This window comes from Strix aluco, chromosome 4 (genome assembly GCF_031877795.1).
Source record: "Strix aluco isolate bStrAlu1 chromosome 4, bStrAlu1.hap1, whole genome shotgun sequence".
NCBI classification, from domain to species: domain Eukaryota; kingdom Metazoa; phylum Chordata; class Aves; order Strigiformes; family Strigidae; genus Strix; species Strix aluco.
In genome coordinates, this window is record NC_133934.1 from 8,550,008 (window position 1) to 8,682,784 (window position 132,777).

The 132,777-nt window shown below is 41.0% G+C and overlaps 1 protein-coding gene across 6 annotated transcripts; it reads right to left on the minus strand.

The window, feature by feature from the left end:
* Positions 1-21,896: 21,896 nt before the first annotated feature.
* FAM53A (family with sequence similarity 53 member A) lies at positions 21,897-94,710 on the minus strand. Of its 6 annotated transcripts, none has more exons than XM_074821914.1 (5): positions 94,666-94,710; positions 72,554-72,800; positions 65,065-65,119; positions 61,968-62,767; positions 21,897-23,082 (listed from the first exon to the last, which is right to left on the minus strand). In XM_074821914.1, the coding sequence occupies exons 2-5, from the start codon at positions 72,629-72,631 to the stop codon at positions 22,759-22,761; spliced, it is 1,257 nt and encodes a 418-aa protein (XP_074678015.1). In that variant the 5' UTR covers positions 72,632-72,800; positions 94,666-94,710; the 3' UTR covers positions 21,897-22,758. The 6 variants fall into 6 exon arrangements, with proteins under 6 accessions (XP_074678015.1, XP_074678010.1, XP_074678011.1 ...); XM_074821909.1 differs by having other exon boundaries at positions 61,968-62,770; XM_074821910.1 differs by lacking the exon at positions 94,666-94,710 and adding an exon at positions 94,544-94,628 and having other exon boundaries at positions 61,968-62,770.
* Between the last annotated feature and the right edge of the window lie 38,067 nt (positions 94,711-132,777).

Here is a 132,777-nt window from a genome sequence, read left to right on the forward strand (position 1 = left end):
GAGCCCAGCCTAGTTGCAAAATCGTGGAATAATTTAGGTTGGAAGGGACCTCTGGAGACCCCTACTTCAACCCCTGCTCAAAACAGGGTCACCTTCAGAGCTGTCTGCTCCAGTTTTGAGCATCTTCAAGGATAGAGAGTCCCCAAATGCAAACTGCTGGAAGAAGAGCAATAAATAATGGAACCAAACTCTTCTTGCCAGTGGTAGAGGGTAGAGCAAGGGACAGTAATAAAGGGTAGTGGAAGAAGTTCCTAAGTTGCAGCTCAGGAGGCTCAGACTGGCAGCTTTGGGACCTGTAACTGGAGAGGGATTATAAACTCCATCCTTGGAGGTTTTCAAGAGTTGGCCAGACAAAGGCTGAGCTGGCCTGACTTACTGTTGGCAACAGTCCTGCTTTGAATGGGAGATTGGACTAGAGACCTCCAGAGGTCCCTTTCAACCAGTGTGTCTATGATTCTGTAAATAGATAGATCAATGGATAAATCAATCAATGGAAATTACATAACTTCTGTAAAGGTAAGTCATACCTCAAAAATCCATTAGATATTTTTGAAGGTTTGCCAGACATGGGGACTGGAGCAGTTTGGTTGATTCACTGCACTTGGGTGTCAAAAAGAAATGATTGTCATGGATTATCATAAACTCATATCAGATTAAAACATAGGAAGTCAAAAGTAGGCATAAATAATGATACATATGCATACATGCATATCTGTGTGTACATATGTGTGTGTATTTTTGTATATATGCACATTCTGACATATGTAATAGAAGATGAGTTTCTGGAAAGTCCCCCAACACCTTGTAACTTGTGCTGGAATTTCAGCTGTTTAGTGCAATCATAGTGATCTGGAAGGGGGATGAGCGATGAAATGACCAATGATCAAGTACTAAAAGTTATCCAGGATTTTTAGATCTAAGCCTGAGTGTGAGTAATTATGGGAGGATCTCATGACACTGAGTAACCAGGCAATGAAACCACAGTTAAAAGTCAGTGTCAATAAGCACAGATTAATGTACATGGGAGAAATCATCCTAGGCATATATAGGAAAAGGACTGAAGTAATTGTGAATAATCATCTGAAAATTTCAGCTCAGTAGCTTTGAAAAAGAGAGTGATAGGATTTATCAGAAAAAGGCAGAGAACAAAATAAAAAGTCCATTGCACACCCTCCAATTTTGGAAAATTTAGACAACCCTGGTCAATATTTCCCAATAGCAAAACTACAAAAGATAACATGGAGGGCAACACTGATCAGAGACCTGAAGTGGCATTTGTAGGCCAAGTGACTGCATCAACTCTTCAGCTTGAAAAGAGCTGATGGAGGGATGGGTCCCCAGATGCAATGACAAGAACCAGGCTGCTCCATCTGTAGGTTTAATTTCTCCCAGTCCTGGCTTAGGTTCCTTGCAAAAAGCATAATGCACAATTCATACCAGTGTATCCAGATGCCACCCGTAACATGTGCAGAGGACAGGCCAATTAGCAGCCTGAAGCTATTTAGGTATTTCATTCTGCAATGGCCAAATTACATACATGTGACAAGGTCTACCAGAGACACCCCCTTCCAAGCTGCAGAGGTAGACTGAGAAAAGGAAAGAAAGCAAGAGACAGACCTCTGACTCACAGGTGCTCGTGTGCGATAAGACTAAAGGAGAAATGGTTCAAAACAAGCTGCATCTTTCACACCCGCAGGCCCCATAATGGGACTGTAACAACCATGTAGTCTTTGAGTGGTGTCAGGAATGGCAGGGATTACATCTTAATGCTGTTACTATTTATTTATAAATAGTATCAGTGGGTGGAAATTCCTATTTCTAGTTTGGTAAGGATACAAATCACTCTAGAAGTCTCCGATCTCTCCAGAAATATCAGTGTCAGGGGATGTGACAGGTTCAATAGCCTAGAGGACAATGTCTGGGCACCAAGAGTGGTGGACAGGACACTATATTACATGGGCCAAATTGGGGCTGATGCATAAAATCTGACTTGCTTGTTACTGTTCCCTGCTAATGAGTTCAGTGAAAGAAAGCAGTCTGCCCCTTGGATCAAAAAGAGCTTTCTCCAGGCCTGGACTACATGTTGCCGTAAGAGGCAGGGACCTGAACTGCCAGACATTTTTGTGACAGCTGAACAAATTCATATTTGGTGGACAGTCCTTTCTAGAAAGGCTTTCATACAAAGTGCTTAATACACTGGAAAATTTATGATGTAGAACATTAAGAGCTAGGATGCCAAAATGGTCAAGTTAGCAGCACCCACCCATACTCAAGCCCAGCTTTCCAGACACTACGTACAGACCTTTGAGCTCTCGGTATGATGAGCATCATCCAAATGCATTTGGGCTTCTCCTCCTGGTATAATCAATGTGTAAATCATAGATTGGAGCTTCTTGGCAGTAGTATTTTGACTTCAGCATCTTACAGAATACTAAAGGACCGTTATAGAGTCCTGCAAAATGAAGAAATGCCACTTCTGAGTTTCAGTTGTGCCTGACACCTTTCAGAAACCAAAACTCAACCCCACGAAGCTTTGCAAACAGAGAGTGTGACAGGAAAGTTGGCCAGCACCCAAGCCCATCCTGACAGGGGAAACTGGCACAGCTGTTTCTGAAAACACCTACTCAGTTCACCCATGCACAGTTTTACAAGTTAGTCATTAACCACCTCACCCCCACTGAGGCACACAGTGTATAATAACCTCATGATGTGGCTCTCTTCAGCCAAGTGCCTTGCAGACCTGTAATGGATTCAAACCCTCACACACACCTTTGGGGTCTTGGGGAGGAGTGAAAGGAAGGAGTCTTCAAGGAAACTCCCAAGGTAGTTTCAGTGGTACTCTAGCTGCCAAAGAGGAGTTGGGATCCTCTGTGGGTGCATCCCCCAGTGATGAAGATGAGTTACAGAAAGTCAGATGAGGCATTACAGAACCTGAAAACAGCTGTTATAAACCACACTGTGCGGCACCACTCACTAGCAGGACCTTACCTGGGACATAAAAAATGAGAGTTCCTCCTCCACCTGGAAAAGACTTAAATCCATGTTGCTTGGAAGGTGTCTTAAACACAGGGGTACTGGCACTACTGGATCAAGGCATGTCCTGTTGAAGTTGGCCCAACAGGTAGCCACACAGGAAAGACCCATGGGGCTAAAAAGATGCCAGGTGGAGACAAATGAGACCTGGTAATTCAGACATTCAGCAGAGACTTGGCTCTTACTTCCTGCTCCAGTTTGGTACCCTTATCACTAGCCCATGCCTCCTGTCTCCAGGACAAACTTTGTATCTCACCATTCATTTCCTCATCCGTTCATATTTTCAGTGGCCTGTTAAAATCTTGAAGGGCCAGGAATAGATCACGCAGAAGACGACCAGCCTTTTTTTGTTTGATTTTGAAGAGATCTACTTTAGGAGAGCTGCTTTCTGCCATGGAGCCTCTGGCCCATTGCCCCTTTAGAGCAGGACAAGCCTCATTAGCACAAGGGAGGATTTCCCCACCGCCTTCTGGCAATCGGTGAGGCTGCCAGCAAGCTTGGGGGTGCTGCACTGAAAAGCTGGAGAGAACATTTGATAAACAAAAGGTTTCCCTCCCCTTCACAGCAGTGACATGATGGAAGGAAACAAAACAAAAGTGACACAGGGCTGATATAACACCTTGCATGCTGTCTAAGCCTTCAGTAGGGTTCCCTCTGCTCTTCCAGGATGGAAAGCCTGGGAAAGAGAGCATGCCCCAGCCACAGAGCCCAAGGTTCTTGTCCCTTGCTAGCACCTTTAGGACCCTCCACCCCTAATTATTTTCTGCTAAACTTGCTGTGGTAAGGTCTTGAGCATCGTGGTACCACCCCGTACTCTTCTAGGCGGCAGCTGTGGCTGTTCCTCCTTTCCTCCTTGACATACAGTAATTTTGCAAGCATTGTCAGCTGCAGTCAGGGAGCGGGTCCGGTAGATGGCATTTCCTCAGCTGGAAACAGGGTCTGGCTGTGGCCAGGCAGTGAGCTGCCTGCCGCAGGCCTCGCTGTGTGAGGACCGCCACGCGCTCTTGGAGGAAGGAGTTTTACTTCCATCTGGCAGCTCTCAGTGCCACAAATCAAGCGACGCATTGTTAGTTTTAAGACAAAAGGGGAGGGGAAGAACAAAAGATCAGAGCAGGACTGATTTCTGTCTTGTCGTCCTCCCCAGGGCTCTTTCCTGTTTATGAAAAGTTGGCTGAGGGCTACAGATGAGTCTCAAGTACAACCTCTGCTCCAGACAGCCTAGAGCACTTGGGAGGAGGAAATGACTCCAAACTTGGCAACGCGAGGCCCGTCTTTGCCTGCATGTCCTGCCACTCACTGGAAAGCAGAAAGCAAAATGTCTCACAGGAGGCATGCGGAGTGCTGCTTTTTGTCACAGCCCTCAAAGTGAAGGCAAATGCACACCGAAACCACAGTGCTTAAAAGGATGCAGAAAACCTCCCGGTCCCGCAGAGTCAGGGATGTCATGGAGCCAACAGCACAGGTAGAAATGAGGGTGTTTTTCTGTAGGATCACACAAGGTTTCTCATGACAGTGACTGAAAGGAAATGAAGATGTCACACCTTGAGGCTGCTGAGTTTGCTTGTCATGCTCGCATGTGAACGCTTTTAGCCTACAAACCTCAGGGGTGCTGCCAAATATGGGAAGACTTTCTCCTGTCCAGATTGCATTTGCAAGGAGGTAGCACTTTCTGCAGCACTTGCAAAGCCCTTGTTCCTGTAGTAAAGGCGTGCGTGTAGGGTTCTGGGTTTAAATATTTTTTTTAATAGGAGTCAAACCTTGATTTGCCAACACAAGAGCTGCTCTGCCCTCAAACCATGCAAATCTGCTCATGATGGCTTGGCTTACGAGCACAAGTGCAGACTTTGGACCATGCTCAGGGATCTGGCAGCTCTGCAAGGAGATCCGTGTGCTAACCAAATCACTTGTCAGTGGTCTCTTGTCACTCTCCCTGCCAGGCCTGGCACAATGAAGTCCTTCAGGCAACATGGTCCCCTCTCATTCAGCACAAAGGATGCCAGCCCAACCGACCATCAAGATCCACGTCCTCACCGCACCAGCAGCACTGTCCCATGCAAGACACAGGGCTCAAGTTTTTTTGAGCTCATCAAGTTTTTTTGCACCCATTTCCCACCTTGCGTGGGACTGTGGCCCCCCATGGAGTAAGGGGCCATCACACCACCTTTCAGCAAGGAATCTGTCTTGGGGCAGCTCTGCTGTCTCCTGGCACTGTAAACCCAGACACCGGCCAGAGCCAGTAGGGGAACAGCCATGACTGTCATCAGTGCCCTAAGGAGGACCTATCTGGGCTGCCCACCTGGGAGGTAAAAGCCAAGACCCTTTGGAGAGGAGAGGACCTGGCCACCAAGCCTTACATCTTTCCTCCCTCCCTCTCAGGGTATGGGAGGAAATCAGAGAAAGTGCAAAGCTGCTCCTTCTATACAGGGGTAGGTCAGGATCTGATCCACCAACGATGCTGCAAAGGATGATGCGCGGACAACATGTATCTGCACACCAGTGCTCTTGACAGGGCCCTTGGGGTCATGAACAAAAGGTCAAATAACTTGGGTGGGAAGAAAAAGGTAAAAAAATATTTTGTCCAAAGGGAATGGAAATGGGCCATGGCACAGACCCCAGCTCTCTGCTTACCAGAAAAGCTGCTGTGGCATAAGCCCGGAGAGTTGAGACCCTGAGGACTAGCCCATGCCTCATTTCCACAACTTCATCCACAAGCATTGCTCACTAGAGAAGTAAAGGCTTTTCCCCACGTGAAGCTGAGGGACACTTACCCTGTCCAGGACCCTTCTGTTCAAAATGACCAGCTAAAACATGCCCATTGCCATGCCCGGGAAAAGTCCTTCTGAGGCCCCTAGTGTAAAAAAAGGTGAACGCACAAACCATCCCTGTGGTACAACAAGGAGCGCATGGGTGAGCAAGCACAGTTTATAGGTGCTCTGTTGACCAGCAAGACAATGTTTTCCTCCTGACTGCCAGCCCTCCAAACGCAGGCTGTAGTCTGAACCCCCCTCCCAGGTCCAGCATCAGCACATGGTCTCAGCACAGTGTCCCTTGGGCTGTAGCTGTGGCTCAGGGAGGCTGTAGTCCTCCAGCACCCTGCTACATCTGCTGGCACAAGGACACCCTGGCTGTCGGGAAAGAGAGGAGACAGCTCAGCTTTCCAATTCCCAGATGAGTCTCCAAGGCAGGCAGTAAACAACCCACAGCAAACAGAGAAAATGGAACCAGAGAGACAGTAAAGCAATGGAGCCATTTTCAGATGGCTGGAGTATTTTGCAAGTCAGGGATGATTTATGTGCAGTTGGCCCCAGGTTTGCATGTAGTCAAGGCACAAAGGCAGGAGCCCGTCCTTGCTGGCACCACTGGTACACGAAAGCGATACTCAAAACAGGACAGAGTTATAGTTGCACTGAATGAAAGACATCCTTACCCTCATCTGCTTTCCAGTCTGTTTAATTCCTCATTTCATTTAACGTCTTCCCCAGTCCTGGGAGTCCAGGGGCTGTCGTCTTGCAGGGCTCTTCTCTCCCACAGTCTCCCCATGATCAGGTCCCTCTCTGCCCAGAGGAGCAGCAGCTGTGTGCAGGAGACCTTCTGGTCCCTGCCATGGGCAGCTAGGCTCCCCTGGCACAGCCGGACTCATGCCACCCAACTGCAGGGAGGTGAGGCTCTCAGCCACGGAAGGACAGTTGTTCTCCAAGGCAAAGCCCATAAGTGTCCCCCCAAGGGCAGGTCAGTGCCAAAGGACACTCTTGAGCTGGGGTGACACGTCCCACACGGGCAGTGGCCTCCAACCCTGCCAATGCACTACAGGTGGCCACAGCAACTGCAAGCTGTCCTGAAACTGGAGCCTTTGCAACTAGTTAGATAACAGATATGGTCCATTAGTTTGGCAGGCCGACAGGCCCCCATGCCAAAAAGCCCATCTCTACTCAAAAGGGACACTGTTAACAGTAACTCAAGAGGATGCAACAGAAGAAAATAAACAACAGTTGAGGCAGTTGGTGTAATTGGCCAGCAGATGAAAATAAATTTATGCCAGCTTGTGAATACGGCTGCTGAGCATGATTCAGTGAGTAAATCGTGTGGCACAGAGCACAGGGCAGGCATGAATAAAATTAAGTAAGAGACAAAGGCCAGGCTGCCTCTTGGAGAATATCACCCCCCACAACCACTCAGCTTTTCCCATTTCTGCCCGTTTCACTCACATGTGTCCCCTGACGTCATTAATGTATGGGTTTCCCAGCCAGCCATAATGTTTTTCAGGAGGGACATATGCCTGAGCTACTGCTAAAACAAATACCCAAACCCCCCAAAACCCAAGCAGAATTAAAAAAAGAAAATGTTCAGCAGAAAATCCCAACCATTTCAAGTGCTCTTTGAGCACCATACATGAATAACAAAGAGTGAGCCTGCCATTTATTCCTTTGCGGATCACTTTTAAGATCAGCTTTTGTTCTGTGCTTTTTAGAGCAGCTCGAGTCCAATGGACAAAAATTCCATTCCCAGGAGCACACAAGAAAGAGCCAGGAGCCCTGGGCTGCACATTTCACCTTTACTTTTTTTATTCTATACTATAAACGTTTGGCATGGTCTTAACACGCTGAGCCAGCGTCTGCCTTTATGCAGTGGGGCCAACAGCTTGGAAACTGGGATTCTGCAAGAAGAAAAGGAGGATGGAGGCTATAGATGATGTGAACCACCTAGAGAAAAAGAGACCTCAGCTGGGGTGGGTGGGACCCTACCAAACATGAACGTAACCTCTGCTTTGCAGATGCTGCTTCTGGATCTTACAGGCAGCAGAGAAAATATCTCCTCTTTTCGCATCCTCACCTGGATACATATAATTTAATAAATACATTTAGACACCTGCTCATCTCCTGGTTTAGCTGCAAACTTGGCTCTAATCAGCTCGCTCTGTGAAACACTGGCGTACCTTTTTAGCAGGGAAGCTCCAGTTTTGCTCACACAAAGGTGGTTTCAAAGGCAGCAGAGCCCCAATATTCATGTTCTCTCCCACCTTCACAGAGACATCCCGGCTTGTTGCCAGCTCAAGCCCATCTTTTGCAGAGAGCTGGGGGGTTCCTTCCTATAGGAAGCACTGAACAAGCGCCTAGCCAGAGTTGGTTTTCTTGTCTTTTTCCTCAAATTAATGGGCGTTTGTTCCCCCCCTCAAAACCTGATTTAATCACTCTATCTTTTTCAAAACAGTCAACTAAATCACAGTGCAAAGCAATGAGGTCACTATAAACTCTGCAGAAGATGTTGTCACCGCTGTCCTATGGTTCCCTCAGTCTTTGCTTTGACTGCTCTCTTTTCCTGAGCCATGTGGGAAGGTACTGCCTCAGCAAAACATAGATGTGAGGTCTCGAGGGCTATGCCTGAGATAACAGAGACACTAGCATTTCCTTGACAATTATAACTCTAAGAACTAGAATTTCTCCTTTTTTTAATTATAGAAGAAATATTTGGACCAGATTTTCAAAGATTAGTTCAAATCTCATTTAGACATGGCAAATAAATGGCCTGGTTTTTCCCCAGAACTTAGAGGCTCTTTGAAAAATCAGGTCATAAAAGTGATAGCGGGAGCTGCTGAATGCAGAGACCTTCTACCAAACCTTACCCCAAACAGCTTCCCCTGTCAGCAGAGTCACTCCTCTTCACAGCCTCCCACGGAGCTTGGGAAGTAACATCACACTGGTAGCATCAGACAGCTGGAGGAGGTGGGGTCCACTGAAGTTAGTGTTGTTAGATATAGCCAGCATATTTAAGCAGACACATTTTCATGCTCTGAGAGGATGTACAGATTCACCAAAACTGAGGTCAAGAGGATCCACAGCAGGCATCTAGCCTGGCCTCTTCTGTCCAGTATAGAAAACATTTCCTTCTTTGAATATAACAAATGCATCCATAGTGTGAACGCAAAGTCTCCTAGACATAAGGTATTTTAGCGTAAGGCAAACTAATTCACAGTGAACTGTGTTTCATGCACATTTGAAACCACAAAGTTCCAAGCTGTTGTAGGCACGGGTGGTTGTGTGCAGCCACGTGGAGGCCCTCGCTGATGTATCGTCCGACAGTGAGGAAACTCCAATGCCTTCTTTGCACCTGCAAAGCTACTCATCCAAAGTCCTCCAACTGCCTTGCAAATATTAATTGACGACTCACATCCTGGGGACGTAGGTAAATATCAACTCCCCTGTTTTACAGACAGGTCAACTGTTGCACAATCTCAGTCAATATCATTCAGAAACTAAAACCAAAAAGTCATTTTCTGGTTTAAGGACTATATCCCTTTCCCTGCATTGTGTAACATTATTTCATGCTATGTAACAACTTTTTCCTGGTATTTTACATGTGTGTCTATCCTAAATTCTGCTGCCTTCCATGGTTGTCTGTTCTGTGACCACAGATAAGTGTTCTGCTTACTTATTGGACATCTGCCTTATCTGCAGGCTTTCATCACATGTTGGAGTCCCCAGCATCTCCCATCCCTACAGAGCACTACCAAGTCCCACGTACAGCTACTGGAGGGGGACTGTCTGGACCCAAACCTTGAGCAGATATCACTGGGGCAAGCAGTGAGCCAGACACTCAGATGTCTAGTGACTGTCCAAACACATCTGAAACCCAGAAATCCTGCATCAAGCTCGGGTGGAAGGCATGTCTGCCCAAGTAACAACTGGCAAACCTAAGACATCACTTGAGGTTTATTTTCAGCATATGGCATACAACTTCCCCCTTTCTTTAGCGAAGTGTCATTTACCAGAGGATTTTTAACACCCCAGACCTCCCTGGGGTGGTGGGTGTGTTAAACCACACCTCTTAAAGAGGGAGAGAAAAGGTGTCATGTCAGGACAGGCTGTTACTGGAGAGTGACACAAGCGTAGGGGCTCATATCTCAGCTGTGGGGCAATTTCTGCTCTTATTGTTGGGACCTTCTGCTGCTGCTTGGTTATTAAAGCGTGCAGTGCCAGTCAGCTTTAGAATAACCTTGTTTGCAGCAGGTGTAGTTCCAGATTTCGTATCTCCCAAGTTCATCTTTTGTTTGCTTTTCTCTTGTTGGCCAAACCTCTGGTAGAGCTCTGCCTAGGGTGACAACACCAAGTTACAAAGGCTGGGTAGATAAGGAGCAGGAAATTAGTTTCTCTAATGGGTACAAATTCAGCATCAAGATATCAGGATCAACCAGAAAATGAGATTTCTTTTCCCCCCTCTATTTTTTTTTTTTTTGAAACAGGGTGAAACAAGAGTGCTGTACTTGTCACAACTGCACAACAGCTGGTAACCAGTGATGTTAGAGACTATTACTTGACTCTCCTACCCCCACTGCTCCAGTGTCCCATGGAGGATGTCCTAGGGAAAAGAACTACCTTTGACAAGACTGTGACAAAATATACAGCACAGGGAGATCACCATGGGAGTAGCCAGAAGCCAGTTTTGGTACCAGCCCAAGGAGAGCCATGGTCTGCCATAATCCAATCATGTACTTTCTTCCTTGTCTTGTTCCTCTTGGACCTGGGACAGGGCAGGCCTCACATTGCCTCTGCCCTCACATTGCACGAGGTATCCTTTAAAATAACTAGGCAAGATACCATGTTATCTTTACAAACACATCTTCTCAGTATTGACTGTGGAAGTATCATGTTCATCCCACCATAGTGATGGAGCATGCATTTTGACCCCTATCTACCCATACAATAGCTATGCTGGTGCCTGAGGCTAAAATATCATCTTCTGGGCAAGTTACCTAGAGCTTCAAACTGACTCCTCTTTCATGAGGACAACAAAATCTGTCTGCCCCAGATCTTCCTCCTAACTCAGTGACATTGGAGGACTTGACCTAGAAATCATCACAGTTCAGCACAGGTTAGAAAGATGAAGAGTTAATACCACTTACCAAAGGTGCCCCTCCTGCCCAGCAGCAGTTGAATATATTATACAGCACCTTCCAGGTTCCCCAAAGGACCATTTTACTCTTAGACAGGCTCTTAAACCTTTTTTCTTTCTCTTTTTGCAGCACAGAAGGGGAAACACTAGCCTTGCTGATTGAAAACTTTGTTTCATGGACTAAATGCTGGCAATACTGAGGAGAAACATAAGCTTGAGAAGGAACCATGCTTAAATGAGTGCCCTATTGTGAGATAAGTTTTTCTTTTAGCGATGAATCAACATAATAATCCATCTGTAACACTAGATGCGTCTGCCTGTACTACAGCAAAGGGCCATCTGCCCATCTGCATATATGTTCAAAATGCTGCTGGGACAACCACGATGGTCTCTTAATGAAAGGCACTCAGCAATTAGTACTTAAGTGAAATGGTGCCCGAGCGCTTCTGAACCCTCATTTGTCCTTCCCACTCCAATGCAACAAGTGTCTGTAACTTTTTCTCTTTGTTTTTATTCCAGCAATTTCTTTTTAAAGCCGGTGGGGAGGGGTGAACATGTTCTGATTCCTGCAACAGCAGGAGCCAAGTTGTAATCAACATATGCCTGGTGTAAGCTGTGTGGCCGCGAATTAGAGGGGCAAACTGCTCATCGTTTCCAAAATACCCACCTGCTTGGGGGCCAGGCTTCAGCAAAGCCATCCACTACGTGGCTCCATCTGTCTGATAAACAGGCTGCAGATTTGCTGAAAGCTGAATCATTTCGCCTCTATTTACTTCCTTTCTTTCCCCTCTTCTCCCCCCCCTTCTAATTGGAGCTTGCTTGAAAGGTGCAGACACCCACAAAAACAATGCAGCACAATGAGGCCAGCGCTGATGTTCGTTAAACCGCTTCAACGGAAATCCGTGCTCGGCTGAGGCTGAGCAGGCATAAAGGAGACACAGACCTTGTCAGCCTCCAGCCAGAGCGGGAAAATTAAAAAAATTAACCAGGCTACAAAACAGCGCAGAAAATCTGTTTGGGGTGCATTGTGTTACAGTTATAGAAAGTAACTGCAACCAAGACGCAAAGGGTGTTATAGCACATGGGTCCTGCTGGGAAAACCAGGAGAGAGAACAAACAATCCTGATGTTAAAATCCCCAGGGATCAGCTCTCCAGCAGACGCAGCAGAGGGGCAATGCAGAAGGGAGACGGGAGCATCCTTGCGTCTGCCCCCAGCTCCACAACAGGCTCACTCGCCAGTTTTAAGGTATAATCCCAACGATTAGATCAAGCACAGAACTTGAGCACAGACCCTGGATTGTACAACAAAGTAAGGGAAATTGTGTGTATTGGTATTGTAGTGTCTAAGCAGGTGTAATCAGGAAATCACAGCTTCTTGGAGGAAGTCTTCCCTTGCCCTCCACAGCCCAGAATCATTCTGGAAGTCCTGTTGTCAGTAAAATAAGGATATTTCTATCCCTGCTGCAAAAAAAAGATAGCCAGGAGGCTGAATTGCTCTCAGCCTGAGAAGCACAGACTGCTGCATGGAGTGTCTAGGCCAGGACATATTATGGCCATGAATTTCCTTCATCTAATTGCTTAACCTCATTAGAGAAATACTAGATTTCTCTACTAATCAGACCTTCCATTTCACTTACAAAGGAGAGGAAAGAGAACTAGTTGTGATTCTAAATACATTTTACTAAATGCGTTCAACAACTTCTACCAGACAGTAAAGACATCCTAGTTAGGCACATTATTTTCCCGGTAGCCTGGACTATCTCCGTAGGAATCAGTTACATTTTTAGATGGACTACTTGCAAAAGGCATTAAAATTAGACAGTATAAGCTATTTGCAAACATTAACATCAATAGAAACACTGATTTTCTGGTGAGAGAGTGAGAAATGGAGAATGAGTCAGGTTTCAAACACCTGACAAGTCAAAAAGGGTCTTTCTGGGGAAAACACCTCCTCCCTGCAGATGACTATGAGATTTTTCTTCATGCTTTGCCACCACCTGATTTGGTTTCTCCCCAGCAGGGCATAGAGGGGATCTGAAAGATGTATCAAGTTACTCAGGCATTTAGGATGGGAAGACAATGGGAGAATAATGTTCACCACACACCTAAAAGTGTAGCTACATGCAGCTGATACTGCTGACAAGTGCAGTAAATTCCTCCGTAGGTTGCACTGCTCAAACCTGGTTCAACATCTTAAAAGGTAGCTTTCTTCCATTCATTTTGTCTATGATCTGCTGTTTTCCTTTGGCTTTGGAAACCCATCTACCAACCTGCCCATCCAAGACCACCTTCCTCCCCCAACAAACATCTCACCATGACAAGCAGCTTCCCCCCAGTCCCCCATGAACCCCCATTACCTGTTGGTCCCTCCTGACTTCCCTGCCTCCAAACAATGCAGTTAAATGTTCAGGAGCCCAATAATTTACACGACTAATTGCAGCTCAGAGTTTGCAGGAGTGGATTTCCACACTGCCTGAAGTCCCAGCCCCTGATACAGTGCTCAGCCTTCAGCCAGATGAGTCATATTTTTCCAGCCCCACTCCCACCTCTGCCCAAAAGAAGGATGCAGGAAATCCACGTGACCGATGCCCTGGCTGCACAGAGGACAGAGCATCCTCACCTCCCACCCTTGGGCCTCCCATAGCACCACATATTGGGGTTTTGATGGCCACAGAGATGCATGGCATGCTTTCCAGGAATGGCTTTTACAGGAACCATGTGTTTCACAACCACGCAGGTGCGATGGCGAGGTGAGAGGTGCCGGTTCAGTCCATCCACCCACAGCGTGCAGCTCTGGGGAGCTTTTGCCATTGGCTTTAAAGGGGGGAGTTCCTGGGCACCGATGTGTGTTTGGCAAAGGATGAGAAACTCAACCAACATCTCTGCAATGACTGATGGGGATCCAGCAAGCCCACAACAGATGGGTTTAAAGGGACCCTGTGATCCTCCCTGCCCCCTCATTTCATAGGGGTCACTCCTGATGCCCTCCTGCCTCTCAGCCCTGCGTGACTGAGAAAGCTCTGGGAACAGGTAGGAAGGAGGGAAGGGGCAGATGTCCTTTGTAAAAGGTCTGTGGGACATCCTGGCCCTGTTTCAGCCCAGTCCAGGGACATCAGTCCCTGCCTCAGTGATGCTGTAGGATGCCAGACTGCAGCTCTGCCACAGCTCTCCCCACCATGGGCACCGCAGAGCCAGGACAGACATGCAGGCTGATGTCCCACCCCATCCCCACACAGGTGCCTGATGCCCGGGGCTGCCTTACTCCCTGGAGGCACCCAGCCCTTGCTCCCCAACATGCATCTCCAAACCTGAGACCCCATTTCATAGCCCAGCAGTGGGATTCAGCTGCCCCATGCTGGAAACCCCTATATTCCCCATGGGAGCTGGGCTGAAGCCAGCCAGCATCGGCTGCATCTCGACCCACACAGTTGTCTCCCAAACGAGGTGCAAATCTGGGGCTTTCTACCCCATTGCAGAATAAATCTGACACCAGGGCACTAAGGACAGGTGGGTACACCACCCCATGAACCCCAGAACATTGTCAGAGGGATTAAAATGGGGCAATGACACAGGGCCGGCCAGCCCACTGTGGCAGAGCCTGGATGCTTCTTGAAACCACATTTTTTTTATACCTCCATGCTCATTTTCAGGCAAAACCTTCCTCACTGCACTGAAGAGATAAGGGTGGGAGGGAGAAGGAGAAGAGCCGTGGGCTGGAGGAGTTACCCAGACTGCTTTACAAAGGCCATTTGCACTGACCTTGGGGATCCAGCATCCCCCCCTGCCTTAAACAACTCGAAGCTTTTGTGCATGCCTCACCGGGGGCCGAAAGTAAAGTTTTGGCTGGCAAATGGCAAGTCCCATCCCAAAGCATCGCAGCTACACTCAATGGCCCAGCTAATGAGCAAGCCCACATTACAAAACCCAGCTTACTGCTTCTGCCGGTGGCCCAGCTGCCTTCCTGTGCCCCCCCTCCATTTGCATAACTATCCATGGGGGGAGCGGGGCAGCCCCGCAGCCGAACAGCTGGCCATTGGCAAAATGGATTATATCACCCTTTTGTCCCCACGTCTGGCTGGCTCCACTTGCATATTCAAGCTTTTCCCCCACACGGGCATCTCCTGTGCTCCCAGCTCGAGGTGGTCCTGGCTCAGCCCCTCTCCAGCAATTCAGTTTGTTCAGGTGAAGAAAATGAAATCAGATCAATCGGGGTAGAGCCCTTAGCGTGAGGGAAGTTGAAAGGAGGGTGTGGAAATGAGGTTGGATGTTACCATTTGCAATTGGATTTAGGAACAGGTGAAACTCTGCCTAGCAGGGTGCGTGAAAACACAGCATTAGACAAATTAACTAGCAAAAAAAATCCCAACATTTAGGAGTCACTCTTTTCCTGCCTGAGAGCCTCTAGTGTCACTGCTACCATTCTGAACAGCTCTTACAATGCAAGAAACACACGTCTTCAGGAGTTCAAGGTCTAGATAGCTTTGTTTATGCACAAACAAGACTTACAGCCCCCATCCTTTCCTGCTTACGGGCTAAAATCACATTCTTTTCCTGAAGAGCAATAGTTTTAGGAAACTTTCCTTGGCGAGAACTCAAAAAAGACTGGTGCCTAAGGACTATCCCAGCCGTTCCCACTAGCCCTAACTAAGGTAGACTGATCGAAATGCCTCCCTTTAGAAGGAATATGTGCCTCAGATCAAAAAAAAAAAAATACAGGGTAGGAATACTTGCATTTGCTACAGTTCTGACATTGTGCCACAAGCCTTTTGGTTTAAAAAATTATCTCCCATACTAAGTTTTTTTTCTATTCAAATTTTTCGATTTCTGTTGATTTCCAGGTTTTTTCACTCTTTGTTTCTGTCACCATTTACTCATTTGCCCCAGATAGACTCCAATATAATGACATTGGAAAGCAGAACGTTTACATTAGACAAACAAGTCAGACACTCACTCTGCCCTAAATGATGGAGCAGAGCTCCAAGATCAGGTCACCCAACATTTTCCATTACAAGATCCTGATTTTAGACTTGCTTCCAATGAGTTAAAGGTGTTCACAGACTGAAGTTCTTCCATGTCAGGTATTTGCTTTAGGTTGATTCCTTCCATTTGTTAAAAAAGAAGCTAAATTGGTTCAACATTCTTTGCACAAAGATAAGAAAAAACCCCACTATGCTTAGCTCAATAAAAAAAACCCACCACAAAACAAACCACCAGTCATCTAGCCAAGAAGCCTTAGCATCTATAGGGACTTTGTCAGGGTTACTGTGATCATCACAAAGCTAGCGTTACAAATCAGCATTTGTGATTCCTGTAAAATTTCATCCAATTTTGACCTTGCTTTAACGGCTAGAAAAACACACCAGTTTGTAAACTCTTAAATTTGAGATTTGAGACTTCAGCATCTCAACTCTAAACGTTTCCTATGCACAGAGCCTGTGCCTGCCATCCCAGCTCCCTGCTGCTGCCTGCATAGCCCACACATCACCCAATCCCTTCTGACAAACCACCTCTGGACATGAGTTTCCAAACCGAGAGAGGGTGATGGATGTAACGGAGCAGCACGGGGGACAGAACAGCCTGACGGGGATGGGGAGACATTAGGGATGCTAATGAGTCAGAGGGGAAAAAGAACTAGATCATCTTGCAATAGCCAGACTTAAAAATCCCAGAGTAAAACCTATGCTCCCTAGGCACGGACATTGCTTTCTTGGTAAATAAAAACCTATGAAGACATCTGCAAAACATGCATCTTCTTTCCCCTCTGGTGGATCCATGTTATCAGACACTAAACAAATAGTGAATGACTTTGTTATGGGCCTTAAGATCATGACAATGCTGATGACCAAATCTGGAGAATTAGTATATTTTTATATCTTTTTTCAGTGGAGGAGTTGCATCACAATGTTTTTAAATCCACGTGTTAGAGGGAAATGAAAATTACTAAGTCACTCAGAAATAGCAAATAGCAGATGCAAGGCTGCCTACAGACTCATAACTTGCTCTCATGCACCTTTCTGTATTAGGCAAGATTCTTCATTCATGTAACGACGTGCTCTGTCTTCCACAGGAACACGTCTCATTCAGTGCATGGAAAGAGCCATTGGGAGGATGAAGCAGGGTCACGCAGCAAAATCAGGTCATCGTATGCTGGACTGAAGCCCCATTAGCTGCAAAAAAGCAAAAGCTGCAGACAGTACAGGGCCATCCTCTGACTCTCTTTTCCAAGATCTCCCTCTTCTTCTGCCTGAGAATCATACGAGAATGGATTTTGAGGAATATCTGCTTCCCTGAGATGTGAGCAGCCCTGTATTTTGATGAGCAATCCCATTGCTACTGCATATATCACAAGGGCTACAAGAACTGAGCTTTCCCTTGCTGTAGCTACCTAGCCATGAGCTCTGACACTTCCAGAAACTCGTTCAGACAGTGTCTCAAACTCTCACCTGATGTAGAGTAGCTGTAAAATGAAGCAAGGAAGAGCAAAGAAAAAAAAAAGAGAAGGCAGCTGGGGCAGTTGAACATCACCCCAGTCCATAGTTGAGTACTCTGGGAACACGTTCTCACTCCACACTGTTGCAGGGAGGAGTTCAGCCAAATCTGTTTTGGAAAGTGGGACACAAGTTTTGAGTACGCAACAGAATAGCCCTCACTTTAAATTCACATCATCACTCACATCAGAAGAGCTTACCTGAATCAGGGCACCACAGCTCTTTGTCCAAACTGAGACATCATAAAACATTTAATCTTACGGTTTAAAGAGTTTAAGAAGTGAAATGCTGCTCTAAGAAAGTTTTAAACTTGTCTACATAGAGTTTGTGCACTACTTCCTTGGCTCAAATCACTCACATCATAGATCTCTAAGTCACTTTACAATAGCAAAAAATAGCATAAAAGCAGTACTGCCGGATGAGTCTGAGAAGTTGCAGATAGTGAAAGCACTGTTTTCCCCTAGTAAATACCAGCCTTCAGCATACCAATGACTGTAGTGCTGACCAGATGGTGGTGGGAGCAGTAACTTAGATGATGTTAATTACACAAAAACTCCAAAACAACTGATGTCAAAACTCACTTTGAAAACACACCAAAATGGGCTCCTAAGCATATGGCAGCAATGCTCCTCTAAAACTGTATTTTGTGTGTGTTAAACAACTAACAAGCTCCGCCAAGGGGTCTGAGGATAAGCAGCCATAGCAGCAGGGTCCTAGATACCGACTATTTGATGCTTGTCCCTTTAAAATGCTGAGGAAAAGGTACAGAGATGTGGTAAAAGTGGCAGCCACGAGCTCCTGGACCAGGTCCTTTGCAGGGTCAGCACACACAACATGTGCCACCAACACAGCCAGCTCCCCTCTTTTAAGGACAAGACCTTGAAGGAAACATCCCAGGTGATCTGCTGAGCAGCACTGGATGATTTCTAATGAGAGGATGAGCCCTGCTGTGAAAACCCACCATGCAAGCACACAGACCTGTACTCCAGTACTTTTTAAAATGAACACTGTGCAGTTTGCAAAATAAACAGAGTGAGCAGATTGAGAAAAATTAGTCTGGCATCTGCCAACCACCGACGAGGACTTCCCTAAAAGCCTGTGTGTTTTCAGAGGTTCTGCAAAGGCCAGCTTTACACCAGCAGATATCAGCATCTTTACCTGCAATTTGGAAGTAAACTCACTAGGCACCACCCCACCAGAATGGACTTGGATACAGACAAACACATATTATTTAGAAAGATGATTTAGCCCAAGCTTACAACTTAGGGGCCTATATTCTAGCAAATGTCAACTCTGAATAGAATCTATAGATTACAGTTGAACCATTCACTGGGAACTCCCACCTCTGCTCCTGTGTGCTTTCCTTGATACGTTATTCTCAACTTCTCTTCCTCCAGCAGTTATTTACTGTGTAACTTTTAGCCTTGCTTGGAGATGCAAAATCCCAAGGAAAATGGGATGGGAAAGGACCATGGGAAGTCAGCCAGCCTTTTCCCCTGCCCCAAAGCAAGCTGAAATGTAGCTGTTGCTCCTGACAGCTGCTTGCTCTTAATATATCTCCATTTGTGGAAGAGCTACTACCACCTCCCCACACATCTGTTCAATGATTCCCTATCCTTTGGCCTTAGAAGAAACTACCACTCATCCTAGCTACAATTTAAGCCCAGTCTACAACATGATTTCAAGCCCAGTTCTTTCAGTGCGTCCTCACGAGTGCATTTTCCCACAATTTCAAGATATCAGTCACATCACTCTCCCCTGCACCCTCTAGTCTGAAGTGCAGCATCTCAAGCTGCATACCTACAGGTGCTCCTGTGAAGCACAGGACTACCTTGAGTCTCACCAAATATATCACTGTTTGTGAACCTTAGCCTGAAGTTTGCTTTTCCGCCACCAGCAGGACAAACTGCCAGATCACTTTAATTAGTTGGCCCAATACTGAACTTGTGTGGTTTAACCCTATCTAAATTTATTGTCTTGCTGAAAAGGATCTTGTCTTTCCCCACCATCTATCTCCTCCTTGTTGAAATCAAGTTGCCAAGACTATTTTGAATTCTAATGCTATCTTATCTTTCACATCTGTTCAGCTTCCTGTTGACTGCAAATTTAAAGTGCATACTACTTTGTTATCCAGGTTGCTAATAAAAATGAAAGATAAGTGACCTACAGCAACTCCCACAGCCCCATGCAATACGGTCTTCCGTTCTGGTTCTGACACTGGGTGCAAGACGGAAGGAAACCACTCCCAGAGCAGAGCTGCTTACAGCCTAGCTCAGCCCACTTCCAAATACAATTCAATCTCTGAAACCACGCTTTCCCTTTTTGCAAACCACCTTCTGTACTTGCCCAACAGTCACTATAGATTTTTATCCTATAATCAAGTGCAACAAAGGTGCCAAATTAATCATCTGTGAATTTGTTTTGGAAGAGGACTTCAGAGCTTGTGGGGGATGCAAAGCCAAATAAGTTTTAACCAGTAATTCCTTTTACTCTTGGCTCTCAGGGGGATTACATTAGCATCTGCAGACAAAGTGCACAGATTCCTCTCAGCAGATTTCTTCATTTGCCAGTGTTACTGCACAGCTGTTCAACTACTTATTTTCCTGTCACCCACTAATAAGAGCCTAAACTAGGTAATTACTACTTCCTACTTTCATGAAACTTGTTCAGTATCTAAGCCCACTGCTTTCTGTTTATTTCCACAAAAGGGCTATTTAGAGTTTTAACAGCTGGCTTACCAGGAGACTGAGGCTTTGTAGCCGTAAATAAACTTATCTGTACCTTCACTTGGGAAACCCCTTCCTACCCTAACCGTGTGGGCAGGAATACGGCTTTGTGTTGACTGAAAACAGTGCACCTACAGAAGGGAACTGGAGAACCTTGCCTTTGCAGCCAGAGAAGTCAATTCACCGAGATTACAGTCAGACCATGTTTCAGAGCAAGAATAAATATTATCTGGTCTTCTACTCTTGTCTTTGCTCTGTTACCATCTCTTATTAATAGTTTCAGTTCTTGGTTTGGTTTTTTTTTTTTCTTGGCAAAGCACATCTTACCTTTTATTCACACCCTCTGAGGTATTTTCTTCTTTTGCTTCTTCCAGGAGCTTGTCTTCCTTGGGGGAGGAAGAGCCAAATGGATTGTCACATTAGCTTTCTCATTCCATGCCATCACACTTAACTAGAGTGCTTTCAAATAGGTAAATTAACTTTTAAGTGATCCCAGTTGTACTATTGGCCTTTACTACAATCCTACATTAAAGTTGATTCAATTTTACTTACTTCTACTGCTCAATTAAGAAGAATACACAAAGAGAAGTGTAGTTCTGCAACTAGTAATTGCAGTCCAGCAGGGAGCTGCATTGTTCCGTCACCCACAATGACTGATCACCGCAATATAGCGCATTTCCCATCTCCCCATGAGAGGAACTGGCTGTACCTCACTTGCTGCCACGTGAAGTAGCTATTTGAGGAAGGAACAAGAATAGTGATCCTCAGTTGCATAAGATTATTTCATATAGCTTTGTGCATGTGTATGCCATCATCTGTATGGTCGGTGCTACACCGGAGCAAATATCTGTGGGGCGAGATGTGAAGTTAACAGGAGCTTCTGAAGGAACTGGAGTCTTTGCTCCAACAGCAACTCCTTTATTTACTCATCTAGAAAAAGAATGATTTTTGTCAACAGTGATCAGTGTCACTTTCTCACATACAACATATATTAACATATCAAGAGCCCAACAGTGTTCTTGCACCTTATTACACATATTACCAGTATCAATACCACAAATCATTGCCCCTCATAGTTGTAAAAGAAAAGAATTTAGAGCTTCTTAATGGCTACCCAAACTTTTAAAATTTTGTATAGATATTGAAGTATGTAAGCTAGTTCAGTAATTAAAGGCCAATTCTCTTTATCAATTTCTCTTTATCAGATCAAAGGCTGACCCTAATCACAAGGCTGGAGCCTCTGTCATACCTTGCTCCAGCCTTTGTCATATGCCTCAAGGTATTTTTTTTTTTAAATCGCATTCCATTAGCTGACTTGAAATACGTTGCTGTATTTTGGTTTTATGGCACAAGTTACAGTAGGAGTTGGCTCATTTAAGCTCACTAACATGATGCACTGAAATGCCATAATCTAAGCTTCCTCATTTCTATCCAATTTAAAACCATTTCAAGATTAATTTCCCCCTTGTTCAGGAAAATCCTTATTGTAGCTGAACTAACAAAATAAGTATGTGTTGCAATAGTCTGCAATGAATACAGTATTACATTTGAGATGATTAGACTATGTAATCACTGAGACACACTATTGGTATCTGGCATCTGTTACTCCCCAGCTCCCCAGACTAACTTGATGTCACTTTCTTCTCAGATGACCAGAAATCTGCCCTCCTCCTCCACCCAATTCTACACATAAGTAGCATATTACAGTATCTGCCACAGACTACACATTTTCCACTAGTCAAATTCACAAGCAGACACAAGTGCAAAGCAAAATGTCATTTTATTTAATTCAAGGACTATTTTCCTTCTAGTATTGCTGAAGGGATCACCTCCTGGGGAATTGATCATTACAAAGTCCCTGTCTAAAAGTTCAAGTGCTCTTGTTGTACATTCTTTTGAACCACAGAAAACATAATGACCAAGTAGGTGGGCAGCTACTTGCAGGTTTATCCCACCTAAGTTAGCATTGCTTCAGGCTAGAAAACAATTCAAGTAGTAAAATAATGGAAAATGTTAACCTTTAAGGTCACTACCATATTTTGATCAAAAAGTCCTGAATGTATGAAAAGAACATTTGTACATGTTATGAAGGTTTTTTTTAACCAGACACTGTCAAAGATGGCAGTTAACTATTTTGGACCAGTTGCCAACCAGATATTTAAGAGTTCTATCTGAAGGTTTATTATCAATTTCATTATGCAATTCACTTTTCACATTAAGCTCTTTAACAAAAGCAACAATACCCGCACCAGAATCACTGTAGACAGATTTAGTTTTATAGAATGCCCTTCTGAAAATTCATTTCAAAATAGAGATGCTTTTTCTCCAGAACTGTAAAAGCCATAAAAATGCAAAATATCTGTTAGGAAATTTTTAATCAAAATTATTCCTTAATGTTCAAAATAACATTTAACCTCCTACTTTTTTGTTGTCATCCACATATTGATCAATAGACTAAACAGGTAACAATGGTTCACATTTTTCCCCCACCTGAAACATTTCTTCTAACACAGGCCCAAGATAGGCAATACAGAGAGTCAGGGACATGGATTATGCATGGCAAAGGTAATCCTCTATCATTTTAATTTAGAACAACTCTGATTCTAGCACACAACTTTGAGTCTCAGTTGTTTTCAATCTGCTCTAGGTCCAAGTCCCCACAGTCTAGAGGAAAGATGCCTTCTTCGGTGCTCTCACAATCACTTGTGTCCTCATCACTTTCACATACTGCAGCTGCTTTCTTATAATCCCTGGTTTTGAAGCTACCTTGGCATGACCCATGATGCCTTACTTCATCCAGCTGTTCTTTCATCGGACTGGAACCAGGGGTGATGATGTTCATAAGATCATTTGAGTCACATGGAGATGACACAATTGTCTTCATTTGTGTGTCATCATCATCATCTTCATAGTCAAGGGAGCAAAGACTTTTGGAATTTTTTAAAGTCTGCAATTAAAAAAAAAATCAGGAATATATTAAACATGACTGTACAGGAGGAGAGGAATAAATTTCTTAAGTTCTTGAACGTATGCAACATCAGAGTTCCACATGTTTAAAGTGTTTGAATTTACTTACTAGGCAATCTGGTTTTGCACAGATATTTTGCCCTTGCAGATTCCCATTAATGAGAAAAACTACCAATCTCCTTTTTAATGCAGAAAGATCCAAAATCCTAGCTTTAGACAACTAAATGAGGAACTATAGGCGCCCAGTTTGATGTATTAGCTTTGTGGCAATCCAGAATATAACATTTAGGTCAGCCACACTGTAGCCTAGTCAACAATTAATTTCCCCAAGTTCCCAAGCCTGAAGACAACATGCCCTTAGGCATCACCTCACAAGAGTCTGCAAGGTAACTGGCACATATGGGTAACCTCAAAACAGGAGAAAACCAAGCTTCTACTGGAAGCATCTTGCTCTAGAGTCATCTTAGTTTCTCTTACATTTGGGTACCATTTGAACAAGACCTCAGGAATTTGAATTATTCCGTTTAAATGAAAAGTATATTAAAACCAGAGGGGCACTCACCTTTATTTAGACAAAGGGAAAAAAAAAAAACTTCAGTACATGTGCTACCTCTGTCCCTCAGATAAGGAAATAAAATGCCTAAATTCCTCATGTAAGGAATCCTTGACTAGAATCCAGAAGCAGCATTTCAAGAAAAACAGAACTACACAGACACCAGAACTTAAGATTTTAGTAAGTGAAAAACTTCTAAATTTCACCTCATACAAGCACACAGTGAGAGGAGGGTGAAATAAGTCAGGTCTCCTCTCAGAGGTGTTAAGATCCAGCAGAATAAAGTTGTGCTACCTTTCAATATCTTACTGGTTAAGTGACTCCAGTCTCTCATGCACAGGGCAATTGCTTTATTACAAGTAGATCCATGGGGAACAAGACCAACTTTCACACCCATTTTCAGCTTCCTCCTCCAATTTGTCATTTCTTAGGTATTTTATATTTGTTGATATATTCAGATGAAATAGGAACATTAGGAACATTGCAACATTCCCAGTGTGCTTTATTCCAGATGCTCTTCCAGAGCACTGGATAATCTTTTCACTTCAGCAATGCACGTCAGCAGCCACAGGAGCTGTTTATGAGTATCTTTGGGTGTTTTTTAAACAAAACTTCACAAATTCAGAAGAAATCTGAGTTAGTCAGCCTTGCCTGTATACAGGAGGAGAGAAGAGTAAGGAAACCTCACTGAGATGAAGTGATTTGCCTGATCCCTTAGGGTCAATGTTACATGTGGAACATCTTGCAGACAAGTCCACTGCCACTCTACAAGTTCATACAGTTCCTTGGATATCCCTACATCAAACCTACAGAGAAAGTTCATTTGAGGGAAAGCTTGGGTAAAGGTAAAAAGCAAGACACTTGAGTTCTGGAGCTCAATCATAGCACAGCTAGCCTGAGGAGTGAACAGCAGTACCGGTATGGGATGGTGGTTCACCATTGTTGGTATTTCTCCATAAGACAGACACTGCAGCAGTATTCCCAAGGCTGCACCACGTGAAAACACTTCAGTCCAACACTCTTCACTACTGATCAGGTTTGTTATGCCTGTATTGCACACAGTTGTTTTTGCTCAAACAACTTTCATACCTTATAATATATATTAGATGACTGGTTAACAAGTCATAGGTTTCAGGGCAGAAAGAACTATAAGGGATAAGTTTGCTTGGACAGACACAAACAAGACTTCATTCAGGAGCCAATTTACACAACTCCAAGACCTGCATCCAAAAATCAATTTTCAGAAAAAAAAATGACTTGACCATAGTTCTGTCACTAGGAATTCACCACAGTCTTTGTTAGCTACAGTTAAAACCCACGTCCAATTTTGCATGTGACTAACATTAACAAGATTGATAACCTTGCCTGAGCAAAAAGCTTTCTATTTCCAAATTTCACTCCCTTAGGAAAACAGTTTTGGTATAAAATACATTGTGTTTTCAAAACATTTCTATATAGCTCACTTACAGCTAATTCAAGTACACACATTTAAGCTCCTTTTCATGACTAAGAGGTGTGAATTTCTCTCATATTTACTTAAAAGCAAAACAGTATATTTTTGAAGCAGAAAGTGTGAAAGGATATTTTAATCCTAATTCTATCTCATTGCTTTGAAAAAGAACACATTTCCTGTTGTGTATCTCCATATAGGGGACAATATTTTCAGTTCTTTAAATCTTACAGTAGGCACTGGGAAGGAAAGGGATCAAACAAAGGAAAGCTTTGAAAGTTCTGCTTTCAATGTTTTAGAAAGGAATTCCCGAGTCCCCCTTCAAAATATCTTTTATTCAATTTACTGCTAGAAATTAATCCAACCACACAGCTGTCTTTCTAGAAGGTTTGTGTACATAAATGGAAAATTGCCTGCTAGCTGTACTGTGCTGAAACCACTTGAATGGGAACTTTTAGCCGGTTTCAACACAACAGCAAGTGCATTCAACTGGTTCTTTGTTCACCCACTTGTCACAACCTCACCGAACTAAAAATAGGTGGATTTATTATCTCACAGCACAATCCCACTTTCACAAAGCAAAAGGTAGAAATTGCAATGCATTCCAGCCCTCTGAACTGCAGCTTTACATGTTACACTGGTACAGTACCACACCTTTCAAGCACAATTGTGCTCAGTGGGGAGCCTGCGAGTACTTGCTCAATGGTCCTCATTTTATAAAGGATGCTGGACTAACAAGACAAAAGAGTCCACAGTTGGCAATGGATAGAACTCAATCAGCTAAAAGTATTCTTTTGTGTGATAGAAAAAAAAAAAGAAAAAAGAAACTCAGAGTTTTAAAAGAAGTGAGGCGATAAAATGTCTGAATATTAAGAAAAAAACTTTGTACCGAAAACAATGGCGGGGAAGGAAATAAAAGAAATCTCTCTAGACCCTTGCCATACAAAGCAAACAAGAAGGGCCCAGAGCAGCTTGAAAGGAAGCTAATGTCTGTACTCTTTACTAAACCTCCAGTTCAGAAACCCATAATACATCACTTTCCAAATATAAAAAGCAATAAAAAGGTTGTTTTTGTTTTACTAACAAAACTAGAGCATTTGCTACAGTAGTCAAGGGAAAAATAAGACATTTATGTGCATGAAAACCTAGTGTATAATGGGAGCAGCAGTTCTCATGCTTCTTCCCCATGCCCCCATCATACACCAAGTCCACCCATTTCCCCCTCAGTTTTGAATGGGGGTGGAAGATACAGCTGCTCTGAAGAGGTGCAGCTGCAGCAGCTGGCACAAAGCAAAGAGCAGAGGAAGCCTGAAACTACCAGAAGCCCTAAGCCCATCCGACTGCTTCGCAGCACTAGTCATCGCAAGAGGATGGGCTGCTCCCTAAAGCCATAGGCTTAGGAAGAGAGGAAATTCAGACTAATTAGACTAGTTATCTGGTTTGCTTTCTGTCCCATCCTGAGACTTTTGCCTATGATTGCAAACCAAGAGATACTGCTTTAAAAGATACGGGCACATAGGGTTTCTTGACTGTCAAGGTCTCTACCAGGCATATGAAAGATGTGGGTGATGCAGCAGTCCTCACAATTAGGAGATCCTGGAATATCAGCAACCAATCCAAGCATAAAACACTGAAGAGGCAGCCTGAGCATGGAGCAACACATGGCTTTTTCTGTTACTACCCTGTACCTAGCCAGTGGATGGAGATGGAACAAGTCAATGGAGTAAGTTAGATGGGCTACATTTCTCCCTTTGAGGGCTTCACAAGTCCTTATTTCACTTCCTGGACTTAAGTTTCCTATAGATCAGTCAGAATGGCTCAAGACCAAACGCCTTTACTGTTGGTAACTCACGCCACAGTTACATTTTAGATCAGAAGCACCACGTACAGCATGATGTGTTCCTATCTCAGACACTACCCTATACCCGAAGAGGTTACAGTTTGGCCTCCACAATAATGAAGTCCAACCATGGTACAAGATACTACCCTGAAGAGACTTCATTTAATGAAGCTAAGAGGGTGACTTAAGGACTTTAAATTATAAAAAACTGTCATGAAAGATTGCTCATAAGCAGCTAGCTGAATCATGTTGAAAACTGCCTTCTGAACACACCATCACCTGACATCACATCCTACCACAAATAGATGTCAGTGTCCCTCCCCGTAAACTGAATTTTCACTTCATGCACCTAATTACTTGCATTAATATCATTACCTGTGACAATTCAAGTTGGAGACAGGTACAGTGTTTATTGTAAATCATTAGAAATGTCAGCTGGTTGTACAGATTAAAAAAATATACCACCACAGTCCTAATCCTTGCATCTTCTACTAGGCATAAAGTGAAAAATAATAAGAAAAATGCTATGTTTATGTAACAAACTTAACCTTTCTGTGGAGTAAAGCTCCTGATGTTTGACTGTCTTTTCTGTCTTGAAGAGCTCTGAGCATTTTGTGAACACTTCAGCGTTCACAGATAACCTTAGCTTTAAGAAGCGTGCAGTTGAGAAGCAATACTGCTTCAACAGTACGAAGTAGTGCTGACAGGAGGAAAAGAATATATTATTCTTCATAATGTCTATATGCTTGAGGCTTGCTAATACACTCTAAAAGTTAAAAAGCAAAGTTAACTCGGAAGGAATTTCTCTCTGCTCCCACGAGAAATCAAAGGTACATGATTACTTTAAGTTTTTAAACTGAAATGTCTAAAAAATACTTCAGGTCAAAAACCATTGCATATGTTTAAACTGTGCATTTGAAATAAAACAAAAAAGAAGTCTTTTTTCTTGCATTGAGCTACAAACCAAGTATTTAAAAACATTTCTATTATTTTATTTTGTGGAAACAGAATCAAATCCCTAGAAAATTCCTGACATCCTCATGAGCAAAATCTAGTCTCTGATCAAATTCACTTTGGGAACCAAACATGCTGTTCACTTTTTGTAGCTCTGCAGTTATCCCCCTCATTTTCCTGGAAATTTGACATGTATTTTTATATTCAAAAATGCAATGCTTATTTCATCATCTATAACTAGGACACAAAAAGCCATGGAATACTGGACAGGAAGAGAGAGAGCAACCTCCACCATTGTGTCATGTAATTAGACACTTAACTATAATAACCATTCCTTACATCAGAGATAAAGTTACTCCTGCAAAAGATAGTCAAATAAGGTAAATCCTACTTGAAAAGCCAAAGACCTAGTTAAAAATCAATACAAGCTGACATGCAGCAATATGGCTACAACTAGAAACAAAAGTTGTTCAGTACTTTGTCTCTGCTGTATCTTCAAAGGTTATTTTAATTTTTTAGATGTAGGTGCCCAGGAAGACAAGTAAAGTAACATCAACTCATTTGACATCAGATGCTAAACAGCATCATGAAGTAACAGGCTTTCATCTTCCACTAGCCAGACTGTTCTAGATTTAAGCATGCAGTTTTCTGGTGTAGTCTACCATGAAAGTTGATCTATTTATTGGCCTAGATTTTTATGCTTATATTTTGAATTGTGCCACAGTATCCTTATAAATTTTGTTTATGAGCTGTAAGAACTTGTGATTTGACTTTGTTTTTTATTTAGTGCTAGTAGTTGAAAAAATACTATGGCTTAATGAAATAGAAATATTTAAGTGAAATGCTGAATTTGTCTATACCCACATATGCAGGAATACAAGGCTGTTCATCATGTGAGATAACCGACAGAAACCACTGGAATAGTTAAAGGTCTACAAATGAGAAAAACAAAATGCACAAAGAGTGGAGAGGACTGGGGGTCCAGTTCTCTGCCTGAGCACCACTGCAGTCCACACATATTGGTCACTCATACCAGTGGGGAGATTCCAGGAACAGACTCATGCACTGCAATCTCCAGACCCATACAGCAGCCTACTTGTTTAGCTAGGAAACTTTGTAAGACCCAATTCAAATCATTGCTACCACACCAAATTCCAGATAGCCACATGTGACATCACAGGCATGGCAGATCCCATGGCAGGGATTACAACTACCACAGATTAAGTTCAACCTGAACACCTGCTTCACCCTTGCCCCCAAGTTTGACATATAAGTTATTCATGATAGGCACTCCACATAGAAATCAAATTTTACATTCAAACTAAATATCCTCTCCGCATCTTTTCACTGTAGTGGTTTGCAAAGATCATCTAAACAACTGAGGAGGCCTGTGGATTTTTCAGTTGTTTAGGTGATCTTTGTAAATTAAAGAGTTTGTCAGTCTAAAGGTGTTTCTCTAAACTGAATTTAAGCAGACAACACACTACTGCTGTTTTTTATTTATTCCTTTCTAAACTAAATTTTGGTCCGATAGGGACAGTTTAGTACAGAGCTAACATACGCTTACAGGAAACTCAGGTGCTGGGATTTCACAGTTTCTACCAGTTCAGGACCATTCATCACAGAGGTTAACTTTTTTGTTCGTTTTTATAGACAAATTGGAAGCCAAGTGAGTTAATGCAGTAGTTAATGTAATACAGTCAAGAATAAGATTCCACAGCAATACTACTATGAAGGAAGTGAACAAATACGGCAATTTTCCCCTTATATAAAACCCAGGCCAACATTAAACTGCATTTTAAAAAGTTTACAGTATGGAATTTTAAGATGTTAGTGTCTTACATTTTCTGATTCAGTGAATTTGCAAACTGCAACCTTTTACCTTTCCTGATTGAGTACATATAAATCAGGCAATATTTTATTATAAGAATGTAGAATTACATTCCACAAACATCAGGCCTACATATTTTACCTGCATGTAATTAGGTAGAAAAAGTTTCAACTATTCTTAGTAACAGTCCAGCAAGCATAAATACCTACACATGCTATGAATTATTCCATTAACAGAAGAGGCTCAGAGTATATTTAACTGTTCTGAATTGGCTGATAATCAATATAGTGTCAAACAAAGTGGAACATAATGACATTTGCTTTGTTCAGCTGAATAATACAGTACAAGACTTTGGCCAGGGAAAAAGAAGATTAAACCAAACAAGACGACTACTAGCAGCAGTGTTCATTCAAAATGCACTGATGCATTAGAACAGAGGCTTCCTCAAAGGGAAAGCAGCACCACAAAAAAAATACTCAAAAGAGCACTGAAATAGCAGGAAGAATGGTCTGGAAGATGGGTTCTAGCTCTGTTCTTGCTTAGGTAGCAGTTGCAGTCTGGGGTCTCTTGCAGGACCAAAGCAATTGCTCTGCCTTAAGGGAAACAACTGTGTTTGCATACCTTCATCTAGTTATTTTCCTACTCCCTGCTTGACCCTAAGCACATCTCTAATATGGATAATGGATTGATCCACCTTATGGATAAACTGAAGAGCTGGACAACGTGGAACTGGGCCTCTACTGTGCTTGAGCTGGACAAGCTTGAGAGGCTTCAGTCTGGCAAAATCACATTAGCCAACTGCATTAATGAGTGATGGTGTGATGAACAAACAGCTGCACCATTTGTGGTCATACAGAGATGAACACATCTGTTTTGTAGTAGAAGGGCACAGAAGGAAACAATGTAAGCACGTGCTCTCTCCCAACAGAAATAATTCATGTTTTACCAGAGTAGTTCCATCTTTTCCCATTCAAGAAGTTTAACCTTTCCTTTCAGAAAAGAAACAAGAAACAACATAGTGCATATTACGATCTTCATTATTAGTATGAAGAAATTATTTTTGCAGTTTGTTTAATGTCTAATTCATACAGATTTTAGAAAGATGCATCTAGATTTTTGCGTTTTAGCCTGGGAAATAAGGAAGCACACTCACATCATTAACATGAGCTACACACACATCCTTTCACATAGACATAGACTAACATACTTCACAGTTGCTCAAAATGAGCAGTATAAGAAAACTGCCTAACAAGATCACGACTGCAGTAACATCTCTCAGTATTCAGCACTCAGGACCCAAACCCAAAGACCACCCTGGGTTGCTAAAGCCTTCTAATGTATTATTCCTAACAGGCAAATTAGCAGACTTGCATACTACAATCAGCTCTAAAATGTAAAGAAAGTTACCTCCAAACGCAGGAGTTTTACTAGGTTTCTAGATTTCTAACTAAATGCATTCAAACAAGAAGAGAAGTTGTAGCTGTGCTTCCACAAAACTCCTAATAATCAGTCACATTTTAGTTTTAGTCACATTTTTTAAGTACACTTTACCAAGCCAACTCTATTCTCAAGTAACAGGGTTTAAGTTGACTGATTATGCACCAGAGTAACACAGGACAGGATTTGACCCTTGTGGCTTCAAAACATGACCATACTGGCTTCATTTCCTGCCATTTATGTGTCATCTATTTTTATAGAGAACTTCTATTCCTGAGCAGTTTAGCCAAGGACTTATTCCTTCATGACTTTGCTATGAGCTGCAAACAATTACTTTCACAACTGAATCGCATATGCACTGATTTTTGCAGAGTACACCCATATACCAACTTCTTAAAGTTCCAGCATGTTCTTTTTTTTATCCTCAGGTCAAATATTAAATTGATACGATGGGTCAAATTTCTCAGAAATTAGAGAAGTAAACTCCAAATCCTGATTCTAAGGCTGCCCTCATTAGTTACTGACAGATGTCAGCCTCACCTATATTATTGGGTTATGCTGGCACTCCATCATAACTAGCATTTTAAGGGATTCTATAATTGGGCCATAAAGTTCACTTCTGCCAGGGATGGGGGATGGGAGCGAAAGGGAAACACGACCTCAGCTTGGGAACAGTTCCCCCTTCTTTGGACCAATTTTCCACTACAGAAATACTTGTCCAAAACAAAGCCTTAAGATCTTGTTATACAAGTGCACACAGGCACGCATGGGTATATACACATGCGGACAAAGTACAAGTGCTGTTATGAATCTTTTGCTCAACTCAATGCAAAAACCACAATTTAACAATAAATTCTTGTAGGAGCATTAATTCAAACTGTAGGTGGACTCTCGCCACTAATTATTTCCAGAGACAAGTTGAACACAACACATTTGTTTAGAAAGAACAGAATTAGCACTGTTCACCTTCAATCTCTGACACATATACTGCTTTTCCAGCTTAGTATCTGATTTTGGACCATTTTGAATATTTCTGAAACTATGTTGGTCAGGAAGTGTTCTTGACATCAAGTGGCAACCCTGCTATATATTTTTAATACTAAGTCAAGTTGTGCTAAAATTTGTTTGATAAATACAATTTGGACAAGTTTGTTTATTGGTTCAAATACCAAAGCTGACAACACTTCAGCAGTTGATACTCAATATGTTTTTTTAAAAAGGTTGAGTCAGGAAATCACATATGTGGTCCTTTATCCTTGAGCTACACTGAAAAACAACAATATGTTTTAAAATACATCATACCAAGTCAGAAGAGAAGCAGAGCACAAGCAACTTCTGCGTAAGACAGTCAGCATTCAAAACCCTAAAACATTGTGATAACACTAAAATGGAGCTCGGCTTTTCATTGTATGGCCAACTTCAGTTTTCCTCTGTCTTGTAACAAAAAAATCAGAGTTTGCATGAAAAAAGCTATATATTCAAGTATTACACACGCTTTGTTTTAAAGACTGAATTTTGTTTATATTACCAAATTTGCAAGCTTCCTAGCATACCATAAAAGCCTTTGAAGTTTTAGTCACATGGTTACTACTATAACGTAAACTGAAATCGGGAAACTTGTCAGAAGTCTCATTTATTTAAAATTCAGTTTCTAGTAATACTTAAGTTTTATTACAGAAGCACATGTCATCATTAGCACAGCTATTTGATTATTGCAGCCATCACCTCCCAGATCACTTACGCAGAAGACATCTGCTTATAACTGTACTCCATTAAAAGCTGCATCTAACAGCATCTTAAAAGAACCACCACGAACTTCTCTTCAGTTTGTATACACCTGAAAATGAGCATGTAAACAAGTGTGTACTTCCCATCCTAATGGAAGAACAAATTCACATCACTAATTGATCTACATAAATTCAAATCAGTTCATTTTCACATGCCTGAGATGTTTCGCTTTTCCTCACAGCTACAGTATATACATGCAGCAGCAACTGATCTGTGCAATGCAAGACTAACAAAAGACAAAGGGACAGTTAAACTTAAAGACTTCTCAAAGTGATTTTAATAAATATCTCTGTGGAAAAAAACCTCAGGTGAACCAATTTGATTTAGGTCTCTTTCAGAAGATGACGCATCAAGTCAGAAACTGACTGTCAAAAAACAAGGGAAGTTTCACAGCAGATAATATTCAGAGTATGGAAGACCAAAGCCTAGTTTCAGAATGAAAAGTTTTTCCAATCCAGTACTATAAAGATGCACTAATCTATTGGCTTGATTGCCATGTTATTACAAGAATGCTGAATACTAAGAGAACCCCCCCTCTTAAAATTACCTGAGGGGTATAACTCATTTGCTAATAAATTTTTAAGAATTTAATTAGGATTTCATTTTTCACTAAGAGATCTGAAAAGAAGTTCCCACATCGGTGATTAAACACTATTCAAATCCTCTGCTGCCACCATCTCTTGCCATTTAGAACAAGGAAAAAAAAAAACTATTCCCCTGCCACCTGCCAAAACCCAGATGGTAAAACCTGAGAAAAGTGCTCTCACCTCTCTTTAAACCCTCTGGTGCAGCTTAGGCACATTAACTATAAGTACCCTATATATAACACTGAACCATAGCTCTTAACTCAATATTGTATTGTATTCCAAACAACATCACCAATAATTTCAGCATAATCCAATTTTATGACAGGCTAAGTAATAATTAAAAAAGAAAATATCCACAGCTGGCTGAAACCTGGCTTGAGAGTTAATAGATGGCCCCTTTTCTCATAATGTCAAATGCAGCTGGTCTGGTACTCATTAGCTCTTTCAACAACCAATACTTACTTGTACATACAGGAACTTGCCAGAAAGGAAAAGCAAATCTGCAGCAGATATTAAGCTGCCTCCTCCTCTTATTAGCACATTGCTTACAGAAAAGTACCATAAACATATAAAACTAGTTTCAGGTATGACAAAGCAACACAGTGCTAAACAGCTCTGAGAAGCTCCGGCTATTTGCAAAGACATTTGTAACAGGGTGCCATTTACAGAGGAGGGGGGAAAAAACCTCTATCCTTAATGAGATTTCCTTTCCTTCACTATCCTCAGGACTTATACTCCCTCACTGTCAGAGCACAGGGAACCTCCAGCACAAGGGCTCACTTCATTACATGCCATTTCAGGCCTAGTTTCACATTGTGACCCACTCCGCTGATGCAAAGAAAGCAAAACGCCAGATGCTCTCTGCGCCTACTACCTCAGTAGCATTTCATTCACTAGTCCAAAAAACTTCCAGGCATCCATTCAAAACCAAGTACCCCCAGCCTAGTCTGTCCTGTCACAGGACAAAGTGCTGGCTTGTCTTCAGCTCACTTTTGATGCTTGCCTATCATCTCCCAGCCCAGCCTACTCCTATCTCCTTTCCTTCTTCCCAAGCCTGCTGGAATTTGAACTTTAAATGGACGCCCTCTGTGGCAACAATAGATAAAAAAGGAGCCTTTGATTGTTCATGCATTGCAGAAAAGAAAGGAGGAGATTCATCCTGGCTGCGACCTAGCAGGAACTCATCAAGCACAGCTCCCCTTCCATTGCAATGGGATGCCTTAGCCTATAGCTACTCATTCAATCTCCCTGCATCTATGTTTCCATTCAAAGAGGATGAATTCTTCAGGTTTCCCCTGCTAAGGAATTAAATGTTGATCCTATGAATGAAGGGCAACACCAAGTTTGGAAAGCTGCCAAAAGGTTCTGTAACACTCAGCAGTTTGGATTTAATTCAATACTTATTGATATCTAGCAGGATTTATAGCTGCATTATTTATAAGTGAAAAAAAAAATCAGAGCCATATTTAGACCTTGGTAATAAACTATTTTTAGCACCATCTGTTTTCCTAGTTTGTTCCCTTGCTTAGGCAAGAGCATTCTTTTACCCAGTTCCCTCTCCCTTGCCCATTTAAAAGAATCCAGAGCCTAAACCAAAGCACAAGTAAGGATCACACTGAATACTTACTGTGCAGCAGCCCTCCTAATCATGTTTTAGAAATCAAAATTGCTGACTAAGGACAATCTTGGGCTGATGCAACAGTACATGTTGTCTTCAGTTACAAAAAGTGAGCAGATTTTTTTAATGCAAGGGGCAATGTGCTTCACAAAAAGAAGGATACTATCTAGAAAGAAACAATTGATCATTAACTGCATTAGCCATCTGAAAAGCGTTCACACTTCTGGCAGTGCATTTCTGGGCAACACATGCCAAGTTTCACCCTCATTAAACCCACAGATATTTTGTCTCAAGTACATTCTGCCAGGCCAGGCTGCTGTTAGGGGGGGAAGACACAAATCATAAGCAGCTGCTGCAGGCACCTTGCCTCTCTGCAAGATGAGGTGTTTGAAGCCGCAGCTGCCACCCAGTCAAAAGCTCCCCTAAACTTCAAATTACCCTCTTCAAGTTTACATTTACACTCTGCTTTTAGTATGGGACACGACACTGGTGGCATGAGAAGAGGGATGGAGTGAAGGGGTTGCCGGTTCCCTGCAAGAGAAGCATGGCTTTGGGTACTTGCATGCTGATTAAGTTCTCAGAAACACACTTGATGGCAGCAATATATTAATCTTATCCTCCTGACTCACAAAAGTTTCCTTTTTACTCAAAACAGTAGCAGAAATATTTGAAAGCTTTACTGTTAATTGTGTCACATTAATAAATTTTACTTTAGGCAGAAAACTTATCGAAAATATGAACTCATGGAGTTCTTACTCTGCAAAGGGCAGCAGCAGTAAGGGCTGCAAGCTGGTTTATTAGGGCTTGCAGCACAAGTTAAGCACTCCTGGGAAGTGGAAGACGTGCAGCAAAACACTAGAGTATGTCCCAGCACATATGTCAAAACTGAATTCTACAAATGCACAACAGACACATGCAGCCATTATAATGGATTCCAAAGAGTCTTGAGGACTTTGAAACTTTCAAGCAATCAATATTATTGATTAATATAACATTCATTTGGCACTAGCATTATGCAACAATAAATTTAGTGTGAAGGAAATATACTGTAACAGTGCTGTCCAGCTAGCAGCCCTTGGAATGCTTCCTTCCACTTCACTTTTTTCAGTGAAGAAAACAGGACACAGCACTTAACAGCAAATACAACAAACTGACAGGTAGATGGAAGGGCTACTTGGCAGTGTGATTCAAAGGTGGGCCTCTCCCAGGATCAGAGCCAAGATGCTGAAGTCTGCTCCCAGTGAGAAGCACCTCCACACACCTTAGCAGCAACCGCTGTGCCCCATCTGCCAGACAAAGCTCAATGGCTGCTGCTACCAACTGATGTGCCGAGTGGTCCGTCTCTCTCAAGGGGAAAAAGCTCCAAATCTGTGCTATTCTGGCAGGACACATTTCAAAGGACAGTCTGCCTCAACTGAGAGTTCAGTAAAAATCTGTTCAATGGAGAGAATCAAGGTCTGCTCTACTTTCAGTGGCCATAATAAAGCACATGGATAAAAGCCAACATACACAGTAACTGTCACAGTAAATTTAAGAGCTATTGCCTAGTATGTTTAAGAGCAAGAAGTAAGCTTGCAACTGGTAGTTCAATTCCCTAAGGCTGTTGCATAACCTGCAAATACATTACAACATAAGAACAAATTAATACTGGTGATTAACCAGGAATGTAATCAGAGGATCTGGAAGTCTTCAAAATGCAGCTTGTTGCAAGCATTGTACCAAAGCATCTACCTTTCAAACGGGCAAGGATGCTCACTTGTTTGCACTCAGTATCAGTCTTAAATATAAGCACGCACTTCTACACAGATTTGGAACGTGTAACCTACCTTACTCCTTTTACAAAATTCACTTCTTATTACCTAGAACATATGCATATTTAGTATGATTATGCATTAAGACAGGACTATAGGGACACATGAATTGCAGTCTTGGAAAGCAACTGAAGATGATGGCAAAAAGAACCAGGATAAGGCTTATTATCTGCCCATTCACTCTTCCCTTACACACCAGAGAGCCATGGAAAGACAACAGTTATCTGTCCTTAAAAATCAGTGATCACAAAGAAAGGACTTTGTGATTAACTCTCAAGTACATACCCATCTGAGATGGCTGGATGCCAGTGAAGAGAACTGTTGCAAGTCAGAAGAGTATGTATAAACTCCATTTATATCCTAATCCATAGTGCTCTCTCCCCTCAACGCCTATGCCTGGAAGGGGTCTAGACAATTGTGATCCACAACTCCATCACTGAAACCCTTTCTCAGCCAATATTCTTACATAGCAAGCCTATGTTAGTGATCTACATCTGGTTCTAGCTGTATCAAATCATATATTGGCAAAAATCAGAAACCATTGGGAGATTTGCAATTTAACTTAGTTAAGTAGCTAATATTCTGTAAGTGAAGTCTGAGTTTACCTTCAACCCCTGATTTTAAAAATAATGTTCCAAAAGCATCAAGGTAGTTTTATCTAAGAATGTGACTTTAAAAGGGTCATACAATAGAAGCAGCAACTTCAATAGGCTTGTTGCTGCTACTTCGCATTTTGAACAGTATTACTTATGTTCTCATGATGATCACCATTCAGCAACATGCTTCCATGTCTAGGCCTCCAAAAGCAGAGCACAGGGGGAGAAGGTACAGAAAAGTCTTTTCCTTTACTTGTGTGTATATATATGCTCTTTAACCAGCCACAAACAAATCACTGCCTCCTGAAGCTAATTAGAACAAACACATCAATACTAGCCCACAAGGTCACTTATATTTTGTTCAATGCTAACTCCTAATTTGGAGTGGTACCACCCTTGATAAAATGCTTCTACTAGGAACATGACATGTACACAAACTTCCTTGATCATTTCCAGTAGTTGACCATTTCCTACAATTGCTGTATTTTCGTAAGAACACGCTGGCTTAAGTCCACTACAAATGTTTGGAGGCCATTTGAAGAAGTTTGTATTTAAGCTAAAGTTGAGATTCAATGTTTTTAGTTGTTAAGAGTTAAGAAGTGGATGCATACTTCAGGTATTTTAAATATGCATTTACACAAGGATTTTTCCTACCCCCCTTAAACAGTCAAGAGTATGATCTTCTTACTAGATCTAAATGTACCATAAAATTTAACAAAATTGGTTCTGAATCGGACTCTTATCACTCCAAGACACAACAAAAACATTACACTTGACATTCAGGTACCCTGCTGGCTTGAGGAGTTAATTTATTTTGAAACAACTGAAATTTCTGCTGTCTACTTTACCAAGGAGAAGATACCACCTACAGAGCTCAAGCACCACAGTGAAAAGGTAAATTAACCTGAATTTGGAACAGGTTTTTTCACATATAAGGTAGCAGCCAAATAGTTTGGATCTCAATGAAGAATTTAATAGCTCCTCAAAAGACAGGGATCAATTAAGTTCTTTCCAGTATACTCAAGCCACTTAAGATCACTACTTAATACCTAGGGTCTATGCTTTCTGCAGTTAAAAGTAGCTTGAGCTCAGTAACAGAGAAGACAGAATTCTTACTTCTTCACACAGTTATTTGAACTCTCCAGAAGGTGTGTCCTCTCCCTAGGAGATGGGACAGCAGTTCAGTTATTTCAGAATACAAATAGCAGAAGACAGTATTTGTCAACATAGTGTATATATTCTTTAGTTATAAATTTGAGGTGACTCTAGAACTTAAGACACGCTCCACTGCGTAGTTAAATATTCCTGTATCATATTAAATCCCATTATTCCATTCCTACTCACCTGACTTCATATACAACACAAGCACAAAACACTTGAATTTAACAAGCTTAAGAGCCATTTACGAACCCTACTGCACAGTCACATGCCCTGAAAACACATCTTCTTGTGCCAACTATATAAGCTTTACAAAATTAAAAAAACCAGGGTTTTTGCTCTGGGAGATGCAATTTTAACAAGCCTTAGAAATTCAACTTAAACTGAATTCTGCTTCTGTAGTAACACACACACACAACTTACAAGGGCCACCCTATCCAAATAATATTTCTAAATGCTTAATACAATGACCATTGAGCACTTACAGCAGTATACAATCACTTTGAAATCTTGAAGTCCATATTTTGATTCAGGTAAGTGTCCTTAAAACAAGTTCAGTGAATAACATTCTCAAAAAAACATGCTTAGGCAAGCTATTACGCAAAAGTAAACTCTAATTGAAAGCTGAAAGGAGGGAAGGGAAAAAAACCACACACTAAGGTTACATTTTGAAGATCTAGAGCACATCAGGAGTCTTGGCCTCTGGATCAATTTTTTTATTGTGCACTAACGAAGAATTTCCAGAGAGGCTCTGTGTTGACAATGCTTCAAGCACAACTGACTCTTGTAAGCACACACACTGTAACAGTTACAAGTAACTTGAAACTTTACAAAATAGGACATGACAGTTAAGCCACAAGGCACCTGTCCTACGCATTTTAAGATCTTTCATACTACTCATACATCATAACACCACTTCCTATCACTTAATTATTTTTAACCTACTATTTCAATCTAAATACCTTTATAACATACATCATTTTAAAAGGACAAGTTTTAACACACTAGCTGAAACTGAGTTTGCCTAGCATTAGCTGAAGTTTGGAAAAATTTTACTCCTGCCAAACAATTTACGCCACTGTATTCTTGTTCAAATACTGCAAAGATCACAAAGTTCTCCTGCTTCTTACTGTTAACATTCATTAGTCTAGAAGACAGCCAAAGTGCATACCGATCAGTGTAAAATACAACTGAAAGCTGTTATATTTTAACTAGAAAAAGAAGCTTCATACAGTATCCTGACAAATACCTGGAATTTGCAAAACCCTTCCCTAGAAGGACAGCACCTTTGCAGGCCTTAAACTGCTCAACCCCTGGCTTTAAAGGCTCTTTATTAACTTCTGTGTTCATAAAATGTGTAAAGTGTATCTGGCAGCCCAAGCAACTACGTATGGAGTTTGAGTTCTGACAGACTAGTCTAACTCTTGCATGAGAAAAGGGGACACACAGGCTATGTACCTTCTAGTTTTAGTAGTCAGGCTAAGCTGAGGCAAGAAAGTTTCTTTAGCAGGTCAGAAGCTAGGAACAAATATTAATGAACGTGGTACTGGAGCCTCCTGCTACATACATCCTTCTTGGGTAAGAACAGGGTGGAAGAAGAGACTCATACCTATAGACCCACAGCAGGTATCAGTGACTTCAGAGAAGTGCTACAGCATACAGAAGAGGGGACACACTGAGTCAGGCCCCAGCACTGATGCAGACCTGAGTATCTACATAAGTCTTGAGATGTACCATTCCTCCCTCCTCTTACACTGACATGTATAGCATGTTCTTTGCCTACTGCATTGAATCCTGTGCAAGAAGCACCATATCCTTTTGGAAATAAAATAAAAGCTAATCCTTTTTACTGATAAAGGCAGTTACATAAAGAGGCAGTTATACACAAAAAATTCTGCGTGTAAGATTTCAACTCTTTGATATTTCTGCTTAAGACAAACTATGTAATGATACCTGGAGTGCTGGGGTATTGCAAACACTGAAAGAATTTAACAATTTTCAACAGGCCTCCAAAATAACTGAACATTTTACCCCACTGCATCATGAAAACAGACCCACCTTTGTGCTAGAGACACTTCACTTTCAAACATTCTATTGATGTGAGCAAAAGGCACTTTTATTGTATCCCGTGAGATGCTCCCTCTCCATTTTTAGAGGAAAATGGACATTACTAAGGGTTTGCACCTACACAGGAAGAACTGATGAAAACAGTCGAACAGGAAAAAGGCACTAAGTGTCTGCATTCAGTATTCTACAGTAGTCGCCCATCAAAACTCACACCTTTCCACATTTGATAACTGTGCTACACAGGCAAGCCTCAATTTGCCTCACTCATATATATGTTTGGCCTTGCTACAACTTGTCCACTTAAAATAATGGGTTGTCAAACTGACAGTATGATTAGGGGAAGAGACCAAGTTTCCTCTGGTGATACTGCACAATCATTCGTGTGAAAGAATGTTAGTGCTGTTTTCAAATTAAAACCAGAGGGTGTTTCCCTACTACAGGAGAAAGATGTTTGACAGTCTAAAGATATCTTTTGTCAATTTGTCCTGTATACCTTGCAATAATTAAGCACAACGCAATTAAACACAAGTTCAGTTCAGATGAGTTAACTGGCTTTCATGCAGCTGGAAGTAATGGTCCCAGGCCAGAAGATGACAAATTTGTCCAAGAAGTTACAAAAAGTTAAGTAAGTTGATGCTCCCTTCTTTCCCAGTTTCTGAAGTATTTTGCATTTTTTGCTTCCCCATCATCCTTCTTGATAATGCCTAGAAGAAAGGATTATGGATCAAAAAATAAAATTAACTGGCAAGAAGATTAGCTCTGAAGTGTTTTAGTTACATTAAAAAAAACTATTCATTGAAATTATGTTTTAGTTTAGATCGGTTTATCAGTTTCCATACATAATTTGAGCACTTTGGTACTTTGACATTTGCCTGAAGTTTACAACCTTGCCACATTAATAATGAAGTTATTAGCACACCAGACCCCAGCGTTGGATGCTTAGTATGCAGCTGCAGCAAGCAGAAACAATTTCATCTTCAGAACTGAGGATGTGTCTGCTGTTTTCTCAAAGTTATGTAAAGGCAGTTAAAAAACTAGAAGTACTATTAAGCATACATCCAGATTGATGGAACAATCATTTCAAAGTGCACCAAATGAATGAATTTCGTTATTTTTTAATTACTGCAAGTTCAAGATTCTTAGAAAAGGCTGTTAGGTGGATGAAGTGTCATAAGTCAGTACTGCAACTTAAACAGTAATGGAAAGCTACCTGGGCTTACATTTCATACAGGGTGCTGCAATTTAGACTCCAAACACTCTTACACTAAGACAAGCTCTTCACATTTTTGCAGTTTTACTGTTAAAAACCAAAGTACTAGTTTAGCTATTACAGGTTTATCAAAGATACACTGTCAGCAAGATACATCTTTTGACCTGACATATCTACTACTTATCCTACTGATGACTTTTACTAGAAATTGTATTTCACCTCAGACTGCCTTCTACTATACTTCAGAGTTGAGAACTCCTGCTCAGGAGATGCATTTTGTTCTCCATCACTTCATTATTACAACAGATCTAATCTCCAAGGTACCATCTTATTTGCTAGTTAATGCAAATATTTACTTAAACTATTTAATTGCATGTTTAAACTAGACAGGTGATGCTTGATCAAAGTATTTTCCTGAAAGTCAGATACACAATGTAGCAGATGGGTTCACGTGGCAAAGCAACCTCAAAAATCTATGGTGTCAACCCCAGTACTGGGAAGAGTGCAGAGAAACTATAGCCATGACAACAGCTAGTCGCCTAGAAAAAAGCTGCAACACCTCCTGGTATCAAAACAACACATATGAGTCCTAACTGTGTTGCCCAAACACAAGCCGTATTTTTCAACCCAAACTGATACCTTTAATCTTGATCACTGAAGAGCAAATTTGAAATCAGCTCCTTCTGTTACACATACATAAAAAGGAATTAGATTAGAGAATTACACAAGTAACTCATTTTTTGGTCTCTGCTTGTACAGAAAGGTGGACAACTCCCAACACCTAGGTAGGAAGCAACTAGCAAGATTTGAAAGACCTTTAGTCTCATTTATTCTTCTTTTTCTATTATACAGACTTGCCTGGAAATGACCGTGTTGATTTATGCTATAAGAACTTCAACAAAAATGTAATCCTTTGCTTCAAAACGCACAGTAAGAACCTCATCCATCTGACCACTCTATTACTAGGAAATCCCCACATGGATTCCAGAAACACTGGAAAACCTAACCAATGGACTGCACACTAGCACTGGGTGTCCTTGATGCTCTCTCCCTTCCACCACACCAAAAAAAAACCACAACCCAAACTTTAGAGGCCTTCTTGATACTTTCTATTTCCAGATAATTCTTCTAAAATACTGAAAAGATTCCCCTTGCTTTTTGCAAACTTAAACCATTCGCATTTTAAAATGGAAATTCCCCTTCACACATACACATAAGTCTTCACCCCTGTAATTTTAGCAACAAAAACTCATTTCATATCAGGACTGCAGCTGCATTTATTGTAAGCCAATTTTATTTTTTCACCAAAAATCCACAGCAGTCATATGTATCTGTAAGACTAAAGTTGGAAGCAAGTTACTTTCTCTAATGTGTTTATGTATCACACTGAACTCAGAAAGTCTTTCTGAACATCAAAAACCTCACAAAAAGATGAGTTTTCTGCACTCATCCAACTAAAATCTAGGACCTCCTTATCTTCTTTCTGTGTGTACTGCTCTCACAGGAAGCTTCGTGGGTGGAGACTTGAAAAAGTTCTAAAAAGCCGATGAACTGTATCTGAATTACTAGTACTAGTTCGGTTTTGTTGCACATGCCCATTTCTGCTGTACAAATAAGCAGGCCTAAACCAGAATATGGTTCCAGAGAAAAACCTCAGCCCTGGCACATCTTCAGCCCCTTAGAGCTGAAGAGATCACACACCCCACTCAGCACTGCAATTAATTGCAACTCTTCACATATTCTACTTACCCATGTTGACATAATCAAAGCAGATTAAAACACTCTTCCAGAAGCAAGATAGGCAAGGCAGCTAAACGACCAGACTTCAGTCCAAAGGGGCCCATAACAACAGCATGACACAACTAGTCTTGGAAGTTACGCCTTATCCCAAAAGGAAAAGGGTTAGTTCTTCAAAACCACGCTATGACATACCTCTTGGCATAAAAAGTCAAGATATAGTCTGCATTAAAAGCCCTAATAGCAACAAAGTTGAGCTGCCTATAAAAAATAAACTAAGCATTGAACCTCAATTGCTTACTCTACAAAACTACATAGAAAAACAAGTCCAGAGAATAATTGTTTCTTAAGCATTCTCCTCAACATCCATCCAGTGGTCATCATGATCAGATAGGTTTATAAGAACTACAGCTCTTCTAGTTGTACATACTTAACAGCACTGTCACGTTTACCTTAAGTGTGGCACAAACCTGCTCTCAATTCTTACACTATCTACTTCAATGACCAGCTAAAACATCATACATTAGTTTTGCCAGACATAGTGCAGCAATACCAAGAACCTCATATAGAAGTGAGACCTAATCAACATAAAAAAACTGCACAATGATGGAGGTGACCACCTGTAGACAATGCACCTGAAGAGTGGTTAAAAGGGAAAAAAACACCCCAAAGAGTACATTATACTAACACTTCACGAGTTGAAGTTGAGTGGCATCAGCCACATAAGGGAAGGCTGGAATATTCAAGAACTTGATTGCAATGATATCATGGGCACATTTATAGAAAAGCACAAGGACACACTATCAAACTGCATCATGAGGAATTCATCAGTTGGAAGGGTCAGAGCAGGACAAGAAAAACAAGTGACTGCAGTCACCAACACAATACAGCCATAAAAGGACACAGAATAAAGCAAAAGCAGTCCCAAAGCAGAAAAAAATCACCGTGTTTCAAGAAAGGAGTCGGAGGTAGGAAAGGTTCACAGAATGGCTACTTCAGAAGGGCCTGGTTTACTTAGCATGGGGAAGAGGACAATCAGCAATAACCATTCTCTAGATCTACATGCTGTAGAGGGATCAACTGGAAAGGAAGGGCTGAAGAACCAGCTCCAGAGTACATGCTCACATAAGGACGAGTGATATAATCAGCCATGAATAAGTTAAAGTTGTGAGAGTGATCCCTTAATGTTAGAAAACCAGTAGGAAGAATAAGTCAACCATGTCGGGAATGAACAATAAAATCCAGTTCCAGTTAAAACCCATGTTAGGTGGTGCTTACACGCTAATCTTAGAGAAACAAAACACACCAACCTCTGCTTTATTCATTTGCCTTTTGCAGTAAGTTGAAGCCTAGGAACCTGTGTAATCTCTTTCAACAACAGACATAAACTTGGCTGTACATCTGACAGCTATTACTTTTTGGAGATTTTGATGTTTCTACAATACTTAAGCCTAACCAAGAAGGTTGCGGAAGAGAAACTAGTAGGGTGGGGAGTGTTACACAAGAACAAGCTTGTCCAATCTCAGAATATATTTTAATAGGTCACAAAAAAAATATTTTGAACACAAGTTGGTCAGTGAAGGGTGAAAGCAGCCTAGTACAAAATAAAATATTTTGAGAGCTGTATCTTAAATACAATAAAATAACAAGGAACCAACATTTAAACAGCCTTTGTGACAGACTAGCACTTCTAGGCAAGATTTCTTTTTAGAAAAAAAAAACCTGTCCCAAGTTTTCTTCATATGTATGGAGTACAGCAAGAGGAGAAAACTAATAACTTAAATGAAGTAACTAGGAACTAGCGTGTTTAGTTGATCAACAAGCTTCCTAAAGGAAGGAAAATGTACCAGAAAACACAAGGAGAGAAAAGGCATCACTTGGTCATTCATGCATACTCAACTCTAAGAAACAGTCCGAAATATCTTACTGGTTTTCAGGCTTCCAACACCTAAAATTTAAATTGAAGTAGTGAAAAACTCAGACACTACAATCTAATTTTTTTTCAAAAAACACCACCTTTAAACAAATTAGTGATGCTCAAGCCCTTTACCTTACTTAGGGACAGAAGTATCATCTTATGCCTTACTCTATGCACACAAAGCCTTTTCAGATGAAGGGGAAAAAAAATATTGAAGTAGGTATGAATCACATTAAAGAATTTAAATACTACACGTCAATTCCAGATCAGTTGAAGGGGAAGGTGCTTTAATGCAGAGGGAGTTAACAACAGCATTCATAGTTTGCTAACAGTTCCACTGAGGTTTGTTCTTACAGATTAGAGGTTATTACAAATATGACTGTTCACTAAAAATGTGTTTCAACATCCTGCCATTCCTCTTCATTTCCTTCTCTGTAATCCTCAGTTCTACAGTTTCCCAGCATGAACTACAAGGATCAAATTATTTCTGCTGTAACTTGAAGGTAAAACTACTAATATGCATTACAAACTGCATTATCACAAAACTGGACTTGACCCCCACTCTGAATGGATATACATCAAATGATCCCCCATGGAAGGCACAATATGAAGTCTGTTTCATAATAAGGGAAGGACTTTACCACAACAGGAGGAAAAAAAAAACAAACCAAAAACTGAGTACAACAGCAGCTAAAGCAGCCAAGCAGGATTGTTTGCAATATTTCCTGTAAGATACCAAAGCAAAAAGAGATCTCTTTTTTTTTTTAAATAAACAGAGAAGAAATTCAGAGTGTCCCAAACCTGTCACTCATTATGCTCTGCAGACAGTATGTTGTAGCACTCCTTTGAACCTCTTTCCTATTTAGGTCACAGTTCCTGCTACTCCTACAAGTTACTGTGGTACTCTGACTGGGACAGAAAAAACACCTCACATTGCCACTATTAGTCACAGTAAACGTGGTAACATTTTGTACATATTGATTTTGTAAATATTGATTTTTGCTCTGTATGACTGGCAACTACCACTAGTACATCACTACTCAAGAGAACAAGAGTCTGAACTGAAGTTATTTAGCAGGTGCACAAGCAACTCTCAAGGTAGAAGATCCAGCATGTAGCAGTATACTCATACCTGAAGAAGAAATACCATTTTGTGCTTAAAAAGGCATTGGAAACCAGAGTCCATCTCAAGAACGTCGGTCTTACAAATAGTGCTGCTCAAGGAAATAATAATTGGAAGAGACAGGCATTGAGAGCTATTCATAGACCTAGAGCATAAACTAAAAAGGCTGCAGAAGACAGATTCCTTCCTTCCCGCCTCAAATGCCAGCACCCCATCCTGAAGTACAAAAGTATGCTTTTTTTAACCCATAGCTTCAAGGCACTAACTGCCAGATTGTCAAACTGCTGACAGTGGTAAAGAAAAAAAGATATCCCCAAATTCTGTTTGGGAACAGAACTTTTGGGAAGTTTTCACCCTTTTGTCACCATCATCTGGTTGCTGACTGTGTCATACATCCTACTTGTGAGACTTGTATCATAGCTCCCCAGAGGTCTTCATATTTTTCAGAATATGCACTAAGACAGAAAAAGCCAGAACCATGCTAAGTGGATTACAGTTTAATATGGTAATGTTAAAGATTCAGAACCACAGTCGCTGTGGAAGTAGGTTCACTAAAAAATACAAGCCATAACGAGTGCTATTTCAATAAGTGATAATCACATTTCAATACAGATAATCACATTTGAGCCAATTTAGATACTGGAAGGATGACCCTTTTGTTACAACAGCAGTGTCTGGGAGGGAATTGTGGGTCAGGATGTTGAGGGAGTTCACGTGGCTGCACAGATGCTTGATACTCCCTGGTCTGACCCTCAAACATGCTATGGCTACACTTGAGTCATCCAGCAAATGTCAGGGTCACAAGATCCCAAGCCTAACTAGTCAGGGAACACTTCAGTAATCTGCATATGGCAGCTTCTACAGTAGCCCAAGATGACCTTAGTGTGTTTATATAGGAACCGAAGATGCCATCAGTTGGTCATGCTACCACACAAAAGATCAAGGAGAACTCAATGCTACTGGATCTTTCTGGTATAAGGTATAGAATGATTCTTACTGCCATAATGAAAGTGGAGCAGGATGTAGTGACGCTCAACACCAGGAGGCACAGCTGGTTTTCTGGACAATTATTCTCTACAAAAGAATCTAAACAAGATTTTGACACCAGACCAAAGAACTTGAAAAATCCCTAAACAGAAAGCAGCAAAGCAAGGCAGAGCAAAAATTACTCAGAGCAAAGCCAAAAGGGACTTATAGAACAGTAATATAGAAGAGGCAGAACCTGAAGAGTAGCAAGCTGTGTAAACTACTTAATTCAGCACATGCCCTGGTCTCACACAGTAATATAAGAAGAATTATTCCTGCTTCCAACATTCACTTCCTTCCTTTGAGGGAGGACAACAGAGCTTACAGCAGCAAATAATAGTCCATAACTTCCTTATAAAACATAAGCACATGCAGGCACACACAGATCCAGTAACAGGGAAAGAAGCTGGCAACACTTTGGAGGAAAAAAGTTTTTAGACCATGTGGAATTAGTCAGAAGACCTCATGCTGGCTTGCCAATTTCCAATAAACACAGACATGTATTTTGTAAGGTTGCTTAACTGTCATTTGACAAAAATGTTGATTCCCAGTAGAACAGTTCCATATTTTAAGTTTGTACCATGTAAGACTCATCCCAAAAGAAAGATACTTACATGCCTACAGGAAGATTTGCTTTCTCAAGGTCTGTTACTGAAGGAGCTTTTTAAGTTCAAGTAGCTACATTTTTAAACTTTTTTTTTTTAGAACACAGCTGGGCAGAATAGCATCCAAATTCAACGGTAACAGAGGCAGAGACTAGAGGCTCTCCAAACCATGTGTCAAACGAGACTAACCTCTTCAGGCAACAATGTTCAAGGTAAGAAAAACAGTAATCTGTCTCAAAAATAACTAGGTCAAGAAAACTCTCTGCTGTGGTTAGAAAAAAAAACACAAGGCCACTTCTTAACAAACTTTATGACCTGTACAACTCTGCTTTGGAATGTAGTTATCAGTTATGTTTCAGTACAGAAAACATAAATCTGTTCTTGACAGAAAGATCATTTAAGGTACAAGATTGGAAAAAACATTCCCCTCTAATACTGCTCAACCTCAAAAGCTATTTCTAACAAATTAAGGACTTCATTAATTAGCAATTAGAGCTATAACTAAAGGAGCTTTTTCCTCATAATGAAGGGGGGAATTACACAAGATCTGGATTATCCAAGATCTGAAGCATCTGAAATGAAGCCCTAGATGGACAGCAATCCCCCCCCCCCCTTTTTTTTTTTAAAAAGTTATCTAGGTAATTCATCTTGTTTGTGGCAGGAAGAGGTAAAGGCATCAAATTTAATATTTGCATTATCTCCAACAATTTGGCAAACTGTGGGCTCATCTTCAGATATTTGTACTAACACCATAAAACAAGTCTAGTTAACTGGGCCTGTTTATTAAAACAGGATTAGAAAAATTAAGAGCAAGTTAAAATTCAAGCCTAGCAAAGGTTGAAGGTATCAGGACAGCATCTGCTGGTCTGCCTGAAGGATCTGTCATTGATATCAACACTTGCTCCCATAAGTCTGAGACTACACAACAAGCCTCAGATGTGCCCTACAGCTCTCAGGAAAAGCTCTCCTGCTCTAAGACACCTAGACACCTATTTTGAAATGCCTTCCTTCTCAAAATGGCTGTTCCTTGGAAAACTTACATAAATTAACAGCTTTGGTGTCATAACTTCTTCACCAGTAACAGAAGACTATGAAGGAATTTTACTAGTTTTATACCAACCACAGAGCTATACATGAAGAACATCAAATGCACTGAAATAGCACGGATTCAGAAGACCAGTCATGTTCGGTAGAGACATTAAGTGCTATAGGCAAGACTCTCCCATTTAACAGAACATGTGAGCTCTGATGGTTAAGAACCCCAAGCTGCTCAAAAGAAGCCCAATACTGCTAACTGGAAACTTCTAGCTTGCTGAAGTAGTTATTTGTAATACTTTTAAACTAAGCTAAGCTACATAAAAGTTAATTATCTCAAAAATAATTAGGTGACCCTAACTCTACTTCAAGTTTAAAATAATCTTTACTATATCAAGCATACTTCTACTCATCTAAAATATGAAGCTAGAGTTACATGCACACCAATACAGGCAAAATGTATCACTTGTCTCCCAACTATAATAATTATTTTTTAATAGATGAATTTCTGCTGCCCTAGATTAAACTCACAAGAACTAAATGAACAAAAAACCCAACAGGTAACCCTGTGAAGAGCAATTCACATTGCTTTTGTACCATGATATAAAAAGCTGGCATTTAAAGGCTTCATATACTACATCAAAATATAACCTGAGTAGAAAAGGTTTCTCCAAACCATCCCACTAAAAGGCAAAATACCCGTCAGGTACTAAAGCTTAGCAGGAGCAGGACACTAATTATCTATTACTCATTAGTCATCCCACAAATCTGTTATTGCTTCCTCATATGGAGAGTTCTTAAGGACTGTCATATTCTGAAGCTTGGCAGTCAGAAGATGACTCACTTGCTTTGAGACAAAACATTATTACTAAAATATAATGCCTGTTTCATACAGACATTGTAATCACCATTGTATTTGAAAGAGGAAAACAAGGAAAAGGAATTCAGCTTCCCTTCCTGAGTTCTCCTCATACAAAACTCAAACCACAGGGGTGGCAAGGGGAAGGGAGTGAGGAAGGGGAAAAACAAATACTAAGGTGGTTTCTATAACCAAAACCTCCATAATTTCAAAGCAGACTAAATGACTGCATAACACTAACATGCTACAGGACGACCACAGGAAAGCACAGCTTCAGAAAAGATAATGCATTATCACCAATGCCTTGCACACTGGGATTTGCTTAAGGATATCATCAAAATACTAACATAAGAATTGAAGTATTTGGAGAACCAAACTTAAAATTACACAAGAGTGGATGTGAAAAGAATGAAGTGTTCTACAGTTAGCGCATCTTCATCTATGTGACAAAATAAACAGAAGAAAACTAAAGTGATGAAGAAGGACCTGCAATTCAGAGAAAGGAAAGATGTTTTAACACAGTTTAACTTTTTTTTTGTATAGAACTTTTTGGAAAAAATTAATTCAAGTTCCAAATAAGCATTTTGTTGAACAGGACAGGGAGGACTGTCAATCTCAATTACATCCCTGATTCAAAATAGAATTTGGAGGAAGTTGACAAGTCATTTCAACATCTCATTTTGTATTTGATTAAGGATGCCCTTTTACCCAGCTGTATTCAACTGTGTAACATTCTGAACTGTAAAGTTCAAGAAACTGATACAGCAAACATTAAATGCTTCTAGATGCTTCTATTTTATGAAAAAAAAAAAATCATTGTTTTTATAAAAGAAAAGAAGAAATACTGAAAGTCTTGAAAACCAGGCATCCTTTCCAGTTTCATTCGTTGGACTCAACATGTATCATCAAGCAAAGAAGATCCAAACTCATCAACCCAGTCAGCCACTAAAGAGTCTCCTACATCTCGCTTTTGTAGTAATTGCACTCTTAACTTAGCATTGTTCTGCCAGGAAACCCTTACATCTTACACAATCAACTATACATATTGCAAACATAAAGGTTCACACAGACTGTTCAAAAGGAAAGTTAATTCTACAGGGCAGTGTCTCTGACAATTAAATCCACAGCATTTTTTTTCCCCCATTTTGAGCCGAGTTGCATGTTACTTATATGCACTTGGATAAAGCCCAGAAGTTTTACATGAAAAGCTCAGACAAGTCAGTTAAGTAGCTACACACCATAGCACCATCTGGTATCCTAAGTCTTATGAGATTCATTGTCAAATTAAGTTATAACCTGACCTGCCTTTCTTATAGCCAAATTCTGGAAAGGTTTACACAATGTTTACCTCTCCCTGAAAGAATGGTATAATAAAGAACTAGAAACCATACTTAAGTCTCTGCACCTCCCCATCAACACTAAAAGCTCCCAATATTCGCTTTCCAACCTGCCCTTTGAAGTTAGTCATGGCACAAATGTTGTCTTTAGGTAATGCTACTACAACAGCTACTACTCAGCTCTTCGTACAAGAGTAATTCTGATTTCACCTGGCACAGTGTCTAAACTTATTCCAAGAAGTTAAAACTTAAGAGTTATTATATTGCTTTTAGTTATTAAGCATAATACCCAGATTTTAATAATAATAAACAACTCAAATTTTTCATGCACTTAAAAACCATCGGGGAAGGGATGGGGGTAACTTTGCTTATAGAAAATGAACATCAGTTTTCAAACACCACAGTGTCAGTAAGAATTATGTAATTATAGATAAGCCTTTTAGTTGATGTTAACAAAGTCACTCCTGAAATAGAATAATTTAGAGACTTCCTACATTACTTTCACACAACAGATGTGCAGCTCATCTATTCAGGTTTAGGAGGATGAAAGTGTCATACAACTATGCCTGAAATGACAAAATCCAACTGATTGTCAGATAGTAACATAAAGCCCAGTGGAAAATAGTTTTCTAACAAGGTTAAAAAACTGCCTTTAAACTTAAGTGAACTACTTATGCCACAAATGCATACTCTACAAAAATAGTTTAATACCTCCCTGAAAATACTATTGTCATTTAAGCAAGTTCCTGCTCAAACAATAGACACAGCAAGGGACAAGCACTAGATGCTACACATGATTAAGAAGTTAAGAATGCTAACAAGTACAGGTATATTTAAGATACATGAACTAGGAATTTGTTCCTATATTTGAATTCGACAGACCCAACATATCACACCCCAAGCAGAAGCACAGAGCTAGCAGAGGGAATAGCTTGCGCTCCTCAAGTCAGAAATCAGCATTAGCTTTTGTGTGTCAAGTTAGTGCTCCTTCCCCTTGGGGAATCTTGTTTGAGAAGGAAAACACCATTTGAGCTAGACACCTCCCCATATAACCTCCCCCTGCACTGATTTATAACAGCGAAGAATAAAGCTGTGTTGGTTTCAGATTTTTTGTTTTTATTTTTGTTTGTTTGTTTGTTTTTTTAAATGTTTGGACTTTAAGCCCACTTATTAGCTATGCATATCTTCACTGCAGATCACAGGTATACAGGCTTTTTGTTCTGATATAGTACAAGTTAAGGAATTTTTTTTTTGTTTAAGTTTTGGAAATAGCAGTTGTTTTTAACTTAAGAACTTCAACATAGGAAGTAGCATCTGTATAACAATTCACAAAGAATAAATAAAACTTAGGATGACTGAAAAGGTTCATCACTTTCTACAAGAAAGCACAGTAATTCCTAACATTTTCACAAAACAAAAAGGAATAAGTGGATACAGATTCCTAGTCTCTAGACACCATCCTTAATATCTGCTATCCCTTCTCCCACTCCTGCTGAAGTTGCTTTCAAATAGAGACTAAGGGAGCTCATACGTTTTCACTAACCAGAGGACCAGGAAGCTCAATTTAAAGTTTTATTTCCATAAAATATTATCATAGCAGTAGGAAAGAGATCCCAAAATACATGCCACTATCTTAAGTGAGTCTGAATGAGTTTTATAGCTTAAGCAAAACTGCCTCTGCTTCCCACAAAAGGCTCTTTATCTGCTAAGGAAACCACATCCCTGGAGGCATTTAAGAGGCTACAGTGGACCAAGTACTGAAAAAATATATACTGTGGGAAGTAATCATGCATCAACAGAGAATTAGACAGGATGATTTAAAACATCTTTCTCACCTATGATTTCCACAACTGGTTTTTAACAGATAGTAAGCCAAATGTAGGTAGTCACTCACACAAACTTCAACTCAAACTGCTGTACGTTATTTTTCATTTAATTTGAGGATATGGGAGGCATAACCACACTACATAGGAGATGCATATTGCTCAGCTTCAAAGAAGCCAATTTAACCTACAATCCAAGTCAAATATACTTGCAAGTTTACTGGACATCAGTTATCCAGAGACAGGTGCAAAGAGTTCAAGAATATCTGTGCTGTTTCACCAGTGCCAGTGGTGCTGGGACTGTAACTGGCTATCTCTGAAGTTTTCTCAAAGTCTATCCCTTTCATAGAAGTGGCATCTCAAGAAACTGTTCCAACCTTCTACATACCTGCTCCTCTCCAAAGAGAAGTTCTTCCAAATCTTAGTAATTCTCTACTTTCTAAACTAATTTGCAATGAATAAATATAATAGCTTGACCAATCTCTAGCAGATCAAAGTTGACTTGCATTTCATTATTCAAAATCCTGCAGGTATAGCAGTAGCTTATTTTCACTCTGCTGAAGCTTAGAAAACTTACAAGCATCTTGCTGTATCCGCTTCCATTCAGACATTTGTTCTCCACATCATAAGGTTGCCCTTAAAGAAAACACACTCACACTTTGTAAATGCTGATGTCTTTGGCCTCTTGCATGTAGGGGTACATTGTATAGGCAAATAGTAGAAACATTTTCCTTAAGGTCCATTGCTGACTATTTCTTTTCAGCTATAAATTAAATTTATGTCTAGAATTACACAAAGTGGATTTAAACCACTGATTTACTTAGAAAATTTTGATATCCAGCTCCCTTCCTCTGAACAAGACCATTGACCATTGAGCTTAAATTACTTCATGCCTTTTGAAATACAAATCATGTTATCTTTCCCTTTCTTGTTTTATGATCACTTACAAAAATTACTACCATGGGAAGAAAAAAAACCCCACACCACCCCAGAACTGGTTTTCAAAGCAAAGGTAGGCCATGATTAGCTCTATTTTTCAAATGTGAAGTTAAAGGCTCCCCTAGGAATAGGCATTAAATTTTCAAACAAGAACCAATATTCTGTCCCTGGCTCAATTGCTTCATTCATAGCTGTTCTTTTTGGTCCTTATACATAAACTACTAGCAAATTAACTAGTGTCACATATTTACTTTTGCAAACATTTTATTGATCCCAATCAACCTCAGTCCAATCCTACACCACGTATAGTTCGTCTGTATTGTATTTTCCACAGGCCATATTCCAAACACACAAGGGCATCAAGGGCACTCTGAAGCAGAAGATATCCCCATACAGTGCAAGGACATAGACTCATAGAATGACTTGGGTTAAAAAGGACCTTAAAGACAATCTAGTTCCAACCCCCCTGCCATGGGCAGGGACACCTTCCACTAGACCACATTGCTCAAAGTCCCGTCCAACCTGGCCTTGAACACTGCCAGGGAGGGGGCAGCCACAACCTCTCTGGGGAACCTGGTCCAGTGTTTCACCACCCTCACAGTAAAGAATTTCTTCCTTGTATCTTATCTAAAACTACCCTCTTTCAATTTAAAACCATTACCCCTCGTCCTATCCCTACACTCCCTGATCAAGAGTCCCTCCCCATCTTTCCTGTAGCCTACTTTAAGCACTGTAAGGCGGCTATAAGGTCTCCCTGGAGCCTTCTCTTCTCCACGCTGAACAACCCCAAGTCTCTCAGCCTGTCCTCACAGGGGAGGTGCTCCAGCCCCCTGATCATCTTCGTGGCCTCCTCTGGACCCGCTCGAGCGGCTCCATGTCCTTCTGACGTTGGTGCCCCCAGAGCTGGACACAGTACTCCAGGTAGAGTCTCATGAGATCAGAGTAGAGGAGGAGAATCCCCTCCCTCGACCTGCTCGCCACACTTCTCTTGATGCAGCCCAGGATACAGTTGGCTTTCTGAGCTGTGAGCTCACATTGCTGGCTCATAGTCAGTTTTTCATCCACTAATACCCCCAAGTCTTTCTCCTCAGGGCTGCTCTCAATCCACTCATCTCCCAGCCTGTATTTGTGCTTGGGATTGCCTCGACCCACGTGCAGGACCTTGCACTTGGCCTTGAACTTCTTGAGGTCTACAGCCTATTTTATCTTAGGAACAGCAGTGTACATCAATGCATCACTGAACTGCAAAGTGTCATCCACACGTAGAAAAAAAAAATCAGACCTATATTCTATTCTGAACAAGAGATGCTGTACTACATTTTCATCCAAGAGTACCACAAGAGCTTAAGTGATTAAGGCTTGCAATTGTATTAAATATCTTCCCCAAATCACACTACACAACTGTAGTGTGCTAGGCAGAGAACAGCCTTTGCTAACTTAACTTATCCACAAGCAGAAAATACATCTACCCCAAATAACCTGTTTGGTCCCATTTTCACAGGAGGCTATAAGAGACAAGCTTTACATAAGCATCTCAAACTATTTAAAGCAACATGCTTACTATACAGAGAACACAATCTGAATGAACTTCATGAGCCAGTACTTAACCTACTTTAGCCAGTCCAAGCTTGATTCACAGTTACCCTGCTAGCACCGTAAGGGATTCTTGATATCCCTTTATCTTGGACATGCTAAAACAGCAGCCTGAGAGAAAGCCTAACACAAGTGAGCAGCTACTTCACTACACTACTCATGTGTATGATACTATCTTTTCTATAACTGAGTTCTACTTACAGCAATGACTGCTTGTGCAGCTTGAGAACATTAATGCCCTTTGTTGTAGCACAATCAAAGTGAACAAATCTACTGTAACTATGCCTAACAGGGCATACACAGAAATTTTTTAGACAACAAGAATTCAAAGAATCGAGAAGAATGCTTCAGAGCTTATTTTGCTTAAACTCAGTGAGGCCACAGTATGGCTAAATCATTTACCTGTCTGCATACAGACCATTACAGTGATCTCAAAGAGCAATAAAACAAGATGAATGCCTAATAGTTCTCACATAGCAACCACAAGTTTGGTTACCCTGGTTTAAATACTTAAAGAAAATAATTAGTATCACATCTCACCCTTGTATTTATTCACATTGGCTCCTGCAAACTGGTCCAACACAAAGTAAAAATCAAGTAAGCAGTTGCTGAGATTCCACAAGACAAACCAGGAGTTACTAAGTCTCTGCAGGAGAAGTAACAGTCATCTGACCCAAGTTCAATCACAGCACTCCTGATGTGTTCTGCTCTTCATAAAATACTGCCTTCTTATCACACCCTTCAGGAAAATATATCCACCCCCACCATTCATCCCCACTTTATGTACATTTTAAACTGCTGTGGAAATCACTATCAACTAGGCCCTCTGCTTATCCTCATACTTAAGTGATACTAGCCTTGCTGTTTTGGCCAGGGTTGACTAGTCTTTATGATTCAGATGCTATCTTCTGTGAGAAGCCCTCCTTACTATATAGATCCAGAAAGCCACTGTGACCTGAAACATAAAGTCAATAATCATAAAGCAAAGGCAATTTAAACTCAATTTACTTTAAGAATCAAAGTTATCCAAGTGTTTTGCCGATTCAAGACTTGGAACACCAAGAAAATAAATCAAGCATTCAAGCATTTGGAGAAGGTGATGAACAGAGTTTACAAAAATTAAATTGTGTGGACTATTGTGGAAGTCCAAGATGAAGGGTTCAAAACCAGATTATCAACAGAAAATAGATCTATCAGTAGTTGTCAGAGTTTGAAGCACTGATGCACACTTTGAAGCCCCCAAGTTGCACGCTGGTAGAAGCCAGGCCATCATGCTGGAGGAAGTATCACATTGCACATTCATTGTTCCTGCATGCCTCAAAGCAGCTGTTCTCTGTCAGGCAGGGTGCCAGCCTGCACAGAGCTTGGCCTGACCCAGTGTGGCACTCAGGGTCTCTCTCTGTACCAAGAAAATCCACTAGTATAAAATCCAGATGACTTTAAAGTATTTCTAAGAAGGCAGAAGAACCCTGTGCTAGGAAATCACAACTTCAGTCCCTGAGTTCCTTCACTGTTTAGAGACCCTTAAAACTTTTCACTGTGTTGTCTGATCTAGTCTAACATTAACGTATGAGACACTATAGGACTGAATAACTGAAACTACTCCTTACTTGCATAAAGACAGCTATTTTGTATTAATTAAACAGACCAAAGACTTTCAGAAAACATGTTAAAGAAGTTTTGAGTTTTTTAAGCATGATACCAAGATTTTCCCTTTTTTTTCCCTGCAACTCCACACCACAGCATTGGGGGAGGAGTAGCACAAGAATGTTAAACACCAGAAGGACTTCAATTACAGTGTTGTTTGATCTGAAACAGAATTAAAACTCACTGTCACGATAAAACTTGCTTACACACTGAAAAACATGTGCAACCTCTTGGCTGTTCTTTACTTGTCACACCTCAGGATTGGCTGACATAATTCATGAGGCAGAACATTTGAAAAAGCTCAGCAGTTTCCTCCTCTTTTCAGTGAAGAAACATTTCTATCCTACTACCTCAGTTACCAGTCTAAATGCCTCTTTTAATTGTTTTGTGGCATTCTGTGATAGAACTTATTAGCTGCAGAAGAGCGCAAGTCCAAAGAGGCTCTTTGCCATGCACAGTCATCTTGAAATGCCAGGGGGATCAGAAGCCTGCTGCAGTGAAGGAAGACCAACACCCCTCATGGGCAACAGCTTATTTGGGCAACTGTGAACAAATACTAAGCAGGCATAGATACTGTATTCTGCTGTTCTACAACTCATAGAGCTATCCTTGCATACATAACTGAACAGAAGAAAGTAATTTTGAGTCCTTAGGGGCTGAAAACAGCTATCATATTTTGTTATCTTTTCCTACAGTCTTTTCCACTTGTTTTTACAGCTGTCTTCATGTTCTAGAAGGTCTGAAGTTTCACAAGTTTGTATTTCAGCTTCAAGTCCAGAAAAAGATCCTTCCAGAATTTAGCACTATGTGACAGCTAAACGGTGTACAGCAGTCCGCCTGATCATTTCAATCTACTTCTACAGATGTGAATTACTCATTTTACTGAACATTAATGTAGTGTTTTCCACATATATATATAATGTAGTATAACAGAGAATTGAAGATATGACATTCTCTTCCAAGAGGGCATAAAATCCAAAACAGAGGGGGAGTAGTAAAGTGTGAAGGTCTGTGGAAGAAAAAAATAAAATCAAAATATATAGAAAAAAACAGTTTATCATGTTAAGAGCTGCCCAATTTTTTTCCTTCTTTTAAATAAAGGTGCAAATTAGAATATTAAAGAGACAACAGTGGAAGGAGCAAGCCATGAATAAGTACAGAAACTAAGGATAGATTAATAATCTGAATTTACTCACCTATGAACTCTAATCTTAAAAATCAATGACAACAGGAACTTCACTTTCAGAATTAGACTTCTGATTTTCTAGCACTTAGATTTAACAAATTAGTAGGGACTGAAGCAGCAACCACCAAGTACATTTTCTAGAACTCAGCTAGCAAAAACCAGTTCACTAATGCAAAAAAACCCTCCAGACCAAAACCAGCTTTCATCCCTCCCCTTCTCCCACTACAGCTTCACCCAACCACAGCTATTCAAGATTTTCATGCACATATAACAGCACTTGCTTCAGGTTAAAGTAAATAAATAATTTAGTTCTGATAAATATAGATTTGAGGGAATTCCTAGCTGAGAAACCTTGAGCCACTTTGGCAGGTGTTTCAATGCTGACCTCTCAGGACTCGAGAGCACTGGCTGCAGAGCCAAAGACTGCAGATCCAAAGCTGAAGACCTGGAACTCCCCTCTTCATGCAGTTGTGGCTCCAATATACCACAGCAGTATAAAGCAAGAACTCTCCCTTCGCAGCACCTTCAGATCTATCATAACAAGGCTCAACTATAACTTAAGTTCTCCACAAGCAACGTCTAATTACTGACCTGGTTTTGAGCAACTATTTGAGTTTAGCTTTTTAGGAAGATTTGAGGACATCAAAATATTTGCAGTAAAGCTTGGAACAAAAATCCTTAAAAGTACTTGTTTTCAACATAGGTCTTTCTTAAACTTAGAAGTGAATTTGAAATCACAGAAAAAAGTATTTTTGGAAACAATAAGCAGCCATCAAGATACATGAAAAAGAGGTCTTACTGAGCTTCCCCTTATTGTAGTCCTGATCTTCACTGAGCTATATGCAAATATAGGACACATCCACATCTCCTTGTATGATACTTCAAAACAAGTCTTCTGTAGTATTAGCTTATAATATTTTGCACAGCAGCAATTTTGTTTAAGTTCAGAGAGAAATGTTTAAGACCACAATATAAGTTTCAAAGCATATACATGTGCCAGGATTTGAGGCATGGGGAGGAGGTAGGCTAGGAAGAAATATAAGACTTCTGACAATGTAATGGGTAAGCAATCTGTCATTCTAAAAAACCCAACATTTCTTGAAAACTTAATTCAATTTTTACTTCAAATGATTTCAGTACTTGCCTAGTTTTTAAACAGATGTTTTCATTAAAGTTTAGCATGTTTGAAAACTGATGTATTTCCAAACTATACTTTGTGCCTGCGATTAAATACGCAGTAGTATCTTTAATAGGAAGATTCTACTGAAAGAGCTGGGAAAAAGCCATCAGGCCTTGACACTTTAGAATGAACTTTGTTGCATAAACTACTCAGCTTATCGCAAAAACATCATTTCAAAATAGGTCTCACAGGAAAAAAGTTATCAAGACTGGTTGAGTATTAGTTTCATGTACTCTTCAATTCAGCAGCAAACCTGAAGAGCCAAAAAACCTTCTATAGACATGAGCTATATCAGGTTTTCTCCATACACGCTATTATATGGATTATTTAGAAGGTATAACACTTGAGCAATTGAAACTATTCTGCCAGTCTGAAATACTGCATCTCACCTCTAGAGCTTGAAGAATGCAAGCAGCAAGTCTAGCCAAGAAAGGAACAGGTTTTTAATTTTACATTCCATTTAAACAAAGAAACCTGCATTAGACCACATGGGCAGTTGAAAGGCAAAGCCACTAATATTTCTGGAATAGATTAGCAAACTAATCTCAGCAGTGATTAACACCAAGAAACAGGTAAAATCTGATTAGGCAACTAGTAAACTTGCATCTTAACCAAAATTCAGAACAGTATCTAGTCCTATCTAGAACAGAACTGGTTACCAACCTTGTCAGTAAGCACACAGATCATTCTGTATGGTTTGCCAACCAATTAGCTACCCCACAGCTTCATGAAAAGAGCTTTTCAAGAAGAAAATCCTTTAAACTATAAGTTGTCTCACAAAGGTATGAGAAGGACAGATGCCATCATACAGCTTTTTAGCTAAGCAAAGTAGACAAACTAGTTAACTTAGTGAATATCCCAGGTAGAAACAGTTCAGTTCCAATAGCTTCCTAGTACTTCTCACACATTTCTATGTAAAGCCTACTAATACCAAGGTACCAGTCTGGACATTTTAGCCACCATTCCATTCCGCTTTTCTTTTGCACAGTGTATCACATGCAGCGACACTGGTGCAGAACTATTTCCTTTTCTTACATTCTTATCGCTACTTCTGCAAACTGCCTCCTCCCCACTACTCTTAACAGATCTACTCACACAAACCTCCCAAGTCTGGTATCTACCAAAAGCAGTAGGTTTAAGTTCTCTCAAGCATAAAGCATTCTCTGACCCTACCATAAAACTCAATTTTACATCTACAGAAACTAAGTAAGCATCTTCAGTTTTAAACTGTAGCAGTTGCTTCTGTGGACACAGAAACTTTGAAAAATGAGCTGTGCATTTGTATTACATGCAAAGTGTAGGTATGAAATGAAGTTTACTAGCTTTTAAATCAGCACCTTTATTCTCACATGAGGAGGGAAGTAGCATTCTGAATAACTGAGGTAAAACACCTCTCCATTGAGCTGGAGCATCCGCACTTGCCATATTAGAACATTATTTCTATTTCTGACTGGTTATTAGCAGTTTCTTTAGTTAAGTCATTTATATAGGGGTTTGCTTACTCTTATTTAAGCTTTATGGAATTACTCAAACTGTAAGGGGAACCTTAACCAAGCAGATATGCACCAAGATGACTTAGAAATCATTGCACGCTGTTCTCTGAGAACACAGTGGCATAACTTTTCTGCTACCCTGTCTACCACCCCATCCCCATGGCTTCCTTGCATTTTAAAAACAAGCTATTTTTCTTAGGCCTCTGCTTCAAGAATCTTTTCATAGCTCTTTGTACGCTGTATCAAGTAGATTGGACTTCAAGAACTGGGCTTTGGGAGCAAAAGGTAAATAAGCTGCTATAGGGTATAGCACTGGCAAGTAGAAGCAGCCTGCTATACTGCTGAAGGTGACATATCAGTACAAGAACACAAGCAAATCTAACAACTACAAATTAGTTCAGTTTATCTAGAAATACCCTTTCTGCAAGAGTTCCCTTCACACACTGAGGAAAGTAAAATCTCACCCGTGTCATTTTAAAAAAGTCTAACGATGGTCTGTTCCATCGTACATCCTCCTCCCGTCTGCGCTTTAGCCGGCTTTTCTTTTCATTCAGAACACAAGGCTGAGAGCGGCATCTCAACAAGCCCTGACGCCGGCTGAGCTCGGGTGTGGAGGTGGGAGTGCTGTTGGCTGAAGGCAAGAGATTTCCCGTCTCTGTGATGTGCTCCTGGGAGAGGGAGAGGCGGCGCCTTGGGTTAAAGTCACAAGGGCCTCCAGAATTCCAGCGGGTACTCGAGCTTGTGCTGCCCTCGCTACTGTCCACAAACCCACTGCTGGCAGAGGAAGGCCTGGGTACTGGTGACGTGTTGAAGCTGGTGATAGTGAAGACATTATTTAGCGACAGTATGTTTTGTGGCAGACTGATACTTGTGCTTCTCTGTAAGGTTGCACTTCCATGACTGTTGCAGCGTTGCAAAGTAGCGCTACCACCACTATTACACCGTCTCTTTGACACGGGAGTCCAAACCTTTGAATTGCCAGGCTTCCACGGTGACCGACAGCGAGCCAGCTCATCTGGCTCAGAGAGGGACCTACAATGGCGTTTCGTTGGTGGTGCCAAGGGTTGACCCGAGTTTTCATTAAGGTTTAATTCACTTATCCATCCCGACACCATAGATGTACTGGAAGATTCCTGCTGCCACTGCAGACTACCATTACTGGCAGCACCGGTGCTGAATGGGCACACTGGGAAAGGGTAAGCTGAATTCCTTGTTGTGTCAGTTTGGATTGGGCAACCCCCATTTAAAGCTTTCCAAGGACTCTCTTCTGAAAGTAAAAGAAGGGTACAGGTGAAAGATGCAAAGGAAAAAGACAATTTGTTTTAAACCTTGTTTAATGTGAAATCATGAATCAAACTCAAGCTTAGAAGGATAAGCCACAACTACCTAGCTCTCAAGCAAAATTTTACACTATAGTTACACATTCATTTTTTTAAAAAAAAGTAGAAAATTCCAAAACCATGAAGACCAAAGTATTTCAGGAGCCAGTCCAGGCATTCCAGTATGTGTGCAGCTTGTTAATGCTTCTTCCTGTATACTGAAAGATTACAGCACTGTGTTTCTTAGCGAGCAACACAGACAGCTTCCTTACCTGCTTCCTAATGCATAGCATATACCACAATTAAAACCTGTAACAGCAAGCAACCTAAGGTACAACCAAAATGGATTAACAAATAATGTGAGAACCCACCAGGGATCTTTTTTTAATAAAAGAACAGGATAATCTCTTCAGACTGCTGTCCTTCATTTGACTGTTATGCTTTTCTATTAAGAATACCTTACTAAAGAAAAGTTTCAAAGAGATGGGCGTTCACATTCTGTAGTGTGAAAAGCTTTAAATTAGAAATAGTATAAAGTTAAATCAGACTGCAGATTGTTTCCTTTTTTTTGCTCATAAAGTGTAGGGGGAAAAAAAAAAATCCTAATTCAATGCATAAAGTGAGTATCCCTCAAGAACCTCCTGCGAGCTTTACTGTGAATACAGACATAACCCATAGCGCACAACTTCTCATCTGAAGTGGCAGTGCTGGGTTAAAAGCAGTCTGCCTGCGAAGCCTCTCACTCTTTTGTAAAGCGTTTCTTTGAGAACATTCTGCACATTTTACAGCTGTTCCTCCACATTATACAATGAAGTGTAAGAAGAACTACAGCAGACTTTGGATTTGCAAGTTGAAAAGCAGCAAAACTGTTGGCCAGTTAACAGTGCTTCATGCTTGGTTAGAAAATTTGCTAATTTAAACCAATTAGCCAAGTAAGTTTCACTTATCACAGCTTTAAAGAAAGAGTATTTGAAATACCAGGTTTTTTTCTCCTACACCTATTTAAGAACCTAGATATAGCCTAAACATTAAATACTCGTATATTCTTATAGTTGGCTGTCTAAACTAAGATTTAGAGTAATCATCAGATAAAAGATTTGCTGAGTAGCTTTAAAAGTTGCAAACCCAAATAGTTGTACATGTTCCATGCCCAAAGTATGTCATGGATTATCCTGTTTATTTGGATCTTATTTAAAGAACACCCTATTGTCTCAAAATCATTTAACTGTGCAGACAGCTGGCCTATTCAAACAACATGTTTTATTAGAATTCCTCTGTCCTTCCTCCTCCATTCTTTCAGATGGGTACAACCACATACTGTGCTTTGCCTTAAGCATGTAAGCTCTTCAAGGCAGGGACCATCCATAATTCAATGCAAGTAAAATAGCCAACACAATGGGATCCAGATAATGTTTGAAACTCCTAGCATCTACTGTAGGACAATTTGCTAGCTTAGACTGGCCTGATTTTTAAAAATCCTTAGGAAACTTTCTCCCAGGCTGGGAGATTGGTTTAAAGGTTACTGTAAAAAGAAAAAAATATCAAGAGTTGCACATGTATTTTAATTGTTTACATGATAATGGTATTTAAGATAAAATATTTAAGATAAAATACCATTTCCCTTTGGAACCTCACACAAACCAAGATTCACATTTTACAGGGAATCCCACCGAGCAAATAAAAATCCTCCATGCTTAAAGACACGACAGAACATGCAAAATTTCAAGTCCGTCCCTTAACAAAGCAGTAAAGAGTTTACGTATCAATAAGTGGCATTTTAACTTTTGCTAGATACAGCTTTACTCCGCTAATAGGACCGGGGGGGGGGGGGGGGGGGGAAAGCAAGTATCACATGTATGAAGGCAACAGACTTCACCTTATGGTTTGCATTATGCTGGATATTCTATGTGGCAAAGCATGTAAGGAGGTGTGTAAAGATGTGAGAGCTTTCTGCTAGCTGAGGAACCTGAAGAGATGTTTAGCATGAAAAACAGCATTGCTGCGCTTCTGTACACCATAGCAGATATTGAACCAAAAAGTGTTACAAGGGCTTTTACTATGCAAAGCAGATCACAAGTACAAAACTAACAACCAGCTATTCCCAGTATTGTTCAAAGACCAGCTTAAACCAGCAGGCTCTACAACAGCATGCTCCATCCCCCTCACCTTATTTACAAAAGAAAGGCTGCTTGCTATACCAATTACCTCAGTAAAACACAGCTAAATTTTCTGAAGAACTTACCGTTGATTTCGAAAGGAAACAAGCTGCCACTTTTGTTCAGCTTCTCAGATGAGTACTGAAATTAATCAGAAAAAAAATTTTTTACTGTGTGAAAGAGCATACACCTCAAAGAAACGGCATGCAGTTTTCAGTTTCCCTATATGCCCGTTTAACAATGTCTTTAAAAGGACAGGGTTTTGCTGCTTATCTTGAAGAAATTCCTGAACAGCTGATCTTTCTAAACAAAACCTCTGTCGTCTATTTGTAATGTTTTCTGATATATTGCTAAGTGGGAAACTGTTTCAAGAGTTGCAACATTACCCCATGTGAATGAACTGCAAAATTAAGAGTGATAATTCGCCCTTAATGAAAAAGCTTTGATCCAATTCTCATTTCAGTGGAAAGGAAATTACAGTCTGACAATTGGGTTTCCATTTTCAATCTTAAGGGTAAAAAAGCAAAACAATTCATCTTAAATTAAGAGACAGGAATAGCTTTATCTAAATTAAATATACAAACTCTTAAGGGTCCCCAGAACAAGCATTGCTCAAATCAGGCATTACTAGTATTTTACACTTTCTTAAGAATCAGTGTAGCAAAATATTTTCTTATTTCTTAAAGTACAAGAGTCATTAAAAAAATCTTTACTAACCAAAAGTCACCTTCTGCAGACTGACAATACTTGAAATCACAGTTTACTGGTGATGGTTCACTACTCTGAAACCATGTAAAAGCCATGCTTAAAACAACATTTGCGTGTAAAGGGCTTCAGAATTTATGATTAAGCTTTGTCAATGGCATCTGCACAGTAAGACAAGTTTGAATGCAGAATGTCTTCCATTTTCTTAAGTAATTCTACCTAGAAAATATTACTAAAGGCATTCTTAAATAGTCCACATTTTTCAGACAAAAAACAGAGCTTGCTACCCAGCCTCCTAAAGAGGAGTTATAAATGGCTTAAGGCTCCATCAGAGCCCAAGGGCCATTATTTACTCCCTCCTCACCACACCTCAGGATGGAGAGGAAGATTGCTTTAAAAGAGAGCAACACACTTTATGTGAACATTGTGTTTTGTGTATAGCCAAAGAAGATAGCATTGTACATATACTTCCTTCCCAGATACAAAGTCAATTTTTAAACAAACATCCTTGGCGTACAAAGCTTTTGTTTCTTGCTGTATAGCAACACACAGAGTGCTAGTGACAACTTTATATCCTTGAGGTGACGTATAAGATACAAATAGTAAGCTATAGTAATACTCCCTTGGTGGTATTGTTTTAGGGGTAGGAAAGAATGGAACTGATAAAAGGATAAGACAGCAATCAGATTTTTAAATTTTTTTAATCAATATCTGCATATGAAACAAGTCATTTGATTTTTATTTCACATTCGCATACATAGATGCATTTATAACTTCCTTTTAAAGAAGGCTACTTTAAGTAAATAGCAGAACCCCAAATTTGAATCTCCATCCAAGTTGCAGTTAATTAGCCCTATTCATCTAAAGTCTGCAACTTGACAGCAGGAGCAGCAGTCACTTTCACTAGTTTGCTTTTCATAACTGCAGTTGCCAGTTATATAGTACACACATTAAAAAAGCTAGTATCAATCATTTAAATAGCTACTAAGGTATCATACAGAACACAAAAGCACATTAAGGTAACAGTAACAGTTACATTTCAGCTGTCCCTGAAGGAGAAACAAACAAATTAAAGAGACTTAAAGATAAGGTTTTTCAGCAAATTCCTCACTCTCCAGTTTTCCCCAAATGAAAGGCAATACCAGCCTATTCAACTATCAGATAGTAGCTAAGGAAAATGTTTTTGGAACAGAATCCTATGTCAAAAAATATTAAAGCTAATATATCTTGAACCACATGGAAAAGGGCAGTAAGAATGACTTAAACATCCCTAATTATTATGTTATGATTAAAAGACTATTCACACAGGCTAAAATCTTGGATTCTTAGAAGGACTAGAGCCTCAAGGATAATCCCATGCGGCAACTATTAGATTGATACTTAAATTTTTACAAATAGTTTTTAGCCAAGCACATCTTTAACAAGGTCCTCTTCACAAATGTCTTGAGTTAGTTATCTGCACTTTAACCACCCTAAAAAGCCTTGTTCATCAGGTAGAGACTATACTACATCTTTGACAGCTATAAAGCACTGAAGGCATTTTTCAAGAGGGGCATGGAAAAAGTGGGATCACATACACACTAGATCTGTTACTACAGAGAACAACTGCAATGTTCTCTAACACAGACAGCAATCCCATCCTTAGAGCTATTTCTGATCAGCTTCTAGTGAAGTCAGTGCTTGGTTCTATGACAAAGCAGATACATTACAACTACAATTTGTTCTCTCAAGTGATGATTTATACAGAATCCTGTTAAGTTACAAAAAAGTGCTAATTCTTTGGAGATTCAGACCAAAACCCCTCACTAAGAACATCACACATGACATCATATGCAGAAAAGGGACAGTTGCAGTATCTCCAGTAAGAGCTCAAGGCACTGAAATAAGGGGTGACTAAGGGGAGAATAAAAGAATCTCCTTTATGACATATGCTTGGCTTTCTGCAACTGAAACTAAAAATACTTGAGAACACTATCTGGTATTGTATTTTAATAGTGTCTGGAAGTCAAAACTTGAGTAGACTCTATCAGGCTGTAAATTGTTTATAGGAGGGAGGATCTTTTTATCTATACAGCACATGGCAGAAGTCCCACTAGATATTACTGTAACAGGGCACTGAACCAGTTTATCAGCTCTCCTGAGCTGGCTATGCTCTACCCTCTCCCATTCATTCCTTTTGTGCTATGATCTACCTTAAGCTTCCTGAATGAAGAGCTCTTATGATTATACTCAAGAAGAGATTGCAATTGTTAAGAACCTTGACAGGGAAGTCTGCTACCTTCTGAGTGAAGGTAATCTGCCTTAGAATAAGGCCAAATTATTTAACAAGGTCATTTTCCTGAAAAGGAAACTCAAGGGGTCATGCACATCCATCTTCCAACTACTGCTTTTTGAATAGATGTTAAAAAAACAAGATCTGATGCCTCTTCAGAGCATTCCAGGGAAAAAACCCACCATATTTTAAGATAGACACGCACAAAACAATAAAGCTGCAAGTTTCAGCTAAGGTTGGAATAGTTTGCTTCATGCAAGAAAGTATCTTTGTTAAAATGCTTGTTCAAAAGCAGAACCTCTTTTGTGCATTTGGAGAGACTATGCTCAAAAGGAAAGGAATTGCGTGGTATGACATTTAGGACAGCACTGAAAGTTTCAATTGGTTTACTGAGTCTTAGCAGCTGTTCTTTCGCTAAAATATTCACTTAAAGAAACACCTAGTCTTGAATTGAGTCAATGAAAGAGGCACACAAGTGAGACTGACAATGAATTATAATTTACATCACTAATTTAAAAAGTGTTCTTTTCTAGCAAAAACCCAACTGTAAAAAATAATTGCGGCTATTCTTCTACACACACTCTAATCTAAATTAAGAACTTAACAGACTGTGCTATCCTCCTCATTATTCTCAGAATGACTTCTTGATCTTCATAATTTTAAAATTAATTTCTTTAATTTCAAGGCATTTTCTCCAGTTTCCAAGTATACAGGAGTTCCTCCAATTTATCAGCATTCTTCCCAAACCACAGGAAAGCCAGCATTTATTATTCAAGTACTAATTTAACCACCACCATACAGATGCGAATTTCATTGTTTGAGGAGGCCACACCAGACCTCCATCTCTTCCAAATATGACTCCATAGGAAGTAGAGTGAGGAGAAGCAGTTGACCTTTTCTCAGAATGTTAAGAAGTGATTAAGTCACATCTTAGACTCAGCCCTCAAGACTTTCAGCTAGTGGTTCTCCATCCAAGGAAGTCAGCCCAATTCCAAATCTTTCAACACAAGTCAGCTTCTAAAAATTAAAAATAATGAAAACCAACATGCACTGAAGGGGATTACAGTAGGGGTTCTTCCTTCCACAAACACTTGTCTGGAGATGCTCACATTTGCTTCTTAATACCACACCTCGACGTTTTGCATCTCCCACACTGTTACTTCACACACCAATACTAGCTACTACATGAATACTAAAAAAGTAGAAGTTTAGACAAAACATATAGAAAAGCCTTCAAGACTCTTAAGATTCAAGAGATCTATGTTCAAGGAAATAGAGACCAACTTTTTAATAATGCTGTCAACTTATGAAAGCCACAACATGCTCACGGAACATCTCACTGTTGTAAGGTAGAGTCAACCAACCAGGGATACTATTCTGCCTTGAGAGCCACAGTGCCCACTCGAGATAAAAGCTTGGGACAACCTTCCTGCTTCTACAGCAGGAAACCCAAGCATTTGGGTTTTTTCTGAAGGCAGATGCAGCACAAGACTGTACAACAACACTTATCACGCACTAGCTGAATAAATTACACTAGCTTGGAAAATTAGCATGTTGCTTAACAGAGCAGTAAAAGAAGCTACAGCCAGTATTTTACAACATACTCAAGCAACGGGTAAAGAAAGGTACTTGGTCATCATACAGCTTACACAAATGAAAAAGTATACTATGTCCTACACATAGTCTTTACACCCAGCTTGGCTAGCAGGAAGGTAAACAGTTTTGAAAGAGCTATTCTTTCTTTCTTTTATAACCCTCATTTACGAGCTGTATTACAGAATAGCTTTCTCCCAGCTATTTTATCTACTTGTGCCAAGACGAGCACTTGTGCAGATGCACTGTGAAAAGTATCATGAAACTGACAAAGGTTAACATTAACCCAGGCAAGAAAGGTTAGTCTTAATCCTCAATCAACTCACAAAATGATTCACCACATGGTCCCACAGAACTTTGTGCCAGCACAAGTAATGAAAGGTGCAGGCAAGACCATTTCAGAATTGCTCTAAATTGCTGTTGCTGTTAGAAGAAACTAGAGCATTAACCTGAACTTCTTGCCAACAAGTCTAAATGTGCTAGAGCTGATTCAAGACCCCCACTAGCAGTCTTTTTCCCTTATTAAAGTTTAGCAGTTGTCTTTACTAGTGGAAAAACTTTTTATTATCTTAGGTTCACATTTTAATCAAGAAGCCATCATGTGCTCCCATGAATCCTTTTTAGCAGGCAGCAACCTAGTTAGTTGTACACTTTTATTCACACTTGCTTTTCCACTTCCACACCTCACTTCACGATTTCCACACTTTTTCAAGCTGCCATTTTGTATAAACAGAACCTGTTCCTGTCCCCAGAACCCTTTTTCTGCGAGAAGTATTTACAACACCAGTTACTTGATAGATTAAAGGAGGAGAGAAGCAGGAGAAGGGTGAGGACAAAACCGCTTATGAGACATCATCTGCCATTTTTCACTGCACTCATTCTTTTTCATGCTTTATTGTAAGTACAGATAAGGACAGGAATAAAGAATAACTAACCTACAATACATCACAGCATGCCAACACACTCCTGTATAGACTCCACACAGTATAAAAGCAGTAATACATCCTTCTCTGCTCTTACAAGTCTAGTCCAAAACCTACAGTGACTATCAGTAAAAGGACAGCTCAGTTTCCAAATTTATGCAAACTTTAGTGCCTAAAAAAAATAGAAATAAAAGATACCATTACAAGTTGAGGCAAGCACTGCCACTGGTTACAGACCATTGGCTCACACCTAGGCCCAGAGTTTAGTTACAAGTGATAAGTTTGCCAGTTCAAGAATACAGCAGATTCTCCTACAAACTGCATATCCCAAGTGCTTCATCAAGCTAGCTGAAATAAATGCAAGCTGAGTAAGCACTTCTTTTCTAAGAGAGTTAACATCATACCAAGACCTCGTATCTGCTTTTCAAGAATAGCATATATTTAAGGTGAAGACAGTAAAAACAAGTTATTAGAAGAACTCTAAATGGATCTGTTACAGTTTTAAAATTAAAACCATTTGATTAATGTCTACTATTAGACATCCTTACTGGACAAAAGGTCAAGTATTTCACATATGAGAACTGCAGGTGCTTGTGCACAAACTCCACCACATTCAGGATATGCTTCACCTGGTGTGGGCCTGTGGAGTAAATAACCAAGTAGTTCAGCTACTTAAGTACAAGCTACAATAGAGGCAGAAACTTACTGCTAAAGTAACTGAACATGCTTCATGTTCAATGCTTGCATCATTTACTATTTAAAAAAATACAGAACTAGAGTTGAACATTTAGTTCATCTTGACACTCAAGTTAATTTTTTTTGGTGTTCCACTGGTACCCTAAAATTTGATCTGCAGAAAGGGGCCATTGCAATTAAAGTCAGTGAAACAAGGCTAGTGCATTACATGAAGAATATGGTCCCAGGGTTCTTAGGTGGGCATGCAAAATTGACAGGAGACTATTTTGCATTACTCTGGAGTAGATAATAGGTCTTTTCACAAGTGAGATGTGGAAAGAATAGATTCTTTAGTGTCCAAATAGCATGCATGAACCACACCATGGACCCACATATTAAACCAACAGAAAATATTACTAATTTTTTCAGAGCGCTAGGCATCTGACACACTGATAAAACAAGGATCTACAAGCATCAAAAACAGTCTGGTAGTTAGTAACCTGACTTTCCTTTCAACTGTATTTACCTGACGACTTGTTCTCCTTCTGCCCGATGCTGATAGTTACATATATGGTGGTCACTGCTTTTTCTAAGTAAATACTGTTGTCAGATATAAAGCACTTGGCTATATGAAGTGAATAAAATTTCACCACACAGCAGTACTTGTGCTTTTTGTTACGGAACAAGGAATCCTGAGAAGTTTTCATAATTCTTTTCAGTCATTAGAACACTTTACTTTGTGAAGAGAACAGGCTTTTTGCTTCTTATTTAAAATGAAGCTGTAAGGTTAGAAAGATCACTGAAATAAGAAAGCATCCCTTCAAGAAGGACCATACACTGAAGTTTCACTTTTTCCCCCTTACAACTCTCATCCACCTTACAAACCAGTCTTAACTTAAATGGCTGAATTTTGGCTGATCTACATTCACAGAATCATCTAGGTTGGAAAGGACCTTGAAGATCATCTAGTCCAACCGTTAACCTAGCACTGACAGTTCCCAACTACACCATATCCCTCAGCACTATGTAGATCCTACTCTTAAACACCTCCAGGGATGGGGACTCCACCACCTCCCTGGGCAGCCAGCCCATTCCAACACCCAACAACTCGTTCTGGAAAGAAATGCTTCCTAGTATCTAGTCTAAACCTTCCCTGGTGCAACTTGAGGCCGTTACCTCTTGCCCTATCACTTGCTACTTCGTTAAAGAGACTCATCCCCAGCTCTCTGCAACCTCCTTTCAGGTAGTTGTAGAGGGCGATGAGGTCTCCCCTCAGCCTCCTCTTCTCCAGACTAAACCCCCCCAGTTCCCTCAGCCGCTCCTTGTACGACATCTTTTATGTAGTTTTAAGTTACTTTTAATCTACTTCACATTTCACATTTACATGTTATTTTAGTAGATCCTTACCAGATTAATATTGTATGTTTTACACCTCAGATCATCCAAGCTCTGGTTCTGCAGCTTTTCTGTTATTAGTGTTACCATGGTAGTTGTTCCTTTTCCACTGCTCACACAGAAGTGTTGGAGGCTCTTCAGTCTCTTGTTTCAATACTCATGAGCCATTTCTGTTTTGGTTTAAAGTCTTGATATTTATGCTTCCATCTTACTGCCAAAGTTTATTTCCAAATGCTGTCAGTGTATCATGTCTGGTTTTCTGTAAAATTGGGGCAGAAAAAAGAAAAGTCAGAAAAATTCTTGTGTACATCATAATTAGAATTGTAATAACAGGACTTGTTTGGACCATTCATTCGTGCCAAGTATACCACTCTGACCAATGCTACTGCCTGGCATTTCAGATTACATGTCTATTCATGAAAGAATACTCCACTTGAGATTTCATTGATTACAACTTCAGAAGGGAAATGAGACTCATACATAGCAAAGATCAGGATATCATTTGGCCATTTCCTACCACTAAACCAATTCTACCTAGGATTTTTATCCAAGGCAGAAGGAAAGACTTAAGATTTCCCTCATTTGAGCTACTACTGAAGTCTCAACCAGGCATACTGGAACAGCATCTGAAACACAGAGATACCCACCACACTGTTCTGTATGTTTAACACTACTTGCCATTTTAAGACATTCTACCATATTGTTTCATCTCTAAACCCTTCTTAAAAGAAGAGTGGAGCAGTGGGTAGCTCAAATGTTCTATACACTTTCCAAACCCTCAGCTACTCTTAAATCCTGTGTTTCTTCTGGTTTAAAGGTTATGTAATTTCTACCTGTCAGCAAACACCAGATCTTAAACTTGTAAGCAGGACAGATTACCATACACGTAAAAGCATTAGTGACAAAAGCTTACTTATCTTTGTTCTGTGAGCAGTCATCTAAACCAAAAGCACTAGGGCCACCAGCTGCCTCTTTCTATCCTAAACATCCTCTACATAATTTCTTCCCTTCTCTCTCTTCCCTCAGCATCAGTAACCCTTAATTGCTGCAATATATAATTCCTCACTGTCTTTCAAGTCTTTATTAGTTGGTTATTTTTACCACGGCAAATGGATCTTTCTACTTTCCTTAACTTCACATCATTCTTCCAGTTCTCAAGAACTAGAACAAAACCACAGGACTTCAGCTTCTTCATTTTCCTTCTATCAAGTCTTTCAGGCTCACCAGTTCTGAAATTCACTTCCAGTTTCCAAACCCAAGTCTACATTAATATTAATTACAATTTCTTCACACTACCTTCAATGACCTTCTCTTCCCATCACTTTGCCTTACTGTGTTAACAAAAACATCCTTTCTCAACTCATGCTGATGATCCATTACTGATATGCATTAATCATTCTTGTTTATAATTTAAGTTGGACAAGCATCTTCAGTGACTGCTTATGGAATGAAAAAAAGGGAAGAGATCCACACACCGGCATTTCTAAATTTAAGCAAAGCAACATGAGCCTTAGGGAAGGAGCACAGCGGCTGCTAGAACCAGAAGTTTACTTTCGTTTGCTAGGTTTTGAAGTCTACAGTAAAAAAAATAGCAGAAAATAATAATTGTAAATTAATGTTTCCATAAAATATTGCCTCTTTTCCACACTGCTATTTATCAGCTGTTTAAGTAACTGGTAGTAGCAAGAAAAAAAGCTGCATAAGTCCGTGACCCAAGTTAAACCCATCTGAAATTAAGATATTAATAGTATTAACAGTAATGTTAGATTATCTTTTAAACCTGTTGCCTTTGAGTACATCCTCAAATATGCTTTTCATATGTTAACCATACACTATTTCACCTTCACATAAGTCTGCTACATAACAGCTTCCCTTAGCCTTAGAGCTGTCCCACAATCATAATTTCCGCCCATCTTTAGGGCTCCTCCTCACATCTACTTTTATTTGCTATACATTATGATGCTTACAAGTACTCCTCAACCATTAATAATGCTACCCAGGTATCTGTAAATTCCACTGGTCTGTTCTTACTGAATGTGTCCTGTCTTTCAGGAAAGCACCCAACAACTTGGAAGTACTTACTTCATCTTGTTCTGAAATTACACCAAGTCAAATATCAAACGCACTCAAATTCATGCACTCACTGGTAAAAGTTGAAAAGGGTTATGTGCAATGTAAGCATCTGTCAAAGCAAAGTGTGGTTCAGTAAATGCTACGCAAGTTTCAGGGCAAGTGTGTGAACAGAACAGTATTTAGAGTAGCATGATCAAACATTGTTATGTCCCTTTTAAAACTGATTAAGTTAAACTAGATCTTTGGACTGTGCTGGTCCAAAGCAAGGCACCAGGCTAGGCATACGCTGTGGACATCAGTGCTGTTTTACACTGTCTGTTCCTACTAGGCAGTCCTTCTTGCTAATAATGACACAATGAATAAGTGGAAAAAAAATGTTACCATCATCACGCTCCTACCAATGAAAGCCATTCTAGGTTGGGGTTTGATGTACCTCCGCTGCCATCACAACTGCCAACGCATTTTCTTCTCGGCTATTTGTTGCCCACAGCAGTACGCCAGCGCAAGTGTTTTTGCTACTACACAAGAGAACTAGATCAAGGAATTTTTATAGTTGGATAAAAACAAAACACTTCCTTTTGTTTCTGGGAAAGGTTGTTGCCCAGTCTGGTTTGCTGTGAACTGAACACAAATGCTTGTGTGAGCACACTGTGCGATGCTGACGCTGCTTATCGAGGCACCTGTCCAACTACGGCATCAGAAAAAAAGAAAAAAGAAAGGAGCCACAGAAGAAAGCCAGTTCGCATTAGCATTTCCTACAGAGCCAGGCAGATTCTCCTGTTATTAGGAATTACATGTCCCCTTCCAAAGCATGGTTTGAACATGTTTTGCTCCTAATTTTTCTTTTCCAATTCATACTCCTTTGACTAGTTAAACTTACCAGCTCAGAGTGATCTGAAATCACCCCTGCAGCCTCAGCACCTTAACCCAAAGTGACCAAAGCCCTGGTTCACTCTAGTTAGCTATTTATACTCTACCAGAAATTGCTTCCCTCATCTTTGCTAATTAATATTGGCTGTTAGGAGACAAGAGATTCTTAAGAGTTACCCTAAGTTTCACTATGTTGCTATCATTTTAAAAATTCATCAATATATATTTTCAAGCCTTACAAGACTTTGGCCCTCAGTACCTCCTATAAGGAAGTTCCTTTCACTACAGAAAACTCCTCATGGTATTTTGAGGTTTTGGGTCTTTTTTGTTTGTTTCAAAATCCTCTGTTGTGGTATGCATGTAATGTACCCACAGAGATAGTAAGCTGTTTATTTTATGTACTTTTTCTACCATGCTCTCTTTCCAGAGCTGGTTAAAGGCAGCTAACTTCCTTTTCAGTCTCTCCTTATCATGCCCTTCACGCTTATCAGGCTGAATCCCTCTCAAACTGCTCAGCACTTCAAACTAATTGGATTTTCAGTAATAGGAACCATTTGACCATCCTTGTTATAGCAACATGGATCCTGCTGAATTTGCATTTCTTCAGCTGCCTCACAGCATAGCACAATCAAGTCCTGCCTACCATTGCGAGTACATACCCTGCTTTCTATACAACCTGTAAGCGTACCCCAAAGATACACACCTCTGCTGTCACCAAGTCTCTACAGGTAGCAGCTGAGCCAGGCATGCAAGTTCAAACACCAAGATCCTCCAAGCCTTGAGGTAATAATAACAGCCCTTAGAGCTCCAAGTTGGATGAAGTCCTACCAGATTATGGCCATCTTTCCTTTAGCACACCATCCTTTATGGAGCCTGATTAGGTAGAAGAGCAAGAAAGCTGAGCCATCCAAGATAAACACATGTAACAGAAGATGTTAGTCAGACTCTGTCCTGGGAGAGACTTAATTTTACTAGGATCTCCTTAAGCTGGGAGGTAAAGGTGAGAGGTGGGGGGAAGAAAAGCTATTTTTATTGCTGAAAGGTAGACTAATGAAAAGGAATAAAAAAATGGAACAAAAAAAAAATCAAACTCCAAATGCAAGCCAAAGCTAATATTCCTCACAGCTGGAGAATGAGCTGTGATGGAATCAGTATCACCATTATCTCCGATTTAAAGTTCTGTTCTATGACACATTCTGAAGTCTGAGAAAAGTAAAGATTTATTATTCTATCTCTATAGTACTACTAAAGAAGAGAGGTTTTATTTCTTTAAAAGTTTAGCCACAAGTAGTAATGACTTGTAAAATCTCTGCCAAAATTAAGGATGGAGATAGAAGAAAAGAAGTGCTCGTGTCACGAATTCTGTATCTTCTCAGTGACGTCACTGGAGTCTTTTTTGGGAAGACTACTAAAAATATGGATTACCCAACCCCTCAGCCAATTAAAGGATGTCAGAGGCTCATCCAATTTGACAACCTACTTTCAAAGAGATGAAGAGTCCTGATGAAGAACATAAAGCCAATTCAAAAAATCTCTTCTTGGCTCTAAGAAAGTAAGGCAGCCAGACTCATTTCCAACCCACTCCTCCTCCTCTGCATCCTGCAGGACAAAATGTTCCAGCAACAGCTCATCTCACTGGGAAAATTTACATTTGTTTGAAACACTTCTAACAATTTCTCTTCTGTCTCTGGAAGTTCCATCTTGGATGGAGAAGAAAAGATCCAAGATTTTAGATGACTTCCCCATAACAAAAATGTAGGTGTTTCTCGATGATCACAATTCCATTTTTTTCTACCTATGGGACTAAAATTACCCAGTGACACAGAAGGTCATTCCCTCTTTTCTGTTCCTTCACATTTTTTCCTATTCTCCACTCAGAGCTACATGGAACCCTTATTACCAACAATCCCGTAAAGATGTACTTAGCCAGCTCCCAGCAGAAGAAAAGGATTAGCTGGAGTCAAAATTCCAATTCGGATAAGTAGGTCCTTTAAAATATTATCTCTGCTTCAGCAAGCCAAAGCAGCTAATCACCCCAGCAGTACTAACTCCAGATCTAGATGATTTTGCTACTAGACTATAGGTGAAAGATGATTTTTTGCCTCTTGGCACTTTCTGCAGTGTCCAAGAAGCATTTCAGAATTGAAGCATCACACAAAACTGATCAAGTTTTAACAGTGCATTGTCTGTCCCATCCTAGTTATGCTTGAAGCAAGACTAAGTTGGAAGACAAGCTTTTTAGAAACTGCTAAACTAACACTTTATGCCATCTGAAAAAAGCTCCATAATGTCTAGTTTCTTGCAATGCAAAATTCCAGCTTCCAAATGGAAAGAACATTCTACTCCTAAAACTACACATTATTTACCGCAGCGCTAAGAAGTTCACAGGGAGGCTAAGCATTCCTTGTAACATAAGTCTATTAATAATAACTTTTAGCCCAGAAAGGTTCTCGATAGCAGGCATTTAAAGAGAATTATTTGGACTCTTATCCTTTTGAGCACTAATCTGCAGAATGGTTATTCTGCAACCTTCCAAAGTTCTACATCAAGTCTAAAAAAAAAATAAAAATCCATTTTAATTACAAAGTTTCCTGCAGCTACAGATTATCCATCAATGTTTCAGGGGATAGGTGCTGGAGGAGGACACCTCAGTTTGCAGCATGTTATACTTTAGGGATTGCCTCTTAATGCACAATTAACTAGCACCCCTTTATTTTCTGAGGTTCTCTATAAAAAGTTTAAAAACAGGGTATGAGAACAACCGTTTCTGACCAAAAGGGACAAAGAAAGAGTAGAGTTTATAACCCTAGTTTGTAGTCTGCAGAAACCGTTTCAACAACCATCTAGCAAATCCTGTTTAAATAGTAGTTCTTCTCCCTGAAGAGTTCAGATGTGACAAAATCAGGTAAGGCTCAACAACTCCACACATGCTAGAACTCAAAATGAAGCCAAAGTAGTTAGTTCCAACATTTGCAATTCTGAGTTTCTTTTAAAGACTAAATAGATATTTCTTGAGCTACAGAACTTCTTTGCTTTCTCCATGCAGTGCTTTCATAAGCCAGTTTTTATTAGAAGGAAGCCTCAATATTATGAGGTGTTCAAGCCTGGATTAAGGTTGCCACAACTCCAGCACAAAACTGCAAAAAGGGACAAGAAAAATATGCTAGAAGGCATCCTTTCTATTAACTTATGGCCACTGGAGTCAAGTTTCTCAGATATGCCACAGGGTCCGGAAGCAGATGCAATATCAAGAGCTCAAAACTGTCTGAAGAAGAACATACCTCACTTAATGTGCAAGACAGGACTCTATTTCACTATTCTAAGGTTGAAAAACTAGGATTTGGGTTATTGCCTCCAGAGATAGACAAGAATAAACATTAGGTCCACTTACCTCAAATGCAGAAAATAACTACGGAGCCCGAAATTTTACTATTTTGACCCTAAAGCCTCATCATTCTAACACCAACTGGTCACCGAGACAGCTGTAACAAAATGCAAACTGTTAGTAAAATAATGCTGCATCCTACACACTCATTTCTACTCCCATCTCCCACACTTCAGATGTGAGAGCTCCCATGAGAAGGAAGCAAAGCCTCACCACCACATACAGCTTTTGGGCTCTGTTTTACTTAAAATGCAACATTTTGGCAAATCCCTTGAACTCAAAGGGAACAAGTAGTACTTGGAGTTTTCTGATTGAAAAAGCAGACCTTGGTCAAAGCCTCCCACCACGTAAGGGGAAAGCAACCTGCAAGCAGAAGCACCAGAAATAAACTAAAGACGATATCCTGGTTTAAGATGATGGTTTGCAGTTTTTTGCAAAATTCACAGCCAGATGATGTGCTGAAAAGAGGTTAAAGGTAATAAAGGTGTACAGATTTCTCATTCTTCAGATGCAGAATTCATCCAGCTTGGCTGAGAAACATATACAAAATAAATACCAAAAATTATTTAATAAAATTTGAATTAGAAATGGAAGATTTTACTCTTATATGATGCACTGTTGTCTGTAATAAATATACTACCCTTTTTCTCTCAACTATCAGGTGGTTTAGGTTTGTTTTTAAACCAAGAGGAAAGGCTCCTTCGAGAAAGGCAAAGGCAGGGTGGGGATAGGAGATGTTAAGCCTTTGTCACAGTTTATAAAGTATATTTCTCAAAGCAAGAGAAATGGTGGAGAAATAAGCTCACGAGACTTTTTCCAGGTCATGCCTAATTAAAGCAGTGAATGTATCAGCACAGCAAACTAGGACTAAGAACTCAACCCAGACAGAGGTTAAAGCATTTATTATTGCTAACTCATTTCAGTAAGAAGTCTGTCTCACAGGTTTAAGCCTGTCTTTCAGACTTGAGGAAGACCTAACATTCATATCACAGACAAGTCATCTTGCATCTTTTAAAGTATCTTTGTCAGACAGGACAACCGATGAGCTGTGCCTTGTGTCTGATCCTGTACAAAGACGCTTTTCCAAGATGCTTTTGTTACTTACATCTTTCCTAAAATAATCTACTGCTATTTAAACAACAGGCAAGGATTTCATTAATTTTGCTGAAGGATATTTACATCTAGCTATCAGCATTGTCCCATGACCAGTCATCTCCTTGCAACATGCAATTTGGGCTCTTTTTCCTCCTTCCCAGCACTACTGCAGAAAGCACAAGACTATGATGTACAGCATTGAGGAACAGGAAGTCTGGTCTACTGAGGCTTTTACACATGAACGCCAAGACCTTTGCTTTTGCCATAATTATGAACTAAATGTGTAAGAGTCATTATTTCAAGAATATGCTAGCTCAAACTAAGAATTATTGCCTAAGTAGTTCAGAACAAAACCTAGTGGGCAATCACCACTTAAAGAGTATGACTGTAACTTTCAGTCTATCATATTACTGGAAGTTTGAAGCTAAGGTCCTACACAAATTATTTCCACCTCCACATACTGTTTATAAATATTCTATTTAAAACCAATGGAAGTATTTATTTAGTATACAAAGCATCCAGTGAGATACAAAATTCAGACTCATATATAATAATTTATACAGAAAATATTAGTCTTTGAAGAAATATACATACTACCAGCCTAAATCTACCACACTCTCACTAAAGCCGGCTGAACATGAGCCAGCAGTGGCCAAGGCGGCCAATGGCATCCTGGCTTGCACCAGAAATAGTGTGGCCAGCAGGGACAGGGAAGTGATCTTGCCCCTGTACTCGGCCCTGGTGAGGTCACATCTCGATTACTGGGTTCAGTTTTGGGCCCCTCACTACAAAAAGGACATTGAGTGACTCGAGCGTGTCCAGAGAAGGGCAACGAAGCTGGTGCAGGGTCTGGAGCACATGTCGTACAAGGAGCGGCTGAGGGAACTGGGGGGGTTTAGTCTGGAGAAGAGGCGGCTGAGGGGAGACCTCATCGCCCTCTACAACTACCTGAAAGGAGGTTGCAGAGAACTGGGGATGAGTCTCTTGAACCAAGTAACAAGCAATAGGGCAAGAGGTAATGGCCTCAAGTTGCACCAGGGAAGGTTTAGACTGGATATTAGGAAGCATTTCTTTACAGAACGGGCTGTTAGGCGTTGGAATGGGCTGCCCAGGGAGGTGATGGAGTCCCCATCCCTGGAGGTGTTTAAGAGTAGGGTCGACATAGCGCTGAGGGATATGTAGTTGGGAACTGTCAATGTTATGTTAATGGTTGGACTGGATGATCTTCAAGGTCTTTTCCAACCTAGACAACTCTGTGAAGCAAGTGATCCAGATTATACAAGGCTCAAGACTTATTTTACTCTAAGGCTTGAGGAAAAAAACCAAAACCACCAACACGTAGATGAAGACCAACTGGCCCTACTACTGAGACATCTGCTTCACCCTATCAGCTAGAGAAGAAAAGCCAGGGGATAAAAATAAAGATAAGCAGTAGCATCACCTACTTTCTCATAGTGTTTGCCTTTAAAAATGAGAAAAAGAGTCAAGTAGGCACATATACATGCTTAAAAAATACTCAGGCCTGAAAAACATGTAGCACTGACCCTTAACTTGTATTGCAGTGACAATGACGACTACTCCATGCACATCCTGTTCCCCCACGATAGACTGAAATATCATCAGTACTGAAGTACTGTTCTGTTACCAAACCCTATGGGCTTGGAGCTGAGGGATTATATAAATCTCTTCCATACATCCTGCTCCCAACACACACACAGATAATAAACCTCCTCCTATTTGCCTTCAGGTTCATTCTGAAGAGTTTCAGACATCTGGTTGGCTCGTTTAAAATAAAAAGCCCAACTAGTAGGTTTCTTTTTATGATCCCAAATGTGAAATGTTCTTGCTGGAGGCCTCAGGCCAGGTGGAAAACACTTGTGTTAAGATGCTACTTCATGGTATTTCAGGGATCTAATGAGCTATATAATCTGCACACAGGGAAGTCTCCCTAACATTAGCTTGTGTACGACTATGGAAATTAAAAACAAGGAACCTATGGTAGTCCAAGTATTTTTCAGTAATTAGTACAGCTGGTGAACTGCAGATACTGCTAAATTTAGAACTCAAGTGCTTATCAGTATTCTGTAATTATCCATACATCTCAATGCTTACAGTAACATGAAATACACTCCTCCAAGCCTTACTGTCCTAATTCTTCATACTACGACTAATACTTCCCTCTCATGACAAAATACTATGCCCAATTCAGGGGCATAAGAATTTCAGTCTTTGTCTCAAAATTATAACTCTCCAGAAGATCATTGTGCAACTGTAGTGAATGAGCACATGTACGTGTGTATCCTTATTTTAGCAGTCTATGACAAATACACAGTTTACGTATTTTCATATAAAACCCAAGAGTCTAAAAAAGAAAGCAAATTACAGGAAAAGCTATGCAAGAGTAAAGTCTATGCAGGCTTGCATGCAGTAGTTAAAAGCTTTCTGCTATATTATCTATCTTGAAAGAGCATGGAAATGCATTGAACAGATACGAGATATGGTGCATAACAGACAACCAAGTTGCCTCCCATGGCCCAAACTTGTTCTCAATCATGGCTGACCATCTGTAATTTGTTACTCAAGAAACTTGAACTCATCTGGCAGAAGACACCACCTCAAGAGGCAGCACACTGAAAGACCTCAAGTTTCACAACACCCATCTAGTTACATGATCCGTTAGAATCCAGAAAAAAGCATAAACACCACACAGCTTTCATGTAGTAAGAATTTTCTTTAACATAAAGATGTCTAAGATATCACACTACAAATACCAAAACTGGATGCTAGTTTGAAGAATTTGCTGTTGCTGCTCCTTACTTTGCTTAACTACAGTTCATATCAACTTATTCACTGGTTTCCAACTTATATTTTGCACATCCCATGAGTTTTGAATGGCAAAGTCTCCAAAAAGATCTGCGCTACATATATACTGCTCCACTACACATGAACCCTCAGTAACAGTCCACAAATGCTCCAAGTATGAACAGACCACAAAGTGAAGTCCATTAAAACAATGGAATGAAAGACAAAAGGAGTACATATGTCAATACTGTGTGTGCTTTCAGCATTCAATTCGGGTATTACTTCAAATGTAACCAGACTTAAGTGTTTGCCAGACTTAAGGTACTTCAATAAAAATTAGTTCAGTTGAGCTATGCAGCTCTTACTAGTTCACTAGACCATTCCAAAAGCAAGATAACTACTTTCTCTGTCTATGTATTCAGCCTCCAACAGCACACGGAACAGCTGGATTCAGGAAGCACTGTGTTAGAGGTCAAGACCCAAACCAAGGGGTATGCAGTTGCAGTAGGCATTTAAAAAAAGCATTTGTAACAATTAAATGAACTGAAGGAAATCTCATGGGACAAAGTTACACCATGTAAGAGAAGACGGCTGTGTTAAGTCAGGAAAAAAACAGTGAACTATTTTAGCTACATCAGTGTGATTTTTTTTTCTTTAAATACTGAGAGGCGACCTTCTGCTTGATGGAAAAGATTTTCACTATGTACTACCTCAACACTATCAGATGTTTAATGAATGAGTCATTAATTCTACAAGCAAGTTCTGCGGAAATATTAATTTGCCAAAGTGGATTCATAGAAGTCACTAGGACTCCAAATGATGAAGTTTACTCACACAATACAGGCTATGAAGCCCTAATGCAAAACCATGCTCCTGTACTGGAAGCAAATGGGTACAAGGTGCCAATCGGTACACAAGTATTATGGACCACACTGTGATTAGTATAGGGCAGAATACCTCAGTTTTATTTGAGCACAAAAATGATAAGTAAAAAATGAAGTCTGAGGAAGGGAAGAACCTTTAGTTTTAATCTTCACTGATTGGGACAGAAATTTAGCAGCTTTAAATGGCAGCAGACAGGTGACTCGACTAGCAAGTCAAGCATGTAACATCTGCAGGTAACAGCAACAGAAAAGAAAACAGGACCATGAGTATTTGGAAGGGAAATCTGTGTCCTCCCATCTGGGTAGTCATCTTTACAGATGACTGCATTCTGACAAGATCAGCTTCTGGTAACCAAGTTGAAGGACAAAACAGTAAAGATTTATCTGATAAAGTCAACATTAAGAAAGATGCAAGCGTATACTTTCAGGTCTTCACCAGAAAACCCTCAATCTTTCAAATGATCTTTCAATACTGATAAAAACTGTGCTTTACCTAAACACACTTTAAAATAAGCCTCTGAAATTACATCTGGGTTTCTGGCATCTTCACACATGTAAAGGTTAAGCATACTATAGTCTGCATGAAGCAGTAATATCTTTTCTGCCGAAGATCAGAAACATCAAACCACTGCATTGGGGGAAGTCACTGGCTGAGCACCTGGACCCAAGAAGTACTGAAGTGATAAACAAGCTTTTGACAGCTGCAGCCTTTTCTGCAGGTGCAAGAGGCATTTACTTCATTTCAGTTTGGCTCAGTTTAACAATTAGTTCAGTAACTACTTCAGAATTTAGAAACGGGTTTGGTTTTATTTGATCCTCTCAGATCTTGTGCTCAACTGAGAAAAGGGTGAGAAGAAGGGAAGGTCCCCCTGAACCAGTTCCAAAGTTTATAGTCCTGTATATAGAGTCTTAAAGTTTAGTTTCAAGGATACATGGTATTTTGCAACTGATTTGAGCATCACACTTAACACAGAAAAATCTCCCACAACCAAGTATTAACCCACCTTGCAAGAGCCTTTCTGAACACAGTTCCCCCTGTACCACCCTCGGTTGCAGCATCCAGTCAAACTAGCAGCATCACTGACAGCAGGATGCATCTAACTAAAGCCTAAAAAAAAGCATCCTAACAACAAAATCTCTGTTTCTGTTGATTATGAGCTTGGAACAGTTAATTCAGCTGAAGGTGTTAGAAGCTAAGCAAGTAAATCCCACCCTGAATATCTAACCTGAGGGCAGGAACTAGGATATGCCTTGCTGTACAACTGAGTGCACAAACGCTGCACACAAGCACAGCATTAATCCCCACTTTACCCATGCCCCCAAGCCATGCCAGACACCACTTCAAGGATATTATGGGGGATACTTCTCAATCATACTATTCTACAGCAAAAATGGGAGTTTGGGGATAACAGCATAAAGCTACTTATATCTTATCCATTTGAAGAGGAAATTTAGTGATTTTAAGATTAGGTGTTATGCAAACATAAGTTAAAAAGCCCTTTTACTTTTTCATAACATTAAAATAAACAACTTTATTTCATCTTGTATATCAAAATATAAACAAGTATTAACATCCTAAAGTACACTCAAGACACATTTCACCATCTACATTGCCTTTAACTTCTCAATACCAGGAGATGCTGCCTTACTTTTTTGGCAACATATTGTGGGTTAAAAGTGATCACTGAAGTAATCTCAGCTAGCAAACATTCAACATCTTTAGAGAAGGATTATCAGACTTTCTAAATCTCTGCTCAATTTAAGCCTGCAGCATGATTTCAAAGGATAGATGTCCATCTCCTTAGAGAACACAGTGGAAAGAATGTTTAGAAGATTAATTATTCCAGCTTGCAGCCAACCACATCAAAACTTTAACTACACTCAAATATATCTGGGTGATGAGAATAAACTACTGCATATACAGGGACTATAAACAGAACAATGATTAGAGCAAGACTAAGGAAATTACTGGAAGGTGGAAATGAGGAATAGTTTGAAGTTTACAGGGAGAGATGCTAGAGAAGCACCAATGAAAAGAATTTACAGAACTGCATCAAACAATCCCAACAGAGACAGTGCTCAGAGAAACCCATTTCTGTAAAGCACAAGATTCATTATGTGAATCAAGTTCAGCAGGGGAGATACCATGAGAACTAAGATTTCAAAGAAAGAAAGTTGCACCCATAGAGATGTCAACAAATACTTCCAAATACAAATCCAAGAAAAAGTACCCTAAAGAAAAGTTAGCTCCAAGTAGAGGGACTTATTCTTCAATGCCTAGCTTGCGATGCAAGAGAAATTTCACCTCAAGAATGGAGAGCTTGCAAACAACCCTAACTGTAGAGGACTTCAGAGTCACTCTACAACACCTGGAATTATTTGCAAGGTACCAGATTTAGGCTGTTATGTGATATATTTGAGTACAGACAGGAACAGGCCACGCTTTTTTAAAAAAAGTTTTGGACATCGGTTTCTGAAGCTAGGCCTGCCTTCATTCCACATCTGTCTTCAGAAAAAGGCCAAAATCCCTGTGACTGGTCTCCAATTCCCCACATTCCAGCAGAATCCCAGGGGAAGTGGGGAACCTTCTGTAAATGCCAAAAGGCAACAAGGAGGTGAGCAGCACCCACAGGGTTCACTTTGACATCAGAGTAATGGGGTTTAAGGACAGGAGAGAACTTACTGAGGTCATAGATCTAAGTTCAAATACTTCTGCTGTTGGAAGGTAAGAAAGGACTGTATAGTGAATGCAATACTTGGTGGATAACCATACCCAGAGAGCAGTTATCAGTGGTGCATGGGAGAACACACCAAACAGGAACCCAGCTCAGTTCACCAATTTGTTTTCCATCATCTGTTGCTGGCATAGTCATCTTGTTATAAGTAGGAGAAAGGCAGGAAGAACTGCAAGACAGTATTAAACTTCTGTGTAATTCTGACAAACTGGAAAACTGTTCTGCAAGAAACAGGATACAACTCAGTTCTGAAAGGTATGTTCAGGCAGGACAAACTGAGCAAACAGGAAGGCGAGTCAGAAGAAAGCTGTGGGCTACGTTGGATCAACAAGCTCGCCTTGAAACAAGTGTTAAGCTGTTGTAAGAAAGTCAAATGTATGGGGATGCATAAACAGGAATATCAGCTCCAGGGCACATGAAACAGTCTTTTCACTCCACTCAGCACAGGAAAGCCTTAGCTGTAGTACAAAGTTGGGCTTTAACAACCACACTTGAAGACTAATGTGAACTAACTTGAGAAGACCAAGAATGATTAGAGCTGAAAAAAACATGACCTCTTGGGAAGAACTGAATACACTAGCTTTATTTAGCCCAAAAGTATCACAAGGCTGCAGGGTGGAGGGCAAGACACGAGGAAACAGGAACATGACAAAGAACAGTTCAAATATTTTTAAAAGATTACTTACTACAGCGCAAAGAATAGCTGTCCCTCACGCCCAGGGAATTAAGCAATAAGCTTGACCCGCAGTAAGGAAGATGTCTAGTTCCATATTCAGAACAAGTTTTAATGCTGAGGACAGCAAAGCACTGGACTGAGAAGAAAGTAGAGCTGCTCAGGCTTCTTTTATGAATCGCATTAGATGTGCAATACTACTATAGGGCAGGGGACTCACAGCCAGCCTACAGCTTCTTCGGCCCTACTTTTTGGGTTTTTTAAATGACTACCTCAATTTCAAGCCACCATAATGTCTTTGCTTGTCCTCCTACAGTGTATGTCTAGTTCCAATGAGCTTGAAATTACTTTTCTGATTTTTCAGATTAAAACTTCAGGATTTTCATGTTCAGATTATTTTACTATACCAGAAATCTATACCACTATCACACATAAACAAATCAACTCCAATCATTCCCCACAGCAGTATGCAAATTTCAGCAATATTGCAGTATCCTGTTGTATCTTTCTCTCATGACCAACAGAAAACAGAAGCCGATTACTTCAGAAAGACATGCGTGCTTAGCCTTCCAACAACCTAGAACAGTGATGTAATAGCTTTCATTGATGTGGTGTCGCAAAGGACTGTCACAGACATATGCACGTACCTTTTACTACAACTATATAGCCTTAGGCTTAGTACTTCTTGAGGGTGGAAAGTGCTGCACACACACCAAATATTCCAAAATAAAAACTAAGATACACAGGATTTTACAGATGGGGAATTGAAGCAGACAGCATTAGTTACAGCCAGCCAGAGGGAGTCTGTGCCTGAGATGTTCACATTTAAACTGCAAAATCTAAAGTCACTAAACAGGGGAAGAATTAAGTCAGAACTCAAGCACAAATAGGACACCTAAGAATCATACAAAGACAAAATACTAACCTTTTTCATCCTCTGTAACAGTTTTGGTACTACAAGTATTTATCCAGGTACTTGTCTGCTTTGTTTAAATGCCATCCTTCTGATTTGTGAAACATGAAAATAAGAGAGCAGCAACAGTCCATCTTACCCTCCAGGAGTTCAGCAATTTCTTATCCAAATATTGAATCCGACAGGTCTGGTCAAGATGGAGTGCTAAAGGAAGATGAGGTAAGCAAGCACACATGTAGCCAAGCTCAACTGGACTACCATACATACTGAGAAGTGAACAAGCTAAGCTTTACACATTTCAGTGCCAGCAGCATCTTCTAAGCAGCAACACTGCTATTGTATCTTAACCGTCGGTAGCCCCTACAGCAGGCAACAGCACTTCAGTTTACCTTCCAAGTTACTCATGCTTCTCAAATCCATCAAGATTCAACTTTGTTGTTCTATTTCATCACTTCTAAAAAATAAAAAGATGAGGTCCCAGGTACCCACTCCTTTCCCACTAGAAGAAATACATACCATGTTTTAGCCAATTCAAGTAAGTAGTTACTGAATGCTGTTTTCATTACTCCTCTCTCCTCCTCACTTACTAAATACTGCGTGAAATTATGCTCTGGGGCACAGCAGTAGTCTTGAGGCATGCTTACACACCACTATACTCCATTCCAAATAGGACATAATGAATAATTATTTGCCACTACTATTAGACTGGGATAATTGAGCAAAAAGGTTCCTTTTTTTTAAAACTAAGATTGTAATTCTGTCAGCTCATAAAAAACTATACAGCCATACAAATAGATCCTAGGTATCTAAATAGAGACCATCTCAAAAAAAAAAAAAATCACACCCTCAAACAGTCCATAGGAGAGAAGTCTCCTCTGTTATGAAAACAAAGTTGGTTCATACCATGATGCAAAACCTACCTGCAGCCTCAGTGGCCATCTACATGTTAAGAAATGCTGAGCAGCTAGAGACAGAACCCAGCAGATCCAGAGCCATCCAGCCTCAAGCATGTTTCCACAACTCTCTGGTGATCCATAATCCATATCACACCTGAGGCTCCAAACTTTAATTTTTTTTCATATTCTGCATGCTACTTTTGTACTGTGGAAGTTGATAAAGCAACATGGTTTGACAGATCCAAATGACATACAGCTTTTGTCACTTGCATGCTTCCTTAAATATGATAAATTTTCATCCCTCTAAAACCAAAAGCAGTCAAATCAACAGAAACCTTGAAGGAAGACAGAAAAGTGCATTTTTCTTTGGGAAAGCAGAGGGAATTAAAGGAAGTAGTACCATTAAAACAAGAATTTTCTCTATAAACAAGCTTTGGAGGGTAGAATAAAGAACACAACACACAGTATCCAGCAGTAACTGTATGAAATGGAGGAATACTTTACTACAACAAAATCTAAAGCCACAATTAAAAAGGTGAAACATAATACATGTGCACAGCACTGAAGGAATGATTTAGTGCCACTGACATCAACATGAACTGCACAGAGCAAAAATTAAACATGCTGCAATAATAATTTGAACTGCCCAATTAGGTTAAAAAACACATTTACCCTACAAATTAAAAAACCTCCCAAACCCCTCAAAGGCATTAATGCTGTTCACAATGTTATTTGAAATGCAAATTAGAGACCTAAAGTTAATATAACACCAACAGAAGTTCCTATTATTCCCATTCATGGCTCAAGGGGAGGCGACAGTAGAAGAGAAGCCACAGCCTTGTTGTATGAGGTCTTATTAGGACAGTAAAGGCTTTTCTTCATTTTTGAAGTTAACCCACCTTAACTTCAGTGTAGAAATTGATGAATTATAAATGTGATCTTCCATAAACCCAGAAAACTTAAGTATATTAACAAATAAACAACAAGCCAGCTGCTCAGACTGGATGGATTGGGGGGGGGCAGTGGGTGGTAAGGAGAAACAAGTACTCTTCAGAAAAAGAAGAATTCAGATCCTGTCTTCTAGCATCACAGATCTCAGTCTAAAACATAAAAGTAAAGGTATAGACAGTGGTGCTGCAGTTACTGCTTCAACTATTTCCTGTACCAGCTGGGTTCCAATTTTAAAGCTCAGCAAATGCAGAAACAGCCTTCTTCCATCTCAAATGCCTTTCCCACAATGACATCTAGGTCTTAGTATACCAAGTCAGTTCTGCAAATGACACTTCTAATGACAAGTCTAGGCAAAATATTGTTTTATTTCACACTCTTAGCTCTATCTGTACAGACTTACACGCATTGAAGAGCGACTGCCACCACTGGCACTGTATGTCCAAAGCTCTAGGCCTGCAATTTGATATACCATTGACAATATTCATCCCATTTTTACAGAAACATATCAATGTTGTCATACCAAATTCAGAGCAGAGCAATGATGCTAACATTAGATAATCAGAACCCTTGATCTTACTGTTAACACCCAACAAGCAAAACATAAGTGATGGCCTGCATTTCACTAAAATATAACCAAGTTCAAATAATGGAAAGTCAATTATATTAGTTTTGCTTTTATAACTCAGTAAGTTTCCTAACTGAAACATTTTGTATTTTTTAAAGCATCATATTCAACTGCTTGCTTAAAAAAAGTGCTGTCAGTAAACTGAGAGCCATAACCCAGATAATGTATTTAGTAACAGCCCTGCCTACTTCCTTCCCTCAACCTCAAAATTAGCAGAGATAATGGCCTTCAGAAGTTATTTGTGTCCACTACAAAACATTAGAAGTTATTTGATGAGTTCTTTGCCAGCTTGTTAATGGCATTATTTCCCAAACTGACCAAACAGAAAAGCCGAAGAGCACAAATGTAGAAATGGCAATATTAAAGACTTGACAGTTACCTTGATTTCAGGTTTTTCCTATATAAAACAGTACTGCAATATCCAGTTGGGTCATCACAGAAAAAATTTGTAAAACAGCCTAGAAAGGAGTTAAAAATATGCCATTTTTCTTTTTTACAGACTTCCTTTTGAAGGGAAAAGAAAACCCGTAAAGAAAACCATTTTCTGAAAATATGACTGTCTCAATCCCCCTAGCAGAGTGTCTACAGTTAAGAGAAACCAACAAAGCACAGATTTATTTATTTATTTTTTTTATATAGACTCTCTTTCATCACTGGATTGCAGTAATTCACTGTTGGCTAAGATCTTGTTAACCACACAAACTCCATGACATACCAAAAAACACCCTGTCAACATAAACAGCTACCTCTCAGGTATACACAGTCAACAGATTAGAACAATTTACCTACCAAGAAAGTATCAGCCACTACACTGAGTTCAAGTGGCTGTTTTCCTAGCCATGAATTTCTTCCCTAGAATTAATGAACAGGGCTGCCTTCTGCTCATTAACCCTTCCTTCAAGAGTGCTCATAAAGCCTTTCACAGGTTTCTGTGTGTAGTTTCACCCCCCCAGTAAGCTTATGTTACTTGCTGTATCTAGAATAAAAGTTATAGCTGCTTCCACAATCGACAGGAATCCCTTACATGTTCTACCATAATATGTCTCAAAATTTAAGTTTATATGTAGATTGTGCAAGACTAAAGAGAAGGTCCTATGAACATTTACCTGCAAGATCATTCTTACATGAATATCAGATCTCAAGAATGTAATAATCTAAAAATAATCAAGGAAGTTTATTTTATAATAAAAATAAAAATTGAAGTTTAAAGCAAGCAAACTTTCTGAAAAGCACAAAACTTGTGAGCTTGCATGGGAGAGGGAAATTTACTGTGGCCAAAAGGCAAAATTTCTGTTTATATTATGACCATCAAAATACATAAAAAGGAGTTTAAACAGTAATATAAATACTAATATTTTCCACAAAAGGTTTAACAAGACTTCTTACTAGTATTTAAGAAAACTCAAAGATGAACGAGAAAGGACAAATTCTTAGAGTAAAACTCAAAACCAGCATCAAAAAAAAGTGTAGGAGCAAGGAAAGAATTGTGTTTGGAAAGTTTTAAGTACACCATGTTTCTAAAGGGAATAATCTATCAAACCACAGGAGGTGACTAGAACTGCCATCATCACTGCTAACACAAAGGAATGTAGATTGGGGGGAGGCAACAGAGGAAGGGGGAGAAAGAACAGGGAAGGGAAAAGCAGAAGGAACTAAAAAAGGGAGCTACAGTAATGGCTACCAGACTCTCAAGGAATTCCTATGGGAAAGAATAAATCCTTCGTGTTTTTTTTTTTTTTAAATAAAGCAATCCATGCACTAAATTGCAGTCATCGCAGGAACATTAAGCTTTCAGTTTATCTACCCACCACATTTTCATAAATATAGTTTTATGCTTATACTAAACTTCCAAAGCTTAACACAATGGTTGCAAATACAAATATTTATTCTTCCAGCCTCCTCATTCTTCTGAATCATATACCCTGCAGAAAAACAGCTTTTCAAGAGGAAGTACGAAAGCTTAACTACACCAAATTTTAAATATCCCTTTATAATTATTTAATCAACTTTAATTCTCAAGTTAAAGACACGATAACTATGGATTACACACTGGCAGGTAAAGGCCGCTAGAGGACAGCCAGATTACCACAGCATGGAAGATCCTGAAAGGATATCATTAGGGGGGATGATCCTGCAGATCAGTATTTTAAGTTTATGTCTAACAGGCACCATGTACTTCCATATGATGAAGAGTGGCATCTTGTTATTGATAAAAACTAGGGATGATTTACAATAACAGACATATTAAAATGAATAGTATTTCCCAGAAATTCAAAATGAGTAGTAAACCCATTTTCTAGTTAGGAGTTCCAACAGCTTATGCAGAACTACATGAAATGTATGTTTTAGCACCTTACACATACTGATGTCCTACCTCTGAGTCCAATTCTTCCAGGCATTTTGAGAAGCACAGCAATTGTAAAGATACAAGCTCTTCAGGCTTCATCACATACACTGCATCTCCAATAAAACCAGATCAAGTCACATGCTTCATTAGGAAAGTTTTTGCTATTCGGCAAACACTGTACTCCAGATTTCATAAGCCCAACTCGAAGCAAACAGACTATTCACAATTAAAACACATCCAGAAACATTTCAGCTTGCCACATAATACACAAACTTACTGGTTCTTGCCAAAAATGGCTTTGACAAAAATATTTTCTAGCAGTCAGGCATATGAATGGGAGGTAATGTAACAGTAAAGGCTGTAATAACTGTTCTCAGGAGCTAATTTTAATGTAAGCACAGTGAACCAGAAAATAGATTTGACCAGCTGGCTCAACTCATCCCGAGGCCTAGAACTCGGCATGCACATTAAAAACCAGTGTCTTATCTGGTCTGACTCACCAAGCCTCTCTCAACCCTGCAACCTGAAAGTTACAGTGCTACTACAAAGCACTATTTCTGCAACGGCTGTTTTGTGGACAGTTATGATGGACATACCATTTACCTAAAGAGAAAACGCCTTAACTTTCAGATCTCTGCCAGAAGAGTTCAAATAACTGACACAACGCTAAACCATCACCTACAACAACCAGCCTCTGTCTCACGAGACCTAAAGCGACCTCCTTTAAATAGCATCCAAAATTTCAAGAACACATTTCTATTTAGCCTCCGTGCAGGCAAGAAGACATTTAATAAGCCAAATAATCAGAACAAAGCCACGTTACTGCCCTTAGAAAAGCCGGAATAACACAAAGAGCCTATTCACTCGCCGATCTCGGACTTTTGAACCCAACTGGTCGTTACACTTAGGAGCCATAAATTAGAAATCAGCTTTCCTATTGCCGAGGGAGAGGAACGAAGAAAATAATCGCCGTTTTCACCCAGGAATCACTGTGGAAGGCAGCTATTGTGGAAAAACATGCACCTACTCTGACGTAACTCTATCCTTGAGCAACAGAGGGGAGAATCGCCTCAAAAACCCCCGGGGTACGTGCCCGCAGAGAGGCGTCCCGCGGGGCAGCGGCACAAAGGCATGCCCGCGCCCAGGCCAGCCCCGCGGGGGCCGGGGACCCCCCGCACCGCACCGCCCAGGCAGGCCGGGGCCCTCGCCTGGAGCAGCCCCGCCGCGCAGGCAACCCAGTTCCCACCCCGAGTGGCAATTATTAACGCTAATAAGTTGGGGTTTTTTTAGATTTGGGGTTTTCTTCCTTCTGCCTGGGCTGCGGGCAGCCACCGTTTCGCTTCCACACAAAGTCTTCAGCTATAATGGCAGGGCGAAAGGCAACTAACCTTTACCTCCAGCTGTGATGAAGGAGCGCGGCCCCCAGTCTAAACACCAATACCAATCATAAAAAAATATGAAGTCTGTACCTGTTTATCTATCTATATAATTACAGAGATTATCAGACCGCAGCTCTGCGGCAGCGGGAGGCTGCTGCCGCGGGGTAGGGCAGTTTCGGGGTGACACCCCCACCCCGCAGGGTGTCCCGTCCCCCCCCTCCCAAGGCGGCGGCCCGGGCACCGCTCGCTCCCCCACCCGGTGAAAGCTGTCCGGTCCCCACAGCCGCCCGGGCTCTGTGCAGGGGTCCGGGCCTGGCCGCCTCCCCTCCGCCCGGCGCTGCCTGTGAGTCGCCGGCTGCCTGAAGGGCTGCTACCTGCCGGCTGCGCTCACCCTCCGCCGGCGGGCGCTGTCCCCGCGGCCTCGCTCGCTCGCTTGCCCGCCCGCCCGCCCGCCCGCCCCCCCCCCTCACTGCAGCGCGGCGCCGGCCACCGGTACCTGCGCCCGCCCGGGCCGCCTCCCCTCCGCGTATGGACCGGGCTCCTCAATGGCAATTGAACAAAACACAGCCGGCTCCGCCCCCTCCCGGCACCTGCCCGCTCCCATTGGCTGGGCCGCCCGCCCGCCGCCCTTTGACCCGCTTTGCCATAGGACAGCAGGGCGAGCCGGCCCAGCCCACAAGCGCCGGGGGGTGGGACTGTTCCCCGCAGGAACGCACGGCTGAGGTGCCGGGTGGGGCGGGGAGGACGGGCCGGACTACAGCTCCCAGGAGGTCTTGCGGCGGCGCAGCTCCCTTCTCCCATTGGCTAACCAGGGAGCGTGCGGAGGGGCGCGGGGAGGGTTACGTCATCGCGTCCCCGGATAGAGCCGCAAGGGGAACGCGGGTGCGCGTGCGGCGCGGCCCTGCTGGCCAGACTGCGCATGTGCAGCGGCCAACGACGGGGGTCGCCTCAGGAGGCGGGAATAGGAGGAGGAGGAGGAGGAGGCAGTGATGGTGGTGGTTGTCGTCCTCCTCCTCCTCATTATCATCATCTTCCGGGCGGTGGGGCTGGGGCCTGGCTGGGTGGGGAGGGCGTGGGGGCTGCTTTTCGCCTGGAGCGGCTAGTCAAAGCTGCCCTGCTGGCCGTGGGCCTTGTCAGGCTGTGGGTGAGCTCCACTGAGGCCTGGCCTGGCCCAGCTGGTTGCACCCAGCCTCGCAACACCGGCAGAGCCTCTCCCCAGAAGGGCTGAGGTGCGGGCATCCGGGCCTGTGGTAGTGCTAGAGGGGGCGGGAATGGCACCCGGGGCTTCCCCCTGAAGCCATCGCCGTGGCGTGCCGTAACCAGCTCCCACTGCTTACGTTACTTTCCCCATAGCTGGTTCTCCAGAGCTCCCGCCGCGGTGTGGTGCTCCGCGCTGTGTAACGGTGTGCTTACACTGCCCTCTGCTTGCCTGCTCCGTGCTTCCCTCAGCTGGCAGCTCCCAGACCGACCTGCTGGAAATACCTCAGCTTCATCTCCCACAGGGATCCGGCATGGACCCGACCCTACTGCACATCTTCTCTTGTCTCTCAAAATGGAAGCCAAAAAAACCCCAACGTGTGCTTCTTACTCTGTAAGAAATATTCCTATGGGAGTTTTTCAAAAGCGGTTATGAGTCAGCCATAGTGAGGAAGTGGGATGTGTTTGGACAACAATTACATTGTACACTTGTCAGGGCAGAAACTGCTTTATGTGGATGCATAATCCTTAACATCATGAGAAACCAAACCCTGATTTACTGTTGCCTACAGGCCTAATATTACTGAGGTGCAGGTATTTTTTAGTAATGGTAACTATTAGCAAGCTCTTCTCATCCCTTTAACAAGCATCTGTTATTTCAACCTTCTGCAACCTGTTCTTCAGTGTTAGCACATGGAGTTGTATTTCACTCCCTCACCTTTCCTTTGACCCAGAAGTCTTTCAGCTGACTTTACCTTATTATCCTGTAAGATTTTGCTGAATTACAAGACAATGCTGCTATAGATACCCAAGTTAATGTTGCAATGCAGAGTCCAAACCAAAATTGTGTTCCTGAGAAATCCTTGTTTTGGCTTGATTACTTTCTAGGCTTTCAAATTTTAACCTTAAGAGACTGATAACTTAAAACCAATTTTACTTCAAACAGCATTACCAGGTTTTGCTGCTTGTGCTTCTTCACTGTCCTCTCATCCTTCTCACTCTGTACAACCCTACGGTACCCAGTTTCTTGAAAAAGTTTGTATGTTTATTTTATTTTGATAAACCTTAGCCTGAAATTTTTTCAAATAGTTTTCTAAGATACCTTTCCCAAATTATACAATGAATATTTAAATTAGTGTACTTGTTCTCTGTAAGATCAACACCTACCTCTCTTTAGAAAGATCTTGCAAGTGATTAAAGGTACACAGAGAAAAGTACACAGCTTTCTCCATATCTCAGTCCTGGCTCTTGAATTAGTTTCTGGTTGTGCTCATTTTGCTCCTGGCTTTACTGTGAATTCTAGTGCATGGGAAACTGTAGTTCTTCTGCTTTCATGCTCCTACCCATATCTTTGGCAGGGATTTGGCTCCATCCTGTAATCAGTTCTGTACACAGAATTCCCCGTTGGAAACAAGTTATCCCTGAAGCATTTCATTGCTAAATGCTTATCCAAACTTAGAATTAACAATTTAGTTTTTTTAAAAATGAAGTAATAATATAATTTTATCTTTCACAACCATTATATCGAAGTATTCCACAGGAGCTGATCAGCTGAGGCGTGAGATTTTGATGCAAAGCTGGTTTTCCCTCACCTACAAGTTCAACCATTTTCATAGTTTTGAAACGTTAATGTTTCTCTCAGTTAAGTCCCAATACTTTCCTCCAGCCTCCTGCAGTATTTCTGCTGCAAATAAAGGTAAAACCAGAGGGAACTTTGTGTTTCTGAAACTGAACTGTTTCTTGATCGCCATGGCTGCAGCGATGGGGAAGGCATGTGAAAGGAGCTACAGCTGCACTCCCCCAGCAGTCAGTGCTTCTGCTGTCAACTTCCACAGGCTGGATATGTCCAACTGGGGTAAAAACCTTGCAGATTCAATTATCTTATGGATTAGATAACTCTTCTGTAATGCTTCCCTGAAATTTCTCCCCTGATTTATCACTTTGCATTCTTCTTTCCAACTTTATCAGCTTTTTTCCCATTGCAACAATGGCTGATACTCTTCTTTTGGGGGGCTTTTACCTTTCTGTAGTCCAAAACCAGGTGGGAAGCTGAGCCCTAAACTAGTGATGTTACAGAGGTGGTACCTCCTATGATCAGCTGGTTGCATCCCAAAACTTATCACATGGGCAAATCACGTACAAGGGTCAACAAAAACTAAGGGACTAGGGTGGGAGATAGATAGGAGTGAGTGATCACATCTGAGGCGGGGCAGGTGGTAGTTCTAATCAATGTCATTCAGTATTCAACCATAGTCTTATTTTATACTCAAGAGTAAAGCCCTGACAGGGATTCAGTTTGTAATTCAGATCTTGGTAAACACAGACCTAAATTTCCCTCATGACAAGGTTCAATAATAATTGTCTAGCACTTTAAGTATCTAATTACAAACATTCTACCACATGTTAAAGTGGTTGGTGTCTGTTCACTCAACTGTGTGTCTCCAGGAAGGGCCATCTGTTTCCAACAAAACAGCGAGACATGAACGTAGACAGGTTTCTAAATTTAAAAAAAAAAAAAAAAAAAAAGGAGAAGAAAATAACCTAAAGAGACACTAACCTAAAGAGACACACAAAGCTGTCTTTACAATAAAGCACAGACTGATAAAGGTGTAATCAGAATGAACCACAGGAGAAGGTTTTCGCATAGGGGAACTGATGCATGGCATGACTGCTCTAAGATACCCTTCTGGGCGTTATTTTATGCACCTAAACTACTGGGGTAAGCATATATAAGTCTTCTCTACATAGACAGATGATATGTACAGTTTGGTCCATCTTGACCCCTATTTTCTGTAAAGGAATAGCAGTTCCTCTTACATCCCATCTCGACACCTAGGTCCTAGATCCAGTTATTCAAGAAAGGGAGTGTTTTCCCCTCTTAAGCAGAACATGGGTGACCCACTGGCTTTGCCTCTCATGCAAAAACAACAGGGAGACCTTAACTCTGTGTGTGTGTCACTACTAAACTGCTGCCAATCTAGGCAAATTACCACCTAAGATCAAGAAGGGAGAGAGAGGAGACTATGCAACTCAGTTCTTTTTTTTGTTATTATTTTCATAATGTTCATAGATAAGAAGCCCAGCAGCTAATTGATGTAGTTAAAGAAATAAAGTGCAAAAATAGTTCAGACACTATGTAATGTGCACAGCTGCTCATAAAGTTCAGATGAGCATTCCCAACACTATTTCAAATTGGTTGAAAGGTATTTTGCTGTGCACACTGATCATTTTTTACTTAGCGTAGCATTAGTAAGCCAAAAGTTAACATATTTACTACATACTGTGGTCATCGTATAATGAGTTATATAAGCGAGTTGGGATATTGATAGCAAGTCTTAGGTAAATTTACCCCAAATCATGGTATTTCTCTTCTTGTAGCAATCACTGTTAGTCATTCATCTGTTTCCCCATAAAATATATATAATGGAAAAGTGGCCTCTGTTTTTAAAGACAAATTTATGAAGGCCTGTCAGAAAGATTCCAGAACCAATAAAATCCTTCAGTGATCCTGTTTCCCTCAGGGTCACTTTGCAGTCACCCTCAAGAGCAAGGGGGCAGTGTGGATTCCATCTCCTGGCCCAGGGAGTCCCCACGCAAGGGGGTGAAGAAAGAAACTGGACTGACTGTGGAGTCCAACACAGAGCAGGTACAGGAGACACTGCTTAGGTATTGAGGGGTCCTGTGATATCCTGAGTGTTTTGAGGGGATGTCTGAGCATGGCTGAGCCTCATCAAAGATGCTTTTTACACTTCTCCATTCTCTCTGTTTAGCAGTTTCACAGCTGAGCATACAAGTTTTGGGCACAAGAGGAAGTTCTGCCACTAATTATATGTATCAGTTGGTTTTAATGTAAACCTTGCTCAGGCTGCTCAAACAGACGAGTTTTCTGTATAATGTACTTTACTTACGTTCAAGGGCTTATTATAAATGAGATAAAGCAATAAGAATGCTAAATAAATAAGCTGGAATTGAGAAGCAAAGCAGTGTTCAGCATCAAAATCTGAAACAAGTAGAAGGCTGACATCCTGGGATATTAGAGCCAGGGGTCTCTCATATACCACTACAAGTTGGCTAGACATTATGTTCTTTGTAAAGTCTTAAAAGGATTTTGAAAATGTTGAGTTAATCATGACCAGATCAGGTTTTATTGGATTTCATGGAAGGGTGACTCCATCCCGTGCCCCCTGTACACAGCTGACTTTTTCTACACCCAGCCTTTCACCTCCATTACCTGCTATTCCAGCTACACAGTTGCCTGCTTCTTCTTAAATTGAGCCATCTGGCCAGGATATACTTTGGTTTTCAGGGTAAAAATTAGCCACAGGATTCCAAAAAGGGCAAATCAAGCTCCCAAGTGCTGAGCCAATATAGCATTGTTCAGCTTTTCACTGCAGTCCTCTAGGAACAGTCCCACTCATGAGAACTCTAAATTGCGAAGAGTTCAGCCAAAGCATCTTCTGCCTACTCAAGTTTCTAGTCCTTCCTACATACATTTCCAAGTGCCTTGTTCTTTTTGCAGTATACAGCGCTTCCTTCCTAGACCTTCTCTACACTTGCCTGCTTTACCAAATGGCTATTCACCTCCTGAGTGAGCCTTTTCTCAGCCCAGAATTTTTCCCCATCTTGTCTCTCCTTTAAAAAAGCCAGGGACAGTGAAGGTGCATCAGTTACCTGCATCCTGGGTGCAGTCAGGAGAGCTGCTTGAGTTTTCAGGTTTGCATTTTTTCTGCCAGGGCAGGGCTTTTAGAGCTCTTGCAAACTCCTCTAGTGATTTCCAATACAAGGCATAGGGAAGACAGATCACTAACAAATAAATTTGATTAATAAGTGCTGTTATTTAAAGCATTCTCTGCCCAACATATCACATTTGTTATGTTTCACCATCCTTAATATAGAATTTCTGTATGAGCCATTTCATCTGCTTTTCATTTTTTATGAGGTGGGGGGTTTTTTTGGTTTTGTTTTTGGTTGGTTTTGTTTCATTTTGGTTTGGTTTTTTGTTTTGAGGTAGTAGTTAGCACTGTTCTGGTACTTTTCTTTTATTACTTACCCAGAAATCTCAGGGAGCAAGAAACAAATTCATTATCCTGTGGAAACACACTTGATAAGTACTTTCTTAGTGTAAGAATTGTTTCTGCATAGATTTTTTTTTTTTATTCTACCTCAAAATCTGCTGAAAATTGGTGGAAGGTGTGCAGTGGGCAGTGGCATTGTGTCAGGCCTTATTATCTTTTACCAGTTTCCAGGAAACAAAGATCTTTCAAACATGAAACTTTATTGGAAAACAAAGTGGTTGCAAACCAGTAATATCTGTATTTCACTTAATCTCATTCCTAAATTGACTATGGTTAGATAAAGAAGGAACTATTTTAATCATTAAATCAAAACAGGAATTTAAGATGAATTTTCATTTGCATTTCAGCTGAGCAGAGTGATACATACCCAAGATTTTAAACACGAATTCTTCACATAGATTTGTGCATATTAATCATTGGTTATATTCAAGTATTGAAGGGTTTTCTTTTGCATCTTACATTTCTAGATAATTTCCCCTGCATAAGGCAATTCAAATGCCATGTTTCTACTCATGCTCCCAGACCTGCCTCCTCTGCTCAAACTAAAATTACAGCCTGTCTTTCAGAAATCCCGTCCCAGATACGTAACTGACAGATCAAGCCCGTTGTGACTCAAATAGAACTTTTAATTTTCTCTCACTTTTCTCCTGTGCTAATACAATCTCATCTCATTCATTCAAACTGCTGCTGCAATGATTGTCTAGCCATGTCCTTTAGCCACACCAGCCTTCTCCTTCTAACTCTGCACTGGCTTTATTTTTGCTGTATCAACCATATGCTCCCTGTCTTTTCATTCAAAGCCCTTCATAGCCTATTTTACCTCTATCTACCTTTCACTAAAGCAAAGGCAGCTTCTGCCTCTTGAGCCCCCCAGACACCTGAACTGAAGATCACCTAGTGTGACCTCTGCTTACCTTAGGCCTTCACATTTAGCAAATATATTTATATATTAAACCCAAAGGTTTCAATGAAATTAAAGCATTTTAATTCTCAGGAGACTAACCGGTGTTTCACAAGAAGAAAACAAGAGTGATCACTGTTGCCTGAGGCTTTTACGATGGCCCGAATGATTCAGGAGGTAAACCAGGCCGTTGGCTGTAGAGGAATGGGATAGAAAAAGACAAATGATCCTTCATGTCCCTGTTCCTCTGACTGGGAGAAAAATGTCTTCCTGACCCCTGATCAACCCTGTGCAAGGGAGCAAGAGACATTCATCAGTTCTGTAGAAAGAGGGGTTTCCTCATCACTTCAAAGCACCCACTTAAACTGTTCTGTGTTTTCAGCTATGAGATATCTACAGTGTCTCTGAAGAAGGGAGGAGATAATATTGGAGCTAATAACTTTTAAAAATCTGTTTCAATGCAACCTGGTGTCTTTTGGATGTGTTTCAAGGCTGACTGACTAAGATGCAAGTACTGAGTGAATCTTTTTCTGCAGTTGGGGTAGGTGAAAGCCTCACAAGTTTGGTTTTTCTTCTCTGTTCTCTGTTGTCTAAGACTGCAGAAGCAGATTAAGTGGCTTTGTCTTCAGTGGGAACACTTGTAGGGTGCCTTCTATTCAGTTGGCTACTTCCACAAATTGTGTGCAACCTCCAAAAGGCCTCTAAACCTTTATCAAATTCAGTTGAAGTTGTCCAACTGGTTTTAAATGTATTATATCATATACAGATATGCGCAGATGGGCACAGATGACATCCACTTGGTGGTTATGTGTTGGGAAAAGGAAAGTGGGGGAGCAATAATTTCTCCCTCATCTCTGATACTACTGACTAAAGTCAGGAGATTTGGATTATAGCCATTATTTTAATACTAAACTGGGATTGTTACAAGATGTCGAAGGCTGTGCACAAAGCCTCACTCCCAGAAAGAAAAAACTGAACAGAAGACTATGATACAGGTAGTGTGTTCAGGAAGAACCAGTGAGACCCCCCAGCCCCAAACCTAGCACCCACAGAGGCTCCATGGTTTCTTCTCAAAGCTAATGAAGGATCTCATGATTTAGTTTAAACCAATGGCAAGCGCAGTGCATTGCTAAGTAAGCAGCAATGCATATTTACAATCACAATTTTTAAAAAGTATGTGATTTCAAACTGCAATATATCTAACACAGTGAGGGCCACCAGAATCCGTAATAAAGATCAGCCATGGACCCTCTTCTCACTAAACTACTAGTAGACACCTCTTAGCTTTCTCCTGTGCCAGTCTTCAGGCTTTGGAGAAACTGCCTCTAGGTATCTGCAAGGTTATATCGTTATCTCTTCTCATATTCCCTCGCAAGCTCTGACTTTGCGCTGAGATCTACAGAAGCCTGTCAAAGCCTGCCAGTGGTGTGCTGAAGATGCTGCTAACCAGCCTGATCACCACACACATACTCTTTTCCCTTAACTTGGGTGGCTGCCTGCTTCTCTCCTCTTGCCTCATCCTTCCTTTGGCAGTTCTTCAGGCCAGGACTGGGTACTCATTCTGTGTTGGTGCAGTTCCCAGCATAACAGGGACCTAGACCATTGCTAGAGTCCCCAGGTACTTTGGGTCAGTAAATAACAAGGGTAATCTGCAAGCAAGAAATTGCTTTGAGGATTTGGGGGGGGGGTGCGAGGTGTTTTCGGAGGTGTTTTCTCTGAACCAAAAATTGTAGCTTTCCCCCCCATATCAGTTAAAATATTCTGCATACAGATCTGCAGATCCCAAATGCAGAGAGGCCACTGTAAACAGCTGAAAGAATTTCCCTCCCCCCTGCCCTGAGAGCTATCATCAAATATGTTTTTTGAGGAAGAAGTGCAGTCTTTGAGTGTATGTTTCCTGTTTCGGTTCATTTTTAATGTTCTAAAGCCAGCGGGTACTTCATTTATAACAAGCATCTCTAACTTTGTCAACAAGATAGCTGTTCTAGTTTTTTTATGAGTGGTGCATTTTTAAACCCATTATATATATGTATGTCTGTATGCTAGGCCCTTATGTGAAAAAAATTAAAAGCAAACTTCACAACAGCAATGTAAGGCTCTGCCTGTCTTTTTCCTGGTTACCAACCTTGTACAAATTAAAAGCACATTAGCCACTTTGAAAATAAATCTGACTGCAGTTCAACCTCTTCTCTTTGGAGTTTTAGTTTGAAGATAGCAGTGGCATTCCGCTGGCTAAGCCACTTGAGTGAATTTCCTGATTTTGCTTGGTTGCTTAATTTCCTGTTGGGCTCACATTTTGCCTAATTCAAGACAAAAAGACCCCTATAAATGGGATGAATGATTGAAATTACAGAGCTGGACATAGTAATTTGATTGTAGTTCAGCATGTGCCTCTCTGAACAGAGGTAGAATTTCTGAGACATGCATATAAGTAACTCTAAAAATGTTTTTAATTCAGCATTTTCTCCCCTTATTAAGTTACCAATCTATGTATCCAAATATCTGTTCTCAAAGGTCTTCTCCTTGTGTTCAGGTTTTAATGTGTGTCCATGACAAGTTTCCCCCTGTTATGACATCACTCTTAAGTCTCTAAAACAGGACAAAAATAAAACAATAGGAAGTGCTACGGTCTGTTACTCATAAAAGCTCTCTAGCTGTACTTAGGAGTACATTTGAAGCAGATCTCTTTCTCTGCATCGGTTTTCTAGTGATAGGCTTTACATTCAACTTTTAAATACTCAGGATTGTGAATGGGACTAAATAATGCCTTAGCAAAAGCCTATAAATAATAGATACATAACAGATACAACTTAAGTCTCTAACCTGATTATTCCACCATCTTTCCTTTATATATTGCCTATCATGCTGTACAAAATTAGTAGGCTATAAAAGCTTAAAGTAAAACTGTTGGCTCTTTTCTGATATTCCTTCCTCAGTGAAGAATACTACCTATGTGGGTTTATTTATCGGTTGGATCAGCGGAAGACTTTATGATTAAAAGATGCACTTTGCAGTTTTATCTGAATACCTTCAGCCTGGGCTCAGCCTGATCTTTTCTGGGAAGGATTTCCAGGACGGCTCTGACTGAGAATGCACTAGCCATGCTCCAGGAGCTACCCAGTGTATCACCTGTATGGGGCTGGAAGCTTTAATAGATAGACCTGCATAGATCGAGGCTAAACTAAAATTATGATGACACCCTGTTAAAAGGTCAATTTCTGTAATATCTGTTGTTTAAGTACCTTTTCTGTTAAGAACTTGATGGTGGAATGGGTACCAAATTATTAATGTAGGTGAACTGAACACCTATATTAAACTAAAACGTTAGCTTGTCTTTGGATGCTTGGGCCTGATGATTCTGAAAGGGCTGTTGTGAACCACATTTCCAGCAGCGTGATTTGCTTCAGACATGACAGACAGATCCTGCAGGAAATGAAAATGCTGCGTCTTCTTTCCTGAAAAATATTATTATTATTCTTAAGCATTACTCTTGTATGTGTCTTTTTTTCAGATGGTCTGTTAGTGGCAGGGATCTTGCTATGTTGTACATCTGGTTAATGGCCTAGAACATCATCAATGTTTACAGTTATTTCTAACAGGAACTGAGATCAAAGATCAAGTTAATGGAAGAAAGAACAATGAAAGATGAGAGCCAGTCCTCTGTTAGGAGGGACTATGTTCTGCCCTTGCAGAGCTTTATCTGATAAGTATTTTTCCATCTCTGACGACTATAAGCCAGATCCTGTGATCTTTGTATTGACCAGCTTTGTATTTAAAACTACATCAATAACACCACATTTAATTTGGGCACATTTTTAACCCACTGCCCTTTCACTTCTTGAAAAATCCATTTTACCTAGCTGTATAATACTGCCTCTAAAAATACTGTGCCTAGGCATTTTTACGGCCATGAACCAAGCGTACTAGCTTTTTCATGATTATGGACTTGATATGAAGCTTGCATCATCTTCTGGGTTCTTGCAAATAGAATAATATAGGTTGAGACAGGGAAAATAAATTTTTTTTAGAGAGCCAGGTATACACAGATCCAGCAGCTCCTTGAAACTTTACGCAGTAGGTAGCTCTGACAGGGGGCTTCAGATTTCCATCTGTACAGCAGCACATTTTAAAATGTGTATGTAACATAAACATGGCCAAGATACTATGACTGATTTGGGTGGTTCTATTTTTATGTTATTTTATTTTTAAGCTAGCTAGGAGCAGCCATGGTTTAAATTAAACCCATCACTTCCACATAATTGAAGAGGGATTTACAGAAGATGCAGACGCTTTTCATGCCAAATGTTGTGCATGTACAGAATGAGAACCAACAATTACAATTAATTTGTGAGCCCATATTCCATATCCAGGAAGCAGCAATGTGCCTCATCACCATGAATGCATGGGGGAAGGGGTTTTACCGGGTTTTCATGCATTTTTTTCAACGCTGTCAGAACCTGGAAGTTGTGAAATGCCTTGGATATTTTTCTCATGCATTTGTCCAGGCTGGCAAGAAGGTGCTCTATCTGTAGCACGTCTACAGGCTGGGACAGCAAAGGGTCCAGCAGCATTTGAGAGCTTTAACTAAAAGTTACGGCAGACAAAATCAGTGACTGTTACATTCCACCTGTTATCTCTGGGAGTCAGCAGCACTGCCTTCCCCCTCCAGCTTCCCTGCAAGTCCTGGCAGCACTGAGATAACATTTCATTCAAGATCTGCTCACGCTAGGTTATCGATAAAGTTAGGAAAATGAATACCTTGAGGGAACAAGACTAGATTTTCAGTTTGCTTAATTTATGGGCCAGGTCTAGCCTGGTACAATGGAAGTCCAGCTGTCAGTGTTCTTTGTCACCCAGCTTTTAGAGGATGTCATTTTGCTATGGCAGGACATGAAAGGGTGTTTGAAGAACACTTTGCAGTGATGGTGGCTGACTACTGCATTTCTTGTTACAATTAACAGCACATTCTCACCAACTCTCTCCGATTCTGCTTGTTCACAGGCCCCGGGCAACTGGAATATCTTTATTTTGTCCTACACTCCTTCATCACCATAGCAACAAATGGGCAAATATTATAAATAATTTTTTTTTTTTTTGCAAGTAGACTGGTAAGTTTTCAAGACCACACACACACGCAGAGTACAGTAGTTCAAACTCAGGGATTAGCACGTTAAAACTATGTGTTTAACCAGTAACTTGGGCTGTGGCCCAGCTCCATGCCAATGCCCACTGGAGAACATTCTCATAAAGTCACATAGCGCATTGGTGACTACACAAGTGTGCGGGCAGTGCCCAATGCCAGCCTGTAGCTGTTGTCACCAGCACCTAAAGGGAGGTTGAGGTCCTCTCCAGGACCACCCTGAGCTCATCCTAATTGTGCCGCTGGTGGAAACAAAGGTCAGCTCTTATGCAGGGGTTTAAAAGTTGTACTTGCACTCCCAAGAGGACACTGTAGCCCAGAGCCCTTAGGGACACCGCAGTCACTAATCACTGTGGCCTGGGAAGCATAGTTACCATCCGCTGTAATAAACACTGTCCCCAAATGCAGGGGCGAAAGGAGCAACATCAGTAACTCATCGTACACCGGGAACTGAGGGAAGGGATTCACCTCTGCCTTTGTGCAAGTGGAAACCCTTGCATCACTGAGAAACCCACCAGACAATACTCTGCCACGCAGCAGCAATTACAGCACTGGGGCTATAGACAAAAATGGACATCTAATTTCTGGTTTGGAGTCTGGGAAGAGATCCTTGCCAGCTGCGGCTGCTGGAAGGTACAGTGCCTTGGCGTGGCCATTAGACCGATGGATCATCTGCTGTCAGACCCGAGGAAGCCTGAAGGCTCTCATCTGCAGTCTCTGGATCCAGAAGCTAGCCAGAAGGTCTTGAGTCTTTCCCTAACCTGCAGTTCGTTAAGCACCCTGCAACATCTGTATCACCAGGGTATTTCATGGGAAAGTTTTCTTTTTGTTGGTTACGTGTTCCTGCTTGCACATGTTTTCTTCCCCTGTATCTAGACCATCTATTCTTTTCAAGTGACAGATACTAAAAGTAGTAAGCTGTAAAAACATGTACCACCAGAGTTATAAAGAAAATCTCTTGGGAGACGGTAAAACAAACCCAGTCCCAAACACCCTCCCCTTGCCCACGTTGCCAAACCACCTCCTTTTCTACTGCCCTGCCAACAACTCAATTCTTCCACAATACCTACAGGGAGGGAGGTGGTAGCAGATTAAAAAGCCAGGTTCCTCCCTCCCCGAGGTTTCCCAGCACGTATTGACGGCCTGGGGAATATGGGGGAAGGGGAGAGGAAAGGCTGGCTCTGCCCTGCATAGGGCCAGGCAAGTTTTCAGCTGTATAAAATATATTAAATTCCAATCTTGCTGGAGCCGGTGTTGAAAGATTTCAGCAAGGCCAACACTTGACCTTTAGCAGACAATAGCCCCGGCCCTAATTGGCAACTGCTCATTGTGCGTTTTCATGTGTTTTGAACAGGCGGTTTTCATGCTCATTCCCCTGTAGGCTCAGGTCTGGGGCTGCGAGCGGGAAGCGGCGAAGGTTTGGTGATTTCTGATTGTTCTATAATGCCACCTGCTGACTCGAGGGCGACAGTAGCCAGTGTATCAAAAGTCCTTTCACGGAGCCCTGCTTTTAACTTTAGTGCTATTTATATTAATGGGATCATTCAATGCATTTCACTCATGTTCTGATTTAGAGTCCAAGGACAGACCCGAGTTACAAATCCTAAGTGAACACCGTAAGATATATTGGACACTAACTATACCGGCTTATTGTGTTTTAGTTGGGTTGCAACTAAAAAATATAATAAGAAGCTGACTGAGAAGGTTTTGATACTGAAAATACTAAAATGTTTTGTTTATAACGCACTATGCTTTTCTATGACTGATGCAAGCTGCAAGCGTTTGTGTGCCAGCACTACAATGTGTCTTCACTAAATGGCCAAGATGATAGGGGGGGGGGAAACATAACTGGCTACTTTACTTCCAAGGGAGGCCCAGATCTTGCTCCCTCTACAAGGATGATTTTATCATCCATAGCAATTCATGCAAAGATGCATAGAATAGTAAAGAGGCCCCCATCCAGAAAAAGGTTCCAAATCATCTACTTTGCAAAGCCTGGGAAAGTTCAAACTCAGATCTGGAGTGAATGCCACACCGCTAATCTAATCTTTTAACAAACTGAAAAATCATGACCCTTTTATCTAACAAAATTCTCACTTCCCAGACTCATCCCATTACACTAGTTGGTCCTTGCTCTTCACCACTTCCCTGTCTTGACCGAAATCCTGTTTTCACCCCCCAACTCTATCTGAACCCTTTTATCAAAGTACCTCCCTTGCAGGGCTGATGTGCTTGCAGCACACCTCAGCTATTCCAGCTGCTCTGCCCACGCTCCGCTGGGCCCCTTACATCCTCTGAGCTTCTCTTCCCCTTAGCTCTGGTCCTGCTTTGCTCCCAGCACTGACCTTATTCATCAGCTCCTTAAATAACTATTGTTTCAGGTCTCTACCAGCACCCCCAGCAAATCTTTGTGTCTTGCTTATGAGTGCCAAGCTGATGCTCAGGGTACATTTTTCAGATGGCTTATGACATGGGCAGCTTGACATTCTCCAGTGCAGTGGAGACAGGCACGGCAAAGCCTTTGCACCACTCTCCTCCTTCTGGCACCTTAATGGGGTCTAATTTTTGTGCTGGCCTCCCACGCACTTAATAAAAGACGCACATTCAAGCAGGCTTTGTGCCCAGAACACAATTAAACATCCAACTGTCCGATCTGTGTGGCCAAATCCTCAGCGTTCCCGGGGGTTCTCAGGTGCAGGTTCACACTGGTTCATCAGGTTTCCATAGGGGGGAGGAAATGTAATTTAGCTCTTTCAGTCTTAGTCATTGAAAATAAAAGGGGAATAAGTGAAGCTTGTCTTTGGCTGTAGGAATGGCAAACAAACCAGGCATGATTCTTTATCTTAAAGTGAAATTTGCAAGTGAACAAGGCATTATAATTGATGCAGATTTAAAGATATAAGGTGAGGCTATTCTGTGTTTAGGTTTAAATGACAAACCTTATCGCACTTTTCCCATCCCCTCCCTTTTTCTTGCCTTGCACAGCAGAATGTTTAACAACAGTTTCTTCAGACCCAATCCTCAGAACTGCTATTCCCCACAACTCCAGCAATTTTTAGAGCAGCTGGAGATACTTAGCAACCCTGAAAAAATCTCCCCCCATCAAACCTTTCTTTCAACACAAGTTGACCACAGAAATGTCATAATACCTGAGATGAGCAGTTTTGCTACATGCTCTGGGTCATTGTGTGCCATTAACAAAAATACTGCATGAGATGAAAACAACCCAAAGCCACAACACAGAAAATAACTGGTGTATCAGCCCACATGAACATGTGGAGGGACACAAAGTCTGCCTGACTGATGCAAACATATATGTATACTGAAGATATATCAGGTGTGTTTCATTCCAGAGCTAAATCACACTCAAGCTCTGGTCTATTAATTGTGCACCATGCTAAATTATCAATGCCTTTCGTCATATAGCTGTGACCTGTGCCCATAAGTGCCCTCCCAGGTAATGCCTGGCATGGCTTGGGGGATATCAGGCATTCCTAAAAGGCAGTATGGACAGTCCAGAGCCATCTCTGGCTCCCTTCATGGTCCTCCAGCATTATCTCAAGCAGGTTTTGCTTCCTCAAGAATGTCTGCCCCCTCCTCATGCTGCACACCAGGGCTCACCAAACATACACACCCTCAGTTTCATATTATGAAAACACCATCTTGATGGGATACAGCACAGCCATTGCATTGCTTTGGACACTTTGAACCTCAGAGTATGATGTCTTAGGCCTTCAAGGCCAAGACATGTTTCCCAGAGAAGACCCCAGCACCATAGACATACTATATGTAGCCAGACTGCGCCACTTTTCTTTGGGCCAAAGAACAACATCTGCTTCTGTTTTATTTAGCAACATAGATGTCACCAAGGAAAGGAACATTTCCTAGGACTTACCAGGGGGCAAAGTCTTGTACTATAAACAGTGTTATGAGTTTAACCCTGACTCTGAAACATTGACAAACACAGTGGAAGGCTTGGTCTTTTCTGTTTGCTGAGGCAGTGAAAACAGGGAGGTTAGAGGACAACTGGGAATGGCTGATGCCAGAAAAATAGTCTAGAACAAATGGAAAAGTAAAGAAAAAATATTGTATAATGTTGTTACTAAATGACAGAGAGCAATTAGTATACTAATGCGTTGCATACTTACTACATGAGGGAGGATCTTCATACATCCAGAGATGGATCCATCTAGAGATGGATTGTAACCTTCATCTATCTCTAGTCACACCACCTTCCTTTGCATGTAGTTGGGCATTGCATTGATTTTACCCCTTAGCTGTAACTAAGTAAGGAAAGATACAAAGAAATAAAAGCTGCAAAACCACTCAGACTTCAATGCAAAGCAAGATACCACAGGAGCTATAGGTCCTCACATTTTGATTTGCATTTTCCAACTATTGCAGAGGACCTTGAAAAGTAGTTATCATCTGACTGAAGACAACACTGTTCACTGAAATATTTGACTGCACAGAGAGGCAGATGACCCTTTGATGTATTAGCTGAGTTTTGAAGGAGGTGCACGAGGAGGGAAACAACACATTGGAGAACGAATGGAAGCTAAGCACACCTTGGCATCCTGAGCTCTAGGGTTGGGTTTTTTTTGCTTATAACTAGGAGTTATTGAAATTACTGCAGAATTGTTGAAATTGCTCTGAAATTGTTCTGTTGTATATAATAAAAAAGGACTACCTCAATAACTGAGTGGGTCAACCTTACTAGGTTACATACTCTAGGAACAAGAAGACCCCAAGGTTGGGATAACAAGATTTAAAACAAGGTATCTAAGACAAGTGCTTATTTTTGGTCAGTGCCTTCCGTGAAAACCAGTTCCTATTGCATAAAAGCAGGAGGACGTAGGAGTGAAAGGCAGTCAAACAATGAGGAAAGTGTTTCAGTATTGCACGAAAGTGTTCATTAGATTAGCATTTCTCTGCAGCCACCTCTGGCTCCATCCTTAATATTGTGAGGTTCATGCAGGAAAAAAAGGCCTCAGAAGCTGAGCTGCAGGAATTGGGATGAGAGGGGAGCAGTGAGGATGTTGAGCAGGAGTTTTGCCCGAGCAGGTCTGATAGTGACAGAGGGAAGGGATATTTGGAAGGCACTGTGTGCTACTGAGGTATGATGGTGTGGCTGTCCTCTGCTGGAGTCACCAGGCTGGACAGCAGTGAGAAGGTGGGTTCCTTGGTCTTCTCCTGAATATTTATAAATCACAATTCTCTTTCCAGAGAAGATTGTTTGGTAAAAGGCGGACTGCCACCATTTTTGCCATTTTTTAAAAGGCTGGTAGCCTCTGCAAGGATGCCCAGGAGCTGCACCCAGCACCACACTGTTTCTCCAGCTTGCAGTTTTCCAAATGACTGTCACCTTCCTCCTTGCCCTGCTCTCCATGGTTGTTGGAGGCCCATGCAGTCTCATTTCTCTACCCTCACAAATATCCCTGCTGCCTTGCCCTTTCATTGTACCCAGAAATATCATTAACAGATCATTTCTCCACTCCTCTATGTCCTTAATACTGCCAAATAAACCAAATAAACCAACTGCAGCATCCTCACTGATGGAAGCTAAACACCAAGCTTGGGAGTCTGAAGTGTTATAGGACAGTTACCCCACATTAGAGTAGAGCAGATATCCCATGCAGTCGTAAGTTGTTATAGCAGTAGGAATCTAACTTGGTTTCCATCTTCTCATGCCCCTTCCCAAGGCAGCCAGCCTTAGGGTCGAACTAGCACTAAGTAGGTGGGCTTTTTGTCCACTGCACTTTGCCTCCTCACCAACCAGACTGAAATCACTAAGCTTTATTGGAAGCAGGCAAAAATGTCAGGTCCCAGCTCTGTGAGGTGACCTGTGATCACTGCTGCAAATAATGAGAGGTGAGGGTATTTGATATGTTAAAGTGGCCGTTAGGACTTCAATCATCTGGGCTAGACTTAACCGAGAGACTCATAGGTGAAATGTTGAACCCTCACTCAATGTTCCTCTTAATCTATTGGTCTAGCAGAGATTTATTCTGTGTATAACCCTGCAAGAAGTAAGAAAGTAAGTAACAGACTGTAAAGATCTTAAGTAATTCATAAGTAAAAACATTTTTAAACTCTGGTACACTTCTGTGTAGCTGTTTAGTATTGCCAAGCTGTGCAATACATACTATGAAGGTATATTTGCTTTAGTGGGTAGATCTCATCTGAGCAAACCAAAAGGTTGTACATTTAATAAGAAGTTAGTGTTTAGTTATGTTTTTTATTTTATTAGCTATATATTATGTTTTCAATGCTTGAAATGAGAGTGAGAGAGAACATGACAAAGACTTCTTCTGAGTGTTTTCTCTGAAGAACCAGAAATCTGGAAACACACTTTGAACTAACAATTGCAGAAGTTCTGCCCAATCTTTTTGTTGCTAAGATTATTGGTGCAAATTAAAGCAATGCTGATATTTTCATTCCAGTTTGGAAATAAAGGCTGGAGAAGGAATCACATTAGAGACCAAAACTAGCTACCTACTATTTGCAGCAAGCACTAGATGGGATATTTTTCAGAGAAAAAGGGAAGCATGAGTCTGGTTTAGAACAATCTTAAGCTTTTGCACATTGGTAATCTTCCCAACCCAACTCCGGATGTTAAGTCTGGCTGGATGAAGGGATATGCAGAAGAAAATGCACCAGATATCCAAGTTTAGAAGCTATGCAGTCTCAGGCATTCATCAAAGATGGGAGCTCGCCAGCTTTTCCACATATGGGATGGAGGTTTGAAGGTGGAAAACAGCTGCTGTTGTCCCAGGCCATGGAGGTTATACCACTGGCCCACCACAGCTGGAGATGAAGGAGGATCCTCAACAAGGAAAGCAAGCTAGCTGGTGGAGTGAGAGGTAACATAGGACAATCTCATCATCTCATCCAGGAGAAACATCACTGACTACCAGACTACAGATGACCTGTGATAATGACTGCGGCTCCTATTACATCCACATCCTTCTCCTGGAGCAAAGAGCAAGTGATGTAGTTAGAAACTTTGGGAAGCAGCCTTGAAAACACAGTCAGCAGTGATGGATGAGGCATCACTGTGACTTACACTGGGGAGAGCACACCAGACTCGCCCAAGAGATTGAAAGGAGTGCAGCTCATAAGGCTGGAGAAGGTAAGTGTGTGAGATAGGATCTCCTGTCTGTGGACCCACCAGATAGTCAGATCAGTTGCTACAGACATTGGCATGCCTTGCCATGGATGTCGACTCGCAGATTGAAGAGCGATGCTGAATTTGTCTCGTGGATCATCCCCTAATAGCTGCAAGCATTAGGTGCTTCAGAACAAGCAGAGAGAAACCAAGGAGGATCAGTGTAACACAACCACAGGAGATGTTTGTTCATTTGCAAACATGAGATTTATATCTCCTTTAAATTAAGGATACGAGCCACTGAGAGCATCAAAACGAGACAGTATTAACCTCCTCAGAGTGTTCATAACCAGCCTTGCTTAATTTCCTTTTTTTAAGAAGAGTTTCAATTGTAGTACTGGCTAGAGCTCAAGAGAGCTCTAAAAAAAGCCCCTTATATCCTGATTTTATTTAACAGGGCTATGGACAACTGATGCTTCATTTTCAGTTTCTTCAGCTATCTTTAAAAGAAATGTTATCTGAATGCTTCCCAGATGATTGGATTCATGAAGACAGATGTGTGAGGAAGAGCCCCTCTGCAACATGAACACCAAGGAAAAAAAACAGTGCTCCAGCCATCCCAGAACCATGTTGTTTACACCTGGCAGAGAAAAAAACCCTTGGTCTGTGGTGCAAGTTAAAATTCTTTTGTATTTATACCGTGGTATTAAAAAGAAGCATCTGTATTAGTTAGATATTTACTGCCTAAAGCAGAAGGTCATTTTTGTCTGATAGATAAAGAACAAGGCAGAAGTGCAACAAAGGAAGCAAAGCAGTCCCTGCCATGCCTCTAACCTCCTGTGTGACATTGGGCAAGTTGTTTTTCTTCTGTGCTTCAGCTTCCTAATCTGTAATTGGGGCTGATGTTAACCACCTTCTTGGGGAAGCACTGGTATGTAAAGCCCATGTATGACTGTGATGTGCGTTTTCCCTGTACAGTAAATTTCCTGAATCACTGTATGACTGATTAGATTTTATGTTTCCCCAAACGTCTTCAAAAGGAACATGAGCCTTTGTCCATATCCCAGCTCCCTGCAGTCCCATATCCCAGCTCATTTCACAGGCAGCTCAGGCTGTTACTGTCTGCTACCCTGGGATGCTGAAATCTTGCACCGCACGCAGCACTTTGATGTGGCATTGGCACAAGGAGGATGCTCCCCTCCAGCAACGCACAGAGTGAAACCATGCAGTGAGATGTCCAGGCAAGGTCAGGATGGATTCCATGGCTCTTGTGCTGCCGCCGCTGCCTCCTCTTCGCTTTTCCCTTCCTGTAGCAATTATTGCTCATCAGCACAGATTAACAATTGCACAAGCAAACCCTCAGAACAAATGAATTCAGGGCCAAGGGCCAACCTTAGTCAGTAGAGCTTTGCCACTGACTTTAAATGGGATTGGGATTTAGCCCTGCAGCCTTCCCCTGTATTTCCTCTTTTCACCCATTCATGTGCTACACATGCGTAGCTTGCTGGCAGCTCCCACGGCTTTGGGATGAGGCACTCCCAGGTACAACCTCCAAAAGCTGCGCCCGTAACCTCCTAGCGTTCTTCTCCACCCACTCACTGGCCCTGTCTTTCTGCTAAGAGTTCTTCCAGCCATTTTATGGTTTCTTTTAAAAGGTAGGAGAATAAAGACAAAAATAGATCTCCATTCATTCATACAGGTTTCTGTTGGGCTGTGAAGAATTTAAAGGTCCTCTCACCTCATCTCTTGTTTATCTAGTAGCCTCAGGCCTCATCTACATGAAAGAGTTGCACTCGTTCAACTAGATGTTAATTTAAACCAATTCATTAAACTAATACAAACCCTGGAGCAAGCAGATGGACGTTCCTGTACCATATTAAAACCAGACATCTATCGGTTTGCTTTAATCTGGTGAGAAACTAAACCAAAGTAAGGAGCGCCCATGGACAGGTTTGCTCTGGTTTTACGGAACATATGGAAAAGAGCAATGCAAATCACGCCAGGGAGTTCTCACTCAGCAGAGCTCTGCTGCTCATTCGCCTGAAGGGACCAAGTCATGACTTGAAATGAATGCCTTCCACTCCAACCCAGCTGTCTCTGGTGCAAGACTTTCCTTTCTTGCAGAAGAGCAGCAATCTGTCTCCATCTTAATGCTTTAGAGAGGATCCTTCGAGGCATTCGAATAAACTGACTTCAGCAGACAAGCTCCAGCAGATCCAGATGCGCTGCTGAAAGTGCTGCTGCTCCCCGCTGCCCACTCCAGCTGCTCCGGGCAGGCAGCACAGCTGCTGGAGAGTGGGCAGGGGGAAACACACGTCCTGGGCTGCTCGGGTCACAGCCCTGTACCTTCACGCAAACTGCCAAGGACAAGGTGGGAACGGAGGCAGCGGGTTTTTCAGGTTGGTTGGAAAGTCAGCACACAACTCTCGCTGGATGTGCCATGACCTTCTGCACAACGGGAAGCAGACAAGCAGGGAGCAGAAGCTTCTTGTCCCACCCCAGCAAAATTCACCAGAGCTGATCTGTCTGTGCCCTCGATCCTTGCCTCAAGCTCAGCCATTTGACAGAGATCTTGAACCACTGAGAAAATGGCCAGGAGCCTTCAACATACACCCAACACCATAAGCCTCTCTCTTGCACTGGAGTGCATTGTGGAGGTCTCACACCTCTTACCCAACCCAGGGGCTCTTGTTTCAGGTCTTTACTTCATGGACAGTGTCTCTGCAGGTGGTAATAAAGTCATAGCGGTATTTCCAGACCATGATAATGGGGGCTAAATAAGAAGCCAGGTTGAGTGTAACTCAACTGAAAAATATGTGACATCAGTGGGAGCCAAAATAAAGGAACGAATTGCAAGGAACACCACCCCAAAGTCCCAGGCAAAGTCACTATTCAATGAAAACAATCCCAAAAAGGAAAGAGGGGAGGGATGGGATTGGAGCATTTCTGCTTCACAGCTCTGCCCTCTTTTCAGTGATTGGGAAGGACTAAATCACCTGTTGTCAGTATCTTATGAGGATTATGGAGAACATGAAGCCAGACTCTTCTCACAGGTGTCTAGTGAGAGGATGAGAGGCAATAGATCCAAGCTGCATCAATGAAACTCCAATGGATATTAAGAAAAAATACTTCATGGTGAGAGTGGTTAAACATGGGGCCAGAGAGATGATGGTATCTGCATCTGTGGAGATACTCAAAACTAAACCGACAAGACCCTGAGCAACCTAATCTAATGTTTAAGATATCTGTCTTTTGAGTGGGAAGGAGGTTTGACCTGATGGTTTTCTTAAGTCCCTGCCAACCTAAATTATTCTGGTTTATTCAAGGAAAATAAGGCAGAAATTTCTTATCTGAAGTCAGCTTCCCCCACATTCTGCAGACCAGGGCTGTCACACAGCTAGGAAATTCACCTGGCTATTATCCAGGTGTTCACTCTTCCTGAAGAGAGAAAACAAGAAGAAAATTAAGAGACCCAGGTGTCTGCAAAATGGTGCCAATTGCTGCACTACAATTCCATAGAGTAACACAGAAGATTTTCCACCAGGAAGGTGCAAGTGGGAAAGTGGAAGCCTACAGTGAAAGCTCCTCAGCAGCCACCTACCCACTGAGCAGGCCACACTGAGATGTCTTGGCTGCAGGGGCTCCATCTAGCCTAGGGAAGTTGCTAAAATGTTTTCTGATGTTGATAATATCAGTTGGCTTTCCCCTGCCTTGGTAAGCACTGGGAGTCTGGGTGTAGGTGGCTGCCAGCTGGTTCTGGCACTTCAAAGCTACATCAGTGAGACATGCTCGGAGCAGCACTACACCATGGTGTGTAGACCTCCAGCAGCAGCCACGACTCCTAAATTTCCATTATTGTGAGTACTCAAGGGAGGAAGAGAAAGAGAGTCCCTGTTAATATGGGCAAAACCCCTTAGGCTGTGTAGGGGCAGCGTAAATGTAACGAGATTCTCATTATTTAAGGGGAAGCAGAGAAAAATAGAGGAATGGTTTTACAAAAGGTATATAGATTTTTACTAATTTTTGGGGTTGTTTTGATTTTTTTATATATATATAATCCAGGAAAAACATTTGAAACTTTGTTTACATGAATTTTTCATCATACTGGAGAAATCCGGGTGTTATCTGCTAGATCTGTTTTTATATTACTATGGTACTTTTTCATCCAAGTATCTCAAATTTTCATGCCAAAGTTTTCATGGATTCAAAGACATGATTAAATAAATTTTCAGGAGGAAGGCATGCCAAGGGCCATGAAACACAAAAGCATGATCTCTAACTCAGGAAGTCTTTAAGTTGCAGATAGCTGGAAGCTAGGAGAGCGTACCAGAGAAATCTCCAAAGGTACTTCTGTCCTTACCTTCTTTTCTAGCATCCAACAGGCAGGATACTGGCTACATGCTACCTTCATGTTCTTAACCAGCTCCTTACACCTTTAGTCAGAGGAGGGTGATGATGGATACTTCCTCAGTTTCACACATCCATTCATCCTAGGCATAGAATCTTGTGGCCTGTCCATACTGCAGCACCTTCAACTCTCGAAGGCTGAGGGCACAACCTCCCCCTTTCTCTCCACCTCTCCCTCATATTGACCCTTTGCTACATTGATTCAGATCCCTTTGAGATGCCAACTCTTTTAATTCCCTGTGTGGTTTTCTGCCTGCTTAATGAGTTGACTCAACGTGTGCCAGAGCTGGCCCAAGGGAGAGGAAGGGAAAGCACAGCTGGAAGCAGAAGGAAGAAGAGCAAGATTTTCCCTCACCATGACAAGCTGTTAAATTTGCTTTTGCCATACTAGAACTTCTGCCTTCGGGCACAGCTCCACCCAACCTGAAGATCTTCGGTGCATCTCCGGTGCACTCTCTCAGCCTCCTGGTCCTCCATTTTTGCACTGGCTCTTTTTGTGACCTTCACTGAACTAAATCAACTGGCTGATCTACCAGTTATTTGGCTTACAAAGGGGTCTGACAACTACAAGAGATGGTACAAAATAAGTAGCAGGACCATATGGTTGGCTGGAGATAAAAGGAGAGGGGGAAGAGTAGGAAAAAACAAGGTCCTCCCTTTCAGCAGCTGTGAATTGTTAAACTGCTCATACATAACTTCATCTCCATTTGTCTTTTGAGTATTTTCCCCTTTACAAGGTCCAGGATCTTAGCACGACAGCCCCCAAATCATTTGCCATTAACAGAGCAGCACCAATCTTCATGCAAAATTGCATCAGATCTTTTAGGCTTGAAAATTTCTCACAGAAGCTGGAGAACAGAGACCACATGTCACAAGGCTGGTTTGAGTACCATTTAACACTTTCTCATTTGGTCAGGAGGAGGGAAGCTGTCCCATAAATGAGATGAGATGCACCAGGGAGGGACTGGTACACCACAAACGGACATTAAATCATAGCAGCACTGCCAGCCTTAATACTCTTGAACTTGCAAGAACCTAACCCATGGCTCTGACAAGAAAAGAAGAAAAACATTTCCTTGCATTTACTGCACAGAGATTCCAAGGGCCAAAGCACCAGAAGTAGGTTCATAAATAGGCTGCACACTTAACATGCAAATTTGTCTGTTTGCTGCATCTGTTAGACGAGTTGGTGGTCTTGGTACAACTCCCACGTGATAAGGTCTTACAGTGTTTTCCAGTGTTCCATGCCCATGGTGGATTGAAGGAGAAGTAACTGGTTTAAAGTACCACAAGAAAGAAGAGCATCTTTAGGAAAAGTTTTCTTAATAGTAAAGATACTGAAGCACTGGAAATGATTCCTTGGAGAGGTTTCAGAACCTCGTTGATGCATGTGGGGTTAGGAAGAGGTCTGGCAATGTGATGGGTGAAGATGATCCCACCTTGGGCAAAGACACTGTCTTGAGCTCTCTTCCAGTCTTAAATGATGTTGGGCATTACCTGGACCTTGTTTCAGCTGTTGAATTTGACTAACCTTTTCCACACCACTCCACAGAACAGATATAGTTGCAAATTATAGCCACATTAGAAGGATCAGTAAAGAGTGTAAGAATGCAAGAGCAACAAACAGATTTTAAATTCTGTTGGGTTGTGACTTATGTAAACAATTTTCAAGTGGCTGTGACCTTCAGCACAACACAGTCCTTAGTGGTTGTGCAACGTGAACAGAAAATGAGTCTGCTCTGCTGCATTTCTTTGACAATATGATAAAACTGCAAAGGATGGAGGAGCAAGTTCCCAGAGATCTCACAGAGCTTTCCAAAAGTCTTTTGATAATTGCCATGAGATACCTCACAGACACCCTCATCTTGCCCCTAGCTGTTCGTGGAAGATGCTAAAGACGATCAAATTACAATTGTAGATGCAAGAATTCAAATCTGACCACCCAGATGGGCCAGCTGGGTGCCTGGTGAAGGCCCTATGTTCTGAAACCATATTCAGCAAGCCCACAAGAAAAGAGGCCTGGCACAATTAACACACTGGTGTAACGTAGAATGAGAAACCAGACAGAGGCAGAAAACCTGATACAATACAACTTGAATTACTTCTCTAAAATAGGCAGTGTTTGTGGCCTTCCTAAACACCTGATCTGGGAGCCATTTGAAGTCAGTGGGAGGTTTTCATTTACTGCAGTAGATCTTATATCAGACAAGTTATCTATAAAGCATTTAGATATGAGTACCTTTCAGTCCTCAGAGTCTACTGAACTAGCTACCTGGTCAAATTTGTGCTAGTGCTGAAGTTATTTTCTAGTATGAGAAGGTGTTTAGAGAAGGAATCTTAATGAAATAATTTTAAAAAGTATAAAAGTATCGTCCTATTGCCAGGGAAACTTCATGATTTTTCATACTCCATTGGTGTGAAGGCCAGTTTCTATTTGCTGAGAAAGTGCCACAGAAAGTTGACAGAGGCTTCAAGAAATTATACTGAAATGGGTAGCGTAGTTGTCACTGGGCTTGCCTTTTGTTTGGCTAAAGAGATTAGAACCCAGGCTGTGGTAAGCTTTTGATGGTCAAGAGAGACTTTTCTTCAGATTTCTACACACAAGAGACCTCTCAGTATTATACTTCTGCTCCGTTAAATATACCCACCCCAATACAAGAGATTAAATCCTTGGACACAGAAGATAAAATATATTTCAATTGTATTTAACATATGGTGCAGTTATTGCATACTCACAGCTGTAAATAAAGAAAATAAGTGAGAATATAACCAGTTTCTTCCAGTCAGCCTACACATGCTGACAGAAGAAACAAGAACCTGTATCTCATCTTGTTTGGACAGCATGGGAAAGATGAGGGGGGGGACAGCCAGAGCAGCTGCAAATAACTATGTCTGTTTCAAATTCAGAACAAATCATCTTCTTGCTGTAATTCCTGACAAAAAATTTTCTTGTCCAACAATTTTTAGGTTGATCCTGTAGGATTGCAGGGATAATCATCCTGACACTGCAGATAACAGGATTGTGATCATAAATCTTAAGATTCAAGTACATTCACCATGGTTGAGTGACCACCAGCATTTTAAGAGAATGAGAATATTTTTCCCCTGAAAAGACGACAGCACGAAGGGCACATGTGCAGAAAGTGAAGCCTCTGAATTATAGAACAATGCATCATTTTTATTTTCAATTTGCCATGCGCTCCTTATCATTTCACCCACATTCTGCCCACTAATCAAGGGAAGAAGGCTTGTCTGGTGCAACTGGTTCTGGATAGATCTATTTGTGGCTGTTGCTATTGCAGCAACAGCAAAAACGCCTTTTTTTATAGAAGAATCTAGGCTCTGTCCCAGAATATAAGTGACTTATTCTGAGAACAATTATTTTTATCTACAGAGTGAAAGAACCTTTACTCCAGACTAGTCTTGCATGGAGCTATTCCAGCCTTGTACGTGTAAATGATGAAAGGAAGCACGCCTGTTTGCATTATTTGGCCCTGGTTGGTACAATTCTGCCTCTTCCCCATGGAAGAGGAGAAATCAGGTATTTAAGCAATATTAATATTACAGAACTACGGAGCTGTTATTTTCTTTAGGCACAGTGAATTTTGCCTTTTGAAGTTGGTTTGTCTTCTGCAAGCAAAGTGAGAAAAAATACAAATAGCACCAAATTGTTTATCAATATAAAACAGCTGAAGAGATGCACTAATCCACAGCCAAACCCTGATAATGGCCCAGCTGACTCATATATAAACCACCACCTCACTCCACAGGTTTTATATGTGAATGCACTCAAATCCTTAACAATACCTACAATTTGAGCCAATTCTGCAGTTAACCACAGTCCTACATATCCATGGCGATCAAAAAAATGATCACCTTCCAAAATGCGAGGAATTTGACATTAATAAAGGCATGCTACTCCCTGCTAGGCAATATACTAACCTAGCAGACATGCCACATTATATCACTTGCAAACTAGCAGCAACATTAACTGAGCAAGCACATTAACTGAGATACTGCTGTGCAAAGGAGAAGGGGTTGTAAGTCTGGATTTACTTTCTTCCCCAAGGACCTCTCCAACAACCAGCATCTTCTCCTTAAATAGTTGTCACATATTGCACATAATTCTCTTTTACTAGAAATACCTAGTAGGTCTTCTAATATCTGTCCTAATGTTGCAAAGTGCTCCCCCCTTCTACGCTCTGCATTCTCACATCACTGATTGCCAGGCCACACAAAATACCCTCTTTAAAAGAATACAAACAGCAGTGGAGCTAAAAACTAGAAGAGGTGGAAGTAAATGACTCCACAAAAAATAGAACATGGATATATGCTGTACTGCAATCTTAGCCAACAGGGTCCAACAAGGAGTCCCCTTTGCTTCCATTTTCCCTGCACTGCAGACAGCCTGGTAAAGCAAACAGACCTCTACAAACAAAGCACGGCTGCTTCACAGGATGCCCAAGCCTTTCTGGAAAAAGTTGGTTAAGTCAACGAGTAAACAGTTTTGTTCAGATTGCAACAAAAGTGACTTGGAGTACAGTGAAAGCATCTTACCTTCTTTCTTTGCAATTGCAAAACTCACGTGACAGGACCCTTATACTCTTGCTGTGTAGTTTATATATTCCGTGTGCGTGGGAGTGAGTGCTTGGGGATTTGGGAAGGGAGGGGGAAGGGGGAAGAGTCCAAACAAAATATTTAAATGTAATTCCTTTGATGGTGCAGCTGTGAGAGGGTAACTGAGACTGTTTTGCTATGATATTTCAGAAGCTGCATGGTTTTACTGTCCTTTATTAAATATGCTTCAGAAGCAGCATAGAAATCACATTTCCACGGCCAGCCTCTCCTCAAGTCATCTCTCCTGTCTGCAGAGCAGACCTCTGTTCTACATTCATACACAACACCAACCGATGCTTCATTTTCCCCTTTTCTTGTGACTCCACCTGTTTCCCACCTTCTCTCCCAAACTTTGCATACAAGAGGTATTTCCTAACCAGCGCGAACAAAAAGGTAAGAATGAGCCCTATCTGCTTTGTGAGAAAACTGCACAATAGCCCCCAAATGAGAAAGATGAGTCTGTGCATTATGCCTGGGAATTGGGCAACCCGCTTCCTGGTTCATTCCCAAATCCTTTACGTGCCTTGTACGCTCCTTTACACTGCGCCTGGCAGGTGCACCACTTAATCCTGGTCTCCACAGCGCAAGGAGCACAGAGCAGAGACGCCCCAGCTAAGGGCGATCCAGCAGCATCAGGAATTGTGCCGTACTGCTTCAGATCCAAGCAGTTCTGTGCACAGTGCTGTGCTGAACGACTCGCCCAAGAGCGCAGATCACCGCCAGCTGCAGCGTGCCTACATCACACTTCTGCTCAGAGTAGGTATCTCCCTACCTGCCCTATCAAATAGGGTAGAAATACCTGCCCTGTCAGATAGGAACGATGGCAGCGAGTGACTTTACAGGGGATTTTTTCAGAACAAAACACACTGAGGTAGTTCTCTGCGCTTCAGTGTTCACTTCTGCAAACCTGCAACCCTTAGCTCACAAACTATTCAACCCTTTCTCTCTAACGTTGGTTAAATCTGTAGCTAAGGTGACAAATGCAAAAATGCTACAGCGCCAGGCTGGTGTCAGTGAGCTGCAGTTTCTCAGATAAATGACCACGGGCGAGGCAAGGAATCAGCTACCTGCAGTGTTACACTGGTTTATTGCAATGGAAACGGAGAGGGGGAGGCAGGGGAGGAATTGCAGTTGTCTTTTCAGTTTTACCCTCCATATTCAGTAACATACATGAAGGTTTTTCAAACTGACATGCAGAAACCACTCTTCTAGAATAAATACAATAGTTGAGTCTTTCCTGGTAGGGCTAAACCATCCAGAAACATAGCAAAGAAACACGAGACAGCGCAAAAGTGTCTCTTCAACTGCTAGCACCTCTTACAAGCAGTGGTGTGACGTGCCTGACATGATTACAGAGTAAAATTTAAATGCCCTCCCTCCCAAACCATTCATTCTCATCATCATAGCCTAGCACCTGGCTCCCTGGCTAAGCTCCCCACTGCCTCTGCATACTTGATAGTTGCATCATTACTATCAGGTTTGCGAAAACAAGAAACTTCTGTCACACTCTAAACCATCTAATAACATCTAGACAGGGGGAGGCGTGGGGAGGGAAAAGTGTTACCTAGGAGCTTCAGGATTTTCTCCGATAGACTTGGTTCATTTTCTCTGAAGCTTCTGTGTTTTCTTTTTTCCCCTTTCGCCCCACTTCTCTCAATGGTCTGGTGCCCTCAGAGAGTCCAGGAGCAGACACCAGCTGGCCCTAGCAAAGGCCACATCCCCCACTGCCTGTGTTGTTCTCTCCAGCTCAGCTATATGGATCCCTTAATTGCATGCATGTCTTTCAGGCTATTCTCCATGCATGAGCTGTCAGCAAAACCTTGCTGGAAACACTGGAATTTCACATTTTTCATGGAGATTTTCCATATCAAATGGGCAGTTTTACATTTTCCATGAAATTCCTACTGACTACAAAAAAAAAATAAATACAGCCCAGCGTTTGGAAGGACTTGCTCAGCTTGCCTTCAAGGCACCCTTTGAGTGTTAAATGCATGTGTGTGAATTTACTTAGCATATCATTTCAGGGATAGGATTGGAATATTTTTTTTGTTGCAGATGACAGGAGAGAAGCATGCATTCATCCATTCATTCATAAACTCAACTTGTGGCACGGCACACTGGGGAAGGGATCTTTCGCATCATTTTTAAAACAGGGAGAGTGCAAAGCCCTGTCAACTGACAATATCCATCCAAGCTGTCATTGCCAATCACTTGAATGGACTGCAGCAGAGAGTATTTTCCACAATGAGATACCAATGGGGGTGACCATTAGGTCAGGAATCTTATTTTCTCAGCTCACCAACCCCTGCAAATAAATTCTCACCAAAAGGAGAGAAAAGCCTCATTGATTTGACAAGCGATCAGACACTGCAGTTGTCATTTTCCCAGCAGTTGCTAGCATATTTTTTGCCTGGTGTGAGAGATATGAATTTCCCGACTTAACCTATCAAGCTCTTAAAGGGATCATCCTTTTTTCATCTGCAACCTTGTGAAAAGTAGAACTCACAGCAGTAAGACTCTGAGAGCAAAATATTGTTCTCGGCTGTAATGTATTATTAGTTGATTTACAACAAAGTTCACACAGGGGACCTACTTTGTTGTTAATAGTCAGACATACTTATTCAACCCGCAAGAATGTATTTTTTCCCCCCATCAACACCCATTTTAATTCGTAAAACACACCTCTGCAAAGTCCTTATTTTTGCTTTATGAATTCATCAAAACTAAAGAGAAGCTATGAAAGCAAGAAAAACTGCATTCTTTGATGAAAGAACTCATATTTTCAGGTCTCTGTGTTCCTAGACACATCCACTGAGTTTTTGTAACTTTTAAAAATACTGCACTGATGTAAAAAAGATAAAATCTTTATGCTGAATTCCTGCTAAGGGCCTAAATGTTAGTTGTGGTTCTAGTGAAACAGATTGGTGCTGGAAGATAAAGTATACCTTACTCCATGCTACCCAAATCCACTTCACCTCTAAGAATTATAGCTTGAAAATTCAAGTTAGATTTGCTTAGGAGTTTTTTTGGAGGGAACATCTTAGCATCATCCAAAATTATTTACCGATGTAAAAAACATAGGACTTTGTGACATTTTTACCAGAAGGTTCTTCTGGAATATTTTCTGACCACAAGGAGAGCCTGGTCCCCAGCTGAAGAACAGTTAAGAGCCTGCAGGGATGTAAGCCCCTGGTTTAACTGCCTTCTCCACAGCAGGTGCAGCAAGGCTCTGAATTCGAGTTCCCCAGAGCGACAGCTTCACTTTTTTCATTAAAATCAAAAGTTTGGTATATAGAAATTTTTCACATCATCAGAAGCTTGTCCCCGCCCAGTTCTAGACACTTTCTGAAGAGCTCGCCACCTGCTGGAACACAACTTCTTCAACCAGCCCAGATTATGATTTGCAAAACCTGTAATTCCATCCAGCCATCCTTTTTTTAGTTCCCAATAATAAAACTGCATCAGGTCTTGCTTAATCTATGGCACGATTATTATTCTGAGAAATACTGGTATCCACTACTATTGAAAGCACTTATGTCAACATTTCAGTAGATTTAAAAAATTATATATATATAAAATTTTCATACCAATAATTAATGTATCTATATTTACTATTGGGAGGAGAAACTGACCAAGTCAGAATGCTTCTTTATACATATTCTAAAGAATGACCAGAATGCCATTAAAAACAAATTAAGAATCAGGTAAAGCCTCACCTCTGTGCTTTATACTTCATGCTATACTTGGTCTAGCATAAAGATTGTTGCTGCCAATTTAGTTTGTCCAGTAAGAATGAGGGGAAGGAGTTTTATGGTCAAGTGTCAGAAAAATTGTAATTGATTATTTTGGTAAATTGACAGTTTGCTAGACCTAGTATCAAATTCTTTGGTCCTCAGACCACTCTTTTGTCACTACTGTGTATTTTTTTTAGTAGTCTTATCTTTGGATACATTGTTCCAGAAATTCTAGCAGCATGAGGCATAAGTCTGCTTCCAGATAAGCCTGGCTGGCTTAAAATGTCTTCTTTTTTCATTCCAGGTAAGTGCTCAAATGCAGGGGACAACCAGAATGTCATTTCATTCCTTATACATCTATTAATTCTAGCTTTGCCATGTCCTTGCATACAATGTTCAGCTACTCAGGCTGTGAGCAGTCTTTAGAGCGGCCGGACTCTCTCTTGATTACTTTTTCTAACATTCTTTCCTCTGTGCACCATATGTGATAACCTTACCAACATAATCTTTTCAGTTGCTGCTAATTCCCTGCTTTAATTTCACATCCAACACTCCAACTACAGTGTGTAATTTTAATTCAGACAGCAATGTTTTTAGGGCACCGACAACTTAGTAGGTATGAGACACACACATTCTAACAAATGTCCAGGAATATTCTGAAAACTGGGGATAAAACCCAGAAATTAATTTCCCCTGGGAAACCTCAAACCCTCAGGAAAAAAAAAAAAATGTTTTGTCTATTCTTTGCAAAAGTAAAAAAAAGTGTCATCAAGCAATTTAAATAAGCGTTTTCAGCTATTTCCACTGTATAGCACTAAGGATTTTAAATGCAAGCAGGCTAGTGCTATCTGTCAAGGAGGACTTTTTCCCCCTCGAAGTCCATTTTTTCTCTGCTGTTAAGTTACTATTATCTTCCATTCCCTGTAATAATGGGCTTAAGATCAAGTGAAACTGGAAATGGAAAAAACAGTGAAAGATGACAGACTTGAAGGGGTTTTATTGGAACTATGGGTTGCTCCTAAGGTCAGAATCAGTAAGTATAATTAGATTCCTGGCATTTACAACAAATGTAAAGCAACTCTGAGTTCTCTTTTGTGTGCATGTAATTAAACATGCACTTTTACTGCCCTCTGCAGTATAGCAAAGTTACTTTGATTCTAGCACGTGAAAGCTGATTGAAAGAGCAGACACAAATCTTCATCTCTATATTGCACTCATATTTCTGAAAACAAAGCATTTTTCAGAAGAAATGGAATTGCCCCTTTCTAAAGAAACACAAAAGGGAACCTTGTTTTTGCTAATAATTAGAGCCATTCCAGTACCTCCCAGGAACTTTCTCAATAGAAACTTGAATAGATAGAAAGCTCCCAGCATAGACAGCTGAACCCCGGTTTAACCCACAAAGTAAGTTCCAACTTTCCACTTAAAACTAAGTTGTTTCCCAAGTGCATGAATCAGCACTTTTTGGATAAATTCGTTTGCTCTTGTGCTTAAACACAATCCAAGAAAGATAAGTGGCTAACTCAAAGAATGAATAGCACTGGTAATCCAAAAATACAGTGGGGGCCAGAAGTGACAGATGCTAGATCTTGATTCCTTGCCTGTTTTGTAATCAGGTACTACCCAGATGCCACAAAATTAAATACTACATGTATAGCATAAATTCTGCTCAGCAGTACTGTACACTCTCCTAGCCAGTTTAAGTATATACACTACATCCTAACGACAAAGTTTTCCTTGAAAATAAAATGCGTTTTTGGCACTTCCCAAAGTAACTTCAAGCTCTTAACTAGATCTATGCTATTTTGCCAAAGTTATCCCTATTTGTCAGGAAGCACTCAAAAAAGTTAAAACAGTAACCACAATCTTCTCACATTTTGAGAAACCATATAGAAAGAAACACAGAAGAATAAGAACTTACTGGAAGTTCAAAATTCTTTCAGAAGGGCTCTTTTACCAGTCCAGCTTTGGTAAATTAATGCCTGATCCCCCCAGCAGACTTCCACACAGATCCATACTCAAGCATACATAGTTGGTGTAGCTATGCCTTGCCTCTATACCAGGGGTTTTATCTGCATTAGCAACATGACAAAGCAGATAAGCCTGAAAATAACTTTAGTAAATACACACATGAACAAAATGTTGTTTGAATGGCATTTTTGACTTAGGAACAAAGATGGCTTTAGCTTGGCTTCCTTAAAGAAGCTTAAATCGTTGTACTGTCAAGTCTTTTTGAAAACATCTGTCCTGCTCTAATTTTTGAACTAGTTTTCCAGGTATTTAACAAAAAGGTACATATGTTCCTTTAGGTTTATGTGACAACAGCTAAGTAATGAAGGAAGACCCCAATTAATGCCCAAGTGAAGGAAACGTTGGGACAGCGTAGCTCTTAAACATTCTGCTTGCCGCCCTATCAGCACATGCATACCAACTACCCAGTCAAAACAGATGGAGCTTTAAATTAGCCATAGCTAAGACTACTGTCAGTTAGCCAGGCATGGCATGAAGGATGCTGAAAGAGGACAAGACTTGGTGTGAAGGGAGTAAGAGAAACATAAAACAGAAGGCACAGATCTATAAAAAGCAGGGTTGACAGGTTCTGCTGCCTACATAACAACCTGTTCATTTTTATTTTTAAAGGAATTTAACCTAATAAGGCTGAAGTTTGACAGCAGTACTTGCCAGTTCTCCATCAGAAGCAAACTCCACTGTATGCACCTATGCACAACTGAACATATGGATGTTATTTTTCCATAAGATTAGTCTATTACCAGACATTAACCGAAATGGATGAGGTTATCCCACATTTAACCACGAGAAGGCTTTATTCTAGTGCCAAATAAGTTGTTTTCCAATTCAGTGTTCAGCACCTTTGAAAAAAACATCCAAACTCGGACAACATAAGCACTCTCTTTAAATGCAATCCATAAAAATTAAGTTCTCTAAGTAGCTGAAGCAAGGGGGAATAATTCATGGGACTAAAGACACTACTATAGATGCCCAGCTGCTTCAGGATAAATTAAAAAATCTGAGCCTGTTTCACAAACAGTTACTGAACACGGACGAGCTACATTTCTACGCTGAAATGTTTTACCAGCACATACCTAGTTCCTGGGTAAGGATGCATGACAAACAGCACCTAAGGTTTGCTTTTAAGAAAGCCAGCAGAATTAAGTTATCTGTAAGTTAGATGGAGCACATTAGAGGAAAAGAAAGCAAGGGATGAATTAGCACAGAAAAAGGAACAGTAACGCAGGACCTTACGCTCTGAAGCGGAAGTGACACAGCATAGCTCTGAAAGGTGCAAGGACAGAACATGGATGGAGCTGAGAGCAGCACAGCGAGAAGCACCGCTCATCACAGCGGGGCAGCTGTGTGTGCAAGCACAATGCTTAGAGGGCAGGCTGGGTGCAACACCAAGAGCACGATGAGCATACCCCAAGGCCTGTGCTCAACATCTTGGCTGAGTAGTAGCAGGTTAGTTGGATATGTCTCAAATTATATATAAGTTTATGGACTCACCACTTAGAAGTGACTCTGCAGAAATTTAAAAGCATCTCAAGACATTTGCCAAAGCTGAAGTATTTGTTGTATGTTCCATTATAACAGAAAAATACTAGTCTCAGTTGTTTGCCTAGTATCTTTCTACACTGCATTGGTATTAGGGTTCTTCACAATGTTTTCCCCACATACCCCCATACCTGAATCTTTTAGTGAGAGAAAGACTCCTACATTTCCTCCTCCAATACAGATTCCAAACAACACACATCACAAAATCATAAGGACTGTCACAGAGAAATTACTCAAAAAGATCAGGGCTGTTTTAGGGTTTTTTTGGGGGAGTGGGGAGTGTTGGGTTTTTAGATTTGTTTTAATAATATTTGTTTATGTATTATCTTGTCACTAAGAACCACATTAACAGTCTTAGATACTACACCTAGATACTTTCTGGAATTATTACTTTCTGTGAAGTTACAAAAAAGCTTAATAAAAATTGATTTTCAGAGACATGGACATTTTTCAGACTAGTATAACAACAAACTTTTGTTCAGTAAGCTCTGAAATACATGCATGTCCTCTAGCTATCTCAGTGGATAATTACTGGGTTCAATATAGAATCACAGGTTGGTTTGGGTTGGAAGGGACCTTAAAGATCATCTAGTTCCAACCCCCCTGCCATGGGCAGGGACACCTTCCACTAGACCAGGTTGCTCAAAGCCCCGTCCAACCTGGCCTTGAACACTGCCGGGGAGGGGGCAGCCACAACCTCTGGGGAACCTGGTCCAGTGTCTCACCACCCGCACAGTGAAGAATTTCTTCCTTACATCTAGTCTAAATCTGCCCTCTCTCGGTTTAAAACCATTACCCCTCATCCTATCACTCTCCCCACCTCTCCTGTAGCCCCTTTAAGTACTGGAAGGCCACTATAAGGTCTCCCTGGAGCCTTCTCTTCTCCAGGCTGAACAACCCCAACTCTCTCAGCCTGTCCTCACATGGGAGGTGCTCCAGCCCCTGATCATCTTTGTGGCCTCCTCTGGACCCACTCAAGCAGCTCCATGTCCTTCTGATGTTTGAGGGCTCCAGAGCTGGACACAGCACTACAGGTAGAATCTCATGAGAGCAGAGGGGGAGAATCCCCTCCCTTGACCTGCTGGCCACACTTCTCTTGATGCAGCCCAGGATACAGTTGGCTTTCTGGGCTGCAAGCGTACACTGCTGGCTCATAGTCAGTTTTTAATTCACTAACACTCCTAAGTCCTTCTCCTTAGGGCTGCTCTCAATCCACTCCTCACCCAGCCTGTATTTGTACTTGGGATTGCCCTGACCCATGTGCATTATTGCTTAGAAACCAGGTGTAAGTAACTTTACCCTTTGGAAGCCTCTAAACAATCTTTTGAATATTCCACTGATCCAACCTGTTTGGCAAGCTACAGTGGTGTAGAACAACTTTACAAACAAAATCATTCTACTGGCTGTTCTGATACTCAGGTACAGATTAACATGCCACCACCCCCTGCATCCCCTTAAAAATCTCATCTAATTTATTCTCTTCTAGCATAGAGACTCCAATACTGCCTAATTCTGGTTCTCTGCATAAAGGATTAAAGTTATTGATTTACTCCAGGATTATGTAAGGTGGTATTTTATGGCCCATGTTACTCAGGAGAATAGATTACATATCTGTTAGTACCTCAGAATTTAGTTAATTTAAGATATCCTGAACAGCCTGGGTGTACCCTTGAGAAGTTCTGCCACTTAATTTGACCAAAATTTAGATATAGCCTGAGGTTAAGAACAGCATGACTAGAAGCCAATTCACTGATCACCTAATTCACTGCATAGCCATTCCAGTATAACACCACCAAACTAGACAGCTTGAGTATTACTACTCACTGCAGCAAGTGTATAAGCAGCATGAGCACCTCATGTCTCCTGATAACATGCGAACTGCGACTCATCTAAGTGTCAACTACTAACCGTTCTTCAAGTTTATGAAAACAGAATCATGTTGATGCAAAATGCTACTTTCCAGGTATGCAATATGTAGTCTGCTACCGAAATCTTGCCCTACTCATTCCACACTGGGTAAAAACACATCTTCTAACATTTATACTTTATTCTAGACTGATGCTCAACCACATGAACTATTCGTAGCTTATTTAAAAAATGAATAGTTTTGTTCTTGGCTTCACATTACTCATTGCTAACCTTTAAAACACCCAGGAGTAACACACATTCTAAAAAAAACCTCTTACAAAAATAGTTTAATACCATCAGTTACTAACTGTCTAGTGGCACAGAGACAAACCTGCATTAAGCTTTAATTGCCTCACTCAAATTAGATGCATTAACCATTAATAAAACCTAATATTAACTAGCCATGACATGAAATAGTGTTCCCAAGCAGCTTCACACACAATTATCTGTCAGGCCTATTGTCAAAGTTAAAAACCGAGACACTCAGAACGGTTACTGTGCTACCTGGAAAGTCTAGTTTAAACCCCTTTTAGCCATTATGTAGAAGCCTTAAGTAAAGGCATCAAATGATTCTCTAGTTACACATGGAAGAGTTTGGCTTGACCTTCAGACCACTTTTATTGAAGGGGATATAGAAAAAAGTTCTAAAGCAAATTGCAGTTCAAGCTACAATTAGGTACTACACAACAAAACCACTTAAGAACAACCAGGGACAGTGTGGCCAGAAAATGCGCTGTAAGAAAAGCAATCCAAAGAGGGCAGAGAGGGCTTACTCCAGGTAGTAAGCAAGACAAACTATCACTTTGCTGCCTTCTCTGGAAAAAATACATGCTAGGAAGGCTGTCTCCTGAACACCAGAGCATAGCTCCAACTTATCCCAAAACCACTGCTTCCTCCTGGAAGTTTCCCCATCAGATCAAGCTCCCAGATTTTAAGAGTGCCTAACAAATT

Excerpts from the sequence above, each read along its gene's own strand:
- FAM53A (XM_074821909.1), bottom strand. The coding sequence starts at position 72,631 with ATGGTAACACTAATAACAGAAAAGCTGCAGAACCAGAGCTTGGATGAT. Across the intron at positions 65,120-72,553 it reads AAACATACAATATTAATCTG|TACTCATCTGAGAAGCTGAA; the intron begins GTAAGGATCTAC and ends GATTAATTTCAG. Across the intron at positions 62,771-65,064 it reads GTTTCCTTTCGAAATCAACG|AAGAGAGTCCTTGGAAAGCT; the intron begins GTAAGTTCTTCA and ends TTTTACTTTCAG.